Raw genomic sequence first — 131,706 nt, 5'->3', positions numbered from 1 at the left:
AATCAGTCAATACCTGAAACCTTTAGCTCTGATGTAAGACCTCATTGGTTGAAATAGGTTAAGAAATGGTGATCGAAAACCAATGAAGGAACGTTATCAAAAGTTGTATTTAAATGTTCTACTCAATGGAAAGCATGGTGCTACTTTGTGTACAAATCAACAAGGCATCCAACTTTTGGATTTTGGATCACCATGTCTTTATTTTCTTGACCAATTTCAATGAATGAGGTCTTAAAACGGGAAGAATCACTAAACAGGAGACAAACATAGTATGGTGATTGATAGCGAATTGATATTTTATCGTTCCCCACACCCACCAAACACACAAGCTAAAAGTGATTAAGACTGAGAAGAAGATAAAGTTGACAAAAGTTCTGCCAATTTCTTCTTCCTGTATTAGTATGGGCATTTCTGGTACCTTTAATCATAACCGTGTACCCTTTTTTTCTTTTCCCTTATTTCCGAAGGAATGCTTGGGCAGAAATGCGAGCTAAGTACCGAAGTTGTGAACTTGACATTCACAGGGGTACTAGTAGAGGGTACATGGATTATGTCATGAAAAGGACATTTAGATTATTTTCAAACATCTACATGCATGTAACCCTTTTTTGGACACACGGTACCTTAATTATTTTGCTGTCTGTATTAATGAAATGGACTACAACATTGTCTCCATTTCATTGTAACAATTTGGTCGTAACCGATTTACAAAATGATTTGAAACACGATCTACAGTAGCATACAGAAATGGATTAAGTACAGAATTAATTGGTAAAATAAATGCTGTAATCCATGGAAATGATTCAGGAGGGAGTTCCTTTACGCCAATCTGTGCCAGAATACCCAATGTAACTATAGGAAGCCAACACATGAGGTCAGTCAATGCGACCGCGCCCATTTTAATGGCCATTTTCAAATCTGTTTTGAGCAAGGAGAATCCTGATTTACACATAAACAAATAGGAGTATGTAACATATTGCAATCAACAAACACAACAGAAAGTTGAGCCCAAGGAAAAGTCCAATTGAGAAATAGTTTCCTAATTTTGAGCCACTTTCTGTAAATATCTGTAACTGAAAATGGTCGACACCCCTGTCAAAGTCATATAGAATTGTAATGTTTTTATAGTTTTCTTTGTAAATTTTAGTTTTAGCCAATGGCAACCCAATACATACATCAGAACATTGATACAATTTATCATCTTGTAAGGTAATAGTTACAATACTTAAAGCAAAAGCAATAACCCATGCAATTGTTGTCATTAATACTTGTGTCAATTTGCCAAATAGCTTGCGTGTTATGAAGATTTTTCGAAATGTCCAAAGTCTATCTACAGCTATAAGGGTTAGAAAGAGAAGGGATGCTTCACTTGATAAGACTGACAGAAATCCTGCAATTTTGCAAAGTACACTGTTTCTCCAATGTTCAGCAAATGAAGGAAAATACTCACTGTAATACTGATCTATAGATGCAATAACTAACAAATACACACCCATAAGTAAGTCTGCCAGAGCTAAATTGGTTATAAAAACAACTTGTTTCACTTGCTTTTCATCTGTTGATGTAGACTTCATTTTTTCACATCCCCAAATGAATACCACAATGTTAGCAAACAAAGCACAAAAGCCAAAAATCCATGTACAACATTTAACTGTTGTAGATGGGAGGAGCTGCTTACACGTTAGGTAAGGAGATTTCTCATTTCTTGGAACACACTGAGGCTGACTTACTATTTCAAGAAAACAACATGTGGCTGGGTTGTCTACTTTGATGTAACTATTGTTTTGCAAATTCAATCCCACAAAAGAGTTTTTTGTAAATTTTGTTAGATTATTATATTCAAAGTTTATGTATTTCAATTTGTTTAAACCAGACAGTGCTTTATTAGGAATGTGTTTCAATTCATTACTTGAAATTTCCAAAAACATCAAATCAGTCAAATTTGCAAACTGATATGGGTACAGTCTGTCCAGTTTGTTTGAATCGATAGTTAATATCTCTAAAGGCATTCCATGAAATTGGTGAAAAACATCTTTTGGTATTTCAGTCAACCTGTTTTCATAAAGATGAAGCCCCTTTAAGCTTTTAAGGTCTTTAAAAACAGCAGAAGGCAATGATTCAATTTCATTGGCACCAAGTCTTAATTCCTCTAACTTGGTCAACCCACTGAAAAGGTCAATTGGAATTACACTGAGTTTGTTTCCAGTCAACCAAAGCTTTCGCAATCGCTGCAGATCTCTGAATGATGGTAATGATTCAATGTTATTGTTTTCCAGACTCAATAAACCTATCTTTGTCAAACTATTAAAAAGGTCACTTTGTATCACACTGAGTTTGTTCCCATACAGATAAAGCTTTTGTATTTGATGAAGATCTCTGAATACACCTGATGGTAATGAATCAATGCGATTATTACCTAAATGTAATAGCTCTAACTTTGTCAAGTTATTGAAAAGGTCACTTTGTATCACATTGAGTTTGTTCCCATACAGTGCAAGCACTCGTAATTGATGGAGATCTCTGAATATACCTGATGGTAATGAATCAATGCTATTATTACCCAACTGTAATAGCTCTAACTTTGTCAAGTTATTGAAAAGGTCAGTTTGTATCACATTGACTTTGTTCCCATACAGATAAAGCTTTTGTAATTGATGAAGATCTCTGAATACACCTGATGGCAATGATTTGATGTTATTTTCATGCAGAGCTAATATTTCTAGCTTTGTCAAACTATTGCAAATGCTACTTTTCATCACATTGAGTTTGTTACCATACAATTCAAGCACTCGTAATTGATAGAGATCTCTGAATATACCTGATGGTAATGATTCAATGCTATTATTACCAAATTTTAATATCTCTATCTTTGTCAAGTTATTGAAAAGGTCACTTTGTATCACATTGAGTTTGTTACCATACAATTCAAGCACTCGTAATTGATAGAGATCTCTGAATATACCTGATGGTAATGATTCAATGCTATTATTACCAAATTTTAATATCTCTATCTTTGTCAAGTTATTGAAAAGGTCACTTTGTATCACATTGAGTTTGTTACCATACAATTCAAGCACTCGTAATTGATAGAGATCTCTGAATATACCTGATGGTAATGATTCAATGCTATTATTACCAAATTTTAATATCTCTATCTTTGTCAAGTTATTGAAAAGGTCACTTTGTATCACATTGAGTTTGTTACCATACAATTCAAGCACTCGTAATTGATAGAGATCTCTGAATATACCTGATGGTAATGATTCAATGCTATTATTACCAAATTTTAATATCTCTATCTTTGTCAAGTTATTGAAAAGGTCACTTTGTATCACATTGAGTTTGTTCCCATACAATTCAAGCACTCGTAATTGATAGAGATCTCTGAATACACCTGATGGTAATGATTCAATGCTATTATTACCAAATTTTAATATCTCTATCTTTGTCAAGTTATTGAAAAGGTCACTTTGTATCACATTGAGTTTGTTACCATACAATTCAAGCACTCGTAATTGATAGAGATCTCTGAATATACCTGATGGTAATGATTCAATGCTATTATTACCAAATTTTAATATCTCTATCTTTGTCAAGTTATTGAAAAGGTCACTTTGTATCACATTGAGTTTGTTACCATACAATTCAAGCACTCGTAATTGATAGAGATCTCTGAATATACCTGATGGTAATGATTCAATGCTATTATTACCAAATTTTAATATCTCTATCTTTGTCAAGTTATTGAAAAGGTCACTTTGTATCACATTGAGTTTGTTACCATACAATTCAAGCACTCGTAATTGATAGAGATCTCTGAATATACCTGATGGTAATGATTCAATGCTATTATTACCAAATTTTAATATCTCTATCTTTGTCAAGTTATTGAAAAGGTCACTTTGTATCACATTGAGTTTGTTCCCATACAGATAAAGTACCTTTAATTGTTGGAGATCTCTGAATATACCTGATGGTAATGATTCAGTGCTATTGTTACTCAGATCTATTAGCTCTAGCCTTTTCAAATTATCGAAAAGGTTACTTTGTATCACATTGAGTTTGTTCCCATAAATGGAAAATACTCGTAATTGATGCAGATCTCTGAATACACCTGATGGTAATGATTCAATGCTATTATTACCAAAATTCAATCTCTGTAAACTGTAAAGATGACTGAATAAGTCATTTGGAATGACAGATAAATTATTGTGTGATAGGACTAGTGATATCAATATAGGTTTACCAAATAGTATTGTTTGGTTCAGAAAGGATAGATGGTTGTTATATATCGACAAATCAGTTAAATTCCTTGGCAGACTTGTGGGAATGTGTGAGAAAATATTTGATGCAATATCCAACAACAACAATTTAGTCGGAAGGGTTCCAATTTGAGATAAATAGCAATCAGGTAAAGACAAGACCTTTAACATTAGCATCTCTGAAAATATATCTTTTTCTACTTCCTTAATTGTATTTCCACCTAAATACAGTACATGTACATTGACCAACCCATCTAACCAATTATGTGAAATATACTTTAGATTATTTACATTTAATAGTAGCTGTTTTAATTTGTACAAATGTGAAAACGAACCAGCTTCTATACTTGAGATTTGGTTAAAAGACAAGTCCAATGTATGAATGTTTTCTAAACCTTCAAAAATACCAGGCCCAATTCTAGTTATCTTATTCCGGCTCAACAATAAAATGATAACATCTGATTGATTGAGGAAGCATTTGGGTTCAATGTGAATGATTTTTCTTTTAGAAAGGTCCATTGCAGTAGAGTTTGCATGAATAAAAAAAGAAGATTCGTGTATTAAAAGAATATTCTTGCTGACATACATATCTGGACAGTCAATAAAAAATATTTGGATTTGTAGGGAACAGAGGCAGTCATTAGGACATTCTGGGAATTCAGCTAAAAGTATATCATCTGCAAGGTCAAGGTCAAATCCAGGCAGCTCATCTGGTTTGAAATATGGATCACCTTCAAATGTTATCTTGAGAGACGGGTTTAACTCTTGTATTTGTGAAAATATATCTGGTTCTACATGTACTTCCTTAATAGTATTTCCACCAAAATACAGTAACTGTACATTGACTAATCCATCTAACCACCACCAAGGTGACTTGTAAGTTACCTTATTTTCATTTGGGTTGGAATACAGGTATGGATCACCATCTAATGTTATATTGAGAGATGGGTGCCACTCTTGTAGTCTGACGTAGGGAATGTCTTGATATGGTATTTCATATATCTCATCAACGATATGAACATTTTTACATTGTTGGAACTTGAAATTTTCAAATGTACGAAGATTACCTATATCAAACCATTTGACATATTCAAAGTTAGTTGTTGATGCAATCACGCTGCTCTCCTGTATTTCCAAAATAGACAAAACTCGCATGTTGATATGAATTGTACTACAATTAAGAACTATTGCGCATGGTTGAACTGTCGTCGTAAATCCAATCCAGCCAAAAGATCGATTCAAACATTCTGCTCCCGATTCTACCAGGGTAAAATAGTCAAAGATGGACCATGAGGACATCCAAAGAACATTCACAGTAATTCCATGGTTATTAGAGGAGGACACCACAGTGTCGCAAATTTCATTCTGGTATGTCTGAATTGTAAGCGTATCATTCTGGGAAAGAATGAAATGTTGATTTTGACATCTTACAGTATCATTGTCTTCATCCACTTCAGATGATGCTAAATCAAAACAGGTCATCACTAGTGAAAACAGGAGAAGGTAAGAACAAAATGTGTGTGCCATTATGAAAACTGTCCGAATCACAAACAAGATGAATTCAGATCAATGGTTTTAGTTCTCTCTTTCACATTTATGCAGTGCCAATAGCTTTATTCAGATGATGAGGTGGTATATTCACTCCAATCCATATATGTTGGACAAGTTAACTTCCACGATTCCAGCAAAAACACATTTAATGACTACACCTCACATAGTATGTCATTAATTCATTAGTGGCTCCGTGCAGTTGTTAGAATATGTGAAATAAAACCGAATTTCACGATAACAGTTCCACCATATCCTTTAGGCTTGCCAGCCTTTCAACTCTAATTTTAATTTGTGTAGAAACTTTGACTTACAAAATATATGTCCTATTATCTTTCAGTACTCATTCAATTGATGCAGTTGTCTCTACTAAGGTTTACACACTTTTTACAATACCAGTTGAGATTCAAAGTTGAAACAAATTCATGCGTACAGTACCTTTATACAGTAGAAGAAAGTGTCTACGTGTTTCATGCCTGTAGTTTCAATAATCATATACCAATGCTGGAAAGTCGCAAATATATCTGGCCTTTCCACTTAGCTGGTACAATTGGCAAGGCTCACTAATCACATATAATATTTAATAGTGTATGGCCAAACCCTGGGGCCAAACAAGGGATTTCAAGGGGAACTCCAATTCAATTTTAAATTTCCTTATATTCCACAATAGTTTAAAGGGATTATGATAAGGATAATGAACTGAGTGCAATGCATTAGTCAAAATATTATTGCACGCCTGTCGGCTCTCGAGCTAAATGCATTAACTCCACGGCAAGTGCGATTATCTTGACGAATGCATTTGCACGAATACATTATGCGTCATATACTTTGAGTGTATTAAAACAATAGGCAATATTAATTGCTGCATTCATTATATTAGTTTGAATATTAGGGAAAATATCTTAAATTTTAAAAACACCGTCAGTCCACTGACCAGGTAGCATTTAACTGGTCAAGAAAATCAATCACTGTATAAGGTAGCTATCAATGGTGTCGATTGCGCCATACGCCATACTTTAGTAACTTATTCACGCAGGGTTTGTAATCAATTGACTTTATATTGTGATCATTTTTATCGTGGTTCCGAACACAGAGAGCATGAACCAGTTGACCTAGAAACGATCGATTTTGATGTCCCCACTTGTACGACGGTGAATGGTGATGAGAGAATAAACTTATATATCAATATCAACTGGACTTTATAGTTCTATAATTTGAACTTTAAAATCTACTTATATTAAAACACACGACAGTGGAATTTTACAATTTCTACAGTATTATAAAGCATGATCATGATATTATTCGCTAGTGTGTGCTTCCCGGGCGTATTTATGTTTTTTTTAGATATAGGCCTATGTATTTCATTGTAAAATGCTGAATATTTTGTAATGGTGTCATCTCGTATATGGTCCACCTGTTTTTAGCCCATTTTAATTAATAGAAGCTCGATTAATCATAATTTATGGCAATGATAGTTGCAAAATAGAACACAGTTTGTAACCTATCATTTACATCGTGCGCATGAAAAAAATACCATAACCTATAATTATTTTAACACCACAGAATGTATATTCGTACTTTTTTGATGGTATATATAGAGATACTGGGGAAGGATCAATTCCAGTCCGGCTCGCGGGCAACTCAACCCAAACCTCCACGTGGTGTCGGATGGATAACGCAAACTTGGGCTCTGGGGAACAGGCTTGGATGCGAGGAAGTCAAGCTAGCGGAGGATCATGCAAAGTATTTTGACCACGTTTTAGCCCTTCCTCGGCTGACTCAGCCTGGTGTGGCTCTGAAGAGACACCGTTTGGCTTTTACCACGTTGACAAAGAAACAAATTTGGATTCATCGTACGAGCATATACAGCAAGAGATATACAACGAGCTAGGCATGAAGAAGATAGAAATAAATAAGATGCAGTGAAGCAGATAATTACGTATTGTGACTGAATGGAGATATATAGGTGCAACTTGACAAAGGAGTGAGTACTGGCGCAAATAACCTCAGTAGTTGAAAGCGCCATACAAATCAACCAAAAACAAAAACAAAAAAAAGATCAATTCCAGACAGGAGCTCCGAGTCACCCAATGACGAGTCATGCTTAAACTCATCTGAGAGGCATGGATCTGATACCTCTCGGGCTACATCTGGTGGAGATCGACGATATCTGAACATTGCAACATGGAATGTCCGTACGATGAACGACTGTGGTAAACTAGATCAAGTTCGCATGGAGGCAGAGCGTTTGAGTCTGGATGTTCTAGGACTGGCAGAAACCAGATGGACTTCATCAGGACAGGTGAATACAAATGGCTGGATGCTCTACTATGTAGGTGATGACAATGTTCACCAAAGAGGTGTGGGATTCCTTGTATCGCCAAAGACTGTCAAATCTGTTTTGAAGGTCCAACCAATATCAGACAGAATTATCATGATTCGTCTCAATGCAAAACCCAAGCCAATAACAATCATCCAGATCTACATGTACATGCCAACGACTGAAGCGGACGACGAAGAGATACTTTCAATATATGCTATGCTGCAAAAGGTAGTGGACGAATGCCCCAAGAAAGATCGACTGGTGGTGATGGGTGATTTCAACGCTCAAATTGGTGCTGATCGCCATCATATGTCCTGTGGTAGATATGGTGTCGGAGAAGGTAACGACCGTGGACAAACACTGCTCTACTGGCTCAGTGACAACAAATTAGTTGCTGTGAATACCTGTTTCCAACATAGAAGAAATCAGCTGTATACTTGGTGTTCTCCAGGTGGCCTATGGAAGAACCAAATAGATTTCATCGCTATCCGGCTACGTGACAGAAGAGAATGCATAGACAGCAGAGCATTACGCAGTGCTGATTGCGGTACAGACCACCAACTAGTCTGGATGAACGTGAAGGGTCGCAGTTGGAACACGAAAAAGTGACTGTCAAAGAAAGTGAAACCAAACCTAGCACAGTTGACAGATCCAACCACTGCAGAGGCATTTGAAGCCAGTGTCCAAGACCACTTGAAAGACAAGGATGTTTCATGGCCAGTATTAGCAGATACTCTATCTTCAGCAGCAAAAGAACATTGTCCGGCTGTAAGAAAAACAGAAAAGCCATGGATAGATGCAGGGGCGTAACCAGACCTGACCTTCCGGGGGGGCAAGATTGAAAAAATTCCCAATTCTTGACCAAAAGTCGCGAGCGGCTAGCCGCGGAGCGTTAAACGGGTGGGGTCCAGGGGCCCGCCTTAGGGGCCCTGGCGAAGGGTCAAGGGGCGGAGCCCCTGAAGCTCTGGTTTTTGGCATATTGGAAGCTAAAAAATCAGTGTTTCAGAGTACAAATTTCAAATTCCCTCTTTCCCTTTTCTCTTCTCCTTCCTTTTCTCTTCTCCTTCCCTTTTTCCCTCTTTTTTTTTTCTTCTTTCCCTTTCTCCTCTTCCTCTTTTTCCTTTTTCTCTTCTCCTTCCCTTTTTCTTCCTCTTTTCTCTCCTTCCCCCTTTTCCCCTTCCCAATTTTTTTTGCTCTTCTTCCCAGTTTTTTTGTGTCCGGGGGGGCAGCTTGCCCCCCCGGCCACCCCACTGGTTACGCCACTGGATAGATGATCCAGCAATCCAAGACTTGATTCTCCAGAGACGTCAAGCCAAGCTGAACAACTTCCAAAACCCAGAATACAGACACCTTTGCAAAGCTGTCAAGACTGCATGCCGTAGAGCAACACGCAAATGGCTGGACGATGTGAGCGCTGAAGCAGATAAATCATTCAGGTCTGGGAACAGTAAACGCACACACCAGCTGATAAGGCAGATTAGTGTACGGAAATGTCCTCAGGCAGGCCCTGGTATCAAGGACGAGAATGGTGAGATGCTTTATGAGGCTGCTAGTATCAGAGACAGGTGGACAGAGTATGGCACTCAACTATTTCACTCCGATGCCCCAAGGCTCCCCAAGATGAACGCCGACCAAAGCTACTAAAACCTGAAATCATGCTAAGTGAAATCAGAACAGCTATAAAGAAACTAAAACCGGTAAAGCTGCTGGTCAAGATGGGATATATGGAGAAATGATCAAGGCGGGAGGAGAAACTGTTGTTCAAGCAATGAAATAAATAAATGATAACATCTGGAAGACAGGAGAGTGGCCCAGTGACTGGACTCAATCAGAAATAATCACCTTACCAAAGGTACCTGGCACTCAAGAATGCTCTAAACATCGTACCATCAGTCTGCTATGCCACGCTTCAAAAGTGCTAATTATACGCTGCAGGCTAGCCCACTACATTATGCCGCAGATCGCAGAGGAACAGTTTGGATTTGTTGCTGGTAAAGGGACAACTGACGCAATCCTCACTTTACGTAACATCATTGAGAAAACAGTGAAACGCCAAGATCAACAACTGTGGCTGATGTTTGTCGACTACAGCAAGGCCTTCGACACGGTCAATCATGATGTCCTGAGGAAAACTCTCTTGGACTTTGGCACACCAAATCACCTAGTCTGGCTACTAAACAGGCTGTACTCAAAAGCAACTGGTGTTATTCGTGTAGCAGATGGCCATACAGACCCATTTCCATTTCAACAAGGAGTTCGGCAGGGCTGTATTATGTCCCCCATGCTGTTCAACGCCTGTGGTGAATCGATCATGCGACAGGTGAATGAAGTTGTAGATGAGAGATCAGGCAGCATTGTCGGTGGAAGAGCAATATGGAATATTCGCTATGTAGATGATTCCACACTCATAGCATGCACGAAGGCAGAACTTGAGAAGCAAGCAGTCGAGTTGGAGAGGTGCAGTCACACCTTTGGTCTCCATATAAACGCAGCCAAAACCCATGTTATGACCCATGGTAGCAAAGAGACAATCTCCCTGGGTGGAAAGCCAATCAAGCAGGTTAAAAGGTTCAAATACCTTGGCTCAATGGTAGGGTGTGATGGAGACTCTACACCGGAGATCAATGCTCGACTAGCAATTGCCAGAGATGCCACCAGCCAATTATTAGGATTATGGAAGGCTAAAGCGATCAGCCTGAAGCTGAAGAAACAACTGGTGAGATCCCTTGTCTGGAGTATAGCCCTGTATGGTGCAGAAAGTTGGACCCTAAAACAAAGCGATATCAAAAAGATAGAGTCGTTTGAGTTGTGGGTATGGCGCAGAATGCTTCAGGTCAGTTGGAAAGATATAGGAAAACCAGTGCATGGATCCGTCAGAAAATGGGCATCACAGAGAAACAAGGTCTGCTCAGTCAGCTGAAGAAAAGAAAGATATCCCTGTATGGTCATTGGAAGCGGCGTCAAGATAGCATTGTTCAGATAACGATAGAAGGAGAAGTAGAAGGAAAAGCCAAGCCAGGTCGAAGGAAAACAGGATGGATTGATAACATCAGAATGTGGACTAATGGTGGAATGGCCGTGGCAAGAGAGAAAGCACGCAAGAGAATGCCGACGGTTCTATGAGGACTATGGCAACGCAGCAGCAGCAGCAGCATATCGAATTCACAAATCTGCCATTGCTGAACATATTGCCAACCAAAACCACGTAATTGGGTGGGAGGAAGCTCAGGTTATTGATCAAGAATCTGACAAAACTACACGCTGGCTAAAGGAAGCAATCTGGATTAGGAGTAGAGGAAAAGACACTATGAACAAAGACGAGGTTGCCTACCGACTGGACAAAATTTATGACCAGGTCATAAATACTCGGCAACAAGAAAGTTTGGTGACGTCATCAAAATCAGACAGAAGTGTTGCCGGTGCTAAAACATCTAGAAACACCAGTACCAGAGTGAACAAGATTCCTGATAGGAATTGAAATATTTCTGAGTGATTAGTATCATTTTAATTGGATCTGAAAAATAACCTTTGTCAATCAAATTGCTTTTTTTTTTGTTCAAATAATTTAATCAATATCTAATACTTGCAGATCGTACAGTTTTACTGGATATCATGTCTTTTGCACAACAAAGCCGATACATGTTCAGAATAGCCTTCGTATTGACCCTTTTCCATAGATTGTTGACTTCCACTGGTTCAGCACTTGGTGGGGAGTAGCGAGGCCAGAAAATCTCGACTGACTAGGTTTTCAGCATTATTTTGGGATCATGTGAGGTAATCCGTGGGTCAAATCACCAGGTCATTTCTGAGTCACCAGGGGTCATCTGAGGTCAAATTGTCATATGGGCATGAAACTTGGCAGGTACACTCAACATTTAGAGCCAAAATTTTGGAAGGTCATTTGGGGGTCACCAGGGGTCATCTGAGGTCAAATGAATAAAAACTGCCATATGGGCATGAAACTTGGTGGGTACAGTCAACATTTAGAGCCAAATTTTTGGAAGGTCATTTCGAGGTCACCAGGGGTAATCTGAGGTCAAATTAGTAAAAACAGTCGGATGGGTTTCAGATGGGCATGAAACTAGGTGGGTACAGTCACAATTTAGAGCCAAATTTGGGGGAGGTTATTTTGGGTTCACAAAGGGTGATCTGAGGTCAAATTGTCGTATCGTCAGCCAGGGAGGTAAATAAGGATAATTTACTGGGTGGGCAATTTAATTTATTTTTGCCCTCAAATTGGGGAAAATAATTTACTGGGTGGGCAGCGATAATTAATGGCATCCAGGCGTTTGGATTTTCGGAAATATACACCTGATTTTGCGTGGAAGTTGGCTTTGATGTAAATTAGTGGACTTTTACCCTCCCCTAAATGTATCTTGTATAGATATTAGCATATTCATGCTGTAACTTTCAAGAAAAATTGTATATCGTATTATATTTCACTTCAAGGACCAATTATTTTCAGTACATTTTTGATACTTGTTATCCAAATTTACACATTATTACAGGCGTTTCAGGGTTTTTGAGTGGCTCAAAGTGGCATCACGGTATTATGTTGGTATTTGCCGGTATTTTCCACCCAAGCCGGTAAATGAATTTGCTAGAATTTGGCAATATGGATAACCCTGAATTATATTGACCTATTTCCCAACTATAATTAAAATGTTTATTTTGCCAATTCTTATAACATCTAGGCCCTATGTTGCACAAAATAATAAAGACCGATGTAGAATCACAGTCGAAAGGTGTAAAAAGTATATGATATTAAATGTAAAATAACATTTATTCTTTCAACATTTAAAGCTTAGATTGATTGCAAGAAATCATTTTCATAATACTATTACCTATTTTTGTGCACGCTCAAAGACTTGAAATGAGCAATCTATTTGGATTCAGTTTCAAATGTTTCAACTTGTCTATTAAAACACACCTTATTCAAGAATATCAAAATTTATGGGCTCATAATAATTCTTTCAGGTTTTGTGTGGAAATTACTCAAAATAATATTAATTTTTGTTTGGCTTCCTATACCATTTTGTACTGTGTGATAATCATTCCTACTCCAAAGTTGTAAACATGGTAAATGAATAAATTGGCAGATGTTAAAAAAAGATACACCACTTTCATTATTCAACATCACTTTTAAAATGCAAGTTGATTTCAAGAGATGCACATTGGTACTAGTTTATGATAATAATTATATGGTGCCCAATTTTTTGTGGGCAAAATAATTTACTGGGTGGGCATTTTTGGGCAATGGGCAAGTTGAATATACTGGGTGGGCAAAATAATTTACTGGGTGGACATGTTACCATGTTATTTACCTCCCTGTCGTCAGCCTGCTACGCTAATTGCCTAAGTCATTTTTTATGTTTCTCATTTGTAATTTTCTGAGTAATAAACCCATAATTAATCAAATTTCCAGCCGTATTCTTCATTAACTTGTGGAGTACATCAAAAGAGATCTATTCCACAAGTTAATGAAAAATGCGGCTGGAAATTTATGGGTTTATTACTCAGAAAATCAAAATTGCAAATGAGAAACATGTATAAATGACTTAGGCAATTAACGTAGCAGGCTGACGATATGGGCATGAAATTTGGGGGGTACAGTCATTAACATTTAGAGACAAATTTTTGGAAGGTCATTTCGGGGTTACCAGGGGTCATCTGAGGTCAAATTAGTGAAAACTGTCGCATGGTCATGAAACTTGATGGGTACAGTCAACATTTAGAGCCAAATTTTTGGAAGGTCATTTCGGGGTCACAAAGAGGCATCTGAAGTCAATGGGCATGAAACCTGGTAGGTATAGTCAACATTTAAGAGTCAATTTTTTTTGGAAGGTCATTTCGGGGTCGCAAGGGGTCATCTGAAGTCAAATTAGTAAAAACTGTCAGATGAGCAGATGATGTCAGATGAACTAGGTGGGTCAGTCACTATTTAGAGCCATTTTTTACTTATGTTACCAAAGGCAATTGCGAAAGCAGGCGGTCACATAAGCAGGCGGTCGCGAAAGCAGGCGGTCGCGAAAGCAGGCGGTTGAGAAAGCAGGCGAGATTAGTGTTTCGAGAACCGCCTTCTTTTCTTTAAAATTGACTAGAACACACAAAAAAAAAATTAATTTCGGAATTTATATAGCGCTTTTTCCAGAGGATTCAAAGCGCTGTAATTTCGCTGCGTGGTGAATCATCACAATCAGATCGCATCAACTAGGCTAGTTGCAGCCGAACCCGGCGCAAACCTATCCGCACTTAGATTGTAACATCCACCCATTTTCTGCAGCTCCCCAAATTCCATTGGGTGAAGGAAGTTTTTGATAACGAAACAACTAATCACCGATTTTGAAAGCAGGAGGAAACCGGAGATCCCGGAGAAAACCTGCGAGAGCGAGCATGGATCGGGATAAACCAAATGCACATGAGTCCTTGGGCCGCGCCGGGCTTGAACCCGGGACCTCAGTGGTGCAAAGCGAGGGTACTACCGCTGCGCTAACTCGCCCTCCCAAACTCACTAGCACACACACAAAACACGGTCAAGTTCCTCATAATTCATATTTTTCAATCACAATGGCGCCATTAAACAGCATTTATTTACGGTTATACCAAGATTGTTTTAATCATTTTATTCAAATACTATATCATCTTGCCTCTTGTATGCATCATCTTTTCATAAAGCATTTTTGCATTTTGACCAATACATCATCTTTGTATACACACATTTTAATTTCCACGCTTTTCTCAACTTTCTTTTCACATCACAGAAACAATAGATTCACCTATGAAAACAAATGCAAGGAATCCTTGAATATGTAAATCACTTACTTTTGCTATCTTGCCCAATGTTTCTTATACCACTTATTTTATCTTTGTAAGTACATGTGTTCATTTTCATTACTTAAAATGAGCAGAACAGTTATAAAGAGCCTACAACCCTTTGAGAATATCATACTGATAAACTATGCAAATACTGACAGCAAAAGAATTAAGGTACGAGTTATGTTCACCGCTGTATATCCTAAACAAAGACAAATATGTCAAAATTAAAACCACCAGTCAATACCTGTAACCTTGAGCTCTGATTTAAGACCTCATTTGTTGAAATAAGTTGAGAAATGCTGATTGAAAACCAAATGAAGGAACATTATCAAAGGTTGTATTTAAATGTTCTAATCAATGGAAAGCATGCCGCTACTTTGTGTATAAATCAACAGGGCATCCAACTTTTGAAGTTACATCTTCCTTGTGATTTCGGATCACTGTTTCTTAATTTTCTTGACTAATTTCAATGAATGAGGTCTTAAAGCCGAGCTAAATGATGCAGCTATTGGCTGCTGGTTGTACTATGACATATCTGTCTTTGTTAAGGATATACAGGGGGAAACTGGTACCTTGGACTACAACATTGTCTCCATTTCATTATAACAAGTTGGGCGTAATCGATTTACAAAATGATTTGATACACGATCTACAGTAGCATAAAGAAATGGATTAAGTACAGAATTAATTGGTAAAATAAATGCCGTGATCCATGGAAACAATTCAGGGGAGAGTTCCTTTACTCCAGTCTGTGCCAGAATACCCAATGTAACTATAGGAAGCCAACACATGAGGTCAGTCAATGCGACCGCGCCCATTTTAATGGCCATTTTCAAATCGTTTTTGAGCAAGGAAAATCCTGATTTACAAATATGCACAAATAGGAGTATGTAACAAATTGCAATCAACAAACACAACAGAAAGTTGAGTCCAAGGAAAAGTCCAATTGAGAAATAGTTTCCTAGTTTTGAGTCAATCTCTGTAAATGTCTGTAATTGAAGATGGTCATCATATCTGTCAAAGTCATATAGAATTGTAATGTTTTCATAGTTGTCCTCATATATTTTAGTTTTAGCCAATGGTAACCCAATACACACATCAGAAAATTGATACAATTTATCATCTTGAAGGATAATAGTTACAATACTTAGAGCAAAAGCAATTACCCATGCAATTATTGCCATCAATACTTGTGTCAATTTGCCAAATAGCTTGTGTGTTATAAAGATTTTTCGAAATGTCCAAAGTCTATCTACAGCTATAAGGGTTAGAAAGAGAAGGGATGCTTCACTTGATAATACTGATAGAAATCCTGCAAGTTTGCAAAGTACACTATTTCTCCAATGTTCAGCAAATGATGGAAAATACTCGCTGTAATATTGATCCACAGATGCAATAACTAACAAGTACACACCCATAAGTAAGTCTGCCAGAGCTAAATTGGTTAGAAAAACAACTTGTTTCACTTGCTTTTCATCTGTTGATGTAGACTTTATTTTTTCATATCCCCAAATGAACACCACAGTGTTAGCAAACAAAGCACAAAAGCCAAAAATCCATGTACAACATTTAACTGTTGTAGATGGGAGGGGCTGCTTACATGTTAAGTAAGGAGATTTCTCATTTCTTGGAACACATTGAGATTGGCTTTTTATTTCAAGAAAACAACATGTGGCTGGGTTGTCTACTTTGATGTAACTATTGTTTTGCAAATTCAATCCCACAAAAGAGTTTTCTGTAACTTTTGTTAGATTATTATATGCAAGGTTTATGTATTTCAATTTGGTTAAACCATTCAGTGCGTTATTAGGAATTTGTTTCAATTCATTACTTGAAATGTCCAAATACATCAAATCTGTCAAATTTGCAAACTGATATGGATAAAGCCTGACCAGTTTGCTTGAATTGATAGTTAATATCTCTATAGGCATTCCATTAAATTGGTGGAAAACATCTCTTGGTATTTCAGTCAACCTGTTCTCATAAAGATGAAGCCCTTTTAAGCTTTTAAGGTCTTTAAAAACAGCGGAAGGCAGTGATTCAATTTCATTGGCATGAAGCCTTAATTCCTCTATCTTGGTCAACCCACTGAAAAGGTCAATTGAAATTACACTGAATTTGTTGCCACTTAGCCAAAGCTTGCGCAAATTCTGGAGATCTCTGAATACACCTGATGGTAGTGATTCAATGTTATTGTTTTCCAGACTCAATAAACGCATCTTTGTCAAACTATTAAAAAGGTCACTTTGTATCACACTGAGTTTGTTCCTATAGAGGTAAAGTTCATCTAATTGATGAAGATCCCTGAATACACCTGTTGGTAATGATTCAATTCTATTGTTAGCCAGATGTAATTTATCTAGCTTTGTCAAATTATTGAAAAGGTCACTTTGTATCACATTGAGTTTGTTCCCATACAGATAAAGCCTGTATAATAGATGAAGATATCTGAATACACCGGATGGTAATGATTCAATGCTATTGTTACCTAGATGTAAGTAATGCAGCTTTGTCAAGTTATTGAAAAGGTCACTTTGTATCACATTAAGTTTGTTCCCATAGAGATAAAGCTCCTGTAATTGATGGAGATCTTTGAATACACCTGATGGTAATGAATCAATGCTATTTTTACCTAAATGTAATTTATCTAGCGTTGTCAAGTTATTGAAAAGGTCACTTTGTATCACATTGAGTTTGTTCCCATACAGATAAAGCTCTTGTAATTGATGAAGATATCTGAATACTCCTGATGGTAATGAATCAATGCTATTATTACCTAAATGTAATAGCTCTAACTTTGTCAAGTTATTAAAAAGGTCATTTTGTATTACATTGAGTTTGTTCCCATACAGAAGAAGCTTTTGTACTTGATGGAGATCTCTGAATACACCTGATGGTAATGAGTTGATGTTATTTTCATTCAGACCTAATATCTCTAGCTTTGTAAAACTGTTGAAAATGCCACTGTGTATCACATTGAATTTGTTCCTATAGAGATAAAGCCTTTGCAATTGATGGAAATCTCTGAATACATCTGATGGTAATGATTTGATGTTATTTTCATTCAGACCTAATATCTCTAGCTTTGTCAAATGATTGAAAAGGTCATTTTGTATCACAGTGAGTTTGTTCCCATACAGATCAAGCCCTCGTAATTGATGGAGATCTCTGAATATACCTGATGGTAATGATTCAATACTATTATTACCAAAATTTAATATCTCTATCTTTGTCAAGTTATTGAAAAGGTCACTTTGTATCACATTGAGTTTATTGCCATACAGATTAAGTACCTTTAATTGTTGGAGATCTCTGAATACACCTGATGATAATGATTTAATGCTATTGTTACTCAGATCTATTAGCTCTAGCTTGTTCAAATTATTGAAAATATCACTTTGTATCACATTGAGTTTGTTACCATACATAGAAAATACTCGTAATTGCTGCAAATCTCTGAATACACCTGATGGAAATGATTCAATGCTATTATTACCCAAATTTAATCTCTCTAAACTGTAAAGATGACTGAATAAATCGCTTGGAATAACAGATAAATTATTGTGTGATAGGACTAGTGATATCAATGTAGGTTTACCATATAGTATTGTTTGGTTCAGAAAGGATAGATGGTTGTTATCTAAGGATAAATGGGTTAAATTCCTTGGCAGACTTGTGGGAATGTGTGAGAAAATATTTGATGCAATATCCAACAATATCAGGCTATTCGGAAGGTTTCCCATTTGAGATAAATGACAATCAGGGAAAGACAAGACCTTTAACATTCGCATCTGTGAAAAAATATCTTTTTCTACTTCCTTAATAATATTTCCACCTAAATACAGTGTCTGTACATTGACCAACCCATCTAACCAACTATGTGAAATATACTGTAGCTTATTTACATTTAATATTAGCTGTTTTAATTTGTACAAATGTGAAAACGAACCAGCATCTATACTTGAGATTTGGTTGAAAGACAAGTCCAATGTATGAATGTTTTCTAAACCTTCAAAAATACCAGGCCCGATTCTTGTCATTTTATTCCGGCTCAACAATAAAACGATAACATCTGATCGATTTAGGAAGGATTGAGGTTCAATGTTAGTGAGTTGTCTGTCAGAGAGGTCTGTTGCAGTTGAGTTCGCATGAATAAAAACAGAAGATCCGTGTACTAAAAGAATGTTCTCGCTGACATACATATCTGGACAGTCAATAAAAAATATCTGGAACTGTAGGGTACAGAAGCAGTCATTAGGACATTTTGGGAATTCAGCTAGAAGTATGTCATCTGGAAGGTCAAGGTCAAATCCAGGTAGCTCATCTGGTTTGAAGTATGGATCACCTTCTAATGTTATCTTGAGAGATGGGTTTAACTCTTGTATTTGTGAAAATATATCTGGTTCTACATGTACTTCCTTAATAGTATTTCCACCTAAATACAGTATCTGTACAATCGCCAATACATCTGACCACAATAAACCATGTGGAATATATTTTAGCTTATTTGCATCTGGTTTGAAATATGGATAACCATCTAATGTTATATTGAGAGATGGGTATAACTCCTGTAGTCTGACATAGGGAATGTCTTGATATGGCATTTGATAAATCTCATCAACGATATGAACATTTTTACATTGTTGGAACTTGAAATTTGCAAATGTACGAAGGTTACCTGTATCAAACCATTTGACATATTCAAAGTTAGTTGTTGATGCAATCATACTGCTCTCCTGTATTTCCAAAATGGATAAAACTCGCATGTTGATACGAATTGTACTACAATTAAGAACTATTGCGCATGGTTGAACTGCCGCCGTAAATCCAATCCAGCCAAAAGATTGATTCAAGCATTCTGCACCCGATTCTACCAGGGTAAAATAGTCAAAGATGGACCAAGACGACATCCAAAGAACATTGACAGTAATTCCCTGGTTATTGGAGGAAGACACCACAGTGTCGCAAGTTTCATTCTGATATGTCTTAATTGTAAGCGTATCAAATGTTGATTTTGACATCGTACGGTATCATTGGCTTTATCCACTTCAGATGATGCTGAATCAAAACAGATCGTCACAAGCGAAAACAGGAGAAGGTAAGAACAAAATGTGTGTGCCATCATGAAAAACTGTCCGAATCACAAACAACATGAATTCAGATCACTGGTTGATGAGTTCAATATATCATCAGTGAAGTTTATTTCTATACTATAGCACAGTTAGTTTTTCCCTTTAAATTTTTCTTTAATGTAGTGCCCTTTTTAGCTATATTATTAAGATGATGTATGTAGTCTTTGTCAAAGACCGCGACAGCGAGCGCCGAAGGCGCGAGTACAAAAAGATAGATGGCGCTCCCGCTGGTGCTCCAGGCAAAGCCTTGTTGAAAGCCTTGTTGCACTTTAGGCCAAAGATGATGAGGCAAAAATACATTCAATAACTACAAACAAATAACTTACAAACAGTATCTCATTAATTCCAATATCACCAGTAGCACCAGGCATTTGTTGGATAATTGCTGACAAATATGTGAAATCTTGATGCTGCATGTACTCATCCTATTACTATTACCATATTCCATTCAAACTGGCTGCTTAACACAAGTAATGTCTCTTTCTCTAGTTGGAAACAGTATATAAAATCTTTGATCTCAAAACAAATTTCACAATAACAGTTCCAGCTTTAATATCCAGATATCCAGTGTGTTAAATTGTTTACTTCCTCGTAAATTATACCTTTCAACTCGGATTCTTGTTTGTGTAGAAACTTTGACTTGCAAAATGTATGTCCTATAGTCTTCTTTATACATCCAATGCAATCATCACTGCTGTGGTCGGTCCTACAGTCTTCTTTATACATCCGATGCAGTCATCACTGCTGTGGTCTATGCACTTAAGTTAAGATTCAATATTTTAACAAATTGGTTACGAGACGAGGAAATGTAAATGTTTTATGCCTGTCATTTCAGTTAATTATAGTGGAAAGTCCTCAAAGTCTGGCCTTTACATTCAGCAGATACATTTTGCAAGATTCACTAATCACAGATAATAGTGAATGGCAAAACAGGTGATTTCAAGGGGAATTCCGATTGTCTATCTCTAGTAATAACCAGTGTAAAGTCCTAATCATCAAGATAAAATGTCTGGTCTTTTTCATTCAGACATATACAACTTGCAAGATTCACTAATCACAGATAATAGTGTATGGCAAAACAGGTGATTTTAAGGGAAATTCCGACTGTCTATCTCTAGTAATAACCAGTGTAAAGTCCTAATCATCAAGATAAAATGTCTGGTCTTTTTCATTCAGACATATACAACTTGCAAGATTCACTAATCACAGATAATAGTGTGTGGCAAAACAGGTGATTTCAAAGGGAATCCCGATTCAAGTTTTAATATCCTTATATTGCACAATACTTACCGGGGTTATATGCTTATTAGAGATTTTTGTAGGGGATAATTTGTCTATCTCCGTCATACTAATAGCTAGTGGAAAGCCCTATTGTCTGTCTTTTCATTCAGCAGATACATTTTGCAAAATTCGCTAATCACAGATAATAGTGAATGGCAAAACAGGTGATTTCAAGGGGAATTCCAATACATGTTTTAATATCCTTGTATTGCACAATGTTTTAAGGGTAGACGAGGTATTGTTGGTCGAAGCAACCAAAAAAAAAATCGATTTTCATTATCTAGGGTAATATTATCGAAAAATAACACCTTGATGATTTGCACAAGTTGATTCTACAAATCATACATATATACTTTGAAAACTTGCTTGATTTATTGTTGTTAATGAGGTATGCACGTTTTACAAAAGTGTTGTTGTTTCAGCCCTCTTTACAACATAACTCAAGAACCACAGGACCTACAAAGGTATATCTGTGATATTTGAATTCTTCTACACACTCGCTATGAAATGATCAATGCAAAAGTTGGTAACCATTTTTAAGGCCCCCTTTGCAATGATTTTCCTTCAAATTTACCCCCGTTTTCATGCAAAATCTAGGACAAAATTTGGCCCAAAACAACCCCTTTTCTGTGGTTTTCAGTGACTAGAATTTCAAAGACCTCTTTTCAATAATTATGGAATTTCAAACACCCCTTTTTCAATAACTACTAGAATTTCAAAATCTTGACCAGATTTTGTATTTACCTCACTTTGCCATGACCAGATTTTGTATATACCAGATTTTGTCTGGACCACACTCGATTTTGTCTAAACTAGATTCTGTCTACACCAAATTTTGTCTTACTGAATTTTTGTCTTGACCAGATTTTCCATTTGGGGGATTTTGTTTACTAGATTTTGTCTTGACCAGATTTTGTCATTACCAAATTTTGTTTACCAGATTTTGTCTTGACCAGAGTTTGTCATTACCACCAGATTTTGTCTTTACCAGATTTTGTATTACAAGATTTTGTCTTAACCAGATTTTGTCTTGACCAGATTTTGTCTTGACCAGATTTTGTCTTAACCAGATTTTGTCTGTTACCAGATTTTATCTTGACCAGATTTTGTATTTACCAGATTTTGTCTTGACCCGATTTTGTCGTGATCATATTTTGTCTAACATCAGATTTTGTCTAAACTAGATTTTGTCTACCCCAGATAGTTTCTAATACCAAATTTTTGTCTTGACCAGACTTTCCAGTTAGGAGATTTTATGTATACTAGAGTTTGTCTTGACCAGATTTTGTCATTACCAGATTTTGTCTTTACCATATTCCCAGAGTTTGCCTTGACCCGATTTTGTCTTCACCAGATTTTGTCATTACCAGATTTTGTCTTTACCATATTCCCAGAGTTTGCCTTGACCCGATTTTGTCTTCACCAGATTTTGCATTGCATGACCAGATTTTATCATTACCAGATTGCTTTCACCATTGGCATTTGTATGATATATTATCACAATGTTCTTTCCAAAAATGCCAAAATCGGTGATCAAATCACTGATAATGCCTTTAAATCTGCTGTGTCTATCAGGTATTGTCTGTAACCAATGCATGCATTCATTTCCTTATATTGCACCATAATGTAGCCTATTGTTACTTGTCTTTATCCAAATGAACAATCATGATTGTGATTTTTGTGAATTCCCCAAACTTTTGTGTGAAAGGGGTAATGAACTTGCAAAGTGTATGTGTGCATGCATGCACTCCAGCAGCCAGGTAGCTTGGTTGGTAACTGATATATTGTCATACTATTTTTAATTCAATTCCAAATAACGGTATTATTCTGGTACAATTTGCAAGGTCTAATCCCGGGGTCTAATACCCACAGACAGTGCTTAAGGGCTCGGATAGTGACGTTTTCACATATTTTTTATTGGACCTGAGAGCACATCTGACATATCAAATTGCATTTTGAAAATGAGGAATGTCCTTCTGATAACAAATAATTTTGATTTTTTTTGAAATTTGCGATATAATACACTTTTTATGACAAATGATTAAAAATTAATATTTGTGAACCTGGGCCCAGGGGAGGTTTTCGGTTTTGGGGTTTTCGTGGTTGTTGTTAAAATTTGTTAAAAACATATGGGCACTTCGAAGCGCATCATTCCGCAACACAAATTTTGCATATGCAAATTAGGTAATTAGAGTGGTTTGGAAAAATTTCTCCTACCTTAATCATTCACTTACCAAAAATAGTTAACCATTATGCTATTCACCTACATGTTTGGCTGCTGCATTAAAAAGAAATTCATATGCAACCTTTGCGTTGCGGAATGATGCGCTTGGAATTACCCATATTTGTAAAATGACCTTGTGACCACTACATGACCTTTGACCTCACACCTGTTGACACCACACATGACATGTACCCAAGGTTGATTGTCCCATTGGAATCCATCAAAGCATGTGTGGGAAATTTAACAATTTTTACCTGGGAACCAAGGGAGAACAGTGCCAGTGCATTGATTGGTCACCCCAGGTTAAATAAGAAATAAATAAATAAATAAATAAACAAAAGACTTTTTTTCACAAATGGTTAACATTTTCTGCACATACACACTCACACCCCCCTCCACAGACATCGGAGCTCATCTTATAGTCCTTTTCCTTTGGCGGGGATAATAAGCTGGTTACCCACTTTACGCCCGAATTGTCCAAATTGGAACCCATTTTGAACAGGATTTTTGTACGCAGTTTAGGTTTCTGGACACACAAAAAAACATTTCTTTACACTGTATCAATTAAAATAACAATCTCTTTATTATTACAATTTTAAGACATTCACATCCATGAAAGCATGTCACAAAAAATCAGGAATACATATTGTTATTAATTCCACATACTGACCAAACCAAGATTACTATATTAGCTCTATGTCATTATGAATTCGGTAAGATGGCCGAATCCGGATTAGACTTTTGCTAAATTCATGTTACACATGAATTATTTACCTTAAGAGGGCAGCATATCAAATTATTTTAACATTGATCAGTGGTGACCATGGCATGCTGCTGAACACTACTAACAAAATTGATATGCTGCCTACTAGAGTTAAAGCACTTGGTTCTTTGTTCTCCAATTCAACATAATTCATGCGTTACACAAATTTATCAAAAAGACAATCCGGCTGGCCGTCTGCTCACTGCTGAATTCATAACGATATAACCTGTGAAATGCCTTACACAATTTACTGAGAGCAGATATGGATAGCGACCACCATGACAAATATGCCTCTGAAGGCAAATAAATTTATTAAGTCACCTGCTACTGTAGGCAGTAATAAATGAAGGGCATTGAATGTACCAGGAACACTTTCGGGGTGGGGGGGGGGGGCAAACAAAAAATGTGGGGAGGGCAAGCAGACCCCCAGCACTGGTGAAGTTATCTGTGGTTTGTCAGTATGAGAAAACCACAACACATCAGGCTATTCAAGCTGAATTCCATACACCCCTTATGGAAGACATGACCTTAATCTCCCGCACAGGGAGTGTAGATTTCAAATGCAGTCACCCATTCAGGTAACCCCGTTTGAAATTCACACTCCTTGTGTGGAAGATTAAGGTCATGTCTTCCATAGGGGTGTATGGTTTTCGACTGGAATATAGCCCATATAAACACATATTTATTAAATTGGTGAATTCATAGGTCTATTTAACATATTTTTGACACAATCATGAATGTAGAACATAATTTTATCGTCATGAGTTTGACAGAGTTATAGAATATTTACTTCAGTCTGTTAAATTCATATTCCGCATGAATTCTCTTGATTAGAACAAGGGATCAGCCATACACTACTGCAGTGTTAACTAACCATAGACTTCTGAGCGACCATCCCTAACCACAGTGGTAGGTGAAGCTACATACCTATGGTGAATTTGACAGGATGACCAGAGTTACCATTCGCGGAGAAATAGAAGCACCTCAAAGCGTACATGTCTAAAAAGAAAGACGCACTCAATTGCGTCACTATGCAGTGTCGACTTAACTTCGTACACAAAAGTTGGTTATTTAGACTATCATTTGTCTGGGTAACTATCCCTGTATGCCGCCCTCTTTCGCTCACTTACCACACTGAATCACATAACATAATTTATGCCATCCTCTGCCTCTATTCGCCCCTTGCACGGATCCACCAACTTGCTACCAAAACCAGGTTCTCCCTTCACAAAAATGTGCATTTTTGTTTCTTGCGCTTTTCTAGCAATGCGCCAGAAGGCTTTTGCAATGCGTACGTGGTAATTAAAGCATGCGCACGCACACACAGCATGCACTTTGCGGTTAGAACTAGTTTTGAGATGACCCTGCAATATCTGATCCCATGTTCACTATTTCAACAGAATTCTTGCATAAAATGACAAACAGATGAATCGATATTTGGCACTCTGTCAAACTCATATCAACAAGTAATAGGTATTCTATTCACATACTAGAACTCTCTGTTCATTAACAGAATGGTCAGATTTGAAAGTATTAATTCCAAAACTAAATCAGTCCGCCCATGGTCTGCCACTCATGTTCCTTGTTAAAACATCGAAGATTGAGCTTTTCAGTTGAAATCCATACACCCCCTATGGAACACATGACCTTATCTTCCAAACAGGGAGTGTGAATTTCAAAAGGTTTATCTAAATGGGTGACTCCATTTAAAATTTACATCCCTGTGTGGGACATTAACCCTAACCATGCTAAATCTTAAAACAATCTAACAAAGCAAAACTACTTCCCATGCACGCATCCCACGTGATGGGGTAGGCACAGTTGCATTGGCCAGGCCAGCGAAACACCTGTGTGGGCGATGCACTGCTTGGCATGCGAGGCGTTCTTGGGTCAAAACCAAGCAACTTCTTTGTTTATATTCTCTCCTTTTTTGTTCCTTCTTTCCTTTTTGATAGTCCCAAACCACTTGCAGCATTAGGGTTAGGGTTTTTGAATTGGCAAATACTAAATTGTGACTTCATATTCCAAAAACCCAGGGGTACCAAGCAACTTCTTTGTTTATATTCTCTCCATTTTTGTTCCTTCTTTCCTTTTGATAGCCCAAAACCACTTGTAGCATTAGGGTTAGGGTTTTTGAATTGGCAAATACTAAATTGTGACTTCATATTCCAAAAACCCAGGGTACCAAGCAACTTCTTTGTTTATATTCTCTCCTTTTTGTTCCTTCTTTCCTTTTGATAGTCCCAAACCACTTGTAGCATTAGGGTTAGGGTTTTTGAATTGGCAAATACTAAATTGTGACTTCATATTCCAAAAGCCCAGGGGTACCAAGCAACTTCTTTGTTTATATTCTCTCCTTTTTTGTTCCTTCTTTCCTTTTTGATAGCCCAAACCACTTGTAGCATTAGGGTTAGGGTTTTTGAATTGGCAAATACTAAATTGTGACTTCATATTCCAAAAGGGAAAATTACAATAACAAATGCTGTCTTTATGTATTTTGTTGCTGGGCCAATGTGACCATTTATTATTGAGATTTCAGGCCCTGATGATTTATACTTAGATTTTATTTTTAAGTATGCCATGATCACAATGATATATCAAGATCTATTTAATTTTACTCAGTTTACTCAAAATAAGCTTGACAATATCAGGCACCACTTATAGTGAGTTTATAAAGGTTGCTGAATCCCTAGTTTTAAAACCTAATGTTACCCCTGCATGTTAAGTAGTTAAGTAAAGTGGTAAAGCCTAAAAATGATCAATAAAAACAAATAATATTAATTGTAAGTGATTTGACATAAATTTACATTTTATTTTACAGTTATCTTTTTCAAATGATGGAATACTCAGCTACTGGGGGTGCACCGCACAAGAAGATATGGGCTATTCCAGTTGAAATCCATACACCCCTGACCCCCTATGGAAGACATGACCTTAATTGTCCACACAAGAAGTGTGAATTTCAGATGGGGTTACCTGAATGGGTGACTACATTTGAAGCCCTGTGTGGGAGATTTTTTCTGCCATCCATATCCGTATGGATTTCAAATGCAATAGCCCAATGTATCACCTTAATAATTATTGCATAATTTAAGTCACTACATCACAAACTAACCAACCTGGGGTCAATTTCACTAAACTTTATGAAGCTTTGTAAGTCTTAAAATCAATCATAACTTGCCAACGTATCGTAAGTTCCATTTCACTAACATGACTTACGATCGCTACCCTTCATAAATACAGGGACCCTTCTCAGAAAGTTATGTCTAGTAAAAGAGTATTCATAACTTACGAATGGTTACTTGAGTTGTGAAGGGTTAACAGTTAAGTGAAATGGAACCCAGATCTCATACACCTTCAGTTTGACTGGTTCATACCGCCTCCTTGACCGGTTGACCTTTTGCATGCACCACAGGAATTGTTATGAGCCATGTATGGCCATGTTGTGGACGTACACTGCGCTTGGGGGACAAATTCATTATTGCAACATACACCACAATTTGATACAATCATTACTATATGATCAACTCATAATAGGTGAGAGTTATTCAGTTTTTGTTATTGTTCGAGTCAAAAAAGTTCCACCTTATGACAGCGTAAATCCACAAAAGCTGGCGTCAGTCACATACACAAAGCACAGTTCATGTAGGTGATGTGTCCAGCTGTGTGTAAACCATTCTATATCAATCAATAAGCCTTGCCCATTACGAGCTGATCAGAATATAACACCATGCTTACTATGTGACAAAGTCAGACATTATTGCATGAGCAAAGTTACTTTGCCCTCTGACCAGCCTGTGTGATATAAACCACAGAGGATTTTGCCACCAAATGAGTCACAGCCCAGCTGATTTGCCGATCCCAACATGCTTTGCGGTACCATAATAGAACTGCATGTGCCATAGAAAGTGTACACAATATCCATCGTTTCAACTTTCAATTACTCGCTTTAGACAGAGGTACTTACACTTTTGTTTGAAAAGATATGACCTCTGAAGTATTGTGAAACTATCTATAGCTCAATATTTGATCGGCTCTTGCTACTTTTTGTATGTACTTGATATGGAGCAAGCAGATAGATTGCAATGCATGATGGGATACTCCATTCAGATGCTGTGTGCTAGAGTTGATTTAATTTGAGGCATGATATGACATCGCATCACATCCCCTGACAGACATTTCTGGTGTATTATGGTAGATATCATCAAAGGTAGCAGACACTGGTAACTCAGTATCTTTCTTGGCTTTCTCTTAACAGCATCATCCACTTCTGCTCTCACACCCTGGTCAATCTCCTACAATAAAGGAAACATATACAGCATAATATTTGGCAGCATTTCACCAAGATTGTTGTCAATAGTTAATTAGGAAGTTTAAATACTTAACTTCATTTTGGGCAATAGAAAATTGTAGCAGTATTGACTTCATTAAATTTTCATAACAAGCTCTTTTTTAATTAACACAATCTACAGACTACAGTCTCTGAAGGAAAAAGAAATGTAGTCTTGAAATAAGAACACTGGGTTAAAGAAAATTAACTTCAAATTAATTTATCAGTTTATCAGAAAATTCATCACATGAAAATGTGTACTCTTCCGTACTACAAGCGGATCCATACTAACCTTGAATTGTTCTTGAGAACCTCTCTTAAGATCAGTAATGGAGTGTCATTTGATGTAATGAGGTGATGCATTATGTTGCAAAGGATTCTGGGAAGGGTAAGGTATCTTCTCCTACAAGTAGATCCATACTAACCTTGAATTCTTTGTGTGAACCTATCATAAGATCAGTAAGGCCAAAAAAAAAATTGTTTGTTTGTCCTCCACAGCTTTGAAAGAAGACGTGCGGGCGGGCGGGCGGATTAAAAAAACAAAAAAAAAAAAAAAAAAACGGATTTGGCGTATTCCTGGACCTTGCTAGAGCTAAATGCTACAATCATTCATGGTGACTTAAAAAAAACCAACATTTTGTTTCTTTAATATGCAGTTAAAGTTATAAATTGTGTTCATGTCATAGTCTTTTAATGATTTCAAATCCAATGTATTTTGAAGTCACTAAAAATAATAGACTATGACATGAAGTTATAACTTTGCATATTGAAGACACAAAATGTGTTTGGGGAGCTTTTTATAATTTTCAACCATGAAAGATCTTAGCATTTAGCTCTAGCTAGGTCCAGAGATACTCCAAATCGAAAAAAAAATTGAATTTTACTTATTTTTATTTAAAAAAAAAAAATAGAAAAAAAAATATTGGTCAGGCCTTAATCTGAGGAGCGGGCGGTGGAGGACAAACAAACAACTTTGGCCTAATGGAGGTGTCATTTGATGTAATGAGGTGATGCATCATGTTGCAAAGGATTCTGGGAAGGGTAAGGTATCTTCTACAAGTGGATCCATACTAACCTTGAATTCTTCTTGTGAACCTATCCCACAACTCATCAGTTTTTCTCTGAAGCTTGTGATAGGATCACGCTGTTGTCTGATTTCCTGTATCTCCTCACGTGTCCGATAGCTAGTACCTGGATCACTCATACTATGGCCGCCATAACGATATGTCTCAACTTCCAAGACTATGGGACCCTGTTATATAAGGAAATATAAATTAATGCTCTGCATGGTAGCCATAGGCTTCAACATAAAATGTCAAAGTTTAGAAATATATTCTCAAAATATCAAGAGCTATCTTAAGAGCCATTGAACCAATACTAGGGTTGTTTGTACTAATTTCAATGCATTTTTCATTCTAATTCCAAATATGGTCATGAAAATTTACAATTCTGAAATTGAACTTAAAAATGATTGAAACTTGTCTTCTGCAGTCGACACCCATGAGAGATTAAAACTAATTAACTCTCTCCACATGGGTGTCGACTGTGAAGTGGACGACAAGTTTCAAATTGTTTTAGAAATTCAAAAGTTCAGAATTATAAATTTTAAGACCATATTTGGTATCAGCATGAAAAATGCATTAGAATGAGTACAAACAAGCCTGGTAAAGGTTCTTAAAAGCAAGATAAACAATCAAAACAAAAACAATAAACATATTGAATGACTTGCAATTTGGTATCAAGTGTGCAATATCAGGACAGATATTTTACACTTCACATAATACATTTTAATTTTTGTACTGATTTGCTATCTAATGCAACATGGGTCAATAGTGACGGAATGTACCTCAATGAACAGAACACATCTTGCAAAACATGTTTATTTCTTGACTATCGACCAATGTTTAGCCAGTCTATACTCAACATGAAAACAAAGTGAACCTTTATCAAGTAATACAAGTGTCATTTGATGTAATGAGGTGATGCATCATGTTGCAAAGGATTCTGGGAAGGGTAAGAGATGCCCTTTCAGGTGCAATATGATCCTGCTCATGTCAAATTTTACCTTTTCTGAATTGCAGTAGTCAACAGCCCATTTGGTAGCCTCTCGCACAGCCAACACATCCATACCATCAACCTACATGCAAAATATACAAACATCTTTAAAGGACTGTGTAGCTAACATTTCTGGTGCATTCTGGGAACTTTTATCACGCTTACAAAATGTTGTCAATTGCACTTTATTGCATCAAGGTCAATAACTCCCATACTCAATTTACCAGAGAAAATTGCACACATTTCAAAATGAATGTTCTCACAGAAGACAAAAATAAAGGGATAAACATAGGGAAATGTTGGAGAAAAAAATAGAGGGAAAAAGGGTAAAATTTATAGGAATAATATAGGACTTTCAAGCATTTATCCATATCTGTCACATCGGTAGAGTCTCCTTCATCAGGTAACATCACCAACCTAAGCAACAGATGTAAAACATATTCATTGCTTTAACAGTTTTGCTCATATGGTACGGACAGGGATTTATATCTCTCAAGAAGCATGTTGAAGAAATAAAGTTTCTTCAGGTAACCTCATTTGTAATTTACACTTCCTGTGTGGAAGATTATAGTCATGTCTTCCATAGGGGTGTATAAATGTCAACTGGAATAACCAAATATGGAACAGATGACAATGAATGGGTGGCTCCATTTGAAATTCACACCCCTTGTATGGGAGATTAAGGTATGTATGGATTTGTGTCAACTTTTATCACGCTTACAAAATGTTGTCAATTGCACTTTATTGCATCAAGGTCAATAACTCCCATACTCAATTTACCAGAGAAAATTGCACACATTTCAAAATGAATGTTCTCACAGAAGACAAAAATAAAGGGATAAACATAGGGAAATGTTGGAGAAAAAAAATAGAGGGAAAAAGGGTAAAATTTATAGGAATAATATAGGACTTTCAAGCATTTATCCATATCTGTCACATCGGTAGAGTCTCCTTCATCAGGTAACATCACCAACCTAAGCAACAGATGTAAAACATATTCATTGCTTTAACAGTTTTGCTCATATGGTACGGACAGGTATTTATATCTCTCAAGAAGCATGTTGAAGAAATAAAGTTTCTTCAGGTAACCTCATTTGTAATTTACACTTCCTGTGTGGAAGATTATAGTCATGTCTTCCATAGGGGGTGTATAAATGTCAACTGGAATAACCAAATATGGAACAGATGACAATGAATGGGTGGCTCCATTTGAAATTCACACCCCTTGTATGGGAGATTAAGGTATGTATGGATTTGTGTCAACCAATAACTCATCCAGATCCCTGGTACATTAAATTCACACCCCTTGTGTGGGAGATTAAGGTCATGTCTTCCATAGGGGATGTATGACTCACCCAGACCCCCGGTACATTAATTCACACCCCTGTGTGAGAGATTACGGTAATGTCTTCCATAGGGGATGTATGGATTTGTGTGAACCAATAACTCACCCAGATCCCTGGTACATTAAATTCACACCCCTTGTGTGGGAGATTAAGGTCATGTCTTCCATAGGAGATATATGACTCACCCAGATCCCTGGTACATAGTCTCCTCTTGTGTAGTAATCTGTACTTGCCGATGCTCTTTCTACAGATGTCCCCATACCATACTTGTTGTTCTCACATACAAATATTGCTGGTAGATCCCAGAGCTTAGCGATGTTATACGCTTCAAATAACTGACCCTGATTGGCTGCACCATCACCATAGAGGGCGACACATACATTCTTCTTTCCTTGATTCTTTAAAGCAAGGGCTATGCCAGCACCTAGTGGAACCTGTAGTCCAACAAGAGAAAATTAAACCTATGGTAAAATGCATTATTAGGCTAAAAAATAACATTGTTTGTTTTCTGAATCATTTTTTTGTGTTGGCAAACCTTGGGTGTATTCTTGGTGCTGTGGTGGCGCCAGTTTTTTTTTTTCGGGGACCATGGGGGGAGGGGAAAGTTGAATCTTTCATATATTTTATTACTTTCATGAAAGATTAAGTGACATCGCTTTGTGCATGCCGTCTATTACATGGTATACTGCAGTGTCTGCATTGTCAATCAACAAAGTGTCGCTCAATTTAGAATAAGGAGCGTTTTATGACGGTTAGTTTTAGATATTACAGGCATGAGATTGGCTTTACTTCAAAAAAGCGTAAGTAACACATAAAAGCTGAAAAACATGAAATTGGCAAACACAAAAGGCTCAAAATAAATAAAAACATGCCAATTTGAGCAGTCAAAAAAGCTGAATTCAACTGATCAGCTATTGATTATTTTCTAATTACCTGTGCTCCTACGATGCCATTGCCACCATAGAAGTTATTGCCGTACATATGCATGGAACCTCCTTTGCCCTTGGCACAACCAGTTTTTCGACCTGGAAAACAATAAACATTTTCCTAATGTCACAAAAGAGATGGTCAAAAGAACAATGAACAAAACCAAGTAAAGGAAATCAACAACTTGACCATGTAACTAATTTACGATCAACAACTGGACTAATACGAGTTGTTTCTGAGGCAATGCCCGTTGATAGTGCATTGAACCAGCTCCTCCTCTGTATTGATAAGCAAATATGACTGTCTATATCTATAATTGTGCTAACCATTCAGTCCAATAGCGTATAACGTCAATTTGAGTTTTGTGGGCTATTTGAAGAGTATTGTTCACACCTGTATGCCATTTGTCTAAATAACCTAAAACAGACCAAATCCAGAAAACGGGGGAATCAAAAAGGGACCTGCCCCATCATTCAAAACAAACGGTGACTGCGCCCCATTTATCGAAAAACAGGGACATAGCATACGTACCTGTGAGTTCAGCTAGAATTGAATGTACTGTTATGTTTCTTAAGTAAGACCATCCATGGGCCCTTTATGCTGTGATGACTACATACCTGTGAGTTCAGCTAGAATTGAATGTATTGTTATGCCTCTTAAGTAAGACCACCCATGGGCCCTGTACGCTGTGATGACTACATACCTGTGAGTTCAGCTAGAATTGAATGTACTGTTATGCCTCTTAAATAAGACCATCCATGGGCCCTTTATGCTGTGATGACTACATACAGGGTGTCCCAAAAAAAAGAGGCCCCTCATTGTGCCCTCTTTTTCTCCTATTTACGAAAAGTTGATTAAATATATTTTGGTATGTAAAGAAACCTTTACTCGTTAGCTTTAATAAACCAAAACAATTATTTCAATCGGCTCACAACTTTTGAAGATATGCCCTTTTGAATAAAAGTACCCTTTTTCACTCTGTCCACGGATAGCAAACAGAGTGGTTGGGATGGCTCATGCTGTGGAGTGGCCTGCACGATCACCAGACCTCACACCACTTGATTTTTTTTTCCTTTGTGGCAAAATCCAAGATCTTCGTAAGCGTATTACTGAATGCATTTGCAAGTATCCGGCGCACAAGGATGGTACGCAACGCAATTGATGTAATGAGGACCAGGGCTGAAACCTGTATTCGCCAAGGATGTAACCAGGTAGATGGCAGAGCAGCACAGTATAGGCCCTAAACTCACTTCAGAAGAACCAAAGACAAACCAAACAGCCTTTTAGGGCTACCTTTTATCCCTAAAAAAAGAGAAATGACATATGTTGTAAATAAAAAAAAAGAAAGCAAGAAACTACAAAGTAAGAAAGTAAGAAACCTAATAAAACAAAAAGGCCAAGAAAAAATAAGTAATTGAAGTAAAGTCCCATTCGGCATCCAATTTACCCACAAATTAATGACAATATTAACAAAATCCATTGCCCATAAAGCCACCTGTAAATCCCATTCCATAAATAAAGTTATTTTATAAAGTTATCATTGAGGAATGTTTGATATTCATGCATGGTATGTGTACTCCTTTTCAATCTTTAAAGTAGTGAAACCTTCTCCATGGACAGAGTGAAAAACGGGTACATTTCTTTAAAAGAGCGTATCTTTAAAAGTTGTAAGCCGATTGATATAATTGTTTTGGTTTGTTACATACCAAAATATATTTGATCAACTTGTCAGAAATAGGAGAAAAAGAGGGCGCAATGAGGGGCCTCTTTTTTTTGGGACACCCTGTACCTGTGAGTTCAGCTAGAATTGAATGTACTGTTATGCCTCTTAAGTAAGCCCATCCATGGGCCCTGTACGCTGTGATGACTACATACCTGTGAGTTCAGCTAGAATTGAATGTACTGTTATGCCTCTTAAGTAAGACCACCCATGGGCCCTGTATGCTGTGATGACTACATACCTGTGAGTTCAGCTAGAATTGAATGTACTGTTATGCCTCTTAAGGGCAGAGTAATGGGAGAGAACATGGACCTTTTCGAGCATCATTATTTCTGAATTGTATATCCAAAGTATATAAAACTATACATTTTTGGAAAGGAAATGAGTCAAGGAATCCCATGGTGACGTCAGATTTTTAAAAAATCTCGAGTTTTTGATAAAATCACAAAAAAACACTTTTTTACCCCAATTTTTTGTGACAACTTAATTTTTTTATTTTTTTAAATTCGTCTCTTTTTTGAAATATTGAAAAAAACATGTGAAAAAAGCAATTTTGTCATTCTATTAAGCTAAAAATTGCACATAATGGTGTATATTTTTGTTTAAAACAAATATTTTGAAAAAATGAGAAAACCTTCCCTAGACTTTGATGTACTCTAAACGATAGTGCAAAAAGTTTACCTTTTGCTTGTATATTTTTCGAGTTATCTTGTCACAAAAATCGTGCAATATTGTCAAAAGTGAACTATGAGAAATCGGCGTTTTAGTAAAAAATGTCAAAATTATGCACAAAATGTCCATTATATTTTAAAACGGCAAGACTTTCACGCTTGTAAAAGCTGTACCTGGTGCATGGTCTTAATATGCATCTTTTTGCAACAATGAATTTATAATGTCTGCTTTTAGTGCGCCAAAATTCAAAATAATTAAAAAATCTAAGTGACATTTTGACTGCAAATTTGTGTTTTGTTTACACCGCAATTGCCGGCGTTAAAAACATACCGAATGCGCCTTGACTGCGTTGGACATACGCGCAGAGTTGCGCTTGGCGTCATGACGCGATTCAAGTGCGTAATCACAATATTTCGTGATACGCGCATTTCTGACTCATTATTTCCGCCAATTTACTAAGCTGAGCCATGTGACTTTTTAGAGTTGAAAAGAGTGAAATAAATCAAGCAAAAATACGTGTAAAAATTAACAAGTTGTATTTTATCAGTTTCAAGTGAAAGAATACATCTTAGTGTTGATAAATATCAAGAAATCTCAAATTCGGGCGTGGACGAATGTGTCTTCCATTACTCTGGCCTTAAGTAAGACCATCCATGGGCCCTGTATACTGTGATGACTACATACCTGTGAGTTCAGCTAGAATTGAATGTACTGTTATGCCTCTTAAGTAAGACCATCCATGGGCCCTGTATGCTGTGATAACTACATACCTGTGAGTTCAGCTAGAATTGAATGTACTGTTATGCCTCTTAAGTAAGACCATCCATGGGCCCTGTATACTGTGATGACTACATACCTGTGAGTTCAGCTAGAATTGAATGTACTGTTATGCCTCTTAAGTAAGACCATCAATGGGCCCTGTACGCTGTGATGACTACATACCTGTGAGTTCAGCTAGAATTGAATGTACTGTTATGCCTCTTAAGTAAGCCCATCCATGGGCCCTGTATGCTGTGATAACTGCATCATCTGGAGTAATGGATGCTGATATACCAACTGCACATGCTTCCTGTTGAATAAAACACCAGTAAATTGCTATTTTATATATTGGGCAAGTGGATGTAAGGGGTTTTGAAACAAAGCTCTTCAATTATGCTCATTAACATATACATACGTGTACGCAGCCTGCTTATTACTATATGTGACCTGCTCCAACAAAATGGGTTATTCCATTTAAAATCCACACTACCCCTGTGGAAGATTTTGGAAATATCTTCCACAGGGTACTATGTTTTTCAAATGTAATGAACACATTAGGCAGCTCCATTAGAATTTCATACACCTTCTGAGAAAGATTCAACTTGAATCTTTCACAGAGGAAGGGTGAGTTTCAAATAGAGCTGCCTAATGTGTTCATTCCATTTGAAATTCATACTCCCCCTATGAAAGATATTTCCAAAATCTTCCACAGGGGTAGTGTGGGTTTTAAATGAGCGTACAGTCGCAAGATGGGAGTTCCGAGAATGTTCCAATTGTTGAATTGGTGTTCTTTGTTGCACCTAAACCCACTGAAAATGTTGCTTTTGTTTCTAGAGAGCCTAGATGTTGCAATACAAGATCACATAATATTGTACAATGTTACTGTCGCGACATTGTTATGTTCATTATTTGAGTTAAACAATAATGGTGATTCAGTTTTAAATTGATGATAAACTGTTACTTTTGTGAAACTGACAAAGTTTGTGTGTCTTCATAAATAGAGAAGACAGAATCCCTGATCTCTTAGGATTCATAGCGATTCCCTCATTTGTGACCTGCTCCCACTAAATGAGCATAAAGTAGCTAATTGGTAGTTTCAAGACCTTCTGGCTGCTGAGTTGATGTTCTACCAACTGTTACGGTCATTTTGTGGGAGCAGGTCACATTTTTGCATACCTGTCCTGAGTAGAGATGACAGAATCCCCTAATCTCCTTGGATTTATAGAGATTACCAGCGGCAGTTTCCATACGTCTTATCACCTGCATTTGTCTATAGTAGGTCATAGCATCTTCCTTAGTCACACTCACTTCTGTGGATGGGCCGGAGTCTAACTTGTGCAATTTGTAATTCTATTGAAAAATTAAAAAACAATATAGTGAATTTTCACATGACTATGCTTAATACACTAACATCACTGAAGTTTGTAATTTAATCAGAGTCTTACTATAACTTACTTTTTTCAAACTTGCTACGTTGTATCTGGAACCTCCAGTGTTCATCGGACAACTGACTCCTCTGGACTGGAGTTTATACATGGAACATAGTGAGTTTGCAAAAGCTAAGGCCTAAAAAAATTTGTTGGATTGAATAAACCATGCTTTCACAGGCACTTGGGATAGTCGACAACAAGGACTCATTTTGATTGCCAATTCCCTAGTAAAAATGAGGATGCAAGTATCAGTTCTTGCGCAAGTTCTTGACCCTCAGAACAAAGGAAACTTGCAAATTCTTGCAAATGCTTGCATCCAAATGCTAGTATTTCGGACACTTTTTTTGGTTTCTGCAAGTTCCTTGAGTGAATCTTGAGTGACCACGATCATGAGGAGTGTAACCAACTTGCATTTTACTTGACTTTTTTATGCAATTTTATGCAAATATATGCAAGGTTTCATAATTGGCACCTGTCAATTATTGTTCTTGCCCTGTTATATGCTAATTTGTAATTTGGTCATCTACCAGTGTTCAGAGCTCTGTTCTGCCTAAGCTGCATGATGTCTGTTGAGTTGTCTATACCTATGGCTATACATAAATCATGGATCAGAGGACTTCATTTATGTGACCTCAAGTAACTGAATTATGTACACATCCATTAAGAAGATTGAGAGTCATGGTTTTTTAGAGACTAGAACTTAGAAATCTATAACCATTGCATACTTATGGTGGGGAAAATCAAAACTCAACCTGACAAACGCCCTAATCGCAAGAAGACCCGCTGACCTGAAACAAGATTTTACCCTGGAAATAATCTCAGTTTCAATCAATATTCTTACAGTGCTACTGTGATTTTGTGTGCAGTGACCCGGGCCCACTGCAAATGGCAGTGCATAAAAAAGTTCTGAATTTTGATATTCCAAACAGAGATCGGAAGTTTAAATAATCAAAATCTGTGATGAAATTTACTATTTTACTACATTATTAAAGTTCTTCTGTCCCTCTCAACATCTCTGGAATATCGAAAAAATCGACTGTGCATAGCCCTGCTTCGGACCCTGCTTCCACTGATCTGTAATGCTACCTGCATACTAAAAATGGCATAGTGGTTTTTTTTTTTTTTTTTTCATCAGCGTCATGAGTGTGATCTGCACCAGCCTTATCATTATACTCCCCTTTATCGCCAGACAAGCGGTGTGGACTCTGATTAGCAAGATTTTGTCTTTCACAAACATTGAGGCTCAGTGTCAGTCAATTAATAACACTGCCAAGTGTCCATGGGCAGCTGATGAGCAGGCACTCAAGTTTCATGCATGGTACTTGATCTTTGCTGGGGTGAGCTCATGTTTGCATGCGATAGGCCCAAGTTCACTGTTAACCATGCTCGTCCAAAATTGAAAATTATAGGCCTATAACTTGAGCCAGGCTGAAGAGCCTATAACAAGCATGTGGCATACATACATGTATACCCTGAACATAAGCCATTCTGTATTGAATATTTTGTGAAAAACTTTTATATTAATAACTTTCATAAAATCTTATAGTTCTAAAATATGATCTATTTCTATCTAGGATTAGTATGTCTTGTATAAAGCATTGTTATCTATTAATGCTATTATTCTTATCTCTTTCAGTTTAAATCACTAAATAACACTTTTCAGATTGTTTGTTCTTGTCTTATTTATCGATGGAGTCATTCATAAGAACTAAATACTCCTGTTTGGAAAGGAATCCAAGAATTATGCAAACCTTATAATTCTGAATAAAATCATTCTACTCCAACAATCCCCCGTACATTATATACTATATTTAGTAACCGAAATGGTAACCTGAGCTTTATTCCTTTGATTTTAAACCAATCCTCTCACATCCAATGCTGTATGATTTTACACCTCTCCTACTGCAATAAATATGCTTTACATTTTCTAATTTTTCTTTGCTTACTAAATTTTATTATCCGAACTGTTACACAACACATCGACACATCACATCAAAGCTTTCATTGGGCGCCCGTTCCTTTTTGTAAGGAATTCTGATTATTTTTATTTTAGTTTTTCTCCTGTAAAATAACTTTCAATGACTTCTATTTGCTATTTCTGATATTAATCGTATCTGAAGGGGTTTTTTATTCTGAAGTGCAATTTGAGTGGAGTGCAAGTTTTTGCTTCCGAATGTCTTTTGATCAGAAAGGTTTTTGATCCAAAGTTAATTGTTCTGAAAGGTTTTAACTCCAAAAGGTTTTTAATCCGAAGAATTTTTTCCGAAAGGTTATTTTTGCGAAAGGTTTTACTCCGAAGGTTTTTGTTCTGAAAGTTCAGTGTGTCTGCTAATTTATGTGCTATCGTCAGTAGATAGCAATACATAAATGAATAAATGTGGGTATTCAGTGCAAGTACATGTAGACCATTCAACTATCAGGTATTGCGTAGTCAATGATTGTCAAGTGTCGCTCGCTAGAACTTGCGTCTTATGCAAGTTTCTTTCCTGTTACCGGCAGCGTGCTTGCGTGTACTCCAGAAGTACTTGCAAGTAAGTGGGTTGTCATTTTTTTTTTCTGAAGAGGGGGATGGGTGTCATGAAAATACTCATGAGGGGTCGCAGTTTTTTTTGACCAAAAAATAAGGGGGTTATAGATTTTTTACACCAAAAATAGTGGGGGGTCAAAACATTATTGACGGTCTTGTGAGTATTACCAGCAAAATTTTTCCAATAAGCTACTACGGTAATAAATATAGAGCACACTCAAAAATTATGTGTGGTGCACGCACATTCTTTTCGGGTAAACTTATAGGGGAACAAAATATATGTAATGTATTTCTTGACATTTTTGGATAATATTTGTGGTGTGTGTTGGGGAGGGGGATGTCATAATTTTGTTTCAAACTATGGGGTCATAAAATATTTCAATGCGAGATAAGGGGTCATAAAAAATGTCTCTGGTCACGACATATACATGAACCCCTCTGCCAAAAAAAAATGACAGCCCCTAAGACGTGCTTAATTTTGTGCTATCTTCAGTAGAAAGCAGTGGCATAATGATCAATATTTGGTATTGTCATTGCAAAACAACCAACATAGCAAGGGATACTTGACAATCATTGACTACGCAATACATGATAGTTGAATTGTCTACCAGCACTGAATACTGAATTTATATATTCATATCTGTATTGCTATCTACTGACGATAACACATATTAATCCCGGACCCCTGAGGATGCTTTCTGGCACTACTATCCACTGAAGATAGTACATGTAGACCTATGACATAATAACACACTCAAGTCAACACATAGTTATGCTTTCTATTATTGCCTCTATGCTATTTCAGTAGCAGTCAAGTTAGCTCAATCGATAAAGGCGTTCGACTATGGTGCGAGAGGTTATGGTTCGAACCCTGGCGGTGCCTAGTATGCTCTCGTGGAAAATTTGAGTTAGCTTGAATTTCCCCTGGACAAGGAACTTACTGCTAATTGTCTCGTTGTAACCCGTACGAAACTCTGGGAGCTGATCCTGGTTGCGATTGTTATTTGTGGAATGTGTAGGGTGTGCGCTCTTGAAGCAGCAAAGTCCCTGATTTGTTGTTAAATGGTTTATGGAATGATGTGGGGCCGTAGTGGTCAGCGACAACCTGTAAAGTGTGCTGAGGCTTGTGGATCAACGTCTAGGCGTTGTGCCTGTGCGTACATGTGCGTACATGTAGACCTATGACATAATACCACACTCAAGTCAACACATAGTTATGCTTTCTATTATTGCCTCTACGCTATTTCAGTAGAACACATTAGACATGTTAGTCCATATGATAAACAATAGACCAATACAGTAACCTTGAAAAATGGTACATATGCCATTTTCGTTGCTGATTTCGTTTCTTTGGCATCCCCTGAAATCCGGCTGATACCACTTTGGCATCATTGAGCACTTTGAAATAAATGACCCCAAAATTGCTGGGGGGGGGGGGGCTAAAATTAAAAGTGCTCAAATTTCGCTTCAAAATATACCAAATTTTTCGTTTTGGTTTATGGATTTCAAAAATATATTTGCTTTTTCAATCCGACCTATGGTTCTCACGTTAAGTGGCTTAAAAGGTCAGAGGTAACTATTCTATTTGTACAGGGGTAAAAAAATAAAGATGCTCTGATTTTCTTGAAAATGGCAGGAAATTATTCATCTGCCAGAGGAGATTCAAATAAATAATAGTTTGCTCTATCGACAATCAATGTCAAGTTGCCGAGATACGAGAAAACAAAGGTTATTAACTATGGACTCAATGGTGACCTGTGACATTTTGATCAAATAACATGTGAACTAAATAATTTTATGACCCCCACTCTTTTTGGTGTAGGAAATCTATAACAGCCCCCCCCCCTCTATTCTTTGTTTAAAAAAATACTGTGACCCCTCCAGTATTTTCATGACACCCACCCCCTTAAAAAATGACAACACACTTACTTGCAAGTACTTTGCAAGCACACGCATAGCACGCTGCGGTAACAGTAAAGAAACTTGCATAAGGACGCAAGTATTTAGCAAGGGATACTTGACAATCATTGACTACGCAATACATGATTGTTGAATTGCCTACCAGCACTGAATACTGATATTCATATCTGTATTGCTATCTACTGACGATAGCACACACATTAGCAGACCCTCTGTTATAATTACTATCTACTGATAATATGCCTACGTAATTCTAACATACACTCAGGTATTACTGTCTACTGCTGCTATACACACTTAATAGAGAGCATTGTACACTCTGGTATTGCTATCTACTGAAGATAGCATTGCAGCGTAAACTCTGGTTTGGCTATCCGTTGCCTCTACAGAAGATAGCCAAATCGTAGCTTAACTTACATCCTTGAGCTATAGGGTGGATGCAGGTAATCCCGGACCCCTGAGGATGCTTTCTGGCACTACTATCCACTGAAGATAGTACATGTAGACCTATGACATAATACCACACTCAAGTCAACACATAGTTATGCTTTCTATTATTGCCTCTACGCTATTTCAGTAGAACACATTAGACATGTTATAGGGTGGATGCAGGTAATCCCGGACCCCTGAGGATGCTTTCTGGCACTGCATCTACTGAAGATAGTACATGTAGACCTGTGACATAATAACACACTCAAGTCAACACATAGTTATGCTTTCTATTATTGCCTCTACGCTATTTCAGTAGACCACATTAGACATGTTAGTCCAAATGATGAACAATAGAACAATACATTAACCTTGAAAAAGGGTACATAAGCGATTTGTTTTTGCTGATTTTGTTTCTCTGGCATCCCCTGACAAGGAGCATTTTGAGATAAGTGACCCCAAAATTGCCCGGAGAGGGGCAAAAATTAAAAATGCTCAAATTTCACTTCAAGCTATACCGAATTATTAGCTTTGGATCATGGATTTCAAAAATATATTTGCTTCTATTTGTACAGGGTAAAAAATAAAGTTGCTCGATTTTCTTGAAAATGGCAGCAAATTGTTCATCTGCCAGAGGAGAAAAATAATAGTTTGCACTATCTACAATGTCAAGTTGCTGAGATAGGAGAAAACAAAGGTTATTAACCATTGACTCAATGGTGACCTGTGACATTATGATCAAATAACAGTTATAGCAAGCCTGTGATATCTTCAGTTTTATGATACTGGTAATACCTGAATTTAGGAGAAAAGGTTATGCTGAAATCTGCAACTCCGTGAAAATTCTGCAACTCTAAAATCCTGCTTTTGATATGATATTGTTGTGATTTATTCTGTAAGAATGATGGTGCAGATGCAAGAGATGACCAGCAGTGACACCTGTATGGGTTATGACATCACCAAAATAATGATCATTCGGTATTGCTATCTACTGAAGATAGCACATGCAAGCCTTTGACTGTGATCCAAATGTTCCTTTTCGAATATTGGACAGGGAAGTAGGTATCCGCTCAGTGACTACACACTATTTCGACATGTACTTGCATTAGAATACAATGCTTGTGAGAAAATGCCAGCACACTGCGAGTAACATGCAAGAAACTTGCATGACATGCCAGTTTCTGGCAAGGGGCACTTGACAATTTTCAGCAAATGCAAGCATAGGCCTACACTTGCGCATTTGAATCTGTTTACTAACATGAAACTTTTAATGCAGATGACACAGTATTTGATCCATGTTTTTCATTTCAAGCAATTTACAGGGATCTATCTAGCACATATCTAAAATGGGTCCCAAACTACCTTGAAACTGTAGCACACATAATCTACTGCAGATGACAAAGCAATTGATCCATGAGTTTCATTTCCACATGCCATCATGAGACAATGCAAACCAGTGAACTTAAAAGTGCTCCAAATGATCCATTGAAGTGCTTGTTTACGCTCTTCTTCTTATCCAATTGCCTCAGATACACAACTCTATCTGGACATTGTGTAAAATTACTAGTCAGGAAAGCATGCACTGAGCTTGTTATTCCAATGTGTTATCGTGAGGCTACTCCTATAGTCAAACAAAAGTTTTGCTGGCCAATTATTTTGTTTGATACAAACAAAGTTAATTAGGCTAAGTCATTAAAGTCAACAATCCCCAAACCTCCTAGCTTGAGTTGTAACAAGTTTTCACCTTCAGCCATGTTTGTGTCAAACTTTGTCAGTTCAGGAAATCTTTTAACCAATCAGATGAGAAGAATCTATATCATTTGGTATATATTGACCAGGGATGGAAATTTCCACCCGTCCGATTCGCCAGTGGCGAAACAAAATTGCGACCGGTCGAGTAAAGTTTCAAATTCACCAGCCCGACTGGCGAGTAACATTTCACGGCCGGCCTAACCCTATACAAGGCTCAGAGTACAATCTGACCTCATCAAATGATCATGACGATTGTTCAAATAAAATAAAAGTGCACTTTCGCATGCGTGGTATTTTATCATATTCCATATCTAGTCGCTATGATATTTTTCTTCTTTTCATTTCCATGTCAGTTTTGGTCTGAAACGTGGTCAGAAACATGTGCAAAAACATGCATAAACTCGCCAATTTTCACATAATTGTGGTACTTCCGCACGTTTTGTTGTCATATGCTAAAAATCCAAACACATGGTGCATCAATAATATTAATACAAAAAAGTTATCATTTAGATTTTGTCTTTTAAAATTGCTTTTATTCATCGTAACAATAATATTAATAAAGGAAACATAAATTATTCAGGAAAAAATAAACTTAATATAAAACTGTTAATTTTCAGGTTGTGATACATAAATAAATATACATTAACCGCACGTCGTCACTCTGAATTTCATCAACCGGGATTTCCCCATAAAACCAGGGAATACAAAAGATTACTGTTAATCGTCATGGAAAACATACAAAAAGTGCAAGATTTCCTGACGTTGCATTTAAAAATATTACTTCAATTCTTAGCAGGCTGGTCAAAATTTTGGGGCTTTTATAATTTTTAAAATAAAGAATGGAAATTTCTTATTTTTATCATCAATTAATGATTAAATTTTTGGCTTCATGGATTTTAAAACACACGGCGGCTGTCGCGTCTTTCATGATGAGGAAATGGACCCACAAAAAACTGCACTGATCGCGATTTGGCGGCCGTGATTATCGGACGAGTACAATTTTGTTCGGACGGGTAAATTTTTTGAACTACTCGCCCGATTGGCGAGTGGCAAAAAAAGTTAAGTTCCATGCCTGATATTGACTGCTTTTTATTCGGGGCACATTTGTGATATGATAAAGCAAAATCATTCTTAAGTTGGTGACATTCAATTTTATCTTCCTATATCAGTGATCTTAATCAAATAAGCTACATTTTGCTGAAAACCAAATCAAAATTGGACGTTTAGTTCCAGAGATATGAGCAAATGAAGGTTTTGAAAAACAAAAGGAGTTATTACATTTGATGGCTTATATCTCAAAATCAATATTGCCGACAAATGCCTGATTTAGCTTGATCACATCACATTTAAAATTATAAGAACAATTCATGACTATTCCAGAAACAGAGCAGTGTATGATGAGAGCATTGTCAAGGTTTTGACATCATCGATCATTCCGTCAATATTTATAGAGCATTTGCTTAAAATTGTCAAGTGCATGCCAATTGCTTAAATAATAACTCTCAAAAGTTAAATAATAACTTTCAAATGCAAGCTCAGAAAATTTCTCGCACACGCTTTTTGTATGAGTCTCTGCAGTCAGAGTGTTAAAAAGATGTTAGAATCTGTGGCCCTTTTAACAAAAATGGAGCTTCTGACCCTGCTATCAGTATACAACACACTGCATGTAGCACTATCAGAGACAACAGCTTTATACAATAGGGGTCGCTTGATAATAAAATCATGTGGTATAATAGCAAACAGCATAATCTGGTCTATAAAAAGCAGATTCCAGTAACATTGATAATTGCTGAGTGAATTATTATTCACCTGTCCCTCAATTGAATAGTTTAATAGCCTGTGGTTATCTGGAATCAAGTACATTGTATAGTTGAGCATGAAGGCAATTTTATCCTGGAATTTTTATGTGACTGCCTCTCCCTATAGCTGCAGTGTCAATGGCTTTTATTTGCATAAGACTGCTAACAAGTGTAACCATTGTCATTGCTATTATTATGATGATTTGTGCATCAATTGTATTATTTATATATATGCTACCATTGTGAAATTAATATAAATATTTTTGTATGTGAAGTTATAAATCTATGTGAAAATAAAACAATCTGAATCTGTGTGTCCTATATGCCTATAGCATAACAAGAGATACAATGTGTATGCTTTGACTTATGGTGAAAATCCTGTTGTGAATGCCGAGAACACAAATCCTCAAACACCCCATATAGGGCTATTGCCAAATAACAGTTCCTATTTGACATACAAGGCTGCAGAACATTTTGATTTATTGCAACAATGTGCTGGAGATTACTCAAGTTGTGAATCTGATCAGGATAGGCAATTATCAATTAGTGAGTACATGTAATTTAGAGGTTTTGGCCAAAACCTTTTAGAATAGTTACTGCAAATAAGTGGGTGGAACAACACTGTTTTATGGGTGGAGCAAAACTTCACTTAGATGTTTTGACACAAACCTTTTTAGAATAGTTACAATGTACTGCAAATAAGTGGGCGGAACAACACTGTTTTGTGGGTGGAGCAAAACTATTTATACAAACACTCATTAACTTTTAATCACTTGACTGTACTTGCATTTGATTTGAAAAGAAATTTGCAAGAAACATGCAACATAAAAACAGTATTTGCACGTACTTGCATGTGAATGCAAGCATTTGCAAGCAAAATCAAGTTTCTTGCGCATGATACGCCGGTATTTCGGACAAATTTTTACTAGGGTTATGGATAGGCTTTAAACCATTTATGTTCAAACTTGCATTTGCAGATGATCTTATTAATACCCTCCTTGATTGGTTCAAAATTGGACACTATATTCATTTTGGCCAATTGGTAGGTAGTTCTCATGGGGATATAACAATACTTACAGCAGTGGTAAAAGCAGCTTCTGTTGCACCACTGGAATATTGTCTACACAGCACCAATACATTGCCAGGCTGAAAATACAAACAAACAAAGTCATTACCGATTTAAAGTAGGTATGCCAGGCAAACACATTTGCTAGTCAGCCAAATTCGCCGACAATGTCAATGCATTTTTACATAGAAATTTAAAACAACTGGCCGAAGAAAGAAACCTACATAAATATGTTTTCTATACTTCACTTGACCCAAATATATGATTTTTTATGGTGATAAGTCACTCGCACATGGAATTTTAGAGGATTTTGATAGCAGTTCCATTAAAAAAAGCTGCTATCATCATGAGATTAAGATCTAGAAATACCCCCGAAATGCCGTTTTGGGGAATTTTGCTAGCTGAATCTTTTTGACATTGTTTGATGAAAGTCAATCTTTGACAAGATGTAACTTTGCTACGGAAAGTGCTATGAAAAAAGGTTTTCAGTTTTGGCTTTGTTTACTCAAGGGCTTTAATTTGATATATAAAATGATGCAGTTTGATGGCAAATTTGAATTCACCTAGCATACCTATTTAAAGGTGGGTACCCGATTGACAGCCTTATCCCTCACTTAACCCCATCAAAATGCAGATTTTGGTATCATGTCAAAGCTCATATTTTTCTTATTACCATGAAATCATGCATTCCAAATCTGCATATTTCTGAAGAAATCATAAAAAAACTGGCTAATTAGTCTTGACTGTGGTATACGATGTTTGAGACTAATTCAACAGTTTTTTGATGATATCTTTAGAAACAGGGCAGCAATATCCACAGTATTGTGGTACCGGCGTTCCCAGAAAAAATTCATAGTTATAGAAAACAAGGCGGTTCTCGAACCACGAGTCTCGCCTGCTTTTGCGACCGCCTGCTTTTTCAATTACTTTTGGTAGCGGTAAATGAATTTGGCGGTTATCGGCTGGGCACGATTATCTGGCTGATGGTGACTGTACCCACCAAGTGTCAGGCCCATGCAACAGTTTTTACTCATTTGACCTCAGATGACCCCTGGTGACCCTGAAATGACCTTCCAAAAATTTGGCTCTAAATGTTGACTGGACCCACCAAGTTTCATGCCTATCCAACAGTTTTTACTAAGTTGACCGCAGATGACCCCTGGTGACCCTGACATGACCTTCCAAAAGTTTGGCTTCAAATGTTGACTGTACCCACCAAGTTTCATGCCCATACGACAGTTTTTACTAATTTGACCTCAGATGACCTCGAAATGACCTTCCAAAAATTTGGCTTTAAATGTTGACGGTACCTACCAAGTTTCATGCCCATCAGACAGTTGTTACTAATTTGACCTCAGATGACCCCTGGTGACCTTGAAATGACCTTCCAAAATTTGGCTTTAAATGTTGACTGTACCCACCAAGTTTCATGCCCATACGACAGTTTTACTAATTTGACCTCAGATGACCCTGGTGACCTCGAAATGACCTTCCAAAAATTTGGCTTCAAATGTTGACTGTACCCACCAAGTTTCATGCCCATCCGACACTTTTTACTAATTTGACCTCAGATGACCCCTGGTGACCTTGAAATGACCTTCCAAAAATTTGGCTTTAAATGTTGACTGTACCCACCAAGTTTCATGCCCATCGACAGTTTTTACTAATTTGACCTTAGATGACCTCTGGTGACCTTGAAATGACCTTCCAAAAATTTGGCTTTAAATGTTGACTGGACCCACCAAGTTTCATGGCCATACGACAGTTTTTACTAATTTGACCTCAGATGACCCCTAGATGACCTCAGTGACCTTGACCCACTAACCAATACGAACCGGTTCTGTCTCGGGTCAAGATGCACCCACCCACCAAGTTTGAGGAACGTGCGACTCATGGTCTCCGAGAAAATAGGCGGAAAGCAAACTTTAACCAAAACTTTAACCAAATTTGTCACATACACACATACACACAACACACATACACACATACATACGGAAAAGTGATTATATAGTCTCCTGCCTTATCAGGCGAGACAAAAATCAAGACGGGAAAAATATTAACCAGATGGAAGGCGGTTCTTGGATGTCGCGGTTTTCGACGCACTGCGCCGACCGTGATGTCTCCACCAAAGGGAGCGATGTGGCACTCAAAAGTTTATACAAAGTTTCAAGCCTCAAGGGCAGACTGAATTTGACCTCAGATGACCCCTGGATGACTCGGCTGTCACGATTACCTGGCTGATAGTGACTGTACCACCAAGTTTTATGCCCATATGACAGTTTTTACAAATCTGACCTCGGATTATCCCTGGTGACCCCAAAATGATTTTTTCCCCAAAAAATTTGGCTCTATATGTTGACTGTACCCACCAAGTTTCCTGCCCAGTACAGTTTGTACTAATTTGACCTCAGATGATCCCTGGATGACCTCTGATGACCCTGAAATGACCTTCCAAAAATTTGGCTCTAAATGTCGACTGTACCCACCAAATTTCATGCCCATACAACAAATTTCACCTTAAAAGTGGACTCGCTCGCCAGTTCTACGATACGCTGTACCTACATTGTAAGGACTGGCTCACACCATTTAATCTGTCTATGGGAAATACACACTTAACAAGTTGCGCAGGTCAGATATTCAAAAAGTTCTTCAAAATTTGGTCATAGGTATATAAAATTGGTACCCACCTTATTGTGCTTGCTAATTTAAGACTCGATTAAAACAAAATTAAGGATTGAATGCATTTTAGTGTCCAAAAAAGTAAAATTATCGTTAAAGTTCTGCCGAATTCTGCACCCTTGCAAAAGTACAGAATTTCGAATCGGCAAAAAATATCCGATCTTTGCGATCAAAACACAAAATTACAAATTTAAACATCTCTCGTAATCTATCCGTCTCATCCCTCTTCTGACACCATATCAGGATGAGATGGATAGATTACGAGAGATGGTTGAGAACTTGAGATACAAGATGTTATTATTACAGATATCATTGTGATGACATATTCATGTATTCATGCCATATTTGTTACAAAGCCTCATGGGATACCGGTGTTGGGCGGTATCTCTAACATGGTCTTAGCTAGCCACCCGTCTGGCCGTCATTTCAGACGGGGAGTTTGCTCCTGGGACGGGCAAAATGCCTTTGACAGATGGTATATATTATAAATTTTATGTTTTGAGAAGCTAATTGACCTTTTAAGTAGACCAAATTTGTAGGAGAAGGCCATATCAGCACATTTTTGAACCCCCAATGGGCTATAGATGTCTGATAAATGTTTTAAAGGTTAAATTAGGACAGGCAATTTTATTCAAATGACGGGCAACTCTCAATTTCTAGCTAAGACCCTGATCTCTACACATACTATTGGCAAACTACAATACTGCCAAAGCCAAACAATATAGAATAGAAGGTTCAACGTTAACGTGGCTGTGTACTCTAGACATTTTTTTCCCCGCGAAATCGGACCTGTAGATAGATAGATAGAAATCTTTCTTTATTGAGGGTAAACAGCTTCAGTGACAAGCACTGCTTTCCAAGCAGGCCCTCATACAAAGTACATTATAATATATACAAACATCATAATTAAAATTTACACAAGATGTACACATTAAAAAAACAAAAAGGTATCAAGTTACTAGAAATACAAAGTTATGTGATAATAATGAAATTGAATGAAAATTACAATATACTCAAGGATAAACTTTTCAAACAGGAGCTTGGTAAACTTTTGATTTGAATTAGCCTATTGAAATATTCTCCAACTCTGCTCTAACTACGGAGATAAATTATTCCATGCATAGGCTGCTCTCACATGAAATGTACGTAGCCCTGAATTTGATTTAAATTTTGGCACAATCAATGTATTTGTACTATGATTTCTAGTTTGGTGGGTATGGATATCATGTACAAAGTTAAATTGAGACGATAAGTATGATGGACTTAAGTTCCTTAAGCATTTAAAAATGAGCAATAATAATTGATTATGCCATCTATTATCTAGTTTAAGCCACTGAAGTGTTTCCATCAATTCATTTATTGGCGTTCTAATATCTGCAGAAAGTATTGTTCTGGCCAAATTATTATGAAGAACCTGTAATTTGTTATGAAATTCAATTGAAAAATTTGACCAAACTGTGCTTCCATAGTCAAGGTGAGGAAGAACAAGGGCATTTGATAACATTACAGTGGTATGGAATGGAAGAAAGTGTTTTACACGCAGTATAATACCAGTTCTTTTTGAAACATTCTTACACATATAATCAACATGAGCTGACCAGGACAAGTTACAGTCAAATTTTACACCTAGATACTTAAATTCATCAACTCTTTCAATAATGTTACTATCATAGATAAGTTGAATTTCACTGAACCTTTCAAGCTTATGTTTTGTGCCAAATATCATAAATTTAGTTTTATCAACATTTAAAGTGAGTTTGTTAGCTTTGAACCAATCAGCTACTTTACTTAGACATGACTCTAATTGCATTTGAAGATCAGAAACAGTCTTAGCTTTGCACATTAATGATGTGTCATCAGCATACATAACAGTTTTACAATTACAACCAACAACATCAGGCAGGCAATTGACAAAAATTATGAATAATAATGGACCTAGTATAGAGCCTTGAGGAATTCCTATGTTGACAGATTGAAAATCAGAAAGTGTTGAGTTTACACTAACAGTCTGCGATCTGTTACTCAAATACGATTTAAACCATAAAAGTTCAGTGTTCTCTATGCCATACTTCTGAAGTTTGTTAATAAGAATTTCATGGCTCACTGTATCAAACGCTTTCTTTAAATCAAGAAATATTACACCTGTAGCATATCCATCATCCATATTATTTAGAATGAAATCTTGAACAACAAGTAGTGTGGTGGAAGTGGAATGATTTGCACGAAAACCTGATTGAGCATTAGACAGTAGGCCTGCATTAGTTAAATACATATACAACTGATCATGCACAGCCCTTTCCATAATTTTAGACAGAATTGACAATACTGAAATGGGCCTAAAGTTCCCTACATCTGTTTTATCACCTGACTTAAATATTGGTGTCACCTTTGCTTTTTTCCATTCATCAGGAAAAGTAGATCCATTCAATGACAGGTTGCAGATATGAGCTAGACTATTTGAAATGAAGGGTCCAGCCAATTTCAACAACCTGACATTAAACTGATCCAATCCTGGTGATTTGTTATTTTGCATATTACTAATATGATTACAAACAAATTCAGGTGTAATTTCATTAAATTTAAACTTACATGTATTTACTTTACAATATTGTCCAGAACACACATTATTACATGGACATTTGATATTATCATACTCATTAAATTTTTTGCCAAGTTGATTACCAATAGATGTAAAGTATTCATTGAATTCATTGGCAATCGCTTTATCATTTGATACACATGTGCCCTTATTGGAAATTGAAGTTGGTACACTTGAAGACTTGTTTGGTATAATTTTCTTGATTGTTTTCCATAAGTTCTTACTATCATGCATATTATTAATAATAGCATCATTACAATAACTTTTTTTCAGATAAAACCTCATATTGTTGACTTTATTTCTGAGTGACTTTGCCTGTTTCCAATCCTCTTGATTATTTGTTTTATGTGCCTTTGCAAAATAATGGTCCCTATCTTTGCACAGTCTTAAAAAGTCTCCATTGATCCACTCTGGCAGATACCCTTTAATTTTTTTCTCTTTAAATGGTGCATGCTTATCACAAGCTTCTGTGAATAAGGTTTCAAATTTGTTCAGAGCATTGTTTACATTGTCAACAGAGCAAATGTTGTCCCAATCAATATTATTGACAGTGTTGATAAATTCCAATTCATTGAAATTCTTAAAGCATCTTGATTTTACAATTCTTGGAGGAAGTTTAGGTAGTTTACATTTTCTTACAACATAAATTAATGAGTGATCACTGAGCCCTAAACTATGTACACCAGATGATATCACACTCTCTGGCTTAGACACAAATATTAAATCAATTATAGTTTTACTAGTTTCTGTTATTCTTGTATAATCTTTAATTAGCTGTTTCATGTGTGAATTGTTTGCCAAATTTGACACTTTCTTTTTCTTATCAGTTTTGGAAATATCCAAATTGAAATCACCTAAAATATAGACATCATCATAAAGATTATTGCACTTTTGGAACATAATATCAAGTTTATCTAAGTATTCTACAGTACAGCTTGGTGGACGATACACATTTCAATGACAATAGGTTTGGTTTTTGGCAAGTTAATTTCCATGAAAAGAGCTTCAATATCTGTATCATATAGATCAGTATTTTGCTTATATGGAATATTATCTTTTATGTAATATAATACTCCACCATGAGATTCATCATTTTCATTTTGCCTGTCAAGCCTACATACACTACTATAGCCATTTATCTTAATCTCTGAATCATCAATATCCTTTGTAAGCCAAGTTTCTGTTAAACAAAGCACATCAATACCATTATCATGTAAAAGGAGATTGACATAATCCACTTTATGGATGAGACTTCTGATGTTTAGATGAGCTATTTTTAATCCCTTTTGCAATTTACAGTTTAAATCAATAAAGCCATCACTGAAAGGAAGTTCATCATCACAGGTCTTAGAGAAACAACATTTGCAAAACCAAGTTTTAGATTTATCAACATCAGAAATATCAATACAATTAACATGGAAATCAAGACTACATTTGTTACAAGTTACAAAAATATCAAATTTGATTATTTTGTTTAAACAATTACCACACATAGAATTACAATTATTATCTTTGCATATTGTCACATTTTTCAAGTGTTCAAGCTGCTGGCTGTCGTATATCTTAAAAAAGAAATAAAGTTCTTTGCCAGTGTTGTAGTACCACTTCTCTTGAGATGCAGTCCATCGCGTGCTATGTGATTAGGTCCTATATTTGAATTATCAATGAATGTCCAATCAAACAGTTTACATTTTTCAGAGAGTCTAGTATTGTACTCTTTCAGCCATGCAGTCCTTCCAGAATGGATATTTTTGTGAGTTAGTGATGACACAGCAATGTGAACATTAGCGTTAGTCCTTTTAATAATATTTCCAAGTTCAAGTAGTAAATCAAGACACTCTTCAGGGTAGCAAGCTCCCATGTTATTTGTTCCACAATGGATGATCACACAAGATGGTTGAGTATCTGCAATTAGGGTGGGGGCAAGTTTGATCCAATGTTCGATATTGCTTCCACGTATGCATTCGTTGATAACTTTCAGTCTACGTGATAAGCGTCTTCCTACAAGATATTTGGGTATCGAGTCCCCAATGATGAGTACAGTTCGGCTCTTTGTATGGAGATGCGGAGATGGAGATGCGGGTTTTGGATCTGGCGGGGAGTAGATGTACTTGAAGCGGGGGAGTAGATGTACTTGAAGCTTCTGTATGCATTTTATGTAAATTAATAAAGTTTCAATTACTTTATTTAGCCTCATCTCATCAAAATGGCAATTTTTTATGGCTAATTATAGGAAGGAGGACCCTTTCACATAATTTTGGAAATTAAAAAAAAAAATTAAAATTCTGAAAATACAAAAAAATACATTTACATGTAAGTGCACTAATAAGCTTTTTCCTTCTGTGTACAAATGAAAGAATTTTTTTCTTGCATGCAACAGCTTTTTCCTTGCAGGTTAGAAATTTGATAAATAGGTTCATGCATGCATTTTGTATATGATGACCTATTTATATTTCTAACCTGCAAAAAAAAAACTGTTGCATGTAAGAAAATAATTCTTACCCAGAAGAAAAAAGCTTTTGCATTCTAATGTATTTTTTTGGTATTTTTAGAATTTTAGATTTTTTTTTTAATTTCCAAAATTATGTGAGAGGTTTCTCTTTTATTTTGTTAGCAATAAAAATAACAATTTCAATGAAATGAGGGAAAATAAAGTAATTAAAACATTATTAACACATTCATGCATTTAAAAACATTAAATATAGGTCAGATTTTCAGGTGAAATCAATTTCTCCCCTAATTCCCTTTTGGGGGTAAGGGCAAGGGTTTTGGGTTAGGTTAAAGGTTAGTTGGGCTAGGGTAGGTTGGTATACATGTAGTAAGGTAGTTTTTTTTTTTTTTAAGCGTTTAAGCGGTTAGCGATTTTTCTAAGCGGATAGTGCATGTAACGGGCGGTTTACGTGAAACGTTTAAGCGTAGACACCCTTACCCAGCACCAGGCATGATTACGCGTAACAGTATGCGTTCCCGTCTGTCAATCATCGGGGGTCAATCACCTCGAGCTTGACAACGATATATCCGAATAGATTATCGGCAAGTCTTACGTTATGCCCAGCGAGGTCACGTCACACTCGGTGTGGCGTGCCCTGAACTCAAATAACTTTCGTGGCGACAGACAAATTGCAGGAAAGCGTGCCAATTTAAGCTTCCTGTAATATCTATTGCACATAACATACTAAGTCACAAACTTACAAACTTCAATATGCACTTCAAATACAGCAGACCAGCTGTTAATTATTACCGATCCTGTAGAATAACTTACATAATCTTCAAATTCATGGAATCCCGTTGCTCAGAATTGCAAATGTCATTTTTATCTGTCAAATGCGCTGTGGATGTGCTCAGAGATTTTATGATATGCTCCATAAATCACAGGTGTGAAACTGACTTTATACCACTCGCTTTCGCTTTACAGAAAAAGCGAAGCCTCCGGCTACCTCGTGGCACTGGGCATGACGTCATCATGGACGTGTACAAAATTTCCGACGGGCGCCTTATTTATTTATAACCCGTTTTTGATTGGTTGCAAAAACCATTCATCGCAATCGTAAGCCAATCAATGAACGCGACAGCCTTTTACGGTATGAATTAATGTGACCCGCCAGTAAAGTACGTCTAACCTGATTGGTTTACAAAACTACTTTGATAATTGCTAAGCCAGTCAGCGTGCTCGATGCTTAACAACCTGGTCGTAGAGGTTTTATTTTTTTGGAGATCTTTTCTTTTAGACCACCCCAGCTATCAGGGTTAGCGGTGACCTGCTGAGTCCAGGGGTCCAAATTGGCAAATAAAGGGGTCCAGGCATCTAATTCTACACAGGCGTACAAAATTAAGGGTCCAAATCACAGGGACCTGCCAAATCAAGGAGTCCTGGACCCCAAGACCCCTTAAAACGCTACCCCTGCCAGCTATATAAGGTGAAAATTACAAATTTATCAAATTAAACTTTCTCATCAAGGTTAAACATGTTCTTAGCTATACAAACATACCTTTTATTTCGTAGAACAAGCTTTATTTTGATCCAAAATCCATGTTTTTATCGCAATTTTGACGTAAAAGAGCTGAATGCAAAACCGGTGATGCAAACTCCAAAACTTTCGCGTAGCACGGGCGCTTGATGTACGCTCGTTTTGACGGTGATTTACGCTCGCGTATCAAGTGTTTTTTCAAGCGCGTTTGGCAGTTTTTTACTGTGTGACGCAATTCTGCATTTATTCAAGATGGCGAATTTCTCAAAAAACACCATGTATTTTTATTTACAAAATTACTTCATTTCACAAATTCTTTGCCACTTTCCACTGATCTAATCATCTTTTCATGTGTAGGAAGTGATGCTGATTTTATGAAGGTATGTTTCTTGCTTTTCTGATAATTTTTTAATTGTTTTTTGAGGCAAAACTTTCCTAGCAAAATGGCCGTTTTCACTTGTTTTCAAAAAGTTGCTTTAACCTTGTTTTTTACCCCATAATTTCCCTCATTTATCGAAGCCCTGCCCTCCTTCCACTACATTGTACATTAAACCTTGACTTCAAAGTGTTTGGCAACTGTTTAAGCTTGATGCAAAAAATACACAATGGAATAATGTTCAAATTATTTATGACATGCATGGGCTGGATTTTACGATCGAAGTAAGGTTTTCGGCCTGTCCCTGCGTGAATATCGTTAGTTTTGGGCATCAAAGATACTTGCGATGACCAGTTTTTTTGCGGACACTTTGATAACAGGTAACTTATAGGTCATAGCCTAGGGTAGAAACGATAGTTGTACAATTGTACGAAAATACACATTTTGTTAAATAGGCCTAAAATGTTTACAAAAATATATCACACGTTGTGCATGTATTCAGTTGTTCGACGTATAGTCTTACGTGTACAGTAGGCGCGAAATTAAGGTTTTTCCTGATTGAAACAGTATTTTTCTTGTACAAATATTGGCCTGGATAGTGGGCTTGTTGGTCGATTTGATGTAGGCCTATTCTAAAATTAAGCATTTTTGTTAAGTTCATGGATGCGCTAAAATATGTTATTAAAAGTATTAAAAGCAGCTGACATTCAACATTTGAAAAAAATGCACTGAAGTGTACATTTGTAGCTGTAGCAGGCTAAAATTAAAGTCTAGCAAATGCAGCAAGCCGTGATTTTTACGGGTAATTTTATTACTTGAACGCGGACGCAGCCGGTAGAAATCGCGGTAGTGTTCCAGGCCTATGTGATGGCAAAGTAATGGTGGCTTCCGTAGTTTTATTACTTTTTATATAGAGTGACCCTTCCCAATCTTATTTATTCCCTGATAACATAGGCCAACCAACATGACCAAAAAGTAGGTAAGCTTACGCCGGACATGCCGGGTGTCAGAGTCTATCATAGACATAGTTCATAGACATACTCACATTAGAGCTCCGGGAAGCATTCCCAATACTCCTAATTAAGGTCAGCATTGTTCTATGACTATTGTGAAAACAATGGTGTGGATTTGATGTGTAAAATGTAGCTGCAATTTGGCACAAACTTGTGCAATGATGTGATGTCGGCAATGAATGTCATCAACCATTCCCTTTTAATGGAAATTCTTTTACTAGTCCCGGAAAGACCTTTGACCTAGCACGGAATCAGTGATGTCATCAGAATGGTTCATGTTGACATCTGACGTCATCAGTTTTGCATGACAGCCTGAAGCGAAAGGAATCGAAAAAGTACGGGAAACAGAACTGTGAAAGTCATGAAAGTTAATATGATGCGACGGATTCCCAGACGGATTTGGCTGTAAATTCCTGTAATGGTCTCCTGATTTTTGAAAAATGAAAATGAGAGACGACAGAGACGATAGCAATGGTATGTAAAATTGAAAGGCAAAAATCCAAAAATTCTGTAAGCTTACCAATACCAGTTATACTAAAATGCAGAAAACCTTTGACGAGCGCGTATTGTAAGGATACATCGCGTATATACTGCGTTGCACGCACTTGTCTCTGATTGGCTGCTAAGGCAATATGTTGTTGCTGAGTGGAAATTTATGAATGAACTGTGCGCCGTACGCGTTGTAAGCGCCGAATTTGCAACATCACGGTAGTCGCGCTCGTAAAAGGTTTGCTGCATTTTAGTATACCATCATTCACGATCATCATGATCATTAGACTGCCTAACTGGCCTGTATCTCGTTTCGGCCAAAGAACGTCTGTAATACATACCTGTTTTTAATGACTTTGCAACAATGTTTCTATTGTCCGCAATAACAGCTTGCATTCACACTTTTGAGTTTATATGGTGAATTTTCGTACACATCATAAATAAGTGAAATCAGAATATTCTGAAAGGAATTTAGGTAACGAATTCAACGACACTGACCTCGCAACAGCTAATGTTTTCATGTAAACATGGCGTCATTAGACATTTTTAGCCTACGTTTAGTATCCTACTATCGGATCGTTGAAACAACGAAACCTCAATCCCGCCTCATTCACGAATTCACTCACCTTCCTACACCACCAGTTGAAATAAAACTCGAAACATCCCGTGTTATTCCTCAAAACTACATGCACCTTCATTAATAAAAAATTGAAATCCTAGTAGAAATCCGTTATCGAAAATTGTTTGATATAAAAGCGTCACCAAAAGTAATTTTTCTGAAGAGTAGATACCGCGTGTCAAAATGGCGGCCGCAGTCGCATCCCCCAGCTTTATCGTGTACCCAGGTCACGGTATGTCTACGTGACGAACAGTCAAGGTCAGAGTCAGAGAACAGCGCAACCTGTCTGCTGTAATATAATGGCTCCGCCCAATGAACGGCGCTGTCAATCATCCTTATTGCCTTTGTCGAACAGACTTTTACGCAGGTAAGAGGTCACGCTGTCCTCACTTTTAGGATCGACGAGCGTCAGGCCGACACAATTTGGTTGTGTAGGAGACTATCATCGTGATGCCCACGTTGGAACCATTGGATTACGGAAGAAATATTCATACCAGGACTGAAGCAAATGTGGCCATTTCTATGTTTGTACCGGGCAAGTACGGACATTTTTCAACACGGAGCTAGCGGAAAATACTGCAAATTCGTCCAAGGTAAGCAAAGGGTTGGGGATCGCATTTTTAACTTTGACTAAACTGTTTCGGAGTTAAGGCACGCTAAAAGTAGACCATTTCGGGGTCCTGTATTCAGTATTTGGTGTGCATGTGGCGTTTTGAAAAGAGTAAAAAGCGACCTCTTATTCGCTATTGCTGAAGTCTACCCGCCGAATCATGTACCAATACACAAGGTATTGGTACATGAGATCAGGTATACATGATCATGACCATGGCATGCAAATGATGCATGCATGATTCATGCCACAAATTCATCATTTCATGCCATTCTTCATGTTCTTACACATTTTCTTCACACTCATGACACTTCTTTTTCTTCTTCACATGTTCATGTTTTTCTTCAGTACACCATGACACGTTTTCTGTGATAATCGGCAGAGTCTAAAAAAGTTAATTTTTTATTTATACTTTACTCTATAGCCAAAATAACAAATTCTCGATCATGAGAGGATGTACCTTCTGCGTCAGCGTACTTTTCATAGAATAACACAATCGCGCGACCTGCATGACCGAACCTTGACCTTGCCTAGCAGCGACCGTGTGATTGGTCAATTCTCAAAAGCTGTGTTTGCACCGTAAGCGCCGGTCTTTGCGTAGTACGCTCGACGCAAATAACTGTGCGTACCCAAGTTGGCTCTCATGATCGAGAATTTAATATTTTGGCTATAGTACATGAGTGAATACAGGACACTTCGCCCACAATGCACTTCGCCTACACGCCATTTCGCCTACGTGCCATCTCGCCCCCTAATTAGCTATTGAGGCAATGCAACACAATGGCATTGTGGATGTATACGATCGATGCACACAGGATGTGTGTGTATTCAGCAGGGGTAGCACTAGGTTTTAAAACCAGGGGTTCTCAGAACCCCTGAACCCCTTGAAAGTGTTAAAAATATGCGCTCAAATCCTAAAATGAGGGGTTCTCCAATCAAGTACCGGTATTGAATGTAGGCCCCCTACCGTTTTTTAACTGGTTTTAATATATATCAGTATCAGATTTTGTGATTTTGGTCACAATGATGTGTTACCGGTACCATGGTATAAATTAGTCCGAATAATCAGACCCAGAACAAAATATTAATTTTGGACATGATTGTGTTCTGGTATAAATAGTTAAAGCCCGGCAAAAAACGTGATCTCGCTTTTCACGCCACGATTCTCGCCTGTAACCAACTATCTCGCTTTTTAAGAAAGTTCTCAAGCAGTTTACTTACTATAAAAGTGTTGCTTTATGCCATAAAGGTTCGCCGAATTTCACAAAATGCAGTTCAACTTCGGCAAAGTGCAGAATTCAACACCATTGGCACCACATGGAAGCCATGCTTTACTCAATAAAAAATGACATTTCATTGCAAATGAGTTCAAGTTTAGGCCCAATATTATGATATTTATTGAATTACTGGAGTATTATAACTATAAAACATAATTCAAGGGCAAATTTTTGTAATTTTTTTCTTCTACGGCCGATCTGACATTGTGTCATATTTCACAGATGGCATATCTCTACACACCACCCACTTAGCATTTCTTTCCGATCCCTAGAATTAGAAATTACCAACTCACGTATGTGTCATCATTCAGTACTGCAATAACTTAACAGCAGTGATTCTAGACAATATCGCAATCTGTGTAATTATGCCGGCGGTGTGTATTTTATTTCTATTTTAAAACTATGTTACAATGCTACGGAGACTTCACTTCAACATTTATGTTATTGCATTTTATGTTACATAATTTCTGGACGGGCCGTAAATATTGGAGATCGAAGCTTTTATTTTTCTTTCACATGTTTTCATTTTTCTGCGCGCATGAAAACCCCTGAACTGGTATGCAAAAATGAATATATATGCGCTCAAACTTAAAAATATGCGCTGTACGCGCAGAAACGCAGGTTAGCGCGACCCCTGGTATTCAGATCGTACTATCAATGATGTATTCATTAAATCGCCCCCATTGAATGGACGAGAATATAGTGACCACGTCCTGTTGTAGTCTTAAGCCCGGTATCGATAGGTGATGATTTGATGATGGATGGTGCTGTGGTGATTTGAAGTTGAGAAGTATAATAGTTGTATTTCCCCCTCACCTAATTTAGCTATATCGGCAATTAGAATAGTAGCTCAGTATTGCGTTTTGAAATAAGGAAAGTATAGTGCATCAAAATTTAATAGGCCTACGTTTCCTACGGTACCGTTTAATAGTCTTTTGGACTTTTGCATGTTTTCTTTATTGTTTTTTTTATTGTTTGGCTTTGTTGTTGTTCTTGGTTCTTGCTATAATTTGTTATGTTGTTTAATGTTTATTTGTTTTTCTTCGTTTGGATTTATTAGAGCTTTGTCTGAGTGGGTTTTGGGTTATATATTTTCAATTTAGTTTTTTCCTTTAATTAGTGTATTGTTTATGCTTTTCTTTGTTTGGTGAATAATTTCTTTGTTTGGGATAGGTCTATGGCTTTTTGCTTGTTTTTTTTTGTTACGTTTCTAGTTATATTTTGGCTCGTTTTGGTTTGGTTATCCTTTTCTTTATTTTGTAATGTTTTGTAGCCTACTACATACTAATTTGGTACGATCGTATTGTTTTTTGTATATTATGCGTTTTTGTTTGTTTTATTTTGTCTGTATCAATTAATATTATGTCTGTCTGTATTTTGTACTGTTTGATTTTGATTTTGTTTATTTGGTATTGTTTTCTGACATGTTTGGGGGTTGGGCTTTTTTGTCCTATTTTTGTTTTTCCATTTTTATGGTTTTCTTTCTTTCTTTTTTTTTTTTTTTTTGCGTTTGCTTTTCTTTGGTCTTGCTTTCTTTTGGATTTAGGCCTTCTTGTTCTATTTTTATGTTTGTTTTTCTACTTTTTTGTTATGTGTTATGTTATTGTTTTGTTATGTGGTTCTACTTTAAAAAAAATATTTTTAGTCACAATTTTGTTTTACTTTTATTCGCCTCTTTTATTTGGTCTGATTTTATGTTTTACTGCATGTGTTCTTAACTTCTTCTTATTATATTGCCACTTTTGGATGGATTTCCGTGGTTCCTGGTGGGTTGTTGTTGGCATCTGAGTCTGACTCGCGGTAGGCCCTATCTGATCGGTATGGTTTGGGTCCATAATTTTCCTTTAGCTCCCGCCCGATAATAATATGATCAATTAAAGTAGAAAAGGTTCTTTTTCAGATCCAATTATTCTGGTACTTACTCAGAAATATTTCAATTCCTATCAGGAATCTTGATCACTCTGTTGTGGTGTTTCTAGATGTTTGATGAAAAAGAACCTTTTCTACTTTAATTGAACTATGAACGATCCTGATGAATCTGTTTCAAGAGTTCAAGAATAATATGATCGGCGAGCTAATACACAGATTGTAGGCGCTGGAATGAAATAGCAATTTTCTTCGTTTTAAATTTACCTCATTTGTTTGGCTTGAAATTAAAAGGGGATAATGCGATCAGTACGAGCTAATATATAAGAGCTATATCCGTGAAAACTAGCATTTAAATAGGAAGCTATTTTTTATGCAAATCACACATTATTGAAGGACCACTTCGTATGAAATGGGAATGTTTTGTGTAAGAAAATAATGTAACAACAAAGAAAATTAGTAATTACATAAATGTAACATATTATTGTCTTTCTCGTGTGCCCACGGACAAACAAAGTATAAAACGAATTTAAAAATATGCATAATATTGTACTAGTCATATATTATAATGTTAGAGATGCTTTTGTATTTGTGTTGTGTATGTTGTTTTTTATTCTTTCTATCTTTTTTTTCTCAAGTTATTTGTGTTTTGTCCTGTTTAATATAAATGCAAAATGAATAATAATAAAAAGGACCACTTCATATAACTTCCAAATCTGGGAGTTTGATAAACCTAGATTTGGAAGATACGTAGGCCTACAATGTATGTCATGTGTACTTTATTCATGCATGTCGTATAATTCGAAACTTTGCTTTATAAAACAAACTGATAATGATGATTTATATGTTTAAGCTAGTAGGCCTACTCTATGTCGTACTCATGCAATGCTATTATTTAACCGTCTCAGCTTTTTGACAGTCGGACGAGTAGGACCTTTTTTCTTTATAGTTACCAAACTATGCTTAGCTCAGAATATATGATCACTACTAGTATCTCACATGGCGTAAGAAAGACCATGAAGCGAACTGGTGAAAGTTCCTTTTGGGAAGTGGACTTTCACAGTTTATCTTTCTTGACTGGCGAGAACTACTCTTTGACCGTTCCTCATTAGGGATTTCCCTTTTAACAAAGGAGCACCTGCGCATATGATGTAGCATAAACACCGTCAGCATGATCTGATTCGTTATACTTAATTGCTTTGGCTTCAAGTATTTAGCATGTATCCTATATAATATATTTATTTGATTCAAATGCAAGTAAGGGTTTAGGTATTTTAGTCTCCGCTCAAACCAAAGTCAGAAAGTTTGAATTATTTATGTATATGACATGACCATTGACAATACAATAACGCATCAAAGGGGAAAAAAGAATTAGGCCTAGGGCCTCAAGAAAGAACAGGATTGAATAAAGAAAAATTAAGGACATAAGGAAAGAAAGACTTTGGCCTTATGCCTGAAGGAGGAAACCGGGTTTAACAATCTAATACGGTATTCGTTTATAGTTTGAACCATTTGATTACCGACGGAGTACAAAACAAGCATAATTGGAAAAAAAAAAAAAAAAATGATTATAATGGGTGTACTGAAATGATATGTGAAAGACTAAAGCTAAAACTAAAAGACCTACGCATTTACAGCTGCAAGTGTTACGTTTCTCTACGCAACATGTAGATAGTCGTCTCATGATGGAAGGGCCTTTTGATGACCAATGATCAAAGTCTATTCGGGCCTTCCCGGAGTCCTTCTTTCTTAAATTTCTTGGTGACAAGCTCAAAATCGAATCCTTCCCTTATTTCTTAAGTTTCTCCTAGTATTAATTTAGTGTGCGAAACTGAACTGTCAAGAGCCGGGGCCAAGAGATAAAACCATATAGTGTAGGCCTTCGATCGTTTTTACATAATACGTTTCAACCCTGATCATGCTGATTTTGTGGCATTGTAACGTTTTAACATGTCCACTGAGTATACAGTGGAATCAAATTCATTATGTTTGTAAGACATCGGAGCTACCCTGGGAAAAATTTCAAACAAATGGAAACATTTTGTGCAATAAATGTGTTTATTGATATACTGAGCTGTGATTTAATTTGAAACTTCACGTAACTCGTTATTTTCCCCAGATTTGGAAGATGTAGGTTGTTTGGCTTTATATACAGGTATGATTGCGTTTTAAACTTCATATAACTCGTTATTTTTCCTAGATCCTATTAACACGCCGCACCGCGTCTTCTAGGTCTATCAAATACCATACATGATTTCATTTTAAACTTCATATAAATCATTATTTTGCCCCAATTTTGCCTGTTCATGTGCGCTTTGCGTCTCACGAATGGGTCTTCCCTATCTAGGCTTGTCAAACACCCAGATTTGGAAGCTCGGATTACTTGGATGTCGTTTGCATGATCAGGCTGATACACACAATTAACACTTGTCTAAAATAATTCCTTCCTTGTTTCTATTATTATAATTATTATCTTTCTTTCATTTATCATGTGTATACCTTCTTGTATATGCACATCATATTTCTTTACTGATTTGACAGTGATTTCTAACAAACACAACCGTCAAAGAAAAACAAAAAATTCAAATTCGGATTTATGCGCGCAAAAGTAACATTTTCAATTTCCGCGCTTGATTCTTCGAGATGTGTTCATGAAGGGGTGTGTATGGAGTGTTAGCGGGAGTGTTAGGTGGGGTGTGTATGCGGAGTGGACGTAGAGAGAACAAATAAACAAACCAAAGTCATTATAGAATTATAGGAGAAAGAAAACAAAACACAGATTCCAGATTCAGTTTTATGCTTGGCATAAAAGTAACATTTTCCATTTTCGCTCATAAGGTATTTCGGGGAAAATTGTGCAATAAATAGGAGTAGGATACAAAAAAGAGGTCTTTCGAGGGCAGTTGCTAACAAATGAGGCCTTTCGAGGAAGACCCCCCCAAAAAAAAAAAAAAAAAAAAAGAAAAGAGTTCTTTCTGGGCCATATTCTAAAACTTGATGGTCTTGGGAGGAAATATTCCTTGGGAGCTAGTCTTTTGCGTGAAAACAATAAGAAAATGATGGGTCTTTGGATGTGTAGGCCTATAAGGGAGCACGTTAATAATATTTGACAAAGAATAACCCCAAATTAAAATTTTACCGAAATCGTATTTAGTATTAACCAGTTTTGCAAACATTTGCAACTTTTTTCTTCTTAGCGTGCCTCCGATAGGCCTACGTCATAAGCACAAAACATGGCCCGTATAATTCTCGGGGTCTTAATCAAACTGAGAGCATACTTGACCCGGGACTTGTCAAGCAATCGATCGTCTGACGTACATCAGTGTGTATGCTGTGTGTATGCCATGCGGCCGCGCGCGGGGCCCGGCCTTGTCAAGGAAGGTACATCGGTGTATTCTGGCATTTTTGCGTGCTTGGATCATGGTACCATTGATTGAACATAAGGCCGTATAAAATTAATATTTTGGTTCTCGTCCAGAGGATTTTCATGAATTGATGAGGGAGGGAGGTTTTTTTTTTTTTTTTTTTTTTTTCAGTGTAAAATCAGCATTGTCTGTAGTTTTCGGTCTTTTCCAACAGTGCTCGAGAAGCGATGACTTTTTTTTTTTTTTTCAAATGTGAGATTCTGAGGATAAACCCCTAGAGTACCACAAAAAGACTTGGAAGTGGTCCTTGTTCTCTAATAAACGTATTTATATGTATGAAAAATTCATAAATCATTCCAAAGTCTAAAATAATTGAAAAATCTAAAAAAAAATTAAAAAAATCTGACAAATCCCAGAAATTGAAGAGGGAGGGGACGAGAACCAAAACATTAATTTTATACGGCCTAATCACACCCGGCGTTTTCGTGTAAGTGGTAGCTAATGAATATCCGCCGTTAACACACGGTGCAAAATGGGGGCATAAGTCACTGCACAGCCTCCCACAAAATATCTCAAAGCTGCATGCTGCTGGCGTTTGTTTTGCTAGTTGTGCGCATTTGTCTTTGAAAAATTTATTTTTCCCTTTAATTGTTTCATTAGGCTATGTCAAAGAAGATCTTCTCTGATTTAATATCTTTTATAGGACTGCAAGTTTTGAACATCTCAAACTTTATTTTAAGTGAGTTTGAGTCGGTAAAATGAATGATTCGGTTAATTAAATAAAAATACACAAAACTCATAAGCGCTTTTCTGGCCATATTATATAAATTATTAGGCCATACTGGCCATAATTAATTTAACACTAAAAAGTATGAACTTATATGAAGTAAACATAATTTGTAAAATAAAATAACACATATAATAGGGCCTAATTGATTCTTTTGTTCATGAAACCATATCTGTAAAAGTAAAATACATAAAAATTTAACATAAAAATACATTTATAAGGCCTAAATTTCGGACATATTAAATTAATTATTGTTCGTGAAAATATAAGCTAATATAATGTAAAAAAGTGATGCGATGATGGGAAACTTGGAATCAACTTTCATTACCCTTATGATTTTGTATCATAATTCAATGGCTTTCCTTCGTCTTCGTGTGCATGGTACGGACTTACAAGCACAAAACATGTTTTAACACGGCCTGCAATTACAATTTTTTTGTTGCGCACACTACCCGTCCTCCAACACGCTGGCAAGTAGTAAAGACTTCCGCGAAATCGCCGGGTATGACATGGGTAAATCAATGGCACTGTCACCGCAGCACGCATAACGTATCCAGTATATTCCATTTCCGGGCCATTCCGTGGTTTGGCTGGCAGTCACGCAGGGGACTTGTCAAGCAATAAATCGGCAGCAAATACCCAGCGGTGTAAAAAAAGTAAACGCACAGCACAGGCCCTACTCGCTGAAAATGGCCAAAATTTATTTTAAACACTTTATCACGTTATCAAGTTATTAAAAGTAGGCTGAAAGTTTTAACAATCAATGGTATTAAAAAAATTAAAAGACTGCCATATTTTTCTTTATAATTATCTTCATAAAAATTCACGTATAACACACTTTAACACGAAGTTATCAAATTATTAAAAATGCATGTTGAAAAAATGCATACACATATTAAAATATTAAAAAAATATTGTTATAATCACATCAGCACGGTGTGTTAAAACTGAACATAATCTACACGGGACGGGACGGTAGGGGCCTCAATTTATAAAACACACACACACACACATTTGTTGAATATTCCCGTGCATTCATTGGAATGAATCCTTGATCGTATAGTCCAGGGGCGGATTTAGGGGGGGCGCAGCCGGCGCGCGCCCCTCTATTTTTTGACTAGCAAAGGGCACCGGTAACTTAAAAATACAAAAATTGTAAGAAATTAAAAAAAGGGACAAATTCGCCATGAACAGCAAACAATGGGCCAAAACCGTCGATTTTTCGAGGGGGTAACCCCCTTTAACACATTTTTTTCGTCGTCGACCAAAAGGCGCCCCCTTTATCAAAAATTCCTGGATCCGACCCTGGTATAGTCTGCTACCAACACAGGAACACACGACCCTTCCGGTCACATCGATCGTCATGATACATTCACAACCGCCATTGCAATGCATTGCATTGCATAGGGGGCGAGATGGCACGTAGGCGAGATGCCGTGTAGGCGAAGTTGCGTGTGGGCGAGGTGTCCACATGAGTATAGTACAAGGTCACTTATAGTTATACGATGTCCTCATTCACAAACTGATACTATCTGTCCATCGTCAGTTGTAGTAACTACAAATTTCGAACGTTTGAGGACTTGTTCTCAAGTTGTAGCAGGTTCCAATATGGTGCCCAGTACGTAAAATATTTTGCAAGTTTGCATTAATATATCTAGTAAAATACTCACTTTAGAAACCTGTGTCACTGCTGTATGTCATCTGTGATTGCTAAACTTATTATTTGCATGATCAGCTTTTGTCCAAAGTAATATAAAAACATGATTTTTTGAGTGGTTTTTGAGAGCAGCGAGAAGTCCATTCGATGACTATGTTGTTGTCGACCCACTTACGAGCGAGCTCGGGCTTAAACTGGTCAGGAGTTGTTTATTAAAATCCACGTGCCATTGACTGCTCACGCATGCGCGCATGATCTTAATTGAAGATGGTGCTGGGACAGTGCATTCGTACTACAATAACTTTAACTAAAATCCACACAAAATTAACCATCAAAATTACCCATTTTTTAAAATATCAGCAAAGCCGAGGTTAGTTTAGATACTGTTTGTTTGCTTTTTACAAGAAATAAAGGTTGTAATGCATCAAGTCATTCGATGTCGGTGGATGGAATTTTTGTATTTTGTTTCAAAGCAGAATGACAGAAACGTCCATTGATGACCTCGAGGTCACTACTTGCCGATCTAACATTGCCTCTGATTGGTCAGTTACATGATATCTTCATTTTAATCACCAATCGGAATGGAGCTTTGCAATTTTTTTTTTGCGTGTCATAATATTAGCTTGCCAATGATATGATGTTGTCCGAGCAATATATATGACCTTTAAGATATTTTTGGGTGGGGGTAGGGGCGCCAATTTTGTTTCTTGTCCCGGGCGCTACCAACCCTACATGTAGTTACGCCACTGATAGTCGCAAGCCCTATTTTGGGTGCAAAAAGATTATGATCCGCCAGTTTATTCATGACTCCCTTTCCGTGATGAGAATGACAGCCCCTTAGGCAAAAAAAAAAAAAAAAATTGAAAATGCCAATTTTTAAACTCTGACCTTGGAAGTATTCATAGCATTACAATTTTGGAGTTACGGTGCGATCAGGAACAAAATTTAAATTGAACATTGATTTTTACAGCCAATTTTTGCCCAAATTTCATTAAAATGTAAATTATACAAAATAAAATTCAACTGCAGTTTTGCTCAAGCAAACACGCAGCATAAATCAAATGTGTGCAGAGACATGAGACAAATATTGGGGGGGGGTCCTAATTAGTCCCCATTGTGATAGCCATTCTTAAAACCCATTACGTAACCATAGAAGACATTAGGTATTTACCACCTACAGTTACTGCAAATCAATTGTATATCAACAAGTAGTCAGTATATGGATGCTATATTGTTTGAATGGTGTTGGTGAATGGTGTTGATCAATATTGCATTTCACAGGTAATAGCAAGGCTATGACACTCAACTCATTTGCATAGCAAAATGACCCGTCTCCTCTGCAGCCAATTTGGTTCCGCTCCATCGAAATCAAGCTTGTCACGGAGGAGACTACCCTCCTTTGTGTTTGTTCATTTGTGTATGGAGAGCCCTTCTTGGAGTCCGTAATGACTTAGGCTACGCTCTCAGCTAGAGTCCGACGCTGCATTGCACTAGAAATACCTTTTCTGTGAAATCGCTATAGAGCCAACCGGGAACACGTATTCGTATTCGAGACGATTGCATTGAAAAACCTAATAAATTATTCATAACAGTTACGTAATCAATCGATAGTGCGGACACTTCATTTGCAAACCACCAAAATTTGTGATCTTTAAGCGTTGGAAAAGAAACCGCGTGAATAGAGTGCCCTCTCAAGAATATCTTCTCTCTGGTAATAGTTTGCGAATCAATATAAACCACTCAACAACAAAATCCCCACTTCAAGAGCACAGTTAACTAACAAGAGAATTTTGTTAGGGGCTGTGTATTATAACCGGTCTCAAATTTACTTTTACTTTCACCCCTACTTATTCTAAGAAATGTCGCTCATAATAAATTTTGGAAATATCTTGTACTGAAGGAGGATGAGTTTCAAATAGATCTGATGTGTTCATTACATTTGAAATTCATACTCCTTCTGTGGTAGATATTTCCAAAATCTTCCACAGGGGTAGTGGGGATCTTAAATGGAATAGCCCAATTTTGAAAAGTGCAAACAAATGATCATATTCAATGCTCTCTTGAAATATGGCAGAGAATTTATAACAATATTTATTTTAATATTTTGCTTAAATTATTGCTGTACATGTATACAGCCTGTCTCAAAAAAAATTGTGCAAGTGAAAAGCGCCCTCTGTGGCAATTAGAAAATACCGTTGTGACATAATGCTTACATCGACGTCAAGGGCATAGTCTTAGCTCTCAAATGCCGCTTAGTCTGTTCAATTTGCTTGTTTTAATCTCGAGATATGCTTACTTAACAACGAAAGGGTAAAATCACAATTGTGCCACTTTTACTAGGGAAGAGGGCTGTACATGTAAATCAATAGCATCAAGAGTTTATCAAGAGTTCCTTCGTGAAATCAAAAGAATGCATCAATTGCAGTACAATACAAAATTGTTTTTTTAAAAATGTGTTATCATGATAAAGGTATAATGATTCTCTTTTCCTTTTATGACAAATTAAACGATAAATAAATATTTCACATTTTGCTGTCAAATTAAATACATGTGCATGTCAATGATTTTACCATGGTAAATACTGTTCTTTTTGTCATTCAAGACATGTTTAAAAGACAAACAAATATTACACACTTACATGTATGGGTTAATGAACTTTGACAAGTTCATGAAATTTTACAAATTAATGAAATTAGACAAAATAATGCACGCACGCTGGTGCAGATGCGTCTAATGCACGAGCCCAGAAGGGGGGAGTGCATTAAACGCATCAACATCAGCTATCATTGATTTACATGTACAGCCCTATTCCCTAGTAAAAGTGGCACAATTGTGATTTTACCCTTTCGTTCTTAACTAAACATATCTCGAGATTAAATAGAGCAAATTGAACAGAACAAACGGTATATGAGAGCTAAGACTAAGCCCTTGACGTTGATGTAAGCACCATGCACAACGGTATTTTCTAATCGCCAAAGAGGGCGCTTTTCACTGCACAATTTTTTTTGAGACAGGCTGTATATTATCTATTTTATGATATATTTTTTAATATTATTAGGCACTTTGGTTTTAAATGATGATTAATAATAATAATAATAATTAATAACTAAAGCAGATTACGTTGTATTACATATATCCTTAGGCTAAGACAGAGGTGTAAGGACTTCTGGAAATTCCCGGAATTCCGGAAATGTGGCCCCCAAAAAATTCCGGAAATGATAATTTGTCATAAAAAGAGCAAAAAAACTCTTTTTTTTGGAGGGGGGGGTGATAGCCTGCAGCCTATTCCCCGGACAAGCCCCGTGCACCCCTGGAATTCCAGAAATTTGGCGAGGTGCTTGCCTTAGGCGCGCATGTTTTTCAGGGAGTGGATCGTTACCTCACTTACACCTCAAAAAAAATATGTTACGGTATGTTTTTTTGTTCAAAATTATGATACTCCAAAAACTTATAATGCACCAAAATCTACAAATATTTGTTTCTCCCACCCTGTATGTTTTGTACCAACTCATGCATACCATGACAGCCATAGTGCCAAATATTGATAGCGTTTCTAGGGTTACTCAATATCCTTACCCTACATGTACCAAGTATAATAGAATCACCAGTCGGGTATAGACATTTATTGTGTATTGGTTGCCTTAGAAACACATAGCTTTGTTATCAAATTTGGTGTCACTAGGTTCGACAATATGCTCATCTATCAGGGCACAGTTCTTTAACCCCAATACATTTGTACATTCATTGAATGACCTTTGGAAATTTGGGTACAAAAACTCATACTCTGTAACTTGAGGTCAAATTTTACACTATGATTGTTTAATTGAGGTTATTGAACTATGCCATTGGGATGAGGCCATTGTGGTGGTACCATAGTGTTTGATGTAACAAGTGTATTTGTGATTGGTTTCTTAATAGATGATCAAAATATGTTGTGACAACACCACCTGCAATAACTATTGCTACATGTAATTTATTATGTTAGCGCAAGCAACATCACATGTCGATGCCAATTTGCATGCAAATTTCAAAATGAAGCAGGTACAAAAATATAGCTCATTACAGTGTTTGATTTACCTGGTGTAGCAGAGCAAAATGCTCCCACAACCTGCTACCTGCTAGATTGTAAACATAAGAACATCACCTAAATATTAACATTTTTACTCAAAATTGCTATGCACGTTTTTTCAAAGTAAATCGAACCCTATATATACATGTACATGTAGCGCAACTAATTTATAAAATGACTGAATTATGAATGCTTGTATGGTAATTACGCTGTTACCGTAGAGACGGGCAAAATGTAATAAAGATGCAAAATCAATTTCCAATTACCAACCCCAGTCAATTTAAACTGATCAATGCCTTGTCATTCTTTATTAACTCTTGTATTTAAAACAGTATGGCACAAACTGTATCATATTTGCACTGAATTTTTCCCAGGTTCTTCTCTAATATCAAAAACATTTAAATATTTGTAAACTGTTTATTTGTTTGAAGCATTCAATCTCAGATAGTATTTCAGTTCACAAGATTTGAATGAAGTTCACATTGGAACGTAATTGTGGCCCCTGAATCCCTGATATTTTTTAACATGGAACAGAGGAGGCTTACATGCAAAAATAAAAACCCACCAAGTAAACAGTGAGTCGATTTTTTTATATTTCAAATTAAATTCAACTTTTAAACCCAGGGGGAGGTACTCAGTACAAAAGACCGTACAGGGATGTGCCGCAAACATGGGTAGCATTTTCAGCCTTTTGGTATATGTATCAATCACCCCTTTTTCTAGACCAATTTTTATCAATGGGTCCAAGTTTCTTGAAAAATTGGTATATTGATGTGTCCACTTTCAAATTTTCAATGGCACACCCCTACCAAAACCAAACTTGAGTACCCCCTAGCTTTTAAACTGTGGAGTATAATAGTTTTCAGCTTTATGCCAGCTAGCAAAGAAACTATTGTGCACACACGCATATATAATTCATACTAGCAACATAATATTTAAAAAAAATGGTATACCATAAAATATGCATTTGTTTCTGCAGCAGAATGAGTGACCACTTTATGATGCTCATTGTTGCATATCACAGCAACAAATCATCTTCCCATGATGCATTGCAGTATGAAATTGAACGAAAAAAACACATGGGTCTTGCTAGTGACCTTTTTGGTAAATCCCATAATTCCGTTTGTTTGACGATGTGAGTTCGAGCCTCGACGTAGTCTCTGTTTATTCTTGTGAATTTAGCCCAACTTGAAATTCCCCTGGGCAGGAAACTAACTGCTGACATTTGTCTCGGTTACCCATTCACTCGGTCGGACATCCGGGAACATTGTCCCCTTCATCCCTTTTGCACAAGCGCGCGCATAGCAACCAGCTCGAGAAAGGGGAACTGCACATGCGCTGCACATGCGCACACTAGTTTTACTAGGCTATTTCCCCTTTGTGACGTCAGCCCGACCAAGAGAATAGGACAACTCAGGGAGCTGATCCTGACTGATTGTTTATTTGGTATGTGTGCCCTTCTTGGATGCAAATCCCTGATTGTTAAAATACTTTATACGGGTTGTCTTGGGCGGGTCTCCCCGTCAGTCCAAAATACCGTCAATCCGAACCCCCGTCAGTCCTAATACCCGTTTGGGTTACGGTTAGGGTAAGGGTTAGGATGAGGGTTAGGGTTAACTCTAACCCTAACAGGTTTTTGGACTGAGGTTGGTAGCGTCTGGGGCAAGAAACAAAATTGGCACCCCCTACACCACCCCCTACCCCCCAAGAATATCTTAGACGCGGCCCCCAATTCTTTTTCAATTCAATTTCAGGGAGGCCACTGAGGCCATTGCCTGCCCTTTTTCAGTTTTGGTCTTGGTGCCCCAGATCTTTGTCAACTGATCATGGCATTCTTCACCACTTCATTCTTCATCACTTGTTGGCCTTGGTGCCCTACTTTGTTTTTGCCTAGTGGCCTTGCCCCAACAAATCAAATTTCAAGGCCTGATGCACTGAGACTGTACAGATGTATGATGGGATTGGGATAATTCTGTGAACCGTGGTTTGCTTGACAGCAGTACTTGATTCAGAATTGATGTTTTGCATTACAATGTATACTTGATATTTTTAATATCAGTGTATGTGATGCTGTCTACTGAAGACCAAGCAGTAGATGAAGACACCTTTTTACTCTAGGAATAATTTAATTACCAGTAGATTGGTCCATCGTGTTATGTTCTCTCATTGGGTTTTGTTAAATGGATAATTATGAGCAGGTATAGATTAGTAGAGCAACCACCAAATGCTGCTGGTGAGTGAGTTACATACCTGTACATCTATTACCAATGTAGGAGACCTCAGAATTTCAACTGCTCTGCTTGTGTGTGGCTTGGAGAGAGGATAAATAAATTTATATATTTTTTTGGCCTAACCCAAGCCTTGAAATAAGCGGACTGGAACCAGGAGCAATTTGTTTTAGAAAATTGCTCCTGGTTCATGTGAATTTTGACAAAGACCAGGAGCAATCTACGAGGGAAAATTTACTCCCAGCGCCTGTTTATTTCAAGGCTTGGCCTAACCTGTAACTGATATCAGATGTTGTGATTTAGTGCTTGTTTCTGTACTACTGTGATTGTGATTTTTGTTTTAAATATATTTTTTTTGTTTTTCATTTCAGGGGGTAAAGTGAAGAGATTTGCATACGCCAGTAGTAAAGCTAACAAGGAGACATCAGCAGAAGAATGGGACTTGTTTGGGCCCAAGAAGAAACAATCAGGTAAGTATTAATTGTTTAGAGAAAATATCTTATCCTTCCCAGAATACTTTGCAACATGACACACCTGCCGCATTACAATGGCACTCCTTACGTTGTACAGGTTCCTTTTGTTTTCATGTTGAGAATAGACAAATATACATGGGTTGATAGTCAAGAAATAAACATCTTTTGCAAGATCTGTATGTGTGTTCTGTTCATTGAATTTATATTTAGAGAAAGATTTCCATCGGTGCTGACATTTACGTGGAAGTTTTTGATTGTTAGCATATATCGTGGATAATGGTACTGGAAAAGAAAGTGAAGGGGACACTACATTAGATATTGAGTAGTCCCCAGTTGGCAGTGGGGTCACTTTTTATTTTATCCCACCACTTTTTTAGGAACCAGTTTATGTATACATGGTTAACCCAATATTCCTATGTATTTTCTGTAACCAGATGGTCTTGGAGGATTGGATGATCTAGATGATGTATGGAGTATCAGAAAAAATGTGTCCCTTAGCAACGGACTGAAGACAAATAACACCTCAACCAAACCACCTGTTAACCCTTCTCTGACATCAAATACAGGGTTTTATTCAAGGCACGGCCAGTATAATGGCAAAAATTCTATGTTATCACCATCAACTAGTCCATCTGACTTTCCTAGTAAGTGTCATTTATATATCGTTGTACCGTATTCGTTCCAATAAGTGCCACCCTGGGTATTTTCAATTTGCTAAAGGGTACCATTAATGTTGAAGTGACGGATAGACGTCAATACAGTGAAATAGCTGGGGGTTAGAAGTCCTGTGTAAACTTGCAATACATTTTCTGCACCAGGAAAGCTACTAGAACGTCTCAGGACCCTTTTATAACATACGTAAATTCGTCTCTAATAAACGCCTGTTAGGAAGAAATTAGGTAAACCATGTAAAAAATAAGCGTCCACCCAAAAATGACTTTGTTAAGCGCCCTGGGCGCTTATTGGAATGAATACAGTATGTGTTATTGACTCCTGAACATGTTTAAATCAAAACCTCTTATAGATGTAACTTCTTGGCAGTTTTTGTTTCATATGCAAGGGCCTGCCCAACGATGATATGGATTATTTCTGCTCTTGAGTGCAGTCCAGAGCATAAATCCTTGTACCTTATATACAGCGGTAGACCACTTTTGCTGTGCTTGAATACAGAGAATCCACAATCACAGTTTTTGCATTCGATCCACTGTTGAAGTTTCTGCACTCGAGTCCACCAGCGGATCTTCCCCAGCATTGGTGTTTAAAAGTACATAAGTGTTTAATATACATATTGACTGCTTGGTGCCAGAAGAGAGCATAAATCCTTGTACCTTAATATACAGTGGTGGACCACTTTTGCTGTGTGCTTGAACACAAAGAATCCACAGTCGCCGTTTTGTGTTTGATCCACAGTCAAAGTTTCTGCACTGAGTCCACCAGCAGATCCTCGACAGAATTTGTTATGTACATCAGTGTTTAATTTACATATGACTGCTTGGTGCCAGAAGTGGGTAAGTACAATAGCTGCCCTGTGAATATTTGGCAATTTACACACAGAATATTGTACTCGCTACTCATCAACACATGGCTACTATTGCACTTATCCACTTTTGGCACTGAGCAGGCGATATTACTTATGTCAAGAGGTTCTGACCGCTGAAACTCTTGACAGCGGATTATCCACGACTATGGAACATAAGCAAAAATAATCTGTTGTTATTTTCTGCTTTCAAGTGCAAAAACTTGACTAGATTATCTGCACCCGAGTGCAGAAATTATCCACCGCTGTGTATTAGTAACAAGAAAAAGGTGTTTTGTTTTGGAGTGCAAACCTTCAGAAAGTGAATTTTCAGCATCCCAAGCACAGACATTCCACCATTGAAAGTTCAGTGCATTTCGAGCAAAAGGAACCCCCCCCCCCAATTTTTGCTTCATGCTTGTATCAAGATGACAGTCATGAAGTCCTGGTTCTCTGGTTTAAATTCTGTGGTATTTACTTACGTTTGCGAACTGTCTCTTACACAAAAACTGGTTTCATTCACTTTCTGTGCATAGGAAGTAGTGGTTCTGTATGGAACCAACCCCGAGGCGGAGGCTACTCCTACTCCCAACAAGAAGGCAACTCATCACATGACTTCAATGATTCCTCATCACCCAGGGGATTACAACCATCAGGTAGAACAGCTAATGCATCATCAGGGGGGTTACAACCACCAGGTAGAACAGCAACTCATGGCAATACAAGAAATATGCAGATGGGAGGAGGTAAGTGCATGAACTTATAGGAAATTACATTTACTATCCAACCTCCCTCAATATCCAGACCTCTTATCGGCAGTCAAGTTAAAGCAATATTATAACATTTTCAAACAAAATAGATCAGCATTTCTTTGCCATAAAATGTTAGCTTTTACTGTCAGATATATCCCCTTTTATTTTTGAGCGAACAACTACGGCAAAGCAAAGAAAATTGGAATTTACTACCAGCGCACATGTCATGCCAATACGCACTCACTCCTTCGGTCATGTTGTGGTACGACCCTTTGTTGTGTATATCACCGTCCCGCACGCCGTGGACGTACTGTGTGTTATGAACATCGTTCATGCGTTTGACTAATAATTCCATCGTAATAATAAAGCGCTGAATCAGCCTTTAATTCAAAATCACGGATTTTGACAAAACTACAGCACTTAGAGTCTTGATTTTTGCAGGGTATATTGGTTTAATAAAGTACAATTTAATCGTAAAAAAAGGAATTTTAAAAATTCAGTGAGGGCGTCTTCCTCAGCAAATGTTATAATATGGCTTTAACTCAATTGGTAAGGCGTTCGACTATGGTGCGAGAGGTTGCGGGTTTGAACCCTGGTGGTCCTTAGTACGCTCTTGTGGAAAAATTGAGTTAGCTTGAAATTCCCCTGGACAAGGAACTTATTGCTATTTGTCTCATTGTAACTCGTACAAAACTCGGGGAGCTGATCCTGGTTGCAAAGGTTATTTGTGGAATGTCTAGGGTGTGCGCTCTTGAAGCAGCAAAGTCCCTGAATTGTGCTGAGGCTTGTGGATCAACGTCTAGGCATTGTGCATATGCGTAGCGCACTACAAATCACTGCGCTTTTTTCTTTAAAACTCTCCATGCAGAATTGTACATTTTCATGACCAAATTTGGAATCAGCATGAAAAATACATTAAAATGACTACAAACAAGCCCAGTATTGGTTTGGTGGTTCTTGAGATAGCTCTTGATATTTTGAGAAAATATGTCAAAACTTGGGAATTTTTATGTTTTAGACTAGGGAAAGCATTAAACAAATCATTCTGTTACCAGTTAGACACTGCCTTTTGAGAGGAGTAAGAGTGATGCTCCTCTACAGCTCCTTTTAAAATTATATTGTAACATTTCCATAAGAAATAGAATTGTATTATTTTCTTTTCCACAAAATGATAGTTTTCACTGTCAGATATGTCTCTGTCAGACTGAGGTTGGTCTTGACTGAGGTCCCTTTCCTTACATGTATGCCATGTACAAAAAGTGTTATGAATATCGGGTATGCGTTTGACTGAAGTGTTGATTTTTGCAGGGTATGTTAATTTGCTCCAATATTTTCAGCCACTTCTCAAGATTTTTTGGGAACTGCGTTCCCAGGTTCCCACCTTTTTCTATGCCCTGGAACTGACATTAATTATCTATGTTGCATACAGCACTCTCATATGCCATCTTTCAGGGTTATTTTTATGTTCCTTTTAGTACTTTGAATTCATCAAATTACACCCACTTAACTTAGATTTCTGTATCTTATTCCATAGTTTACCCAAGATCACCAAAGCCAGACCGCCATCATACTCAACATAATGCCAAAGGAAGGCCCAACAATAATTGGCCTAATTACTGAAACTCTGCTGAAGTTGAGGTTAAAACAATGTCTTTATGATTGGAATCAGTATGGTCCACATCGTCAGAGGGAGTACAAGCATTAACTGAACCACTGTACTGCTAAAGTCAAGATTACACCAATGTCCTTATTGACTGATCTTCAGAGGGAGTACAAGCAGTAACTGAACCACTGTACTGCTAAAGTCAAGATTATACCAATGTCCTTATTGACTGATGTGAGCTATGTATGGTCCACATCTTCAGAGGGAGTACAGGCAATAACTGAAACACTGCTAAAGTCAAAGTTACCCAAGGTCCTTATTGACTGGAGTGAGCTATGTATGGTCCACATGTAATCTTCAGAGGGAGAACAAGCAATAACTGAAACACTGCTCAAGGCAAAGTTACCCAATGTCCTTATTGACTGTAGTGAACTATGTATGGTCCACATAACACTGCAAGGTTACACCAATGTCCTTATTGACTGGAGTGAGCTATGTGCGGTCCACATCATCAGAAGGAGTACAGCAATAATTGAAACACTGCAAGGTTACGCCAATGTCCTTATGATTAATGTGACTGGTATACATTGTCGGTAAGAGCAATAACTTGCACAGCCACTGAAATATTGTGACCTAACAAAAACAACACAATACGCAAGTCAGCTTTGCACCAGGCCAACTTTGTGTCTGCAATGTGTTGGAAGTAGCAAGTGTCAGAGATGTCTAACTTAAAAAAAGTTGATTTATGCATTCAAGCTTTCCATGTTTTATGGCATGTGACAAAATATATATAATATTGGATGGCTTTGAGTGTGATATGAGAATATACCGTAAGAGTCATGAAAATACAGACTGAGCCGAAGGCAAGTTCGGTATTTTCATGACGAATGCGGTATATTCTTGTATCACACGAAAATAAGCTATCCAATATAATTATTATATAATATGAAGCTTTTTCGATGCGTTATCAGTGCCAAAGTACCAAAATAAACATGTTGGTGCCATTTGGAAACGATTCATTTATAGTGTAATCATTTTCATCATGCTTGCTGGTGGTACAATCAACAAACTGTGTAACTCAATCAATTACACATGGTCGCATGCTTTGGTCTCTCTGCACGCACATGTATGCCGCGTAACACGCTAGGAGTTGCGTGCACCAATGCAAAATGTGTGCGCCCATTCAGTATCAGAATTTCTTGCATGGTATTACTTTGCAGTATTAAACATTTGTGGTATAGCTAAAAGCTTTGTATTATAATATAATTAGTTATTGGGTAGTGGAGATGGTATGGGAAATACTGTGCTTGAAGTGTCATTCTATACGAAGGCTGAGCCTAGTTTGATACGAGCACATGGTATTTTGCAGATCATATTGATGCTAAACCCGACAACAGATTTATCATACTTTTAAATCACATATTGGACTGTTCCAATGTACGCTTCAAATACAAGCTCATTCACCTAGTATGAGAATGTATAGGGTCCATAACCGCATACTTTTATGCTGGTTTCATACTTTCCTGCCGCTTGCCGCTCCTAAATAGATTTGGCTTCACTGTGCAGTTGCACCAGAAACGCTAGCGGTTGTCAGCGGAAAGCGGATGTATATTGATCACTCCACTGCTTTGCCCAAAGTGGCAGATCACTACTGACTAGGAGTTGAACTTGAATTCAAGTCAACTCGGATTGAGTTGCCGCTCTGACGTGTGAGAACAGGATACGATTTTGGGCTGTGCTGAACAGCAACATTGGCTTTCAGAGTCATGCTGTTGCCACTCTGCTTGCAGAAAAGTGCAAGCGGCATGATGAAGCGTCACGGTAGAAAGTATGAAACCAGCATTGCTGCTATAATAGTATGGGATATATACATGGGCTAGTGGTACCTATAAATTGGAAACAATTGACTATTTTAGTATTCAGCAAGGTCCTTTGCGTAAATTGAACTAAGTCAAGTACTACACAGCATGATCAGTGAATCTGTTGTGCCAATGTGATGATGATGTGATTCAATTAGCCTATCAGAAACACACTTCCGTGTTTATGTTGTAAACAGCGCCAAATCGACAGACCGCTGCCTGAAGGACCTTGCCGAAAAATATAGCTGAGTTTAACTTTTACTGGAAGTAACTTTGCCACCTTGATTAAACTTGGATTTGTTTTTGTCGCGGGATCTTCTGGTCCTCCAAAAATATTGATCTCCTGGTTCAGCAGCAAATATTAAACCAGAAGACACTGTTTGAGCCCTTGTGGGCACTTATTGAATGAATACCCAATAATGGAATGATGTACATAAAGTAGGGCTGTTGTCGACAAAGCTTTCATTAAAAATATTAGAGATAAGCTTAAGATTAGCATTATTTATCATGAAATAACTTCTAAATTCAAGGTATAAAAAGTAATAATTGACTATAAGATGACAATGATATGGTGTAATAGACTTCATTTTGTAGTGGTAAGTTACCGATTTGATTATGCATAGTTTACGGTAATATTTAGATGTAAATAAACGACGCATAACAGGGTTTCTGAACTTAATATTTGGACTTTATTGATGTATTGCTTTGTAGACAACTTGCTGACGTCGGATCTTAAGATGTGATGATTGTCGGCAATGAAAGTTCTACTCGACAGCGGCCAGGGTTCAAATTTTGTGTTGCAGTTTTTGGCTAATTCATCATAATCAGGATACTTAAAGCACTATAAAAAGTGCTATACAAATGCAAAATTGGGTAGCAGTTGCTTCAAAATAAGGAGCAAACTGCTATGCGATACAGCCGAATTCGAACCCTAACATTAAGTTGGATGTAGCCATATTGTAGCAATTGCCAGAGCACATTGACAATATTGTTGTGTTGCTTTACAAAGTAGCCCAGAAATTTAAATAATTTAGAAGTTTATGTAAAATGATTTCATTATTGCAGGAAATGGGGATATTTGATTATGAGTAGAAGGGGCTATGCAATAATAATAAGCCACAAGGTCAGCAATTTTTGATGGAGCTCTTTTCAAATGATATGCTCTAAAAAGGCTAGTCGTAATTGGCAATTGAATGAGCATTTTAAGTTATCAACCAATCAGAAATGCTGTTATATGACCAGTAGTGTCCAGGGGGTTAAAACATTTTTAGTGCAGTTCTTATATTTGATATACATGTACAATGTAGAAATGTATATAGCATATAGTATTTTGTGTGCATACATAAGAGTCTATTTTTAATACTTGTGTGATATTTGGATTTGGGCTCAAGCTGCTGAAAACATTAATCATGACATTTGTTGATTTTGTTCACTTTGCATGCAGCGCCTTATTTTGGAAGTAGAAGTAGGCTATAAAAGGTTTTAGTTTGTCTCTTGTTGGTGGCCTGAAAACCAAACTGCAAAATGCAGTTTTATTGTTCATTAATTTTTTTATTTGTAGAATCAGGATTTATGTTAACATATGCCTCTAAAACAATCATTTAATTGTCAAATCAGTGGTGCATGATAGTATACATTTGTAGGTCACGTCACATATGAAAATTATGTGTTGTGGGGACAACATTATTATTGAATTATTGAATTTCATTGATTTATTTCATACTGTTTGTAAACGAAATGTAAGAGAAAAAACTTGTGAAAAATGTTTTTTATTTTTTGCTTGAAAATATTGTTTTTCCCCTGGATTTCTCAATAAAAAGCTCCCAAAAGGGAAATGGGTGCAGCCTACAGGAAAAAACCCCAGTTTGTTATCTGTAAATTAATATAACTGACCAAGATCCGCTTTGTTTTTGGGCAATTCCAAGCACATCATTCCACAGCGCAAAGTTTGCATATGAATTTCTTTTTAATGCAGCAGTCAAACATGTACGTGAATAGCATAATGGAAAAGGGAGCAGCGTGGCACACTGGTTAAGATCTTTGCCTTTGGTGTGAGAGGGCTTGGATTCAATTTCTATTCCCCATAGAACAAAAAAAAAAATCTCCGCTCTCCCGGTGGTTCATCTGGTAATGGCGGGGCAGATGATCCATGATAAAAGACCTCATTACAGTTCCGATCAGGGTAACGCCCGGTTGTCGGCTACACTTGCCTTTCCTGTAAAAATACCCTGACCAGCTATCTACGGCGACCCCCTTCACCAGGTCACTTGTACCTGGCCGAAGTTTCATCAGCGTTATCTCCTAGATTTCAGCGCTAGATATGCTAACATAAAAAACAAAAAAAAAAAAAAAAAAACAACAACTATTTTTGGTAAGTGAATGATTAAGGTAGAAGAAACTTTTCAAAACCACCCTAATTTCCTAATTTGCATATATGCAAACTTCGCATTGCGGAATGATGGTCCTAAATCGCCTATAGTATTCTTGGATGAGTTCATCAGTACACATCCCAATGGCATAGTTCCATAAACTCAATTAAACTATAATAGGGCAAAATTTGACCTCAAGTTACAGAGTATGAGTTTTTGAACCCAAATTTTTAAAGGTTATTCAATGAATGTACAAATGTATTGGGGTTAAAGAAGTGCACCCTGATAGATGAGCATGTTGTGGTTCCTAGTGTCAGTACACTTTTTATTTGCCTTCTGAACATTCCGTTCCATTAATACTGGTATTTGTCAATGTGTATACTGTATAGCTACAATGTGTGTAAAACTGAAATATTTTTTATAGAAAACTACATTATTCAGATTTCAGATTGTGTTTTGTATTAAAGTTATTAAAAAGTTTGTTTTAGTAACAGAACATAAAAATAACAAACTTTTTAATCTTTGAGATAACCAATCTGTCACTATTAAACATATCTTGATAAGGCTATATTAATTAAATTGTTTGTCTCAAAGCTCCTGCGCACATTAGTTAATTATGCTCAATGAAAAAGTCATATTTCATTTTGTTTTCAATTTTTTTTAAAACAGTTTCTGTCCAAATTTTCCAAGAAATCAACCAAACCTGTATAAAAGTCAACATCGTATCATCATCGTATTTATTCGTGATTCATTTCTGGGTATACCTGTAAACTACACTCATACCCTGTCTACCCACACACAAAAGATAGAACACATTCCGAAGACTAAAGAGCTTTTAGACAAACAATTAAATTAATGACTGTTTTTGAAAGATTTCATGACATACATGTTGAGCTAGCCGAAATACTTTTTCTAAACCGAAATTGTACATGTAAAAATGGAGAATTTCCAACAATTTAGTGAATAAACTTTTAAATTTTACTGTAATTAAAGCACTTCATGCTTAAGGATATTTAAGTACACCATTAGGTTTTACAATTTTGCAAAAATTGAAAATTAATAAAAAAAAACCCTGAGGGTACAATGTTTTAAGCTTACAAATATGGGACAATTGCAAAATGTACCTGCTTCTTATGAGTGAATGTTCTTAGTCATCGAGTACTTGTAAACAAAGTTTGGTAATAAATCAAATACTGGAACTTACTTTTTGCCTGATGGAAGCCTGGTGGTTCCAGATGCAACATACAAGGCATAGCCAGCTTTCTTGGGGTGGGTTGTTGTGGCTGCACAATAAAAATTTAGGGGACCCGGTATTATGCATATTTATTGTGACATTGTGCGTACGTAGCATGGAAAAAATTGTATTTTACACTATTTTGGCCCATGATGGGATGAATTTTGGTGGAAGACGGGCTCCTTGCCCCTTTTCTTTTCCTGCCCGATTTTTTCTTTCATTTTTTTTTTTTTGTCAGAGAGGCACTTTGCTCTTTTTATTTTTCAGGGGGCACTCTACCCCCCCCACTGGCTACGCTTACTGGCAACGTAGCAAATTTACAAAAAGTAAGTACCAGTTTTAGATTTATTTCCAAGCGCTGTAGCTAATTCTTTGATGTGCTGTGTAACAATTAGATTGTAAATAAATCTATACATAGTTTTTTATATCATTTGTTCAGCTTTATTTTTTTATTGTTGTCTAAGTTTGACATTCTTTGTCCTTAAAATGGATAACACAAATACATTTTTGAGGTCAAGCTTTCTGTGGGCAGTGAAAATGGGCGATATACCAGTTGAAATCCATACACCCCTTATGGAAGGCATGGCCATAATCTCCTACACTGAGGGTGAAAATTTTCAAATGTAGTCACTCATTCAGTTAACTCCATTTGAAATTCACACTCCCTGCAGGATAGGATAGGATAGGATAGGATAGGATAGGAAGCTTTATTTCACCACGGAGGCCCAAATCAACAAAGTTGTTCTTCCTTGGGGCCGTGGACATAACATAACATACAAAATATAAACAAAGTACAAATAAAATTTACATCATCATAAAATTGATAGATTTAAACAACAGTTAAAAATATACACTTTTAGCATTATTTTTGAAAATATGTAAGGTCATGGATTTTTGAATAGTTTCATCTAAATTGTTCCAGATGATTCCACCTCTATATGATAAACTACGTTTCTTATAATCTGTCCTCGGTTGAGGGATCTTAACATTAAATTTACTCTGGCGAAAGTTGTAATGATTCTCTGGAATTGAAAATATGTGAGTTAAGTACGGAGGTGACAAGTTATTCAAAATCTTATATGTTAAAACAGAACAATTGTACTGCTGCCTATTTGAAACTGGTTTCCAACCAAGTTGATCAAGAACTATATTACTAGATGTGTCCCATTTAGCATTACAAATTATCGTGCAGCCCTGTTTTGGATAATTTGTAGACGTTTTGCTACAGAAATACTACAATTTCCCCAAACAATGTTACAATATTCTAGATGAGGCAGAACAATTGAATTATAAACCATCTTCAAAATATCTTCAATGAGGAAATTAGATCTACATTTTTTAGCATGAACATTCCTTTGAGAGCTTTTTTACGCACAGTATCAATTTGTTGGTTCCAAGACAAAGTATCATCAATAATAACACCAAGGTGTTTGCTCTCTTGCACCCTCTTAATATTAACACCATTTATATGAACATGGACATCTGCATTATTAATATCTTCTCTTACTGAATGTAACCTTTGTCTTGAGCCTATTAACATGAATTCTGTTTTGTCAGTGTTTAGACTAAGTTTATTACTTTGAAGCCATTTGTTGATGGTGTTAAGATCATTATTTATACTGCTAAAAATATCATTAATTTCATTAGAAGAATAATATATTACAGTATCATCGGCATACATACTTACTTTTACAATGTGTTACATAATTAGGAAGATCATTGATATAAATTAGAAAGGCAAGAGGGCCATCAATTGATCCTTGTGGCATGCCACATACTATTTCACATTGATCAGAGAGTACACCATCTACAGAAGTACATTGGGTGCGACCAGTAAGATAGCTTTCAAACCATTTAATACAATAATTACTTAAGCCATATATTTTCAGTTTTTTAAGAAAAATTTCATGATTTACTGTATCAAATGCTTTTTTTAAATCTAACATACAAAGTCCTACCATATTACCTTTGTCAATTTCATCATACCAGTCTTCAGTTATGTTAACAAGAGCAGAACAGGTTGAATGAGATGGTCTGAACCCAGACTGGTTGATATTAATTAATCCATTAGTATTTAAATAGTTGTACAGTTGGTCAAACACTGCCCTTTCAGCTATTTTTGAAATTACAACAAGTATGGAAATGGGCCTATAGTTACTGGGATCACTAGGGTCACCAGCCTTAAAAACAGGAATGACTTTAGCTCTTTTCCAGCATGTTGGAAATTTACTTGTTGTGAAGGAGTGATTGATTAAATGAGTTATAATTGGTGTAATGATAGGTGCTGCCAATTTGAGCAGCTTTGAAGGAATATTGTCTAAACCAGTTGCTTTGTTATCAGATAATTTACAAAGTTGATTAAAAACATAGTCATAAGTAACAGGAATAAAATCAAAAGTAGGTCCTTCAAAATTTTGGCTGTTTTCATGGTTATAGTTACAAAAATCATTATCACTAATATTATCTGCAAGTTGAGGACCAATTTTAGAAAAGAAATTATTTAGTTCATTAGCCTTTTCTTTTGGCTCTGTAAGCGAACCTTTTTCAGTCTTAATAAAAGAAATTTTTGTACCTTTACTTTTTGAAGGAATGACATGTTTCAAATGTTCCCAAGTCTTTTTGATATTATTTTTGTGTTCATTAAGACCTTGATTTAGGAATTTTCTCTTGTTATCTTTGATCATTTTGTTAGTTTCATTCCTAGCCTTGCGGTAGGTTTCCCAACAAGTGTGATTATTTCCTGATTTGATTGCAATAACTTTAAGTTTATCTCGTTTGCGCATTGCACTTAAAACATCATCATTTAACCAAGGGGCAGTTTTCTTTCGTGTTCTACGCTTCTTATAAGGTGCATGCCTGTCAATTATACGAAGAAGTATTTTCTCAAATAACTCAGCACCTTTGTCAACATCACTGCTATTTAAAACAACCTTCCAATCAGTATTTGCTAAATCATTCAAAAATATCTGTTCATTGAATTTTTTATAATTACGAGACTTTTTAAACTTGTGATTTTGCTTCTGTGCATGGTTATCATCTTTGCTATCAGTATTACTAGCTTTAGTCTTACCCCAAATTGATGCATAAGTGAGTGAGTGGTCACTAATTCCAGTATGAATAACACCTGATTTGCTTATCTTGTTAATATCAGAACAATATATTACATCAAGTAAAGTTTTACTATTTTTAGTTATTCTTGTTGGTTCAGATATAACTTGTTTAAGGTTGAAATTATCACAAATTTCTTTAAGTTTAATTGTATAACAGTGGGGTGTGGTTGTCAAGAGATCACAATTAAGATCACCCATAAGAATATAATCCTTTCCTTCAGATTCAATGACCTGTAAAAGATTTTGAAAATGAACAAATAAATCAATAGAGGAACCAGGTACTCTATACCATAATACAACAATGATTGGCTTCCTCTTCAATGGCATTATTTCTATTGTTAAGAGCTCAAGTTTATCTGTATTTAGATCATCTCTAATTTTATGGTTACATGCTTGATTTACATAAAAGGCTACACCTCCACGTCTATTGACATTTAAGAATTTTCTATCCTTTCTGTACAGGAAGTAATTATCAATATTTACATTGTTATCACTTATAATATCAGACAGAAATGTTTCAGTAAGTCCCAATACATCAATGGGATTATCGTTTAAAATGTTGTTAAGTTCATCAAAATTGTCAACTAAACTACAGATATTTAGTTGTGCAATAATTGTACCATTTGAATGCAAAACACTATAAGGATTATTAATCTCATGATTTACCAAATTTGTACATGTATCTTCTGGTATTTGATTGTCAATAACATTAACATGACTACTTTTATCGTCATTTAATGAAGTTAAATTTACAGCACCATCATGATTATTCTCTACATTATCATTTCCGAAATGAGCATTACTTCTTACAATTTTAGTTTCATTTACACTATCTTCATCATCAAAGTCATTAACATTGTTTGCACCATTGACTTGAACATCTTGAGAATAATTTTCATTAACAATTTTCATAACAGAAGTACATGTACCAACTAAAACATCATTATTTACACTATTTACATTATCATTCATAATTTCTTCATCTTTACATGTATCATTCATATCATTTACACTTTTTGCATCTATCGCATCAATTTCATGTGGATGAACAAATTCATTATTGGTAACAGAGTCTAAGTCTTTGGGAAGTGAGGGCTCCAACAAGGAAAAACAGTTGTAATAGCCGTGCGTAGGTTGATTACAAGTCTACTTAAGCCCTTGTAATTCAGATGAACGTCATCCCAATATAGTTCCTGTAAGATATCTCCTGTCTGTGTTACAAAAGATGTGGCATTGTCTACAAATGAGACATTGGGGTTGTTCATTGAGTTCCTGGCAAACATACTGTTGAGTTCATAGGCAACGCGATTTGGCATATTCTTATGCAAGGGGCATAGTCTTGGCAAAACACCCGAGATGATCACATGAGCTGTGGGGAATTTCACCATAGTCGCGTTGATCAGTTCTGTTGCATCTTTGTGGCATTCATCAGGGGTTTGTCGCGTAGTGTTATTTGTCCAAGCTTGGAGAATGACAATTGCAGGTGAAGTTTCTTTGGAGTCTGCAACTAGCTTCTCTACATCCTTTATACGGGCACCGCCTTTGTGATAAACTTTTGTGTTCTTACCTCTGTAGAAACGCTGTTCAACAATTCTTGCACATATAGAATTGCTGAAGATTACAATGTCAGCTTTGGAGTCTTCTTTGGTTGGGGGCTTACTAAGTTGCTGATCCATTTGTGGCTTAGGAGTACTAGTGGGTTTGGGGGATTGCGACGAGGTTTACGTGTAGATGTCTGTTGTTTAGGTGGTGTCATCAGGGACATGTTAGGTGCACTTGGGACTGCTGGCGCTGGTTCCAAATTTGTCAGTTCATCCGTAAGAAGATTGAATGGATTCGGTGACGTTGATATGGCAGAATCAGGCTGGGGGGCAGACACATGTTTTGGGGGTGATGATGTAGCAACTGGTATTTCAAAGTTCAAACATGTTTCTTGCTTGATCAGGCTGGAGAGCTTAGCTTCCAGGACACAATTGCGATCACTCAGTTCTCGATATGCTGATGTAAGGTGGGCAAAGTTACTGCGTACCTCTTGGAATTGGGCCAGCTGTATCTTGTAATCTTCAACTTTTGATGTCAAAGATGATATCACATCCTTCAGCTTAGGGGTCTCATCTAGTTGAACAGGAGTTTGTGTTGCTCTATCACAAACTGAGGGGCTAATTTGGCAGCCAGCATGTTGAACTGTACTAGGTTGATAGTAGGGGCTGTAGACTGGTGGTGTGGTGCAATTGGTGTTGATGTGCATGTAGGTGCTGGTTGATCTTCAAAAGAAACAGAAAGTTCATGGTCATCATCATGTGGACTGATTTTCTGTTCAATAATGTCCAGAGTAGAACCAATCCAGGATTCATGAAAACATCCTTGAACATGAAGTAACTTGGAGGAGCTGTAACATGTTATGGTGACAACAGCTGGGGTTCCATTTTCATGTTCCATGTTGCATTTGTAGATCAGTCCATGTCTACCCTTGTTCACTGGGCATCCATATAAATTTGTAAGTTCATCTGTCACTAGATGGAATTTCTGTGGGTTCACATACACCGTTGTTGATTGAGAGTTTTCTTTAATTTTCCATAGTGAAGAGCCAAAACTTCTTCATTGTTAAATCCAGTGAAGGAAGATCTCTCCATTAAGCTAGTGCTCATTCTTGACCAAACATGACTCATAGCTCCCATTGTATTGTTCAATATTTCCATTGTTATCTATTGATGTTGCACAGCAGGAAGTTCAAGTGGCAGGAAGATGCTTGATGATAAAACTACACAGTCAATATACTGAGATATAACAGCAATATTTGGTTCTATTTTCATTAATATTTCAGTAAATATGCAGATTTATTGTAGACAAAGCACATCAGAATAATCCTGGTGTAAAACCCTTGAAGATGATATAAAATTTAGTATTGAAATATGCATGGAAGATTAAGGTCATGCCTGATAGGCAGTGTATGGATTTCAACTGGAATAGCCCAATGGATGCGATATGTTTTATTTTTTTTAATTTTGACCTACTTCACACTAATTAATGTGCAGTCAGGCGATCAAATATGGACTATATCCTGCCTGGCATAGTACTTGCAAGTTAGTGTGTACATAATAATGCATCAACTGCGCATGGAAAACTTAATCTTGATGTTATGTTGAGTGAGATCAAAATTTGTAGAAAAATTTATCATTTATCTAATAATTCCTTATAGGGGCACAATTATTCCTTGCAGGGGCACAAATTAAAGCCATAATGTACGAGCTTACCGTAAAACCCCGTCTACAAGGATATACCTAAGAAACGCCCTCAATGAAATTGGTTGTTTTTTGTATTTGGAGTTTGAGCAAATATATACTGGCACTGGGTGGCTATGCATTCCATCTAAGTATGGTGTAACACCAATCAATTGTATTGACATAATAACGACTGTTTCGTATATCAGGATCGTATGGCTCAATTGATAGAGCGTCAGACTTTGGAACTGAAGACATGCTGAAGAGAGCATGGTCCGGGCACCGGTTCCGTCTTTTCATTCTCGTTTAATTTTAACTTTTGACATGTTCTTTTTATCTTTCTTCAAATCTACCTTTTTTTTTTTATTGTTTTTTTTATAGTTTTTTTTTTTTTTTTATAGTTTTTTGGTTTTATAGAAACAAGTAAAGCATTTATTCTAAATAATAGCGAAACCCACGGTTAGACGATGTGTTGTAACTACTTGTCTGTCCTCGTCTTTGCAATAAAAACCTATGTTGCACCTTTGTGCCATCCCAATTCTTGAGGAATGGTAGGTAGGGTGCGTTTTTGGCTTAAGCACGATTTTGTTTCTACTTGAAATGAAATCAAAATAAATATTGTTCTGTTGCCACAATTGCAGTTTTTTTTTTAAAAAAAAATAGATGAGGAATAATAATTATTCCATATTTGAATCTATTGTCCCATCAAGAATAGAGTGTCTTCAAAAACTTCAATCAATTCATCTGACAAAGGAAACTATTCTGGTCATTCAATTTTGTTTCGCTTGCACCTGTTATATCACAGGCGTTGGTAGAGAAGGCACACTTCTCTTGTCTTCACCGAAGTAGTGATGTAAACACTAACATGATTAATTACCATAGCTAGCAATGGATATACACTATTTTTTGTTCCACTTGAACCCGATACTCATAGGCTATTCGCTGTCGATGTGACGTAATTAATCGGATTAACTACCATAGCAATTGATGAATACAATTTCGAATATATAGCCCTGCACTTCATCGTTCACGTGGCACCTATGCATTGAACCATAGTTGTCAAAGAAATGCTAATCACTCGCCATGTAAGATTAGTATTATGAAAAGAGTGGTATTCAATCTATGTTTGGTGACATACGCGGGTGATTAGTGCAATCTGCTTGATGGTAGTTATTGCGATTATTACGTCACTTCGACAGCGAATTGTAGTATAGACGAATCCAACAAGCCAAGTGATGGTCAGAATTTATTCGGCCATTATACGCTGGTGAAGTTACGTAATTAATCGGATTAATTACCATAGCAATAGGTGAAAACAATTTTGAACATATCGCGCTGCGCTACAAGCAGGTTACACTCATCACCTGTACTGTGTATGTCTGCAATCATAGATTGAATACATGTAAATACTGGTCTTTTCAAAGATACTAATCTTACAGGTGCAGCATGATATGGTTCAATGAAGAGGTACCGCCTGAACGTATCAGTGTATAACGCGGTATATTCAAAAATTGTTTTCACCTATTGCTATGGTAGTTAATCCGATTATTACGTAACTTCGCCAGCGTATTGAATAAAACAGGAGGATGTGAGTTCATACATAGACCATTTAAGGGCAATGTCGGGGATTATAGGTCACAATCGATGTGGAGAGATGAGAGGTCCGACCAACAGCCATAGCGAATGGTTCATTTTCAACTAATTCCAGCGGACGGTCTGTGGCTAGTAAGGAATCGTCTTTGACCACACGCGCAGATCTGTCTCGTCAGGAAGATATTTAATATCCCGAATTTATAATAGGCCTATGCCTACCAGTTCCATCGTATAACCGATCTGCTAGAGAATATTTGTTACCATGTTTAATAAATTCGTATTTATCGTATAATAAAATGTAGCCAAATGTATATTATGTGTCACACGGTTTTCTGCTGAACCACTAACAGGCTATGTTACCACATCTATGACAATGACAAAGGTGAATTTTGATGATTTTTACGATCGTCCGGATGAGCAAATCACTGAATGGGTCTTTAGTTCCTCATCTCCTTATCCTGCCAATATTATATGAATCAAAGAAAAATAAAGAAAAAATAAAATTAAACAAGAAAAAAAGACAAAGAAAAGAAACAATAAAAGAAAAACAATAGAATAAATTAAACTAAATATGAAAAAAAAATGATCACGAAAGGAGTCTTTAGAAAATGCAAGAAAATATAAATGAAAAGTTTGAACAATATTTTGTTTATAAAATTTTGTGTGACCGTGATGAGGCTCGAACTCACCATCTTCCGATCTAAAGAACCAAAGTCTTATGCCTTGCCAAGTGAGCTATGCTCGTGAGATGCGAAATAAAGATAAAATAATACATTGTATACCTGCTTGTGTCGGTAAATGATTTGCTCAAATTCCATAAAGATATAATATTGTGGAGGGCGCTAGCGTGAAATATGCTATCATCACAGTCGCTACTATTCCTTGTAGACGGGTTTCTACGGTATAATATGAAATTGGTTCATTTTTTCAAACCTGATTTTTTGGCATATTTGTAATGTTTACACAAGTTTGACATAATGTCGTAATGCAAAGAATTATGTCATTATGTCCTCCTATAGAACTACATGTTAATCAGCCAAAATAGCCAGTAGGGTTTCTTTCACTTTACCTTGTTATTTCAGCTCAAAATGGACAGAAACCCTTCCCGATAATTATTACTAGCATTATTTCAGCATTTTGAGTTTATAATAACAATTTCAAAATTTGAAGGAAATCGTACATTAAGGCTTTAAACATGCTCTTAATTTTCGAGAGCTGCAACATTTGTGCATGTTTGGTACCTTGTAGGCTTCAACAGGTCAATGTGCATGTTGTGCAGGGGGTTTAAAATTAAAATTGCTCCAATTTTCATAAAAATTTAGGTAAATTGTTCCTCAAGTTCAAGGCATTCAGGAAAAGAATAGTCTACAATGCAAAGTTCAGAGAGATAGGCACTCTATCCTGTAAAAAATGCAGGTTCAACTCCTTTGGCTTTTTTTTTTTTTTTTTTGAACCCAAATTATCTCTTAATTTAGCAAATTTGGGAAAAAATGGATTGTTGCTCAATTTTTTCAAAATTGTCAACCCAGTGACCCCCTTTTCAAGAATTTGTACCCGACCCTTTTTTCATTTGTTTATACCCAGGGACCCCTCTTTTTTAAACAACATTTGTAGGTGACAAACCCCTACAGTAGCATAGCTATAGGAGGGCAAATAGGGCACATGCCCTGGGTGTTGTCTTTGGAGGTGCTGCCTCGACCAATTAGCCACCCCTAGATTGATTCTGTACCCCCAGCTGAAAGTCAAAATTTTTGCATTTCAACAGAAATTGTTATGAAAGACTGAAATGCTCAACTTGATTATAACCAAATTAGTGGTATTTGTGCAAACAGATATTCAGCCTTCTGAACAAATTCATCAGGATCGTTCATAAATCACTGGTTAGCAAAATGTTCTCAGTACAGATCCAAATAAGTAAAATTAGGTACTCACTAGAAATATTTCGATTCCTATCAGGAATCTTGTGAATCTTGCAACACCACCATGAACAAGGACGAGGGGGCGTACAGACTTGATCGAATCTACGATCAAATCATCAATCGGCAAGCAACCCATGTGACGTCATCAAGATCAGTCACAAAGATTGCCGATAACAACTAGAAACACCACCACTCACCAAACCAGAGTGAACAAGATTCCTGATAGGAATCGAAATATTTCTAGTGAGTACCTAATTTTACTTATTTGGATCTGTACTGAGAACATTTGCTAACCAGAGATATTCAGCCTTTTGCAAGTAATTATTTCAGAAATGGGCGGGGCAACATTCTGTTTCTATGCCTCAGTGAGCCACAGCTCATACAATATAGCCACTGTACTGTATACCAGTGCCATATCCAGGGGGCTGCAAATGGGGGTGATAAGGGGCAAGCCAACTTTCAAAAGGGGCAAGGCTACCTTTGAGATGGGCAATTTGTCCTCCCCCTTAGTACGCCACAGCCCCTACGTCCCAAGCAGTAGTGATGCAGTGTCATGTCATGTGTACGAAGGCAGTTTGTTGCAGTGGTGCCGTAGTGTGGGTCATCATATGGGGGGGGCACCGTCCATGATTGGGGGGCACCAGGTCTGATTGGGAGGCACAAGCCATTTTTTGGCAATTTTCCTATGAGATTTTCTAAATTTTGAAATTGATTGGAGGCATGTGCCCCTATGATGCTATGCCACTGGTTTGTTGGAACGCTCACAGCTCACAGAACCATGAAAATTAAGGCATTGACATCACTATACATGATCTTGAGGTAAACCACACTTAAGTGGCCCTCCCCCGCCCTCAGATTATTACAGGCTACATAAGATAGGTTCAAATATTATGGTAGGCCTACTATAAATTTTATCTGACAAAATGGACATGCATCGTGTCATTCTGGCAGATGGTGGTCTTAGAACAATAAGGCCAAAAAAAAAAATCTTTGCTTGCTCTCCACTGACCGACCCAAAATTGGCCAAAATCAGGGTTGGCCCTTTTCAATTTTTTTTTTTAGATTTTAGTTTATAATTTTGATGGTTTTTTTGTTACTTTTTCTGTGTGTAAATTTTATTTCAAAGCTAAAGTTGGCCAACAACATTTTGTTAAGAAGAAAATCATTACCGTAAACTCATATAACATTTCATTATTTATTATAACTGTGTCCTAGATCCATGTTTTCCCCCCCTTTTTGATGTGCCAAGAAACCTTTTCCCCCCTTTTGATGTGCCAAAAATCTCCCCCCCCCTTACACAGCAAGATTTTTGGGAATTTAAAAGCTATTGTCTTATATCATAGGCCTATGCGAGCGCAGCGCCTGTTCCTAACGTTTTCCTACACCTTTTTTAGGGCGTAATATAGAAACGGTGCCCAAACTATCTGTGCCATAATTCGCTTGCCCCCCCCCCTTCGACCTGCCAAAAAAGCTTGACCCCCCTTTTCGACGGCCAAGAAAATGCTTGCCCCCTTTGACCTGCCAAAAATCTTTGCCCCCCCTATATTTCACCACCGGGGTACACATAATTATTGCACCACCCCTTATGTAGCCAGAAGTTTCCAGTGGTATAAAATCTCAACTTTTTGTGGGGGGATGAGGCTAGGGATCACGAAATGCCCTTTTAAAACAGCCGATCCGTGTTAAAGGAAGTTCTTGTTTCCATCCATCCAGGGGCGTGTATGAATGCAGTCAGCTGTTTCAGGTCAGAGACCAGAGTGCAGTTGCAACCAGTCAAGTGCTGTTACCGGTGTTCATTTCGTCACTTTCTTGCTTTGCAGAGGCTGATCAAGATTTTATAGTACTCATACCCAACTCTCAAATTGGTAAGCTTGATTAAATGAGAGGGGCATAATCGAATTTTAATCTGGGAGATATGACAAACTCCCCAACTCGATCACTCACTGAGATGCACAGACTGAGATGGGTGTCGAATTCCACAGACATGACAGACATGATCATGGGCCACTGAGCATGCATGTGGCATTGAATGAATGACTTTGCATTTTAATGCATTTGAATGACTTTGCATTTTGCACTTGAAAGTGCTGAATTTCGGGCCTGAATGTCATCTACGCGGCGGTAGACGGCAGCCAGTGGCCGCGTCGTTGATGAACACGCTTGTTGAGGCTCGTTTATTTACTATAGTTCACGTCATGATCACTCATGCGCTGCATGACTATTTATTTATAAAGCAATTGATGTTGCGCGTCATACTGCAACATGGTGCGGTGCGGTGCGTTTCAGAGATATTTTTTGCCGCAACTCAATGCAACTCGCTGCTTTTCCAAGTTTCATGGTAAAAATGTATAACTTTTATTGCGATACCGCAATGCAGTATCTTGCAGCACCGGCCCGCAAAGCAATTGGGGCGTAGTATGAACGAACCATTAGGCTAAGAGTGCAGTGCAGTAAAAAACATGTTCCATGTTCAGTTTTTCGAAAAAAGAAGGAAGAGGGTTTTTGAATTTTGACATTCTCACTCAACATACATGTATAATTGAAGACAGAGATAAAAATACTAGTTTGCGTCTGACGTCACTGTCAATCAAATTCCCTACGATCCTTGATTGGTATCTGGTACCGATCGGAGAAAAGGAATGGCAGAAAATGGTGGAAAATTATGTACTTTTACAAGGCAAAAAGCAACCTAGGCATTGTTGACATGGTGCCTTCGGCAAAGGAAGTTTCCTACTACAGGGTGTCCCAAAAAAAAGAGGCCCACATTGCGCCCTCTTTTCTCCTATTTCTGAAAAGTTGATCAAATATATTTTGGTATGTAAAGAAACCTTCAATCGTTAGCTTTAATAAACCAAAACAATTATTTCAATCGGCTCATAACTTTTGAAGATATATGTCCTTTTAAAGAAATGTATCCGTTTTTCACTCTGTCCACGGAGGAGGTTTGGCTACTTCAAAGATTGGAAAGTGCATATACCATGCATGAATATAAAACATTCCTCGATGATAACTTTATAAAATAACAACTTTATTTAAGGGAATGGGCTTTACTGGTGGGCTTATGGGTTATGGATTTTGTTAAGTGTCATTAATTTGGGCGAAATTGATGTGGGATGGGACTTCTTTTGCTATACTTGCAATTACTTATGTTTTTCTTGTTTCTTGCTTTCTTTTTATTGACAACATAAGTCATTTCTCTTTTTTGGAATAAAAGGTAGCCCTGAAAAGGGCTGTTTAGTTTGTCTTTGGTTCTTTTGAAGTGAGTTTACTGTGCTGCTCTGCCCTCTACCTGGTTGCCTCCATGACGAATACAGGTTTCAGCCCTAGTTCTCATTGCATTAATTGCGTTGCGTACCATCCTTAAGGCCTTGTGCGCCGGATACTTGCAAATGCAGCAGTAATATGGGGTTGCGAAGATGTTTGAAGCTAGCTGGTCATCCTCGCTTATAGTGAAAGCATTCCCAAGACTAATGCTATTATCTATCCATGTCATTAACCGTGTGTTTCGCTTTTAAAAATCTTGATGTAGCCAAACCTCATCCGTGGACAGAGTGAAAAGCGGGTACATTTATTACAGAGGGCATATCTTCAAAAATTGTGAGTCGATTGAAAGAATTGTTTTGGTTTATTAAAGCTAACGATTTAGGGTTTCTTTACATACCAAAATATATTTGATCAACGTTTCAGAAATAGGAGAAAAAGAGGGCGCAATGTGGGGCCTCTTTTTTTTGGGACACCCTGTATAACTAAAGACATAACTTTCGAGACAACACTTGTAAATAAACCGTGCTCGAATTTGATTGACAGATGACGTCAGACACAAACTAGTCTTTTTATCTCTTGCAGTAACTGCGGCCAGAGTGAAAAATTTTCATGGTGTGTCTATGTGAGATCCTGAATTTTCTAATTTTAAAGTGTTTTGGACTTTATATTGTTGTTTATATGAACAAGTATTACTTGTTGGAAGAGGAATTAAACAAAAATAATGCATGCGCGCTGATGTAGTTTTACAATCGTGTAAAAATCTGAATTTAGGGGGAAAATGAGGGGGCACTCAACATTAGAAGTGATGGGTATGTGCCTACAGCCGTCACGAAGTAGGGCCTATCGGTACAAAACATTGTTTTAAAAAAAGGGGGTCATTGGGTATAAACAAAATGGAAAAGGGGGTCAATAGGTGTAATATTTTGAAAAAGGGGTCAGCGGGTAGAAAATTTTGAAAAAATGGAGCAAAATTGTATTTCTTGTTCCCAAATTTGTGGCATTTTGATGATACAAATTTAGAAAAAAAGGGGGTCACTGGGTAGCTGCACCTAAAAAGGGGGCATTGGGTAGCCGTACATAAAAAAAGGGGGTCACCGACTTCAAAAAAGGGGGCCTATTGACTGGCACATACCGTCACTTCCAAAGTTGAGTGCCCCCCTCTGTGGGAGTTGAGATATTGGATTAAAAGTTTCCTCTATTTGAACTTGACTGGTTCCAAACAGCAAAGGTTCAAACCCTGCTATTTTAATATCTTAATATTTTACAAAATATTAATTGATAAAAATCCTACATTCGGTTATAAGCACATTAAATAGTGCTATGACTTGCTCTATCTGGTAGCATAATTATCCTTTATTAAAAAAGTAATCAATGTTGAATTTCCATTTTTCATTTGCAGACAAGATGGCAGTTTTGTCGGTTCTACCAAAGGAATATGGATGCGTTATTTTCACTGGTTTATCGAGCTGTGTAATGCTGGGATACCTGACCATTAAAGTTAAAAATGCCAGGAAAGAGTACGGAGTTGAGGTACATACTGTATGAACATGTTTACTTAATGTTTAATTTACTTTTTTCAAATTTTACAGACAAGATGGCAGTTTTGTCGGTTCTACCAAAGGAATATGGTTGTGTTATTTTCACTGGTGTAACAAGCTGGGTAATGCTTGCATACTTGGGATTTAAAGTCAGCAGAGCCAGGAAAGAGTACGGTGTTGAGGTATTACACTATCATAGCTTGCTCATATCATGCCTCAACATTTCATCAGGAATTGGCTACTCTAAAGTTTGTTCGGTTTATATAAGGCGAAAAAAAAAAAATAACAGTTGGGGGCAATGCTTACGCTAGTTGTGCGTTGCGTAATGCGTGACTGGCGCAAGCCACGCTTATGTGAATTTACGCCAGCATGAGTTGGGACTGTATTGGTGCGCGCAGTAACAAAAGCCAAATAATTTCCACCTTATATAAGGCGAACAAACTTTAGAAAAATTTGGCACACTCCTCATGGAAGACATGACCCACACAGGGGGTGTATGGATTTCAAATGGATTTGCCAATGCAAGAAGGTGGTTATATCCATGCAGTTTCAATGCTGTACCACATTATTTCACTAAGAAACCTGCACAGAGGGTGTAGATAACGCCCTTGTAGCAGAAACGGACACTAGTTGCTAGCTCCATTTCCATAATTATTTGATTTCAAAATGCACTCAATGTGAATTAAACCCCTTTTAGAAGGATAGATCTTCAAAAATTGCTTCCAAAGATGTTCAAGCCATTATCACATCATAGATCATATCAAATAGCCCTAGGCGCACTACTAGGTCTCTTTTACAGGTTTTTTTAGTTATAAAAATAAAATCAAGACAAAGTGGGTGAAAACTTATAGCTTTACTTATAGCTTTACTTGTTTTTCTGAAAAACATTAACACATGTATAGCTTTTTAGATTAGAGAGGCAAACCTTTTTGTTTGATCTTATCGCATGTCATTCATATTCACTACACTATTGGGCTATTCCAGTTGAAATCCATACACCCCATTTTGAAAACATCTTAATCTTCTACAATGAGGGGGTATAGATTTTGAAATGGAGTCACCCACTCAGGTAACCCCATTTGAATTTCACGCTTCCTATTTGGGAGATTAAGGACATGTCTTCCATATAAGATGTGTATGGATATCAACTAGAATAGTCCATTTCATGTCACAATATTCAGCATCATACCATTTTATGCCTTTGTACCTTCAATGGCAAGTTATCCATAATAATACAAACAAACTGTATAAGGCTGGACAAAGTGCAATGTGTTTCCAGCAGCGTTCAATTTACCTGGCATAGCAGAGCAAAATGCTCCCCATTTTGGACAACCTACACTAATTTCATCTTTTATTAAAGCATTTTTTTTAAACAATGTAAACATATATGCTAATATCATAAGAACATACGTACCTAAATAAATGTTTTCCCTAAAATTGCTGTGCAAATTTTTCAAAGTAAACCGAACCCTGGTTCCTGTACCGGTAACATGATAGTCCTCGCTGGAACACTCTACACTTAGTATGCTATGCTATGGTGCCAGCTTGTGGTGATAACAAAATTTCATGAACATACGCGATGTGTTTACAGATATTGACCTTTAAATATGCGGACACAAATTATTGGCTGTAATACAGGTTATTGAAAAAGTATAATGATTGACCATGCCATGTCTTGTGACGTAACATAAGTACGCTTTACAATCACCACATTATGTGACGTATTATGTGATCCAACGATTTAGGCATACACTGGCCACTATATTTGGACATCACATGATTGCGCATTTAATATGTGATTGGTTGCTAGCAGTATTTCCTTAATCAGTTATTCATTTTTTAGAGGGATAATGGAAGAAGAAAAAGTAAAATTTTTGTTTTGTTTTCAAATTTAAAAAGAAGAAAATGTGACGCAGATGATATTAAAAAAGGGAAAAGTGATGGTTATGAATGAGGTTAATGGTTTTGCATCAATTATTTTTTGGGTATTATGCGCCTCTCGGTTCCAAACCACAATGTTTAGATAATGTCACAATACCCTCAAAATGACTGATGTGCAGTCATTAAAAGAAGGGGCACTATGTGTTCCACAGCCTCATCTTAGCATTATTAATGCACCCTTGAGTGACTTTAGAGAAACGCAGGATTTGAGCCTATTTTTGTAGTCATCATATGATGTATATATATACAAGTCTGTGCAGTATTCAGATCAAGACATAATATGCTAAATCTGAGGCTACTACGCTTGATACTACGGTTTATTCTGCACAGTACATGTATAAGACGGCCTACTACGGGCTGTGTGCATTGTAATGTACAAAAAGTAGCCTGGGTTCGGAAGAGTAACCTTAGATCATGCACTGTCTAGATCAAGATCTCTGCATGTACTTCATTGAGAATAATTATAAGGGGTTGTGCGATAATAATGAGCCAGGGGGATTTTAATATGGCATGCCACAAATCACTTGACCCCCCTCCTCTCGGCCTGCCAAAAATCACTTCCACCCTCCCCGGCCTGGCAAATTTTTTGGTTCCCAATTTGCAAATGGTCTAGATATATGATGCGAGTGTAGCGAGCAATAAATTTTGTACATTTAATTATTTCTGTAGTTATTTCCTAAGCCTTTTAAGAGCGTATTATTTAAAAGGTGCCATGTAAATGTGTGCCAAAAATTGCTTTCCCCCTCTCTTGGCCTGCCAAAAATTGCTTGCCTCCCCTCTCGGCTTGCCAAAAAATCTTTGCCCCCCCCCAATTTTACCCTCCCCCGGGCTCATACTTATTGCACAGCCCCTAGTATAAGCAATGTCATCTTTACCCTTAAGATCAGCAAGTTTCACATATTTGTTAAGATGATCACCATCTTTTCTTTTCTTTGCAGTACCCAGCCATGTACAGTGATGAACATAATGTATTCAACTGTGTACAGAGATCCCATCAGAATACGTAAGTGTCATAGGCTTCAAACGAAGTCCAAGTCCAAGTTTTGAAATCTACATATGAAGTCCCAAGTTTTGAGATATTTCCTCAAAATATCAAGAACTATCTCAAGAACCACTGAACCAATACTAGGCTTGTTTCCTTGTTTTAATGTATTTTTGGTGCTGATTCCAAATATGGTGATGAAAACGTACAATTCTGACATTTTTGAATTTTACAAAAAAATTTGGAAACTTCTCATACAGAGTGTTAGAGGGGTTGCAAAAGAGCAAACAGGAAAATAATTACATCACTTTTACATTAAAACCCCCTGAGCACTACCTGCCAATCTAACATTGCCTCTGATTGGTCAATTACATGATATTTTCATTTTAATCACCAATCAGAATGGAGTTTTGCAAATAATTCATTGCGTGGTGAAATTGAATACCTGAGTGGAAGAAGGGCCCAACTCCATCAAAACTGTTTTTGAGATATTAAGAAAAACTTAATATTTGGAAAAGTTTTATAGACAGAATGTTTTCATCTTCAGGGAACCTTCAATACATGAACATACAATATTACATACATTCGAAATTATATATGATGTTTCCATGGCAACGGTACAGGTCTTAATACAAGTTGGAGTTGGGCCCTTCTTCCACTAATATACAAGGTACAAGATACAAGATACAGTTCCGTAAGCAGATGTGTTATAAATAGCTACAGAAATTTGATAATTATCCATTAATTGCACGAGAAGAAGCATGTAATATGCTAGCAAGAAAGTTTATTGTAGTGAAAAGCAGATTTCCATGGATGAACAAAATTCATCTTTCACCCAATATTTGTGGAAGAAGGGCCCAACTCCATGGAGTTGGGCCTTTCTTCCATGAAAACCATGATTAAGTGTATGTGGAAGACTATTTGGAGAGTGGATTTTGGCTCATCTTTCGAACACATGGAAGAACAGTCTGCTGGCAATAAAATGCTGAGTCTAACTCATTTTTGTAAACAATTGGAGTTGGGCCCTTCTTCCACTCAGGTATTCAATTATTCTAACAATGTTGCTGATTGGTCCAATTGATAATGAAAACTTCTTTTTGTCCAATCGGCAGGTAGTTCTCACGGGGTTAATTGTTTTAAATACATTGCAGGTGATGAGTTGGTCAAAGATGTTGTTTGGTGAAAAGGAAAAGGCACTCAGAACAAGGATGAGGGGGCCTATTCACTCAACAACATCTTTGACCAACTCATCACACCCTCAATGGTTTGGTTCCTGTTGCCTATAAAAAAGCAGTCAGATATGATGATTTGCCAGTCTGATGAAACCACTACACAGTGTCAACACCCTGTATTATAATATTTTTTTCCATACAGCTCAATACTCCGTTGAAATCAATATTCTATTATTGACACAGATAAAGAAAGTTTACATATGCATTGTGTTATAGGACGTGCACCTGGAACTTAACTAAATGGGCTAAACGCGTTCCTTTATACCTATAAAGTATAATTGTCATTCTCAAAATTAAATATATATCAATTTTTACATTGGATTTCAAATTTTTTACATTAAAAATGCAGTAAAAGATATCCACAGCAAGCTGCAAGGCCCGCTAATTAGTGGACTGCTTTTCGAGTGAGTGTACTGGAAACAAAACTCAGTGGTTGTACCTGAAAACAGATTTTTTCTTGTAATAGAAACATCATATGGAGTACTAGAGCATGCACAAATCGTAATATGTGTAGAATATGGAAACGCTGTGGTATCTCATATGATAGTCATGGTATGCTTAGCCTAAGTCGCTTGGCCTATCTCGAACAAAATCGCGATGCGTAGCTGTTAAAAACGAGAGGATTAAGCTGTACTATCACGGCAATTTTAACTCAAAGATATAGGGATGATGACGATGTGCACTAGGTGTAGTTGTGAAACATTACTAAAAATGTGAGTAGTCAACATCATCATTGGAATTATTTACAATGAACCATGTGAAGTGTTTCAAGTACTTCTTTCCAAGATTGAGATATGCCTGATATTTGTCGCTAGACTCAAAAAGACAGTTTTGCTGTGATATGGACGTGAAATGTCATAGGTGACAACAAGCACCCACAAATACAACATAACTACTGTCACTTTATTTGCTCTTTTAATCTTACAGACTGGAATACTACCCATCGTTTTTGTTTTTTCTGATGGTATCAGGGCTGAGACATCCTGTAAGTTATAACCTGTCATCAGTTGTAAGCCAAATTTAACGTAACTTTAATAATCGAAGACAGAATTAAAGACTAGTTTGCGTCTGACGTCATCTATCAATTAAACTCGGGCACAGTTTGTTTAGGAGTGAGGTGATGATTGAGTTTCTGTCCTGTGCATGTAACAGTTGATGTAGTGTGTGTGCTGGCTTCATACACACTCTTATGCCGTATGAGCTGTAAATACGTTTTAAAACAGATAAATAGATAAAATTAATAGCCAGGATATGGTAATTTTGAGGTGTGTTGTCTACCTACTCGGCCAAAATTCATGAAAATTTACAAAACATCTCTGTAATACAGCGTCCTGGCTCCATAAAAAAATCTATTATATTTATTATTTTGTTTTTCTCTTTACATAGAGGGCAGCGTCATCTCTGGGTTGCGTTTGGGTGCTAAGCCGATTTGTCTATGCACATGGATACTCCACTGGTGGTAAGAAATTAGGCTATTCCAGCTGAAATATATTATTATGGCCTTAATCTACCACACCAGGGGGGGGGTATTTCTATTACCAGCAGCATTGTTTCATACTCATTGCCGAATGTATAGAGTGTGCACAGCCTACACACAGAAGTGAGTTTATGATATGGCTAATTGTCAAGAATTATCTGCACCTTCTTTAAGGAACAAATTATGTAGTGCTCATGGTGTGACCCCCGACCTTGACTAATTAGCAGAGCAAAATGTCACTGAAATATCAAAAGCGTTATTCTTATTAAGAACCACTGAGTCAATACTAGGCTTGTTTGTACTCGGTCTAAAGCAATAATGTGTGATTTGTGTCAAGAATAGATTCCTATTTAAATGTTTGTTTTCACTGAGTGATCACATCCCCTTTTAATTTCGAGCCAAACAAATGAGGTATAACAAAGAAAATTGCGATTTCATTCCAGCGCCTACAATGTGTGTACTATCATGCGCGTATTTTGGGGGCGCCAGCCCCCCGGAGTCTAAATAGGGGGCGGCAAAAACGAAGGGGCGGCGGAAGAAGAAAGGGCGTCAAAAACAGGGGCGGCAAAACGAATTTGCAAAGAAAACTTCACTTTTTCAAATGATTGTGAAAAAATTTGGGTCAACCTTTTCGGGCTGTTAAGGAAGGGGCGGCAAAATTGTTTCTTCTTCAGCCCCCCCCGGGGTTGGGGCGACCACGGTACGCCACTGGCTATGCTCGCTGATCGTACATGTAATACTGTGCTGCACAGAGCATCGCGCTCGATGTGTGTACACAAAAGCTGACATGACATCCACAGGACATGTACAAGCAAGCACTCGATCGGTGAACTCAGAATAAAAGCGGGTCTCCCCGGTTTTAATATAAAAAGTTATATTTTACTATTAAAGTACATCAGGCTTGGTCGAAGTAGAAATCCGAAGTAGAAATCCGAAGTAGAAATTATATCTTTAATGCATTTTTCATGCTGATGCCAAATATGGTCATGCAAATTTACATTCCTGAAATATTGAATTTTTAAAAACAAAATTTGAAACTTGTCGTCACCCACGTGGGGGAGTTAACCAAGGTGGAAATAGCATGATGTGATGGTAATGGACCATCCTTCTTGAGGCATGTGTTCATAAATTGTTGTGTCAACTATCAAGTGTTTTTATCATATCAAAATATTATCTTTTGGTTGTTACAGATCCGAAGAAACGCAACAGAGGAGCATTTGGTGTTCCAGCCATCCTTGGCTTGATGGGTTTGACCGCATACACAGCTTTGGCCCAACTTGAAGTGGTTTAAATCAATAAAAAAACAAAACAAAAAACCCACACATACAAGCATTATGTTAAAACCATAGACTGAAAAATATACAAACCATTCACCAACAGTATTCCCTGTGCTTTGTATGCTAATAATTATCACCTATTCATATGGGCCGATTGCTTGGACGCCTGTATCAAACAAATAACATAATATGTTTGTGTCTATGGAGCTGCATTAGGTTTATTGGTGCCTATGCATGTTTGCGGGAAATCTAGAGGGTACAGAGTACAGGCACAGGAGTAGTGAGTGTTTTTGTGCATGTGCTTCATGGAACGATTCACCCTCATTTACAGATAACGGTGGACTTTGCCTGTTGGGGAATGGTCTACATATTTTTTTGTCTATGGTTAAAACTGCTCACTATAAACAACATGATTAGATCAAGCTGTCATTTGTAAATGATCTATAACTATTTTAACAAGTTGTTGAAAATTAGGATTTACCCCTCACGAGACTTGACTAAAGAATAGCATCACCCATCTATTTCTATCATTTATTCTTAAACACTTGAGAACATTCCTGCAATCTTATTGGTTCTTACCCGGGTGATATGACACGATATGACACGGGCCAGCGGGTGTGCATCAACGCGATACGCGTACTCCCTATTTGAACCAATCAGAGGCGCGTAGCAACAACGGGACTGGTCGATTTTAAGCCCTAGGTAATTCCTTGCAAAATGTAAGTTTAATATGATTTAAAATTTGTAATACTTATATGATATTTTTGAATTGAAGTAAAGAAGAATGAGAATAAAGGTTTTGTTTTTAGCAGCTGTCGTACATCTGTCGTCTCATATAACACGGGCGACATCATTATTTTTAGCGTAAAAATAATGATGTCGCCCGTGTTATATGAGATGATAGATGCACGACAGCAGCTAAAAACAATACCTTTATTCTCTAAATAGAAAATGACTTTGCATCGGTTATTTTTCTGGTATTGTGAAAATTATATACATTTTGTCTTTGGAACAGAGGAATATTCCGAGGTCCAAGCAACATGTTCAGATTTTTCACAAACCCAAAATTAACTGATGCAAAGTTATTACCATCAGCTTTGAGAAGATTGTTTGGGTCATTAATAAAAAGGAGTATTTTATCAGCCAGCCTTGTTTTTTCATGAACTTCATCCATGGTGTTGTCTTTTTTAAAGACATATCTTGTTTTAGTTACCTAACCTGAAACTACTGTACCTCTTGCAAGAGTATCATTCATATTGTGTGGTGAGTGAAAAAATCAATAGTTGATGTAATCTAAGCAGTGGCGGACCATGATTTTCAAAAAAATCCCAAAAACAAAATTTCGTGAAAACACACACACTCCCACGCACACAAAAGAAAAAATTACAAACACAAAATTACTAAGGTTAGAACCAGAGAAATACTGCTACATTTTTAGCAGTAGCAGTATTTCTCTGGTTCCAACCTTGAATAACAAGTAATTTTGTGTCCATGACTTTTTTTTCAAACGCAATTGCGCCTAAAAAGCGCAATTGCAGGCGCAAAAAACGCGATCGCGTTTTCCTCCAGTGCTTAATGTAATCCAAACTTACCATTTTAGTTTTTGTACAAAACAAACAAGTTGTAGTAAGGCGACCAAATTTTTTTTTAAAAGCCCTGTTGTACAGGCCTGACTGACCCAGAATTGATGTTTTGGAGATTTTTCCTCTTTTTTAATTAATTTTGGCTGAGAGGGTTTAGAAAATATGATTGCAAAAAATCTTTTTTTCCGATTTGTCAGATTTTGGTGAAATTGTAGGGTAATGTTAGGTTTTTTGATCGCCTGAACTAAATTATACAAAAGAATGGTGAATCATGTTATTGATGTTATCAAATGTCGTCTGTTGTCATATCTACATCGGAGCAATATTTCAAGGCTATTGCCTGGAAAGATTTGATCATGTCTCACCTCCTTTTTCAACCAAATCAATGGTAATAACTCCCACAAATTGCCTCAACAAAACTCACTTCCTGGGAACTAAAATACCACACAGGGTCATTTTTATGTAACTCATTGACCCATTTGTGTTACATATTGCCTCTAGCTATAATGACAGCCAGGTGATCTGGTCAACTCATTGACAGATACCAACCTTAGCAGGGAATTCAATGTTTGATCAATTCTCTCCAGGTAGTGAAACATAATGGATTTTGTGCCTTTTAGTGAGTGATTATTATTATTCAATTACCAAATTATAGAAATTAGTACAAATTAGTAAGAATATATATTAATTACTGTATATTTTATTTTTGATGCGATCTGATGTGTGAAGATTTAAAACAGGTGTTTATTAAATATTAAAAACACTTGAAAACAAGTGGTGTTTAAGCAGTGAAGGTCAAGTTATACCCCTTTCATGACAATGGGCTATTCCATATGTGATCCATACCCCCTATGGAAGACATGACCTTAATCTTCCAAACAGGGGAATACATAAATGAGTGGCTCTATTGAAATCTACACTCTACTTTGTGGGAGATTGAGGTCATTGAGCTTGTATTGTGTCAGACTCATGAAAAATTAATATTCTTGCACAACTTTGGTTATGCACCATAGCACGACTGACTATCGGCGCCAGTGAACTGCACCATTGCACCACAGCGTTGTGGCAAGATAGCGCTCTGAAGTTCAAAAATAACAAATGTAGTCAATTTGGACACAACTGCGCAGTTTCGATGCAATATTGTGTCGCAAAATCTGACACTGTCTTAACACTAAAATTTCTCAGTCATCAACCCCCTGGACACTACTGGTTATCTAAGAGCATTTCTGATTGGATGGTAACTTGTAATGTTCATTTCAATTGCCAATTATGACTAGGCTTTAAACTATTTATGGTCAAACTTGCATTTGCAGGTGATCGTATTAATACCCTCCTTAAGGGGTGGGGTATGAACGTTTGAGCGTTTCGACAGTATTTTTTGTGGGACATTAGAGCACATCAGACATATTGAATTGCATTCTGAATACGAAGAATGTCCTGATATCAAATAATTTACATTTTTTGAAATTTGCAATGTAATACACATTTTATGGCAAATGATTAAAAATTGATATTTTTGATATTTAACAGTACTCAAAGTAAACTTCATAAATCTGATGATTTATACTTAAAGTGTATGTAGATGGGATGAAATGCCGACAATCAATTGAAAATGTTGACCTTTCGTATTGAAGATATGGATTTTTTTCCCAAAACACAAAAAAAAATTGGGTCTTTTGGGGAAAAATCCATATCTTCAATATGAAAGGTCAAAATTTTCAATTGATCATCGGCTTTTCCTCCCAGCTACATACACTTTAAGAATATATCATTAGGTTTATAAAATTTACTTTGAGGACTGTTATTATATCAAATTTTAATAATTTGTCATAAAATTTGTATTAAATCGTGAATTTCAAAAAATGAAAATTATTTGATATCAGAAAGACATTCTTCGTATTCAGAAAGCAATTCGATATGTCTGATGTGCTCTCATGTCCCACAAAAAATACTGTCAAAACGCTCATTGCAGATCCCTGAATAGGTTCAAAATTGAAGACAATATTCATTTTGGCCAATCGGCAGGTAGTTTTCATGGGGTTAACTCACAGGTTGGAAATTACTGTGGCTGGCTGTGATCTGATCTTGCATACATTTAAAGGAGTATTTCGTGATCCTAGCATCCTCTTTTTATGACATTTTTCAGTACATATCCACGAAAAAAGCCTATTCCCAAAATTTCAGTTGATTCCGATTTTGCGTTTGCGAGTTATGCATGATTATGTGTATTACACTGCTCCATAGACAATGCGTTGTAATTTCGTTCTGGTGCACCAGAACGAAATTCAAATTTTAAGATATCTTTGCAAAACGAATTAAATGAGGCTGTGGATCACGAAATGCCCCTTTAACTTTAAATACACCATGCTATTTCCATGAACAAATTATACAGTTTCTATGTGGTGAAAGTTTTATATATATTTATAGAGAATAGAAAAAGTAAAAACATGTAATATTTGTTATTAATGTACAAAATCTATTGTGATAAAGTATATAATTATAATCTTTTGCAGCTGTACACATTATGGTTCTTGGCCCTCTGCAGGGACAGGGTTTGAATCTAGCCCACTTTATTCCTAGCATTATTTAGGCTATTACACTTAAAATCCACACACCCCCTATGGAATACATGACCTAAGTTATTCTCCAACACAGGGGGTGTAAATTCCAAATGGAGTTACACATTCAAGTAACCCCATTTAAAATTTGTGCTACCTGTGTGAAAGATGGGGGTGTATGAATTTCAACTGGAATATCCTATTTTGGGACAGATGACACTGTATGGGTTGCTCCATTTGAAATTCACATTTCCTGCATGGAAGATTAATAAAGTCATGTCTTCCATAGGAGGTGTATGGATTTCAAGTGGAATAACCCATTTTGGAGCAGACAACACTGAATGGGTGACTCCATTTGAAATGCCCACCCCTGTGTGGGAGATTAAGGTCATGTCCGCCATAGGGGGTGTATGGATTTCAAGTGGAATAGCCCATTTTGGAGCAGACAACACTGAATGGGTGACTCCATTTGAAATACCCACCCTCTGTGTGGGAGATTAAGGTCATGTCCGCCATAGGGGGTGTATGGATTTCAAGTGGAATAACCCATTTTGGAGCAGACAACACTGAATGGGTGACTCCATTTGAAATACCCACCCCCTGTGTGAGAGATTAAGGTCATGTCCGCCATAGGGGGTGTATGGATCTCAAGTGGAATAACCCATTTTGGAGCAGACAACACTGAATGGGTGACCCCATTTGAAATACCCACCCCCTGTGTGAGAGATTAAGGTCATGTCCGCCATAGGGGGTGTATGGATCTCAAGTGGAATAGCCCATTGCAGTGAATCTGGTGTAGAATGGAAACACAAACATAACATTGTTGCAATTTTAATGCGACTAATTCTAATAATTATCATCATGGAGGTTAAAAAGGTAGTCATAATTATCTATGCTGAATTGGGAGAAATGTTTTTGCAAAGGTGAATAAATTTGATTTGTATAACAAAGAGACTCACTGAATAGTGTTGGTGCTGCATTCATTTCGATTATTATCTTGTCCGGACACAGTTTTCAGTGACCAGTTTAGTCGTGGTAATATATAGTAGGACTATCATAGAGCGCCATATATTGTCCATACACAGCAAAAAGTTACAAAGCAATGTTGAAATTTTTGGGTCACTTTATTCTGTCCTTAAACAGGTCAACAACTGTTTCCTTGCTAACACTTAAAGGTACTTCGCCAACAATTTCATTCAGGGGCATGTTAGTAAAAAGAATTAAAAAATACTAAAATTCACATGAAGGTTCGAACCACTGCCAAGGCACTATGAATGCTAAAGAGTGACAGGCAATGATGCCACGGTGTCCGTGGTTAATGTCTTTTTCAATTTTGGTGATTTTCAAAGATATACATATCACGTTTCTAGTGAATTGAAAATCAGATTTTGGTAGGAATACAGTCATAGTAAGACATAGGACTCTATATGTCCGTTTGTTTTTCATTTAATACAGATTAATTTTGATGAATTGAACTGATATGACTCTTAGGACTTGTAATAAACGATGATTAATTTTCTAATAATAAAATAAAAATGCTGGGTCATTCACAACGTCACTGTAATGTACATGTATGTCAAAACCTGGGGAGCGACAATGCACACATACGTGTATAGGCCTAGTTGCGCGATTGATACTCAATGATCCAGACAATAGCATTTGAATATACCACCCTTATGTATGCATCTGCTTGACATGTCTGGTATACTATACCATAATAGCTTACGATAGATATCCAACCGTAAATAGCTCTCTCCATTTTTACCAATGCGATCTACAGTAGACAGCATCAGATGCTGAAGATAGCATTGGTAATGGCATCATATGCTGTCTACTGAAGATAGCATTGGTAATGACATCATATGCTGTCTACTGAAGAGAGCATTGGTAATGACATCAGATGCTGTCTACTGAAGAGAGCATTGGTAATGACATGAGATACTGTCTACTGAAGATAGCATTGGTAATGACATCAGATGCTGTCTACTGAATAGAGCACTGGTAATGACATGAGATACTGTCTACTGAAGATAGCATTGATAATGACATCATATGCTGTCTAGTGAAGATAGCATTGGTAATGACATCATATGCTGTCTACTGAAGATAACATTGGTAATGACATGAGATGCTGTCTACTGAAGATAGCATTGGTAATGACATCATATGCTGTCTACTGAAGATAGCATTGGTAATGACATCACATGCTGTCTACTGAAGATAGCATTGGTAATGACATCATATGCTGTCTACTGAAGATAACATTGGTAATGACATGAGATGCTGTCTACTGAAGATAGCATTGGTAATGACATCATATGCTGTCTACTGAAGATAGCATTGGTAATGACATCACATGCTGTCTACTGAAGATAGCATTGGCAATGACATGAGATGCTGTCTACTGAAGATAGCATTGGTAATGACATCATATGCTGTCTACTGAAGATAGCATTGGCAATGACATGAGATGCTGTCTACTGAAGATAGCATTGGTAATGACATCAGATGCTGTCTACTGAAGAGAGCATTGGTAATGACATGAGATGCTGTCTACTGAAGATAGCATTGGTAATGGCATCATATGCTGTATACTGAAGATAGCATTGGTAATGACATCATATGCTGTCTACTGAAGATAGCATTGGTAATGGCATCATATGCTACATACTGAAGATAGCATTGGTAATGACATCATATGCTGTCTACTGAAGATAGCATTGGTAATGACATCACATGCTGTCTACTGAAGATAGCATTGGCAATAACATGAGATGCTGTCTACTAAAGATAACATTAGTAATGACATCAGGTGCTGTCTACTGAAGATAACATTGGTAATGACTTTAGATGCTGTCTACTGAAGATAGCATTGGCAATGACATGAGATGCTGTCTGCTGAATATAGCATTGGTAATGACATCTGATGCTGTCTAATGAAGATAGCATTGGCAATGACATGAGATGCTGTCTGCTGAAGATAGCATTGGTAATGACATCATATGCTGTCTACTGAAGATAGCATTGGTAATGACATCACATGCTGTCTACTGAAGATAGCATTGGCAATGACATGAGATGCTGTCTACTGAAGATAGCATTGGTAATGACATTAGATGCTGTCTGCGGAAGATAGCATTGGTAATGACATCTGATGCTGTCTACTGAAGATAGCATTGGTAATGACATTTAGATGCTGTCTACTGAAGATAGCATTGGCAATGACATGAGATGCTGTCTACTGAAGATAGCATTGGTAATGACAACATATGCTGTATACTGAAGACAGCATTGGTAATGACATCTGATGCTGTCTACTGAAGATAGCATTGGTAATGACATCTGATGCTGTCTACTGAAGATAGCATTGGCAATGACATGAGATGCTGTCTACTGAAGATAGCATTGGTAATGACATCATATGCTGTCTACTGAAGATAGCATTGGTAATGACAACATATGCTGTATACTGAAGACAGCATTGGTAATGACATGAGATGCTGTCTACTGAAGATAGCATTGGTAATGATATCATATGCTGTCTACTGAAGATAGCATTGGTAATGACATCACATGCTCGGCCCTGATTTGGTAAAATGATCTAACTTGAAATTAAAATCGCTGTTTCGAGAAAAAGAGCTTTAAAGTTTGAACACTTGCCGTTTTTCTTTTTGAATAAAATAAATTATTAAACAGATCTAATGTCTTAGAAAATATAAAAATCTAATTATTTGTTGGCATGGTGGTGATTTGAGGATGTCACCAATGGAAAGAGCGCCCTAACATTACCCATGATATGGTTTTATCTCAAAATTTCCAAATTTCAAGTTAGATCGTTTTACCAAATCAGGGCCGTGCTGTCTACTGAACATAGCATTGGCAATGACATGAGATGCTGTCTACTGAAGATAGCATTGGTAATGACATTAGATGCTGTCTGCTGAAGATAGCATTGGTAATGACATCTGATGCTGTCTACTGAAGATAGCATTGGTAATGACATTAGATGCTGCCTACTGAATATAGCATTGGTAATGACATCAGATGCTGTCTACTGCAGATAACATTGGCAATGACATTAGATGCTGTCTACTGAAGATAGCATTGGCAATGACATGAGATGCTGTCTACTGAAAACAGCATTGGTAATGACATCTGACGCTGTCTACTGAAGATAGCATTGGCAATGACATGAGATGCTGTCTGCTGAAGATAGCATTGGCAATGACATCATATGCTGTCTACTGAAGATAGCATTGGTAATGACATCACATGCTGTCTACTGAAGATAGCATTGGCAATGACATGAGATGCTGTCTACTGAAGATAGCATTGGTAATGACATTAGATGCTGTCTGCTGAAGATAGCATTGGTAATGACATCTGATGCTGTCTACTGAACATAGCATTGGTAATGACATTAGATGCTGTCTACTGAAGATAGCATTGGTAATGACATCAGCAGATGCTGTCTACTGCAGATAACATTGGTAATAACATTAGATGCTGTCTACTGAAGATAGCATTGGCAATGACATGAGATGCTGTCTGCTGAAGATAAAGGAAGGTTTAAAGGAAGGTTTAAAGGAAGGTTTTATTTCAAACTCTAATGGTGACCCTCAGGTCAAATTGCTAGAATTGTACATTAAACACACCTAAACAGACACAATGCAATCTGCAGGCAGCAGCTTAATCAGCGCCAATATTGCAACATTGCAACAAACAACTATACAAACATCCAATCCAACCACATCCCCAGTAGGCAATGAGGATAAAGTGCCTTGCCCAATGACACAACACGTTGGCACGAGCGGGGCTCGAACTCTCAACCTATGTATTATGAGTCGGGCGCCTTATCCACTCGGCCACACGTGCTCCCAAGATAGCATTGGTAATGACATCTGATGCTGTCTACTGAAGATAGCATTGGTAATGACATCATATGCTGTCTACTGAAGATAGCATTGGTAATGACATCATATGCTGTATAATTAAGATAGCATTGGTAATGACATCACATGCCGTCTACTGAAGATAGCATTGGCAATGACATCAGATGCTGTCTACTGAAGATAGCATTGGTAATGACATCATATGCTGTATACTTAAGATAGCATTGGTAATGACATCACATGCTGTCTACTGAAGATAGCATTGGCAATGACATGAGCTGCTGTCTACTGAAGATAGCATTGGTAATGACATTAGATGCTGTCTGCTGAAGATAGCATTGGTAATGACATCTGATGCTGTCTACTGAAGATAGCATTGGTAATGACATCTGATGCTGTCTAATGAAGATAGCATTGGCAATGACATGAGATGCTGTCTGCTGAAGATAGCATTGGTAATGACATCATATGCTGTCTACTGAAGATAGCATTGGTAATGACATCACATGCTGTCTACTGAAGATAGCATTGGCAATGACATGAGATGCTGTCTACTGAAGATAGCATTGGTAATGACATTAGATGCTGTCTGCGGAAGATAGCATTGGTAATGACATCTGATGCTGTCTACTGAAGATAGCATTGGCAATGACATGAGATGCTGTCTACTGAAGATAGCATTGGTAATGACATCATATGCTGTCTACTGAAGATAGCATTGGTAATGACAACATATGCTGTATACTGAAGACAGCATTGGTAATGACATGAGATGCTGTCTACTGAAGATAGCATTGGTAATGATATCATATGCTGTCTACTGAAGATAGCATTGGTAATGACATCACATGCTGTCTACTGAACATAGCATTGGCAATGACATGAGATGCTGTCTACTGAAGATAGCATTGGTAATGACATTAGATGCTGTCTGCTGAAGATAGCATTGGTAATGACATCTGATGCTGTCTACTGAAGATAGCATTGGTAATGACATTAGATGCTGTCTACTGAAGATAGCATTGGTAATGACATCAGATGCTGTCTACTGCAGATAACATTGGCAATGACATTAGATGCTGTCTACTGAAGATAGCATTGGCAATGACATGAGATGCTGTCTACTGAAAACAGCATTGGTAATGACATCTGATGCTGTCTACTGAAGATAGCATTGGCAATGACATGAGATGCTGTCTGCTGAAGATAGCATTGGCAATGACATCATATGCTGTCTACTGAAGATAGCATTGGTAATGACATCACATGCTGTCTACTGAAGATAGCATTGGCAATGACATGAGATACTGTCTACTGAAGATAGCATTGGTAATGACATTAGATGCTGTCTGCTGAAGATAGCATTGGTAATGACATCTGATGCTGTCTACTGAACATAGCATTGGTAATGACATTAGATGCTGTCTACTGAAGATAGCATTGGTAATGACATCAGCAGATGCTGTCTACTGCAGATAACATTGGTAATAACATTAGATGCTGTCTACTGAAGATAGCATTGGCAATGACATGAGATGCTGTCTGCTGAAGATAAAGGAAGGTTTAAAGGAAGGTTTAAAGGAAGGTTTTATTTCAAACTCTAATGGTGACCCTCAGGTCAAATTGCTAGAATTGTACATTAAACACACCTAAACAGACACAATGCAATCTGCAGGCAGCAGCTTAATCAGCGCCAATATTGCAACATTGAAACAAACAACTATACAAACATCCAATCCAACCACATCCCCAGTAGGCAATGAGGATAAAGTGCCTTGCCCAATGACACAACACGTTGGCACGAGCGGGGCTCACAACCTATGTATTATGAGTCGGGCGCCTTATCCACTCGGCCACACGTGCTCCCAAGATAGCATTGGTAATGACATCTGATGCTGTCTACTGAAGATAGCATTGGTAATGACATCATATGCTGTCTACTGAAGATAGCATTGGTAATGACATCATATGCTGTATACTTAAGATAGCATTGGTAATGACATCACATGCCGTCTACTGAAGATAGCATTGGCAATGACATCAGATGCTGTCTACTGAAGATAGCATTGGTAATGACATCATATGCTGTATACTTAAGATAGCATTGGTAATGACATCACATGCTGTCTACTGAAGATAGCATTGGCAATGACATGAGCTGCTGTCTACTGAAGATAGCATTGGTAATGACATTAGATGCTGTCTGCTGAAGATAGCATTGGTAATGACATCTGATGCTGTCTACTGAACATAGCATTGGTAATGACATTAGATGCTGTCTACTGAAGATAGCATTGGTAATGACATCAGATGCTGTCTACTGGAGATAACATTGGCGATGACATGAGATGCTGTCTGCTGAAGATAAAGGAAGGTTTAAAGGAAGGTTTAAAGGAAGGTTTTATTTCAAACTCTAATGGTGACCCTCTGGTCAAATTGCTAGAATTGTACATTAAACACACCTTAAACAGACACAATGCAATTTGCAGGCAGCAGCTTAAGGGCTGGGGTATGAACGTTTGGACAGTATTTATTTTGGGACATTAGAGCACATCAGACATATCGAATTGCATTCTGAATACGAAGAATGTCATTCTGATATCAAATAATTTTGATTTTTGAAATTCGCAATTTAATACAAATTTTATGGCAAATCATTAAAAATTGATATTTTAGATATTTTACAGTACTTGAAGTAATCTTTATAAATCTGATGATTTATACTTAAAGTGTATGTAGGTGGGATGAAAAGCCGACGATCAATTGAAAATTTTGACCTTTCGTATTGAAGATATGGATTTTTTTCCCAAAACACCAAAAAAATTGGGTCCTTTTGGGAAAAAATCCATATCTTCAATATGAAAGGTCAAAATTTTCAATTGACCGTCGGCTTTTCCTCCCTGCTACATACACTTTAAGAATATATCATTAGATTTATATAATTTACTTCGAGGACTGTTATATATCAAAATTTGAAAAATATCAAATTTTATAATTTGTCATAAAATTTGTATTATATTGTGATTTAAAAAAATGAAAATTATTTGATATCAGAAAGACATGCTTCGTATTCAGAATGCAATTCGATAGGTCTGAGGTGCTCTCATGTCCCACAAAAAATACTGTCGAAACGCAATAAACGCTCATTTTGGATCCCTTAATCAGCGCCAATATTGCAACATTGAAACAAACAACTATACAAACATCCAATCCAACCACTTCCCCAGTAGGCAATGAGGATAAAGTGCCTTGCCCAAGGACACAACACGTTGGCACGAACGGGGCTCGATCGAACTCACAACCTATGTATTATGAGTCGGGCGCCTTATCCACTCGGCCACACGTGCTCCCAAGATAGCATTGGTAATGACATCTGATGCTGTCTACTGAAGATAGCATTGGTAATGACATCATATGCTGTCTACTGAAGATAGCATTGGTAATGACATCATATGCTGTATACTTAAGATAGCATTGGTAATGACATCACATGCCGTCTACTGAAGATAGCATTGGTAATAGCATCAGATGCTGTCTGCTGAAAATAGCATTGGTAATGACATTATATACCGTCTACTGAAGATGGCATTGGTAATGACATCTGATGCTGTCTGCTGAAAATAGCATTTGTAATGACATCATATGCTGTATACTGAAGATAGCATTGGTAATGACATCACATGCCGTCTACTGAAGATATCATTGGTAATAGCATCAGATGCTGTCTTCTGAAAATAGCATTGGTAATGACATCATATACCGTCTACTGAAGAGAGCACTGGTAATGACATCAGATGCTGTGTACTGAAGATAGCAATGGCAATGACATGAGATGCTGTCTACTGAAGATAGCATTGACTTGTAGGCCTATTATTACAGAGATAGTTAGGAGTAACTGGTCGGTGATTGGCCCTAAAATGGATCGTGTAGGGTGGAGTAACAAATTTAGTCTCAGAAATCAAGTTTATTAAGTGTGATGTCTTTCTCGGTCTCTCCAAAGACAAGAACCGTTTATTAGCATTTTATACCAAACTGACAGTTAAGGGCCTACAGATACGGACGTATAAAGACAACAGAAAAAAGAAACAGGGACTTAATGTTTGTTGCTTCACACATGTTACCAGGTTTTACTGCCATTACTTAGTCATAATGTGTACAATTGTATCCAAAATATCATTGTAAACGTCGTCACTTAGTTACAATGTGTACAATTATACATAGGCCCTAATTTGCATAATTGATGAGGTAATTTTTTTTTTTTTAGTTTTTCACAAATTACTATCCAAAATAGTTTTTTTTTGTTGATCAAGCCATTTTCCTTCGTGTCCGAAGGGGTATCTACATTTACATTTTTTTTAGATGTGAAGAGCACAAACAGAAAGTATTCGCTACTTGCACGGTTCCGCCATTATGCACTATGTGCGGGGAGAGCCTCGAACTGGCAGCATACATGAATGGGAATTGAACTAGTCATAACGTTCTGTGTAAGGTTACATAATTCTTCCTTTCATGTATGCTGCCAGTTCGAGGCTCTCCCCGCACATAGTGCATAATGGCGGAACCGTGCAAGTAGCGAATAGTCTATATTCATACATGGATCGGAATTAAACTGAATGGGCACACTGTGCCAATGGTGTTATCAAACCAGGGTAGCCGACCATGGATGATAAGACCTGTTTGGAATTTAAACACAATGCCAAGTTATTCATGCATGGATTAGTGATGAAGACACAGGAAAGTTGAAAAAGAAGGAGGAAGAACGGAATTATATCCTTGAGATAATCCCGTAGGTTATCCTGTCGCACCTATTCATAGTCCTTTATTCTCAAGTAGTTACACATCTACTTGAAAGTAGCCTTTGATGTGATGTGTCTTGCCGACTACAGTTGATTAATTTTCACTCCAGAATTGAAACCATATCCAATGTTTCTATAGATAATTCCTTGAAAGTATGACACGTGTGTGTTAAGTACCTGATGTTGCTCTGCAGGGATACCGCACGTGGATACTATAAGAAAGAAATGTAGTTTTGTAAAGATTCCAAAAAAATCCGCCCATTTTGGAATATATATTAATTATTTAGGAGAGTGTTTTAGGATTTTGTTAGAAACGGGATGATTTTTGATCATCTATATTTTATTGTTGTAATGTATTTTCCTGTCATTTCCTGCAAACCTAATAAAGATATTTTGATAATTGAAAATAGTCTGTATCATAAATCGTAGAGGTTGAAAGCGTGCAAAATTATTATTTGCCATGGAACTTCGGTCATATTTTATTTGAAATAAACTGGATGATAGGATCTGCATGCATGGTACACACCGACATCGCCTGGCTAATAATTATTTGGTGCAGCAGTGACATTAAAATGAATAGAGAGCTTGCGGAATGAAGTTACTTTAACTGGAACGGCAACTTCAGAAATATCGATTGGATTTCTTGCTCAAATTTACTCCAACGCGAACGTATGGTTGGTTACTGCAACAACAGCGTCTTGTCGCTTAAACTCGGGACATGTGTATCAATGTGCGTTCAAAAGGAGGGCATGTGTAAGAGCTTGTAACCGACTACATCCAAATGTCTCTCTTTTGTTTAATCAAGTGGTTATTAGTCCCACTTCAAGACAAAAGACTCTAGCTTCGTTTGAGTAAACATGAATGAACTCGCGATACCACTCAACATGGATTATGTCGGGACCAAGCGTTAATCTCCTTATCATATTATTTTGAAACTAGCTATACGTTCAATTAATATTCTTACGATAGTTATAGGCCTATATATATAATATTATTTAATAAAGGCTCGTCAGCTTTGTCAATTTCATATTCCAATTTACTTCGCAAAGCCTAATGAAATACATATTCTTTATTTCTTTCCCCTTCTTCTAAAATCTCTCCCCCTTCCCCTCCTGTTTCCCCTCCCTACCTTCTCCTTATTTTCCACTCCTTCTCCCTCTATCTGTACTCGCTCTCTCAAACTTGACCCTCCTATAATTACCCACTTGCACTCCTGTTTCCCCCTCCCCAGTGATTTTGTCAGGGTTTTTCTGTTAGGAGGGCGTGGGCCGATTCTCAAAGGGAAACGTTTTTACAAAATGGGCTTTAAATTGCAGAAAAAGGCCTAAAAGCGTAAAATATCACGGCGGCCAGCATCCAAAAGGGGAGGGTCAAGAAGGAAGACAAGATGTCCCACGGGGAGCCCCTCCCCTTGGCTACCAGCAAAGCACCTCCCTGTCCACTTCCAATGCCCCCCTCTCCTCCTCCCTACCCCGCTCTTACCAGGCACAACCTATGACATGTTATATATAAAAATGTTGTGCACCTGCTTTACTCTTCCAGAAGTATCGTATACTGCTGACTCAAGTAAAACCAGACCATTTTACGAGAACTTAATCCCCTTGGCGTTGAAGTCCAGCCAAAAACTTGGTTCCGCAAGCTGATTTGGTGTACGTCATGAGCACACACAAATGTATATATCAAGTGTGACGTTTGGAACAATTTTTATTTTGATCTAATTCAATCAGTAATTTTAGCATCATGTGGCATGTTTTTACCCAAACCAAATTAGATTTCCAATAATTGGACAATACATAAGTGGTAATTATGTAGTCTATGAGGAAATATGCAAACCATTGTTTTAATTATGACGTATTTTCATCATAATTTACGGCACACTATAGATTCTGGCGTTAACTTTAACTTCAAGCGGCTTTAATGGCAGAGTGGTTTTGAATACATAATCCTCTATAATCCTCTAGACGTTAAAGTTAAGGCTGGTTCAAAGTGAATATTCGAAGGCGAATATTCGGCTTCGAATACGTTTTGGGCGTCAAAATATATGCGGCTTCGAATATAAAACTATGAACCGGAGAAAGATATATTTCTACAATTCACAGCGTTGCCCGACTGTTAACAAGTATTGCCCGTTGACCAAGGTAAGCAAAATTTAGAGAATTTCTTTAACGAAGTTAATAAAATCATAATAGGTAAACTCCATTGAACTATTGTCATGATTTAATGTCTGTATAAATGGGTCTAAATAGGAGCAGTGGCGTAACCAGTGGGGGCCCGGGGTGCAAGCTGCCCCCGGACACAAAAACCTGGAAGAAGAGTCAAAAATTGGGAAGGGAAAAGAGGGAAGAAAAAGAGGGAAGAGAAAGGGAAAGAAGAGAAAAAGGGAAGGAGAAGAGAAAAAGGGAAAGAAAGAGGGAAGAGAAATGGGAAAGAAGAAAAGAAAAAGAGGGAAGAAAAGGGGAAGGGAGAAGAGAAAAGGGAAGGGACTCAAGGGAGAAGAGAAAAGGGAAAGAAAGAGAGAAGAAGATCTATAGGCCTACTACTTTCATTGTGAAATTTGTACTCTGAAACACTGATATTTTCGAATATGCCAAAAACCAGGAGCGGAGGTTGACCCATACCTTCTTGTAGGTTTCAACTGCAAAGCAAATCAAGAAATGAATGAGTCAATAGATAAATAAATTAATAAATAAAAAATAAATAAGTCAATAAATAAGTCAATAAATACATAAATAATTAAATAAATAAATAAATAAATAAATAAATAAATAAATAAATAAATAAATAAATAAATAAATAAATAAATAAATATAAATAAATAAATAAATAAATAAATAAATAAATAAATAAATAAATAAATAAATAAATAAATAAATAAATAAATAAATATATATATAAATATCATAAGATATGATTGAAGCGACGACAAATATGACAGCCCTCACAAGTGTTATATATGAGACCACCCACGGTGACCCACCAAATATATATCTGTCGAGTTGAACAAAATTCAACTCCCACAAATATATTTCCGGTGAATACTTTTTTCATTGGCTGATATCCACTTGAGATCGGTATCATCAAAGTAGTATTGCTCTCATTTCATGATTCATTGAGCAATCAATTTTGGCATTTGACCGAAATACGCGTCAAAAGATCAAAAGTCTCGTTCCAAACTTGTGTAGGCCTACATTGCTAGGGCCTAAGTGTGTTTTAATGCCTGATTCACAAATTATAGAAATAAACAAGAATTTATTTTAAAAGAGCACGCAATGATAGGGTACCAACGCTCGTGGTTTTGGTTGTTCTGCATAGTTTATGAAGATATTCATTGCAAAGCGCTATATATCCATTCCTACATATCACTTATTTTGCCCTCTTAATTATTAATTATAATTATGAATTTGACTGATAACAACGCATTTCATCTTTATTCCGCCCAAAATAACATCGTTTAGGCCTATAGTAGGTGCCAAAAACGTCAAGAATTCCGCTAGTGCGGAAAAGATGACAAAATGGGTGAACCTCCATGGCAAACGCATTTTTATATCAATAACCAATGATTTACCACCCCATCCTCTGCCAGGGGCAGATGCATATGGGGACCTAGAACTGGGGCCAAACATTATTTATGTAAAACCGGGGTGGAGGCATAAATCTGAATTTGGAGCCTTTTTTCTGCATCAGTCGATTTAAATAGAGCTACGTTAATATGGAAACATTCACTTGTACATTTAGGTTATGTTTGTAAGCCTAAATATCATATTATTTGCATAAAACATTACTTACCATCACTACAGCATTGGAATGCTATTGCCTGCCAGGCATTTTCCTTTACTTTCATATCATTGAAAAATGGGTACGCTTGTACCGCACTAATAAGGGGGCACACCACTAAATCAATGCGCCATTTGTGTAACCCTAATGAGTTCCGGTAAAATACAGAAACTATTTGAGGTATTTTGGGCGGTCTTTAGACTTATTAATCAGAAAGAGTGGCGAATTATAGCTTAAATAAAAGTGGAAAGCCTATACATAAATTTGAGTCACCAAAAAAGTCGGTCCGCGAATTAAAAAATGGCAGAATCGGGTTTGCAGTCTTGAGAGCATGTCAAAAACAGTGAGGGCGCTGTTCGCGGCCTCGTAGCGGGAAAACGAGGTGGAAGGACAATAAGGACCCCTATACATTGAAACATATGTTAAACTTTCATCGATTTACAATCGACTGGTCATCATAAAAAATTTTAAACGAGCCCAAAAGGCCTCAAAATGAGCAAAGAAAACCGGTGTTTTTACACGTATTTCAATGGGAAGATTATTTAGTGGTGTGCGCCCATAGCATTTTCTTTCAGTTCGTTATCAGCCATTTTGGAACTATCCAGGCGTATTTGACAACTGGGCAGGTTAAGGGATGGGGTATGAACGTTTGGACAGTAGGCCTATTTATTGTGGGACATTGGAGCACATCAGACATATCGAATAGGATTCTGAATACGAAGAATGTCCTTCTGATATCAAATAATTTTGATTTTTTGAAATTCGCAATGAAATACACATTTTATGATTAAAAATTGATATTTTTGATATTTAACAGTACTCAAATTAAACTTTATAAATCTAATGATTTATACTTATAGTGTATGTAGGTGGGATGAAAAGCCGACAATCAATTGATAATTTTGACCTTTCGTATTGAAGATATGGATTTTTTTCCACAAAACACCAAAAGAAAATTAGGTCTTTTTGGGAAAAAAATCCATATCTTCAATATGAAAGGGCAAAATTTTCAATTGATCGTCGGCTTTTCCTCCCAGCTACATACACTTTAAGAAAATATCATTAGATTTATAATATTTACTTTGAGGACTGTTATATATCAATATGTGAAAAATATCAAATTTTAATAATTTGTCATAAAATTTGTATTATATCGTGAATTTCAAAAAATGAAAATTATTTGATATCAGAAAGACATTCTTCATATTTAGAATGTAATTCGATATGTCTGATGTGCTCTCATGTCCCACAAAATACTGTCGAAACGCTCAAAACGCTCATTCCAGATCCCTTAATTTTCATTGGGGATTTTTGAAATCATCGTTCGTCGAACGATATTCAGGTGACCTCGAGCATTTCATATAAATCAATAGTATCTCGCTATCAGTTGCGCGATATTTAATTCGATTCAACTCATATTTTATTCGTTGCCGTATATATTTTGACGTCACAAAAAGTATTCGAAGCCGAATATTCGACTTCGAATATTCACTATGAACCGACCCTTAAAGTTAAAGTAACGCCATTTCGCAAGCTCTCTAATACACGGGATCGATACACGTGAATTGCTATGCACGATTTTGATATCAGACGAAAATCTTCGGATACTGAGTTAGAAAATGATGAATATCTCCCGTAAATGAATTTTTCTCAAGAAACCAGATGTGGTCTCATACACTTGAAAATACGTGTTGAACCGATATTATAGTCGTTAGCGTGCGCTTTGAAAATTGGCCGTGCGCTTTGAACTCAAAATTTGACCAAGACTCTCAATTTTATATTGCGTTGGTCTTGTATGGACTACAGCGCGCAGCAGGCTATAGCGGCACTCACTCAAGTGGAGAGAGTATAACCATTGACCGCAATGTCGTATACAAGCTTGCTCACAGAGCGAGAAATCAATTACCCCGTCTATGTCAGTAGCCTTAGTCAGGTCACTTCGCTAATAATATGCATCTCATAAGGTCCGAATAAAATGGTCATGGGTGGCTGTGGATTCAACCTACCATGGCGATTTCTACTATGAAGATATCGGGGCGATGTCACTGTGTGGTATGCATGGTATTGATGGTATACAGACACTGACCTTTCCCTAAAACCAGTAAGCAGCAACTTGTGTATCACACCCGTCATGGGTTCGAACCCTTCTGTTGTATTTTATTGTTAAACCTAAATAGCGTGATTGCTTTTGAATGAGCGGCAACACACATATTTTGTTTGAGGATAGCTGGATCTATCTCCTTCTTTTACATCTTCTCTGTGAAGACACGATACACTAGTGTCAACGAGGTGCGCTTCAGACTCCATATTGTACGTACAATATTGTATGTACAATATTTTTCGTGACGTCAGAAAGTATTGCACGTACAATAAAAAGTATGTACCGGGAAAATATATATTTTGCCACATTTATTGGTTGCTTTATTGATACGGAGTTGCCAAATTTCTAAGAGTGGTAAATTTAGTGCAGTGTTCGTGCACGGAATGATGCACATCTTTTTATGTCGTCTTGTATTCAACTGTAGGCCTACTTGAATTATTATATAATCAATGGGCACCTTTAAAGTTAATAATATTAAACCTGATATTAATATAAAAAAAAAAATATAAAAATTGTAATAATAATATAAATGGCACATTCAGTTCTTATTTATTTATTTATAGATTTATTTATTTAGGCCTATTTGTTTATTTATTTATTTATTTATTTATTTATTTATTTATTGATTGATTGATTACTGATTGATTAATTGATTTAGAGATTCATTTATATTTAGTCATATATTGATTTAGTCAGTTTCTTAAGTATTATTATTTGTAGGCCTATGTATTTATTCTGGTTTTGATTTTATTGATATTGATATTTTTATTATTTTTTTAAGTTTTGGCATAGCATTTGTTACATTATAACACGTTGTGTTATGAATTTGCAACACCTTTTTTCATGTTGATATCGGCGAGGCATGTTATGATGGTGTATGTTATAGGCCTACCTATGATCATCACAATACATCCATAAACGTGTTAATGCAGTAACCGTAGCTTTATAGGGGCACGGGAGCCCCCCCCCCCCATTGATCTGAATTTTAGAAAATCCATAGGAAAACTGCCAAAAACGGCTTGTGCCCCTCCCCCCTCATCAGACCCGGATGCAACGCCTTCTATACTTTTTCATTTTTTTCATTTCAGATTTTAAAAAGTAGGCCCCCTTATATCCGCCTTTATTTCTTTCTTCTTGAAATGATATACTCGTTACAAAAACAAATCAGCATGGAAAACATTTTTTTTTTTCGTCAGAGGCAGATATTTGGTCTAATCAGTGTAAGCTACAAAATAGACGATCTTTTAAAATCATTTTTAAATGGCTTTTTTTTTTCAACCTTATTGTTTGTATTTGTAATGTTCACACAATCTGACAATGTCCCAACTTATACCTAATGTGAATCGAGCCATTTAACACGTGCTTGTAGGATGAAACATGTTAATTGTGATATTTTAATTCCCCTAGAACACCACAGTTAAGCGTCCAAAATAAGTGGGCTTTCTTTTATTTTACCTCATTATTTCGTTAAAATTACTCGAAAACCCTCCTAAGAGTTTTTACTAATGAACATTTCATAATTTTGGGCAAAGAATAGGCAAATAGTTGACCGAAATCGTATATTTGCACTAATATTTGACTGAAATCGTATATTAGCATTACCGTCCCTTCGTGGCTTTATTGCAAGCCAAAGTGCTGCTAAATGTGAAACGAGATTACTTGAAATATATATTTCAGAGCTGAAAGAGTTTCAATTATACGAACATATTTCTGAAATATGTCTCTCTGATTGGTTGATTGTCAAGAGGATTACGGCATCCTCAAAGCCTCTTGCTGTAATTCTCTAATCGATATCTTATTATAGGACCGATCTTTTGAAATCCATACAACCGTGTCAAATGAAATAGTCTCGAATCATAATTTGTGCACGATACAACGTTAATAGGCCCACCGTACGTCAGATTTCGGAATTTTATTAAAAATAGGCATAAATTACATTGAACAGGTTGAATGCTGGCAAAAGTAGGCAAAATAACTATGGGTCGAATTTACATTAATCAGTGTCCTGGGCCAGGATAACATTTAGGAATCCTTCGCATTCTAAAACAATACTTCACCAAATGTCCTTTCTTTCATTTTCTCATTTAATTTGTTTTAATTTTAATTAATTTCTTTATCCACTGGCTCTGTGGTAAATCCGGTATTGCCTAATATTTCTCGTCCGTTACCCGTGTTAATCTATTTATTTATTAAAATGCACCATCTATTAAATTCCTGTAATACAATGTATAGGCCTAGTGTATTTGATAACAAAGTTGTTTTTATTTTTGATTGGAATTTGGGATTCCATAGATTTACAAGTGGTCTATTTTTTTACGTTTTCATATATAAAATATGTTTGGGCATGGCGGAATTAGTATATGATTAAAATAGACATACTCTTAGACCCTTTTTTTAATGTTTGTACATTATTAATATTATTTTGTACAAAATGCAAACGAATGTATATATATTTGATTGTTTTGTAAACATTAAATTTGATGTTTACTCATAATTATGTCTGGAAAGTCAGGGAAAAAAACTAACGAGTATCGGTATTTAGTTTCCTGGGAAAGTGGATCAGATGAGCAGTGAGTAAAAACATTCCCTCTAAATGTTTATTTTATTTTTATTTTTTAATGAATTTATTAGGCCTACTGGTAAAGTGCAGAAAAACCTCCAAAACGCACTCTAGGATTTTTCATCAGCAGCAGTAGAAATTTCTCTTGCATAGATTTTTGGGTGACCGCTTGGATTTAGCAAACAGTGAACCGTCAGGGTTATAGCGCGTTATTTAATCTGATTCAACTCGTCGTGGCACGTATATTTATTGGACGTGCAATACTTTTTGACGTCACGAAAAATATTGTACATACAATATTGTACGTACAATACGGAGTCTGAAGCGCACTTAATAATATCCAGGGCATCAGAGCATGCTTGAATAGACCAGTTAAAACACGGTACGATAGGTTGCGGAGAAAAAGTACTGCAATCATGAAGTGGCTTCTTTTTCTTCTTTCGTATGCTGCTAACGAGGGGGAGTCAGATCTCAAGTTTGCTGTTGAGCAGCCAGTCTCGTGTGGAAACATCAACTTCAGAGAGTCCTTTGGCTCCATTTGGGGGATGGATGAAGTGGCTAATCAACATAGACAAAGCTATCTAGGAGAAGTGCCGTAATAATGCAGTTGATAATTACCACATTACAGTGTTGGATATAATGAGAAGGAATCAGTCATTAAGAATACTTGAATGATGTAATAGGTAAGTACCATATCAACATGCGATCAAATTATGTGATAAGACCGAGTACATTAGCTCTATAGGACACCAGAAAACCATGATAACAAATAAGGCTGATATATGAATTCAAATACAAATTACTAGATCAAGTTTATGTCTATATAAACTAATACAATAGAAAACCATGATAAAGTAAACAATTTTGACATGCAATTAATGTTAAAAGTGAGAGCATGCAATCAGTTTCAGTAAATAAGACAAAGTAAAGTAACTATTTGAAATAATAGCAGTAAAGAAAGTAACTGTAAAGCCAACAGTACGACAGCAACTTCGTGACCTGTTTTGTCGACAGAAAATTTATACGGGTTGGTGAACACGGGTTACGTAACACAATGTTAAAATTTTAGCCGGCAAGCGCTTTTTATCAAAATAGCTCCAGAAAAAGAAGACACGGGTCGTATATTGCTCCATTTATGTACCCTGACCACAGATAAGATATCAAACATTTGTATAAAGCAACAAATAACGTGTAAAAGTTTAATTAAATGGAAAAAAAAGAAGCTTGAACATGTCCAAAGTAGCTCGGAAAATGAGAAAAATTGCATGTCACGAACACAAAAATGTTCATATCATCAAGCAAGAAAGAGCGCCGGAATCAAGAATGGGTGTCATGTTATAGAATAACTAAAGTTAGCTTGCCTGAAAATTTCGTGATTTTTGGTTGGGGTATATTTCTAGTCGCATATTGAACATGTTGAAATGTTTATCTTTACTGTCACGCCATATTGTACGGCCGATGTTTTTCCTGCAAAGAAACTTTCATTGTCAATTCATTGTCCATTGTTGGTTATTTAACTTGAAAATAATACTCCCAACGTTCAAACAATAATTTTAAAAGTCAGCATAAAGGTTTGTGTTACATTATTTGGACGGTGTTAAGGGCTGGGGTAGCGACGTTGGTCAGGGTAGCCCCTGTCGAAAAGTAAAGATGACCTACACTCATTATCATGTGTGATAACTACCATGGGTCAGTACATGCCATGTATACTCTTTTTTACTAACTTTTATATCTGGTCAGATTTTTGGGGCAAATTAGTGAAAAAGCGGTTTTTGCACATTTTTCATTAAAGAGAAATGTCAGAAACAATCGCTGTTGGACAGTTGTTATACATACATACACACAAAATTTCAGTATGGTTTTAGCATCTGCGAATTTTCCATTTAAATATTACAGTTGAATTTGTCTTCCCATTTTAGTGTTTTCTGTCGGTTTTATGTATGTATTCGCATTAAGAATCATTTTTCACAATGGCATGCTCAAAATTTTGTTTTGACCGTCGGCATTTCGTGCAAACATTATGCACATTACAACCGAATTTTATTCAAGTCACTCTCCGTGTATATTTTGGTTGCTACCGAAGTTTGCAAGTGATAAAACAACTGGTACAAGGGACAACTTGGACTTATTTAGTTCTTCGTAAATCTTCTTCGTAATTATTTGGGTGACAAATGTCGGTTTTTTTTTTCCATTTGGTAATTCACATTTTCTTACTCACCGTGCTGCACCTATGAAACTTGACGCACATTTCTTCTTCTTTAGCATACTGCCATAACGTCCCATTTTGGAACTAATCTTTATTGAAAATTACCAAACATTTCCTTTGAATTTGCACGATTTCGGCACACCATTCATTTTAATAGCTGACTAGCCTGAGTCCCTCGGCCCGACCTCGAAACAATTCAAAAACACCTGCAAGCACAACCCGATGACCATGCGTAAGCAGTTGAAGGACTGGTGGATCAAACCTAAACAGCTGATCATGTACCTGACCGGTCACATGCTTGGTCAGCTGATCCAATTTGCAATTTAGTCTCGTAGTCTCATATCCACTGTTTGTACCCGTACAAATCAACTGAAGAAAAAGTGCATTGTAAAATCGAATGTCTGTGTGAAATTTATATACTGTAACGAGGTTGGATCAGCTGTTGGTTTGTTTACTTCTGCTCCGATCAGATATCAGATGAGATGTTCGTTCAGTGAAAATTATAACTTCTAATGCAGTATGTCATCATGATGTGAAGTGAACCTAGTATAAACCACGTCACGGCACGGCATGCATGTTGTTATATTGTAAGCTTTCTAAAATTAGTAAACTGCAACTTCCTGGTTTTGTAATTGTATATCGATTCAGACCTGGGCATGACTCATTTCCGCTCATTTCACATGCCCTGTATAGTGTATTGGATATTGCATGAGTGTCAACATTTTGCAACAAACAAGGCTTCACAGTTAAAGCCATATTATAACATTTTCATACAAAATAGATTAGCATTTCTTGGCCATAAAATGTTACTTTTACTGTCAGATATGTGGCCATCCACCACGAAGTGCCGCGGCTCTAGATCATGTTCTGTTTATTGCATATTTTGAAAGAATTCACTTTCAGCTTTAAAATGACACCTCAACCAGCTTCATCTGACATCTGGAAGTGATGTTATGGTTCATCAAAGGTCAAATTCCTACTATATTTTACATAGAAATCCATATACTGTTTTTGATTGTATCTCAAAATGGAAAATGCTGACTTTACGACCAGTTTGTGGTGGATGGGCACATATATCCCCTTTTATTTTTGATCCGAACAACTCACAACAAAGCAAAGAAAATTTAAATTTACTTCCAGCGATATGTCACCAATACGTTCCACTGCGTTCGGTCATGTTATGGTACGACCCT

The 131,706-nt window shown here is 36.9% G+C and overlaps 6 protein-coding genes across 8 annotated transcripts in view; 4 read left to right on the top strand and 2 right to left on the bottom strand.

Moving 5' to 3' along the window:
- LOC140144772 (acetylcholinesterase-like) overlaps positions 1–177 on the top strand; it is a 6,017-nt gene extending 5,840 nt beyond the window's left edge. The window contains exon 5 of the mRNA XM_072166574.1: positions 1–177. This exon is cut by the window's left edge and continues 1,224 nt beyond it. The gene's annotated coding sequence lies outside the window, so the exon portion shown is untranslated.
- A 5,367-nt stretch (positions 178–5,544) lies between these two features.
- On the top strand, positions 5,545–9,777 carry LOC140144771 (craniofacial development protein 2-like). Its single transcript, XM_072166573.1, has 3 exons — positions 5,545–5,630; positions 7,884–8,709; positions 9,436–9,777. The coding sequence occupies exons 1-3, from the start codon at positions 5,545–5,547 to the stop codon at positions 9,775–9,777; spliced, it is 1,254 nt and encodes a 417-aa protein (XP_072022674.1).
- A 5,106-nt stretch (positions 9,778–14,883) lies between these two features.
- On the bottom strand, positions 14,884–19,970 carry LOC140144770 (uncharacterized). Its single transcript, XM_072166572.1, has 2 exons — positions 15,863–19,970; positions 14,884–14,909 (listed from the first exon to the last, which is right to left on the bottom strand). Exons 1-2 carry the CDS (start codon positions 19,968–19,970, stop codon positions 14,884–14,886), a joined length of 4,134 nt encoding a protein of 1,377 aa, XP_072022673.1.
- A 7,644-nt stretch (positions 19,971–27,614) lies between these two features.
- LOC140144768 (probable pyruvate dehydrogenase E1 component subunit alpha, mitochondrial) lies at positions 27,615–57,926 on the bottom strand. Its single transcript, XM_072166571.1, is given in 10 exon segments — positions 27,615–28,600; positions 28,603–28,644; positions 29,755–29,931; positions 30,745–30,816; positions 32,266–32,514; positions 33,014–33,105; positions 36,342–36,468; positions 37,335–37,508; positions 47,093–47,161; positions 57,749–57,926. Coding segments are annotated over 10 exon segments (1,170 nt in total). The 5' UTR covers positions 57,797–57,926; the 3' UTR covers positions 27,615–28,480.
- Positions 57,927–58,006: 80 nt separating this feature from the next.
- LOC140144774 (uncharacterized) lies at positions 58,007–84,769 on the top strand. Of its 3 annotated transcripts, XR_011857933.1 has the most exons (6): positions 74,564–74,688; positions 75,055–75,153; positions 75,591–75,800; positions 77,209–77,418; positions 78,959–79,329; positions 79,488–84,769. XR_011857933.1 is itself a non-coding variant. In XM_072166576.1 (5 exons), the coding sequence occupies exons 1-5, from the start codon at positions 58,157–58,159 to the stop codon at positions 79,042–79,044; spliced, it is 639 nt and encodes a 212-aa protein (XP_072022677.1). In that variant the 5' UTR covers positions 58,007–58,156; the 3' UTR covers positions 79,045–84,768. The 3 variants fall into 3 exon arrangements, 2 of the variants coding, with proteins under 2 accessions (XP_072022677.1, XP_072022676.1); XM_072166576.1 differs by lacking the exon at positions 74,564–74,688 and adding an exon at positions 58,007–58,190 and having other exon boundaries at positions 78,959–84,768; XM_072166575.1 differs by having other exon boundaries at positions 78,959–84,769.
- An 11,288-nt stretch (positions 84,770–96,057) lies between these two features.
- Positions 96,058–106,086, top strand: LOC140144775 (glutathione S-transferase 3, mitochondrial-like). The gene is made up of 6 exons (XM_072166577.1): positions 96,058–96,197; positions 99,186–99,316; positions 102,014–102,078; positions 104,217–104,274; positions 104,676–104,748; positions 105,957–106,086. The coding sequence occupies exons 2-6, from the start codon at positions 99,191–99,193 to the stop codon at positions 106,055–106,057; spliced, it is 423 nt and encodes a 140-aa protein (XP_072022678.1). The 5' UTR covers positions 96,058–96,197; positions 99,186–99,190; the 3' UTR covers positions 106,058–106,086.
- The last annotated feature ends 25,620 nt before the right edge of the window (positions 106,087–131,706 follow it).

Source organism: Amphiura filiformis, unplaced genomic scaffold (genome assembly GCF_039555335.1).
Source record: "Amphiura filiformis unplaced genomic scaffold, Afil_fr2py scaffold_79, whole genome shotgun sequence".
NCBI lineage: Eukaryota > Metazoa > Echinodermata > Ophiuroidea > Amphilepidida > Amphiuridae > Amphiura > Amphiura filiformis.
This window is presented reverse-complemented; position numbering and strand designations above follow the sequence as displayed.

What these genes read in the sequence shown, in the direction of transcription:
- LOC140144771 (XM_072166573.1), top strand. Translation starts at nt 5,545, where the DNA reads ATGGACCATGAGGACATCCAAAGAACATTCACAGTAATTCCATGGTTA. An exon ending in GTGTCGCAAATTTCATTCTG is followed by an intron (nt 5,631 to 7,883) that starts GTATGTCTGAAT and finishes AATTCCAGACAG; the next exon opens with GAGCTCCGAGTCACCCAATG. An exon ending in ACCAACTAGTCTGGATGAAC is followed by an intron (nt 8,710 to 9,435) that starts GTGAAGGGTCGC and finishes TTGATTCTCCAG; the next exon opens with AGACGTCAAGCCAAGCTGAA.
- LOC140144775 (XM_072166577.1), top strand. Translation starts at nt 99,191, where the DNA reads ATGGCAGTTTTGTCGGTTCTACCAAAGGAATATGGTTGTGTTATTTTC. An exon ending in CAGAGATCCCATCAGAATAC is followed by an intron (nt 102,079 to 104,216) that starts GTAAGTGTCATA and finishes TTAATCTTACAG; the next exon opens with ACTGGAATACTACCCATCGT. An exon ending in ACATGGATACTCCACTGGTG is followed by an intron (nt 104,749 to 105,956) that starts GTAAGAAATTAG and finishes TGGTTGTTACAG; the next exon opens with ATCCGAAGAAACGCAACAGA.
- LOC140144774 (XM_072166575.1), top strand. Translation starts at nt 74,646, where the DNA reads ATGAGCAGGTATAGATTAGTAGAGCAACCACCAAATGCTGCTG. An exon ending in GCAACCACCAAATGCTGCTG is followed by an intron (nt 74,689 to 75,054) that starts GTGAGTGAGTTA and finishes TTTTCATTTCAG; the next exon opens with GGGGTAAAGTGAAGAGATTT. An exon ending in AAATATGCAGATGGGAGGAG is followed by an intron (nt 77,419 to 78,958) that starts GTAAGTGCATGA and finishes CTTATTCCATAG; the next exon opens with TTTACCCAAGATCACCAAAG.
- LOC140144770 (XM_072166572.1), bottom strand. Translation starts at nt 19,970, where the DNA reads ATGTCAAAATCAACATTTGATACGCTTACAATTAAGACATATCAGAAT. An exon ending in TGGACTCAACTTTCTGTTGT is followed by an intron (nt 14,910 to 15,862) that starts GTTTGTTGATTG and finishes TTGTTTTCATAG; the next exon opens with GTGAATCTATTGTTTCTGTG.